At 44.5% G+C, this 137,430-nt stretch overlaps 29 protein-coding genes across 32 annotated transcripts in view; 17 read left to right on the top strand and 12 right to left on the bottom strand.

Moving 5' to 3' along the window:
* Positions 1 to 4,745: 4,745 nt before the first annotated feature.
* ONS95_008629 (uncharacterized protein) lies at positions 4,746 to 5,507 on the bottom strand (the record flags this gene model as incomplete). Its single annotated transcript, XM_058502167.1, has 1 exon — positions 4,746 to 5,507. Exon 1 carries the CDS (start codon positions 5,340 to 5,342, stop codon positions 4,746 to 4,748), a length of 597 nt encoding a protein of 198 aa, XP_058361094.1. The 5' UTR covers positions 5,343 to 5,507.
* Positions 5,508 to 11,432: 5,925 nt separating this feature from the next.
* Positions 11,433 to 12,080, bottom strand: ONS95_008630 (uncharacterized protein; the record flags this gene model as incomplete). Its single annotated transcript, XM_058502168.1, has 1 exon — positions 11,433 to 12,080. One exon carries the CDS (start codon positions 12,078 to 12,080, stop codon positions 11,433 to 11,435), a length of 648 nt encoding a protein of 215 aa, XP_058361095.1.
* Positions 12,081 to 14,398: 2,318 nt separating this feature from the next.
* Positions 14,399 to 16,318, bottom strand: ONS95_008631 (uncharacterized protein; the record flags this gene model as incomplete). Its single annotated transcript, XM_058502169.1, has 2 exons — positions 14,399 to 15,861; positions 15,937 to 16,318. The coding sequence occupies 2 exons, from the start codon at positions 16,316 to 16,318 to the stop codon at positions 14,399 to 14,401; spliced, it is 1,845 nt and encodes a 614-aa protein (XP_058361096.1).
* Positions 16,319 to 16,411: 93 nt separating this feature from the next.
* Positions 16,412 to 21,869, top strand: ONS95_008632 (uncharacterized protein). Of its 2 annotated transcripts, XM_058502170.1 has the most exons (4): positions 16,412 to 17,333; positions 17,505 to 17,663; positions 17,721 to 18,013; positions 18,062 to 21,869. In XM_058502170.1, exons 1-4 carry the CDS (start codon positions 17,093 to 17,095, stop codon positions 19,220 to 19,222), a joined length of 1,854 nt encoding a protein of 617 aa, XP_058361097.1. In that variant the 5' UTR covers positions 16,412 to 17,092; the 3' UTR covers positions 19,223 to 21,869. The 2 variants fall into 2 exon arrangements, with proteins under 2 accessions (XP_058361097.1, XP_058361098.1); XM_058502171.1 differs by lacking the exon at positions 16,412 to 17,333 and having other exon boundaries at positions 17,336 to 18,013; positions 18,062 to 19,162; positions 19,218 to 20,756.
* A 2,695-nt stretch (positions 21,870 to 24,564) lies between these two features.
* Positions 24,565 to 25,081, bottom strand: ONS95_008633 (uncharacterized protein; the record flags this gene model as incomplete). Its single annotated transcript, XM_058502172.1, has 2 exons — positions 24,565 to 24,916; positions 25,020 to 25,081. The coding sequence occupies 2 exons, from the start codon at positions 25,079 to 25,081 to the stop codon at positions 24,565 to 24,567; spliced, it is 414 nt and encodes a 137-aa protein (XP_058361099.1).
* A 330-nt stretch (positions 25,082 to 25,411) lies between these two features.
* On the top strand, positions 25,412 to 27,337 carry ONS95_008634 (uncharacterized protein; the record flags this gene model as incomplete). The annotated part of the gene is made up of 1 exon (XM_058502173.1): positions 25,412 to 27,337. One exon carries the CDS (start codon positions 25,412 to 25,414, stop codon positions 27,335 to 27,337), a length of 1,926 nt encoding a protein of 641 aa, XP_058361100.1.
* Positions 27,338 to 30,508: 3,171 nt separating this feature from the next.
* ONS95_008635 (uncharacterized protein) lies at positions 30,509 to 32,388 on the top strand. The gene has a single exon (XM_058502174.1). The coding sequence runs from the start codon at positions 30,693 to 30,695 to the stop codon at positions 31,953 to 31,955; it is 1,263 nt and encodes a 420-aa protein (XP_058361101.1). The 5' UTR covers positions 30,509 to 30,692; the 3' UTR covers positions 31,956 to 32,388.
* A 1,360-nt stretch (positions 32,389 to 33,748) lies between these two features.
* On the top strand, positions 33,749 to 34,599 carry ONS95_008636 (uncharacterized protein). The gene has a single exon (XM_058502175.1). The coding sequence runs from the start codon at positions 33,877 to 33,879 to the stop codon at positions 34,438 to 34,440; it is 564 nt and encodes a 187-aa protein (XP_058361102.1). The 5' UTR covers positions 33,749 to 33,876; the 3' UTR covers positions 34,441 to 34,599.
* A 1,374-nt stretch (positions 34,600 to 35,973) lies between these two features.
* Positions 35,974 to 37,209, bottom strand: ONS95_008637 (uncharacterized protein). The gene is made up of 2 exons (XM_058502176.1): positions 36,658 to 37,209; positions 35,974 to 36,597 (listed from the first exon to the last, which is right to left on the bottom strand). Exons 1-2 carry the CDS (start codon positions 37,147 to 37,149, stop codon positions 36,244 to 36,246), a joined length of 846 nt encoding a protein of 281 aa, XP_058361103.1. The 5' UTR covers positions 37,150 to 37,209; the 3' UTR covers positions 35,974 to 36,243.
* Positions 37,210 to 37,456: 247 nt separating this feature from the next.
* On the top strand, positions 37,457 to 38,071 carry ONS95_008638 (uncharacterized protein; the record flags this gene model as incomplete). Its single annotated transcript, XM_058502177.1, has 1 exon — positions 37,457 to 38,071. One exon carries the CDS (start codon positions 37,457 to 37,459, stop codon positions 38,069 to 38,071), a length of 615 nt encoding a protein of 204 aa, XP_058361104.1.
* A 1,504-nt stretch (positions 38,072 to 39,575) lies between these two features.
* On the top strand, positions 39,576 to 40,073 carry ONS95_008639 (uncharacterized protein; the record flags this gene model as incomplete). Its single annotated transcript, XM_058502178.1, has 1 exon — positions 39,576 to 40,073. The coding sequence occupies one exon, from the start codon at positions 39,576 to 39,578 to the stop codon at positions 40,071 to 40,073; it is 498 nt and encodes a 165-aa protein (XP_058361105.1).
* Positions 40,074 to 40,205: 132 nt separating this feature from the next.
* On the top strand, positions 40,206 to 40,718 carry ONS95_008640 (uncharacterized protein; the record flags this gene model as incomplete). The annotated part of the gene is made up of 1 exon (XM_058502179.1): positions 40,206 to 40,718. One exon carries the CDS (start codon positions 40,206 to 40,208, stop codon positions 40,716 to 40,718), a length of 513 nt encoding a protein of 170 aa, XP_058361106.1.
* Positions 40,719 to 46,266: 5,548 nt separating this feature from the next.
* ONS95_008641 (uncharacterized protein) lies at positions 46,267 to 47,091 on the top strand (the record flags this gene model as incomplete). Its single annotated transcript, XM_058502180.1, has 3 exons — positions 46,267 to 46,389; positions 46,439 to 46,557; positions 46,611 to 47,091. The coding sequence occupies 3 exons, from the start codon at positions 46,267 to 46,269 to the stop codon at positions 47,089 to 47,091; spliced, it is 723 nt and encodes a 240-aa protein (XP_058361107.1).
* A 162-nt stretch (positions 47,092 to 47,253) lies between these two features.
* ONS95_008642 (uncharacterized protein) lies at positions 47,254 to 47,970 on the top strand (the record flags this gene model as incomplete). Its single annotated transcript, XM_058502181.1, has 2 exons — positions 47,254 to 47,448; positions 47,494 to 47,970. 2 exons carry the CDS (start codon positions 47,254 to 47,256, stop codon positions 47,968 to 47,970), a joined length of 672 nt encoding a protein of 223 aa, XP_058361108.1.
* A 29-nt stretch (positions 47,971 to 47,999) lies between these two features.
* ONS95_008643 (uncharacterized protein) lies at positions 48,000 to 48,755 on the top strand (the record flags this gene model as incomplete). The annotated part of the gene is made up of 1 exon (XM_058502182.1): positions 48,000 to 48,755. One exon carries the CDS (start codon positions 48,000 to 48,002, stop codon positions 48,753 to 48,755), a length of 756 nt encoding a protein of 251 aa, XP_058361109.1.
* An 845-nt stretch (positions 48,756 to 49,600) lies between these two features.
* ONS95_008644 (uncharacterized protein) lies at positions 49,601 to 51,473 on the top strand. Of its 2 annotated transcripts, XM_058502183.1 has the most exons (4): positions 49,601 to 50,199; positions 50,255 to 50,799; positions 50,850 to 50,967; positions 51,018 to 51,473. In XM_058502183.1, the coding sequence occupies exons 1-4, from the start codon at positions 50,021 to 50,023 to the stop codon at positions 51,172 to 51,174; spliced, it is 999 nt and encodes a 332-aa protein (XP_058361110.1). In that variant the 5' UTR covers positions 49,601 to 50,020; the 3' UTR covers positions 51,175 to 51,473. The 2 variants fall into 2 exon arrangements, with proteins under 2 accessions (XP_058361110.1, XP_058361111.1); XM_058502184.1 differs by having other exon boundaries at positions 49,601 to 50,799.
* Positions 51,474 to 53,416: 1,943 nt separating this feature from the next.
* ONS95_008645 (uncharacterized protein) lies at positions 53,417 to 56,543 on the top strand. Its single transcript, XM_058502185.1, has 2 exons — positions 53,417 to 54,150; positions 54,197 to 56,543. Exon 2 carries the CDS (start codon positions 55,694 to 55,696, stop codon positions 56,396 to 56,398), a length of 705 nt encoding a protein of 234 aa, XP_058361112.1. The 5' UTR covers positions 53,417 to 54,150; positions 54,197 to 55,693; the 3' UTR covers positions 56,399 to 56,543.
* Positions 56,544 to 57,490: 947 nt separating this feature from the next.
* On the bottom strand, positions 57,491 to 60,951 carry MIP1 (DNA-directed DNA polymerase gamma mip1; the record flags this gene model as incomplete). Its single annotated transcript, XM_058502186.1, has 2 exons — positions 57,491 to 60,738; positions 60,792 to 60,951. 2 exons carry the CDS (start codon positions 60,949 to 60,951, stop codon positions 57,491 to 57,493), a joined length of 3,408 nt encoding a protein of 1,135 aa, XP_058361113.1.
* Positions 60,952 to 61,603: 652 nt separating this feature from the next.
* On the top strand, positions 61,604 to 63,356 carry SLX8 (SUMO-targeted ubiquitin ligase complex subunit slx8). Its single transcript, XM_058502187.1, has one exon. The coding sequence runs from the start codon at positions 61,800 to 61,802 to the stop codon at positions 62,766 to 62,768; it is 969 nt and encodes a 322-aa protein (XP_058361114.1). The 5' UTR covers positions 61,604 to 61,799; the 3' UTR covers positions 62,769 to 63,356.
* Positions 63,357 to 63,434: 78 nt separating this feature from the next.
* On the bottom strand, positions 63,435 to 65,480 carry ONS95_008648 (uncharacterized protein; the record flags this gene model as incomplete). Its single annotated transcript, XM_058502188.1, has 4 exons — positions 63,435 to 64,749; positions 64,886 to 65,057; positions 65,217 to 65,299; positions 65,377 to 65,480. 4 exons carry the CDS (start codon positions 65,478 to 65,480, stop codon positions 63,435 to 63,437), a joined length of 1,674 nt encoding a protein of 557 aa, XP_058361115.1.
* Positions 65,481 to 68,574: 3,094 nt separating this feature from the next.
* ONS95_008649 (uncharacterized protein) lies at positions 68,575 to 70,263 on the bottom strand (the record flags this gene model as incomplete). Its single annotated transcript, XM_058502189.1, has 1 exon — positions 68,575 to 70,263. The coding sequence occupies one exon, from the start codon at positions 70,261 to 70,263 to the stop codon at positions 68,575 to 68,577; it is 1,689 nt and encodes a 562-aa protein (XP_058361116.1).
* Positions 70,264 to 71,608: 1,345 nt separating this feature from the next.
* TEL1 (Serine/threonine-protein kinase tel1) lies at positions 71,609 to 80,477 on the bottom strand (the record flags this gene model as incomplete). The annotated part of the gene is made up of 6 exons (XM_058502190.1): positions 71,609 to 71,628; positions 71,685 to 72,639; positions 72,689 to 74,141; positions 74,192 to 78,701; positions 78,751 to 79,088; positions 79,147 to 80,477. The coding sequence occupies 6 exons, from the start codon at positions 80,475 to 80,477 to the stop codon at positions 71,609 to 71,611; spliced, it is 8,607 nt and encodes a 2,868-aa protein (XP_058361117.1).
* Positions 80,478 to 81,276: 799 nt separating this feature from the next.
* Positions 81,277 to 87,191, top strand: ONS95_008651 (uncharacterized protein). The gene is made up of 7 exons (XM_058502191.1): positions 81,277 to 81,750; positions 81,804 to 82,394; positions 82,473 to 82,709; positions 82,769 to 86,236; positions 86,287 to 86,442; positions 86,494 to 86,762; positions 86,815 to 87,191. The coding sequence occupies exons 1-7, from the start codon at positions 81,567 to 81,569 to the stop codon at positions 86,872 to 86,874; spliced, it is 4,965 nt and encodes a 1,654-aa protein (XP_058361118.1). The 5' UTR covers positions 81,277 to 81,566; the 3' UTR covers positions 86,875 to 87,191.
* Positions 87,192 to 87,210: 19 nt separating this feature from the next.
* ONS95_008652 (uncharacterized protein) lies at positions 87,211 to 90,842 on the top strand. The gene is made up of 3 exons (XM_058502192.1): positions 87,211 to 88,268; positions 88,340 to 90,248; positions 90,293 to 90,842. Exons 1-3 carry the CDS (start codon positions 87,633 to 87,635, stop codon positions 90,355 to 90,357), a joined length of 2,610 nt encoding a protein of 869 aa, XP_058361119.1. The 5' UTR covers positions 87,211 to 87,632; the 3' UTR covers positions 90,358 to 90,842.
* Positions 90,843 to 92,508: 1,666 nt separating this feature from the next.
* ONS95_008653 (uncharacterized protein) lies at positions 92,509 to 95,065 on the bottom strand. Its single transcript, XM_058502193.1, has 5 exons — positions 94,435 to 95,065; positions 94,200 to 94,368; positions 93,801 to 94,041; positions 93,050 to 93,715; positions 92,509 to 92,885 (listed from the first exon to the last, which is right to left on the bottom strand). The coding sequence occupies exons 1-5, from the start codon at positions 94,598 to 94,600 to the stop codon at positions 92,751 to 92,753; spliced, it is 1,377 nt and encodes a 458-aa protein (XP_058361120.1). The 5' UTR covers positions 94,601 to 95,065; the 3' UTR covers positions 92,509 to 92,750.
* A 1,040-nt stretch (positions 95,066 to 96,105) lies between these two features.
* On the top strand, positions 96,106 to 96,992 carry ONS95_008654 (uncharacterized protein). The gene is made up of 3 exons (XM_058502194.1): positions 96,106 to 96,401; positions 96,453 to 96,877; positions 96,936 to 96,992. Exons 1-2 carry the CDS (start codon positions 96,111 to 96,113, stop codon positions 96,711 to 96,713), a joined length of 552 nt encoding a protein of 183 aa, XP_058361121.1. The 5' UTR covers positions 96,106 to 96,110; the 3' UTR covers positions 96,714 to 96,877; positions 96,936 to 96,992.
* A 3,813-nt stretch (positions 96,993 to 100,805) lies between these two features.
* On the bottom strand, positions 100,806 to 105,861 carry ONS95_008655 (uncharacterized protein). The gene is made up of 3 exons (XM_058502195.1): positions 105,015 to 105,861; positions 102,603 to 104,745; positions 100,806 to 102,549 (listed from the first exon to the last, which is right to left on the bottom strand). The coding sequence occupies exons 1-3, from the start codon at positions 105,172 to 105,174 to the stop codon at positions 102,408 to 102,410; spliced, it is 2,445 nt and encodes an 814-aa protein (XP_058361122.1). The 5' UTR covers positions 105,175 to 105,861; the 3' UTR covers positions 100,806 to 102,407.
* Positions 105,862 to 110,428: 4,567 nt separating this feature from the next.
* On the bottom strand, positions 110,429 to 110,949 carry ONS95_008656 (uncharacterized protein; the record flags this gene model as incomplete). Its single annotated transcript, XM_058502196.1, has 2 exons — positions 110,429 to 110,664; positions 110,724 to 110,949. The coding sequence occupies 2 exons, from the start codon at positions 110,947 to 110,949 to the stop codon at positions 110,429 to 110,431; spliced, it is 462 nt and encodes a 153-aa protein (XP_058361123.1).
* Positions 110,950 to 131,285: 20,336 nt separating this feature from the next.
* ONS95_008657 (uncharacterized protein) overlaps positions 131,286 to 137,430 on the top strand; it is an 8,904-nt gene continuing 2,759 nt past the window's right edge. For both annotated transcript variants that reach the window (XM_058502197.1, XM_058502198.1), the window contains exons 1-3: positions 131,286 to 135,009; positions 135,058 to 137,376; positions 137,423 to 137,430. The exon at positions 137,423 to 137,430 is cut by the window's right edge and continues 209 nt beyond it. In XM_058502197.1, the coding sequence (XP_058361124.1) occupies positions 134,086 to 135,009; positions 135,058 to 137,376; positions 137,423 to 137,430 (3,251 nt within the window). In that variant the 5' untranslated portion in view covers positions 131,286 to 134,085. The remainder of the gene's footprint in view (positions 135,010 to 135,057; positions 137,377 to 137,422) is intronic.

Consider the following 137,430-nt stretch of genomic DNA (forward strand, 5'->3'; position numbering starts at 1 on the left):
CTCCACGGCAATGACCAAGGAATCCCAGAAGATCTTTATGACCTTCGAAGGTTTCGAGCATAGGATCAACCGCGTCTTCGGCGACATTGATCAGAACCGTACCGCCGAACGGAACATCCAGAACCTAAAGCAGGTCGGGTCAGCGACCACGTATACTGCCGCCTTCCAGCAATTCGCGAATCAGACCAGCTGGAATGACGACGCCCTTCGGGCACAGTACTACAAAGGGTTGAAAGACGGAGTGAAAGATGAGATAGCAAGATCGGACGCGCCTACCGACTTGCAAGAACTCATCGAAATGGCTGTCAAGATTGACAACCGAAACTACGAGAGGGCACTCGAGAAGAAAGGCCAATACCGCTCCGGAACGCACATGCACCAAGGAAGAGGGGGCAATAACAAGAAACCATTCTACCCTCGGGAAATGGAACTCGATGCGACGTTCCGGAAGCCAAGTCATCAAGGAAAGCCGCGCAACGGCGGGCTATCTAAGAAAGTCATGAGCGAGCGACGAGAAAAGAAGCTGTGCTTCGAGTGTGGCCTCCCTGGTCACATGGCCAGCTCTCATCGACAAAAGAAGTCGTGGACAGACAAGAAACATGCCAACGCAATGGGACGTGGCTCTTACAATGAACCAACACGACAACTCGCCGCGACGTATCGACACATGACTACAGACGAGCTCGAGGAGAATCACATCCACACCCAGTTGGGCGATTCTGACGACAGCGAGCGAGATTCCGCGAGCGTCGTGGATCAGCTCGAGCAAACCGTCGTCAGCACGCCCCCTGAGGACTATGTGTATCGAGACAACGACAGCTCTGGGCCAGACGATGACACAGAGTTAATGCCAAGTGACAGCGAGGAAGAAGCCCAGGAGCCAGAGTGGACTCCAGAACCAGGGCCACCTCAACCTGAACTCTCAGGACCAGGAGTGGGTGAAACTTGGGAAGTTACCCAAAGAGAAGAGAGCCTGTATCAGGTTAGCTGTAACACTCGCCACTGGACCAATGTAGCCACCGGGGTTACTTATCAAGAACCAGGCCTTGTCGGCTTGGGGGGTCCACCGTGGGGGGCAAGGTACGAAGTAGTCTACCGGGACTATAAGCGTATCGGATGGAGAATGGCCGGCAGCTGGGAAGGACCGACGACCTTTATGCAGCACTTGCCACTCCAGAATACCGTCATTCTTAACACCAGCGCGCCACCAGGGGTGGGCGAGGAATGGGAAATCATGGCTGAGAACCGACATAATAGGACATGGGTCCACGTCAATGATGACGGCCGGTACTATTACGAGATGTACAACCCAGTAACATACACCGAACTCGGAATAGGGCTCGTATACAAGGTCAGCCTAAGCTATGGCAATCGAAGGGTATGGGAAAGTGTCCTCGACCATAGCGTACATTGGGAATATTTCTGTGTGCGGCAACTTGCCGCCATTGGGGATAAACATCTCACGTTGGAGGTTAAAATCAAGGGAGTCAAGCTTCAGGCGATGGTAGACTCTGGGGCACAAGGGAACTTCATGTCTCCTACTGTTGTGCTCGAGCACTACCTGTCAACCGAAGTAAAGGATAAGGGATACCACCTGGTACTGGCGGATGGCAAGGTCGCCTCCGATGGACTGATCGAGGTCCAGACCGCTCCAGTCCATATGGGCATCGCCGGACACTCCGAAATAATCCAATTCGACGTCGTCAGGATTGGAAGGCACGACATCATCCTGGGGTTGCCATGGATGGAAAAGCATAATCCTGTTGTCGATTGGCAGACAGGAAAACTTGAGTTTAGTCGTTGCCAAGACTGCTGTTATCCACCGGGAACAGAAGCAGTGAGCATTCGAGAGGTTAGCGCCACCTCCAAGGAAGAGCTCGGACACCAAGACAAGGGTCCACTGATGAAGGATATACCATCAGCATACAAGAAGTTTGCGGCACTGTTCAAAGAAGAACGAGGCATCGAGGCCTTGCCGAAACACCAGGACTACGATCATCGGATCGAGTTAGAACCAGGTACCAAACCGATATTCCAACCACTTAGGGAATATTCGGCGACAGACTTGATGACGATCAAGCAATACATCGATGAAAACCTAGCGAAGGGATTCATCCGAGAGTCCAAATCCCCATGGGGAAGTAACGTCTTATTCGCAGAGAAGAAAGACGGTGGACGACGAATGTGCATCGACTACCGTCGATTGAACGATGCCACAAAGAAGGATCGTTATGCACTACCATTGGCCAAGGAGCTGCGGGACAGACTCGTTGGAGCCAAGATCTTCACTCAGCTTGACCTAAGAGGAGCATACAACCTCGTTAGGATGGCTGAGGGTGAAGAAGAGAAAACAGCATTTCGCACCCGTTTCGGTCACTACGAGTACACGGTCATGCCCTTCGGCTTGACTAACGCACCAGCCACATTTCAGCGTCTGATCAACAATGTTTTGCGGCCTTACTTAGACGTAACGTGCATATGCTATTTGGACGACATACTGGTCTACTCCAAATCAGAGGAGCAACATGTGAAGGACGTCACAGCCATTCTCCAGAGGCTGGAGGACGCCTGCCTGTTACTCAAACCAGAGAAGTGCAACTTCCACGTGGACGAGGTTGTCTTTCTAGGCTATGTGGTCACCACCGCAGGATTGGCTATGGATCCCAAAAAGATCAAAGCAATCATCGAGTGGACGGGGCCCACGAATGTCAAGGAAGTACAATCATTCCTCGGGTTTGCCAACTTCTACAGGCGATTCATCAAGGACTACTCGAAAATCGCCGGGCCACTCACGGAGTTGACCCACAAGGACAAGGAATTCCACTGGTCCGACAGCGCACGAAAAGCGTTTGAGGCACTCAAAGCGGCTTTCATCGCGGAACCAGTACTCACTTCCTTCACCCCCGACAAAGAAATACGCATAGAGACAGATTCTTCGGACTACGCTATTGGAGCCGTGCTCAGCCAGCCGGGCGAGGACGGAAGATAGCAACCAGTCGCTTACCATTCGCGGAAACTATCACCAGCAGAACTCAACTACGACATATACGACAAAGAGTTGCTGGCAATTGTGGACGCAGTACGCGAATGGAAGGTCTACCTCGAGGGCGCCGCCCACGAAGTACAGATCCTAACGGACCACAAGAATCTCATTTACTTTACAACGACCAAAGAATTGAACCGACGCCAGGTTCGATGGTATGAAACACTCTCTACCGTTAAACTTCGAATTTCTTATGTCAAGGGAACGGAAAACGCCAGAGCCGACGCTCTGAGCAGGAAACCAGAATATCTCGCAAACAAAACTCACGAATCCCACACCGTACTGCGGAAGGATGGTGATTCGCTAATAGTCAATCACCGACAGCTGGCCTCAACGGGCCAGGTCGCCGAGAAAATCTGGAGGGGCTATGCCAACGACCCGGTCATAGCCGAACAGAAGAAGCAGCTGGGCGAAGGATTCTCCTTCACCTCAGACGGCACGCTTCTGTACCAAGGACGAATCTATATACCCACTGGGGACAGGATTAAATTCGTCACGCACTGGCATGGGCTGCCCGCTCATGGACACCAGGGGGTAGCTAAGACACTGTCTAGGCTATCCAGGGAATACTACTTCCCAGGTATGAGGAAGGTAGTCAAAGACGTGGTAGCGTCGTGCGACACATGCATCCGGAACAAGGCATCACACCATGCTCCGTATGGGCTCATGAAGTCACCAACAACACCACCTCGCCCATGGAAATCAATCGCTTTGGATTTCGTGGTCGAGCTACCACCCTCGAAAGACCCAGTCACAGGAATCGTATACAACTCGATCTGTGTAATAACGGATAGGTTCACAAAGTACGCGTACATGGTACCAGTACTTGGAACACAGGACGCGCCCATGATGGCGCAGGTATTCCTCAGAACAATCTTCGCAAGCCACGGAATACCAGATGAGATCATCTCAGACAGAGACAAGCTCTTCACCTCGAAGTTCTGGAAAACTCTCATCGCGCTCTTAGGAATGAAGCAGAAAATGTCAACCGCATTCCATCCTCAGACCGATGCACAGACAGAACGAATCAACCAGATAATGGAGACTTATCTTCGGTGTTATGTGAACTACAAGCAGGACGACTGGGTGCAACTACTCCCACTTGCCCAGTTTGCATATAACAGCGCGGATCAAGAGACCATTGGAGTATCGCCGTTCTACGCGAATTATGGGCACAATCCCACGGCATACAACCCACCAATAGCCGGTCAGGGTACCGCGCAAGAAGCCATACTACAGGCAGGTGAGCTTAAACAGCTCCATGAAGAATTGTCAGCCGATATTCTCTTCATCGCGCAGAGATCTGCGATCTACTACAACAGAAAGCGTAGCATGGGACCAACGCTCAAGGAGGGGGATAAAGTCTACTTACTCAGAAAGAATATCGCAACCAAAAGACCAAGTCACAAATTGGATCACAAAAAGCTAGGACCGTTCAGGATTGCCAAAGTCAAGGGACCAGTCAATTATCAACTAGCTCTGCCAAAGACAATGAACATCCACCCAGTATTCCACATATCTCTCCTCGAACCAGCACCGCCAGGAGCACCGCCTGCTCCTGTCACCGAAATACAACCGGTCAATCCGAACGCCGAATACGAAGTAGAGGCTATCCTCGACTGTCAGAACTACCACGGCAAAACACGATATTTGATCAAGTGGAAGGGGTACCCACAGTCAGAAAACACCTGGGAACCCAAGTCTAACCTCCACTGCCCTGGGTTGCTGCGAAGTTTCCATCAACGAAACCCAGGTCTTCCCAGAAGGAGTTCCCAAAGTCAGGCAGCGGTTCATCAACCAGGTGGAACTCGGAGGAGTCGCCGGCGGGCGGCGGTGTAGGTGGCCGAGCGGCAGAAGCTTGCTTCTCCCTCTCCGCTGCTTCCCGCGCCTCCGCCTTCTCCACTCTTTCTTTTGCCTCAGCCTCGTCCAACTCATCCAGAGTTCTCAGACCACGACGAAGCATTTCCCTCCCTCGCTCGCGAAGCTCGGCTTGGCGCTGCTCGAGCTCGCGGACGCGAGCCAGGCCGGCCATGGCCGCCTCGAAGGCCATATCTCTCTCAAACTTCAGGCGATCTTCCTCCATACGAAGACTTTGGAGGTCGTCGATAGAAACCTGAAGAGCATCGCATTTCACGCCGCGACGGACACACTCCCCACACCTCTGGGACTTCTCATTCAGGACCACGCAATTGCGATGGTAGCGAATACAATTGGAACACGGCATGCTGGGCGAGCCGTAGGAGTTGATCGTTTCAGCAAGTGCTATCCTTTGTTTGTATTTGGTGGTTTTGGAGGACATGATGAAAGAAGAAGACGGTCATGGGTCGTCGTCGGTATTTCCTTTGGCATACTTAAGCGTGGGGACCACGCTAGGCAAGAAGGGGGATAGTGTTACGAACGCACTCAGAAGGAGTATCACGTGTGTCTTGGCCCTGAGGCTCGGCAGCATTGCTGCACAGAGAAGCCAAGAACTAGGAACGAAATCACGGGACCATGTGTCACGTGATGGCATGGAGCTTTTGGAACCATAGGGTCCAAGGTTCCTGGAGCCTGGGATCATAGGACCCATAGGGATCCAAGGCTAACGAAGGTTCTATATAAGACTGGCACGTCTGCCATTAGATAGGAGCTTCGTGCTCAACTTCAAATAGTATTCTGATACTTAGTAACTGTCTTCCCGTCTACGTGATACACCTACCTCTCGATCATCAGAGATCAACTGCAGCCTTCTGTATTTACAGCGAGTAAATACCGGACCGTTACAGGGTCGCCCGGCGCACCTTATAAACTACCGCGAATATAGTAGCTATAAGGCACAGCACGGACAGCCCCTACTATAGCAGGGCGGCGGGCAGGAGTTAATACTAGTGCTAGTAGTAGTAGTAGTAATAGTGATAGTAGTAGTAGTAGAGTAGCGGCGGCGGGGGAGCTGCAGCAGCTACAGGCCTATTTTATAAGTATTAGCGTAGTTCTGACGATTCCTTATAACACTAACTACATCGGAATCTTTAAATTAACAACTTACGGTCTTCTTCTTTACTACACGAGCAGCGGCAAGGTTAGAGGCGCGCGAGGCGCAGGCGGCGCGGGAGCTTTTAGCTATATTTACTAATATTACGTCGAAGTTATTATTTAAGGAAAGAGCGTTCCGGGGGACCTACCTAGTTTATATATTTAGAGCTACTAGGCGCTTGAGACCTGACGCTATTAGTTAGTATCAACTTCTATTGTGGTTCAGGTAGTATTATCTGCACTATTTATATCGCTTCGCTTACTATTATAAAGCTAAGCGAGGGGGTGTATTATGCACCTGACGCACCTGAGGCACTCCCTAAGGCGCTCCAGCTAACCAGAGGCTGCTTATATAACTAGAACTCCTAGAGCTTCCTCTTATAGGGGAGCTCTAGAATACCTTAATAAATCAAGACTTTCATACTACATGAAGCTCCTCCCTACAGTACACGATATATCTCTATCTTAATAAAGGTTAGTAACTCGACTTTCAACGACCTAGTTCGCGGCCTAAATAATTTCATTAAATTAGATTGTTCCCTAAGAGCTACTATAACTAGCTTATTAGCTTATATAGCAGAATTCTCTACTAGAGGCGACTAGAGCCTGCCTTACTAAGAAGTTATTCTTTGTAACTTCTGCTCTCTTAACTAGGAGAAGTTTAGTTCTAGCCTTAGACCTTATTAAAAGGACTATTACTGTAAGATTATAATAGACCCTAAGTCTTTTACTTATAGTGTCTATCTTATCTCTAGTGTACTTGCCGTAGGAAAAACCACGATCGTTGAATATCTTATAGTAGCTTTCACTTAGGCCCCTAGAGAGAAGCTAGCTTAGATCCTCTTTATTATAAATAGTAATTCCTTTGTTAATAAAGCCGCAGACTGTTTCTATTCTTACTGTAGATCTGCCTTCGATCTGATTACTAAGCTAATTAAGATTATTTACGTTAGTACTTAGACTATAGAGTCTGACCTCTTCTTAACTAAGTATAATCCTAAGTCATGTCGTGATTTTATAAGTACAGAAGTTACCTCTGAGTTTGTAGTCTAAGAGCTTATTAATAATCTCGGATACGCTAATAATAATTAAAAGAAGCGTAGTAACTTAAGACTTAATCCTAAGCTCCGTTTCTTATTCTTATTCTAGGCTATAATCGACTTTATTAAGACTAATCTATAAGATACTTAGAATACTCTGATTAATCTCTTAAAGAAGCGTGCTAAGAATCCTCTTAATAATAGTATTAAGAACGCTGAGATTACTGAACTCTTAAATCTCTTTCGTGATAAAACTTTAGTAAGCGCTAATATTCTGTTTACTACTTACGGTATATCTCTCCGTCTATTTATAATATAAGCCTATAGTCCGGTCTTTCTTATTAAAGATAAGGATTACTAATCTCTACGTTAGTTTTTCTCTGCTTTAATAAGTACTTACACTAAGTCCCTTTCACTAAGTATCTTATCTGGAGACTAAGAGCAGAAGTTGCCTTACTTTTAGTCTCTTATCGTGAAAGATATCTTTACTCCTTAGGTAAACTTTCCGAGATACTCTTTCTTTACTTAACTTCGCGATCTTAGTATTAGCAGAATATTCCTTAATATCTAGTTCTGTATATTTAACGTAGACTTAGTAAAGATACTCTTTAACTACTACTATAACTCTACTATAGTAGATAGTAATAAGGGAAAGATTATACCTAAGACTAAGCTTATACGTGCTTTCTTTTAGCACGAGTTTAATATTAATTCTAATATGATTATAGCTCTATATGAAAAGAGTAAGCTTTTAAAGCTAGATAGATCTCTATCTATAGTTAATATTAGCTAATAATAATAGCTCTTAGGTTTCCTTAACTATTTCTACGCCTTCTTTACTAACTATTAAGATCGATATCTAGATAAGAAGAACTTTATAGTTCAGATTCTATCTCCTTACCTTAGTATTATAAACTAGCTTAAGAATAGAGTCCTTCTTCCGGATCTAACTCGTAAGATCTCTATCTTAACTTATAATATTTATTAAGGAACTAGTACTTCCTTCTCTATTATAGTCCAGCTTTCGGATATAATTACTAACTTTACTAGTACCCCTTGGGACGATCTTATTATGTCTATATATTAGAAATACAGCTATCTCCGTCTTATTATAGAAGAATCCGTCAGTTCTCAAGCTAACAGAGTAAAGGACATAGCTTCTATATTAAGAGTTAATCGCACTAAGATAAATACCTAGTATTTCCTTTTCTCCTAAGGACATAAGTAGATTACTTCTGTTCTTGCAGAAGAGGGTAGAGTCTGCTCTAAGTGCTATCGTTCAAGTTATATAAAGAACAACTATACCTGAATAGGATCTATCTGCTCTAATTATTACGCTCTTAGATACCTTAACGCCGAATGCCCTTAGCTAAAGACCTTCTATAAGAAGGGTTAAGCTATCCTCGTGTGCTAAAAGTGCGGACTAGAGGGTTATATCGTAAAGAGATATAAGGTTTATAAGTATTACAAGGATACTAGTCATATAACTAACACCTGCCCCCTCCCTTAGTGCGGTTACTGCACAAGTACTAAATATAAGTATAAGGACTGCCCTAAGTCGAAGTGCTCTCTTTATCGCAATTCCGGTGTCTATTAGACTAAGTAATATCCTAAGTACTTAGTATACTACAAATACAGTACTAAGTATAATCCTAAGACCTATTCCGCTACGCCGACTATTACTAATATATTTAGTACTAATATTATCTCTGATACTGATTTAGCCGCTGAACGCGAGCTGTATATAAAGCGTTACCCTAAGCTCTATAAGGCACTTAAGATCGAGACTGAAAAAGATATAATAGCTCGTATAATCTCTGATATTTATAGTATAAGTGTGTTAGTTTTCTGCAAGTATACTAATTTCTCTTTCGATAGCGCTTCTCCTAAGGATTAGTTCTTTCCTAGACTCTAGGAAATTACTAAGTAATACTCTTCCTTTAACGCCTAGTTTTTAGTTACTTCGCTCCGCTAGAACTAGCTCGCTACTTACGCTACTTTACTTTCTAAGGATAAAGATAATCTTATTGTTTTCTTTAATACCTACTTAGTTCTAGAAGCCTCCCTTCTCCTTCCTTTTAATAATATAGCCTATACTATTATCTACTTAGAACTTAATTATATCTACTACCTCTGCCCCGTAGTTATAGTCCTCCTAGAAAGCCTAGTTACTACTAGAATCTTTAATATCTCAAGTAGTATCTTAGCCCTTAGTTTTAATATTATCACTAAGGATAATAAGTAAATCTTTAGCCTTGAGTTCACGCTACCCTCCCCTGTTAAGTTAGACCGCTAATTTATTTACCTTTCCAAGAATATTATTATATAGAGCTAGACACTTAAGAAGTTCTAGGATTTAGTTGCTTTCTAGCGAGAGGCTATAAACCCTGAAGCCTAGGCACCTGAAGCAGACTAGAATAAAGGATAGAATAGAGAATAGAACAGAGGATAGGGAGGATAAGAACAGGTTAATACGAACGCTAGATAGTAAGGCGGAAATAGTACTAGATAATAAGCTAAGGTTAGTGCTAAATAGTAAGGTAGTTAAGATTAAGGAGCATTAGGACAGTTAACTTAGTAAATAGAGTATTATTATATTATTTCTTTCTTTCCTTTCTTTTTAAAAAAAGTACTTTCGTTCTCAGAGAGAACGCTTATAGGGAGGAGGGATGTTGTGGGTCACGTGCACTAGCTTAGTTACCTATATTAGGAGAGCCCTACGCTCTTTTTCTCCTTTCTCTCCTTAGACGTACTAATACCATATAATTCAGCCCCTGAGACCCCTCTGGCAGCTGAGTGTGAGGTTTACATTTTGCCTAATTGGTCGCTATGTCCTTGTTAATCCCCTCCTATTTCTCACCATGTCTCCCAGCTTCACTGTCTACCGCAAACCCGTGTCCTGGAGAGAGAAGAAGCTACAGATGAATCAACTTTCCCGCTCGTTGGTGCTGACACCAACAGGCAATTGCGTCTACCCCCGTCTCCCCTTCAGTCCAAGAAATCCGAGGCAGAGAGCGGAATGCGGATTCCCAGCCTGCGACAATCTTCAGAACGGGTAAGTACGTCGTCGGAGCAGCCGACGCTGCATGTTCAGGACCGGGTAAGAGTCATACAGATATTTCTAGTGCGTCAAGGTGCTATTTCGGCTCTCAACGGAAACATGTTGGCTGAGCTTTGGAGTTCACCAACGAGCAAGAAGGTGGAAGATCCGAGGTATAGGAATGTGTTGGATAGAAAGTGGAGGCAGGTCATGCTTGTTCCTCCTCTAATATTTCACTTGTCTAAATGGTGAGGAGAGGAAGTGAACAAAGTGGGGGGAATAAAGAGTTTGGATTCTCGCAAAGGCAAAAGAAACTTAGGAAGTGAATAATATGGAAGATGCTGATTTCAGGTGCTGCCAGGTCGGTAGTTGAGATTGGATAGGAAATATTATCTATTTTGGACAGAGCAAACTTTTAAATGCAGTAACTACGCCCGGATAAGATACGCCAGGGTAGGAGGAACTACCCAGTTCTTTATTTTGCTTGGGAAAAGGCTCAGCCATTCTTGGGCAGCTAAGCGAGCAGTGGCTGCTGATTTGACCCGTTACATCTAGCAGAAGCATTCGTCAGAGATGCATATCTTAGATGTATATGCCAGAGGTTTTCGGAGCTGGAAAAAACCCGTCCTGGTGGCAGCCAGTAACACGGAAAGCTAGCCACAGGTGAACAACATGATATTAGACTGCAGGACTGATGACTTCCTTTTGCTAGCATTTGAGTGCTGCTGCTCACCAAATGTGTATGAAAAAGTGCATCTGCATACTTTCCAAGATGTTTATTGTTTTATATGTCGATAAATAGATGTTTTGTCGCCCATTTGGAGAGATTGAGGAATCCTGTAGATTGATTGGTAAATGGGAATGAGATGTAACTCCACAGAATATAAGGTTGAACAAACGAGGCTAACTATATAAAGACATGTATGACGACTAAGTATATCCAGGTGAGATAAGCTTGGAAAAATAATATACATCCAAGTACATCCTCTCAAGCACACAGAAAATCCTTAGGTGATGTCACGTGCAAACTCAGTCGTGCGCATGACAACTCCCTTCGCAGTATTCTTTGTGCAGTGGCATTTGATCATAAGAAGAAAATAAATGAAACCATTGCATGGTTCTGATGGTATAAAATTCTAATCTGCATCCTTTATTCCTCATTCTTTCAAGACAGGGAGACAAAGGACTAGACAACGTGTCATATTGGCTCAAAAGAGCTCAAGTGCGAAACAAACGATGTATTGGTCTGTCAAAGACCTTTGCTCTGTGCGATCTCAGCAATTCGCGGAATGTGCAATTAGGAACTCCCCCCTGTAAGAACCGCAATCAGGATACAAACCACCGACACAAGAATGAGAATGAACGCGCCCATTACTAATGCTTGTACTGCATTCAACATCCACATCTGGCCTAATCCATCATACCCGTCGGATCTGTCATTATAGGCATAGGCACACCCGTGCTCTTCATCGACCTGATCAATTATACCTTCGTCTCGGAATAGAGGCTCTTCTTCGTGTTCGAAGGTGAACGACTCACCGTCTGTGTCCCGGTACCCATTATCGTTGACCATAGAGCGCCAGGCTTGGATATCGGCTTCGATGTCGCTGTCGCTGCTGGTGATTTCGTCGTCGGCGTAGTAGCAGTCCGTATAGCTAGAGTAGTTGGAAGTGGGGGAGTAGGGCGATGGGTCGAATGCGTGCCCAGACGGAGATGGAGACTGCCCGTGTTGGTTTTGGGTTTGAACGCTTGGGAATTTGCATGCTAGGCATTCGAAAGTGGCGTAACCGGATGGTGGCGAGCTTTCCGGGCTTGAATTTTCATTGTAGACTTCTCGAATTGTGGAAGTGGGGTCGCTGGGGGAACGATGTCCATGAGCACAGGCTCTGAGGCGGGAGTGGAGGTTGCACTTCTTTGTATCGTGTGTGAATGTGTGTGTTGACATTGTGTCTGGGTGGGTCTGGAAATCTGCTTGAACAACTTGGTATCTTACAAAGAACCGGGAGACTTCATAATAGTTCTGTGCGATTTCGGAAACTATTGGTCGATTTCTTGATTGAGCAAAGCTCTGAAGATAGAGCTATGAAGCTGGGAAAAACTTGGATGTTTAATAGATCTGGGATTGAGGGCTGTTGCGGATAATGACCATTGTTCTGGGGGAAAGGGGTGCGGCGTCAACAATGCGGGAAGTAAACAATGCTTGTTTGTCGGCAAGTGAAAGAAAGCATTAGCCAAAAGTCTGTTAGAATCATTGAAATGGAAAGGAGACTGGGAGCACATGAAAGAAATTGATGGAAGTTGTTTCCCTGACATAAAGAGTGACAAAGTGATTGAAAATCCGGGCAGAAGGATGTTGAAATTTGGTGTGGGGGGATCAACGATAATTGAAGTGGTGCGACAAGACTTCACAGCTCCAAAAGTCCAGGACTTGTTCCAGTGAAGTTCCGTTAAGGCGGATATTTTTTGTTCGCAGATTTTAGGTCTCTGAACACCAAGCGAAATCTTCACATACATGAATAAGCTTTCTTATCATGGTACGGAAATACCGAAACCTACCTTCGGAACACCATTGTTGTCCCTCATGGTCATGAAGTGCGTATGTCCATGATGGAAGATGTGCCCATACGGTAATGTTGTCTCAAATGAATTGTTTTCGATAGTATATTAAAAGCTGCCAGCCATGGCCATCTATGTGCAGTCATACTATTTGGTAGTCAAGTTGTGCAAGCGGGCGGGTTTCGCTTGTCATAAAGCGAAGAGTGAAATAGCCGATGATCACCGCAACAAGACTAAGAATTGCACTGAGAACACCAAATGCTATTGCAATAGCCGTTTCTGTTGATAATATCCACCATATTATCATTAGCTAATGCGGTGCGGATAAATGCTGGATGCAAGCCAAGCCACAAATTTCGAGCACAAGGCTGGTAGTCGAGAGCTGCTTTGCTTGAATGCGGAGGGACTCACTCATTGGGAGACTGTACTTCAAATAGGGCTATTGTGGTATGATGAATGATGTCTGGAGAATGGAGATAGAACATTGTAGAGGAAGGGAACCGAGAAGTTCTTTTATCTCATGCTGCGAGGCTGCAGAACTAGACCAGAACGGATGCCATTCCAGAGTCAAAGTCTATGGTAATTTACAATACCAACACCTTGCAGGCCAATGATAGCATGCTCAGCCCGACATTTCAAAGAGGCGCTGCAGGAGCCTGGGAACAGGTAGGTCCGAATGCTGACGCTAGAATTGAGTGTAGTAACTTCCCTGGCAAAAGAGATCTGCCCTTGCTCATTTGAAGGCTAAAATTCTGGCCTCCAAACACCCTGGATCTGAGACGCAAAGTGATACGTCCAGACATAATGCAGTCGTGACAGAAATGGTCGTTCGGAGGGCGCGGGATAGCGATTTCTGATCACCATTGATAGACTATCGCAGGATCCGGATTCAATAACAAGGATCTTGCGAGACATGCGACATGTACACCACACTGAGCGAAAGCTTGCGTTGCGGTGAAGCGCTATCCCAGGCTCTCTTGCCTTCTTCTCTTGAACGACTCCTCTGCCTCCACTGACTCGGGTCTGTGAGTTGCAGGACTACATATTGGCAATAACTGTAAAGATCCTTGCATGGGCACAAGATATGGGGAATGTTAAGAAGCTGCACGGCTCGATGCAGAGAGCGCTCTCAAACACAACCTTGGTTGAGCAAAATGACATTAGAACATGGTATCTCTACAATGATAGAGCTTCTCTCAACTCAAGGGAAGTAAGAGAGATACTGATTTGGGGTGATGGCATGGCCATAAAGCAATCGTGACACATTGATCAAAATGAAGGATTGAATGGCTAAAATGAGGTCAAGAACAAGAAGAAAGTTTGACCAAGAGATGTGAAGCAATGCCAAACAAACCCCCCTGACTGTAACACGCGATTTTGGTTATGCTCAGAGCCCGATTGCACCTCAACAAAGCGAATGCCTGCACTTGATGGCTTCAGCGAAATAAAATAGATTATGCTTTTGTATCCCGCTTCCTAATATACACGTACTGCTGGCAGGAACTCAAATCTGCTCGAGCAAGTACTGACCAACCGAGAAGCTTCATCCCGATGGAAGCTCCACCTCGGCGGAGTTGCGATGGCTAGCCTTCTGACTGATCCGATGCCAGAATCGCTAGCACCTATCCAGATCTGTGACTTTTCCCCCTATCTTGCCATCAAGCAGTAGTAGGACCTCTCTATGATTCTCAGCCCATACGATACCCCCTAGGCCTCCTCCCTCTTTGCACTCCTTTCCATCGAAGCCTTCGACTCCGTCCTCTCGTGCCACTCATCCAAGAACTTCTCCACCTTAGGACCCCAAACCTTCTCCCCTTGCCCTAACTCCTCCCACTCTAGCACATTCTTACCCAGCTCAAACTCTCCTTGTCTAGTCCTCTCTAGCTCAGCCATAAGCGCTGCTGATCCAACAGCGGCGCCCAAGTCGTGGCATAAAGAGCGTACGTAGAAGCCGGACGTGACAGTCATGCGGAGGCGGACTGCTGGTGGGCCTTTGACTTTACTGTCTTCTGAAGATTCTCCCACAGGAGAAGTCTCGATGCTAGGTTGTGGAGCCGAGTCTTCAGAAGGAGACGGTAAGCCGCCGGACATCATGGCTGTTTCGGCGGAGGAGGGAGGTGGTGCTTTGCGGGATTTGGTCGGTGGACGTTCCAGAATGAGATCGTCTTGATCTTCGCTGAGCTTGCGCTTCTTTTGCTCGAAGTTTTCGCGGGCCGTGGCTTCCTCGTCGGTTGCTACGTTGGATGTAGATGCGCTCTCTTTTGCAAGGGTGCTAGCTTCCTCTGTAGTGGCACTTGATGCCTTTTCACCTGTTGAAATGCTCTCCTTCTCCTCCTCCTTCACGCCATCAATAGTTATCTTATCCGGTACCTCGTCCGCTTCAGTGCTACCACTGGCGAACTCAATGCTCGTTGTTCCAGTCTCTTTGGATTCAGGCCCCCTAAGATCCTTTGCTTCTCCATCCACACTTTCATTCTTGATGCTAGTCTGTTCCAGACTCGACTTCCCCTTGAGAGTACCTGGTTGGACGTTCTCTTGCTTCCAAAGCTTGTTGGCAACGTTGATCTCAGCATGGCCAGCTTCATCTGTTGGTGCAACATGAGAATGTGTTCCACCTTCCATCCACTCAACCAGCTCCAAGTTCAAGACCTCGACTTCTCTCCTCTCAATCTCCCTGGGTATCTCCTTGCCCTCTCTTGCATATTCGTACAATGGCTTACCATTCATCTTCAATGCAGAGAAGAGTGGGGGCAATTGCATGAACTTCCCACGGAATTGCTCCAAAGCCTCCTCGACCAAATCCTTGGTGATGTGTTCATACGGCGCTCGCTTGAGGACCTTTCCCACTCGGTCATAGGTATCAGTGTTTGTGCCGAATAGTACAACGGTCTCGTAGACTTTTGTACACAGCAGGAAGTCCTGGAGAGACTTGGTCCCTTTCCCAACTCCTGCGATCAAGACTCCTGTCGCGAGGGGGTCGAGGGTTCCGCCATGGCCGATCTTGACTTGGATACGTTTGTCCTTCCGTCTCTTGCGCTGATTATGCGCCTCGCGGTCTCGAGCGGCTCTCTCGGCTTCCAACCATGGCGCAAATAATTCGGAGGGGTTGAAGTGATGTTGCAGATCGCGCAGAGCTTGCGCTGAAGAAATGCCGGTAGGTTTATGAACCGCTGCGACTCTGTTAGCAATTGTGTGTAATTGTCTGTTCCTGCCGACTTGACAATCGGATAGGGGGAATTATGTACCAAAAACGCCCTCCATGATCTTCTTTGGCGTCATCCTCCTCCAGATTGTGGTGGCGGACATTCGTCCAGCCTTTGCAGTGGGGGAGAGGAGAAGAGAGGGGGAAGGGGGGAAAGGGCAGGGCAGGGCAGGGCAAAAAAGAGTGCAGTGCAGTGCAGTGCAGTGCAGTGAAAGGCCTGCAGGAGTTAGTTTGTCTGCTTCTCGTGCAGCCAGTGAATTTTTTCGCTGGGCGCTGCACAGGCGACGCGGTGTGGTGTGGTGCGATACTGCTGCAGGGGTGTTTATGTGCCTGTGCAGGTGCCTGTGCCAGTGCCTGTGCCTTATCGTGTTCCGTTCAATTGCTCGGCAGCGCTGGAGGGAGGCCAGCGAGGCTGGCCATGCCATGGAGGCTGGCTGGTTCTCTCAGTCTGTTGTCCACTCCACTCCACTCCAGCTGTCGCTCTAACTCGAGCCTACAGTACAGTACAGTACAGTACAGTACAGTACAGTACAGTACAGTACCTACGCTCTCCCAAGCGGCGGGAAACGAGCCTTGAGCCTCACTGCCGACCGCCTCTATCCCTCCCTACGTATACCTTAGCACGCAGGCACGCGCAGTGAAGATCCATCCATATGGCTTCTATGCACCGCGCTACGAGTACTCGAAACGAGCACTCATTACTGGCCCGTTACTCGAGTACGAATACGCAGCGACAATGAGCTTGGGAATAGCCTATCCGCAATCAAAGATCAAGCGGCAGCTTGCATCTGCATCAACATCAACGTCAACGTCAACGTCAACGTCAACAAGATCGTCAAGACCTGCGGCGGCTACTCTCCGCTGTCTCCCCATCTTCTGACGCACCAACCTCGGCCTCTTTCGCCTTCAACGGCTTTTAGGTCTTCATAAGCCTTCCCGACGTTCCAAATGCGACTCCAGCGGATATTCAGGAACTCAAGGAGCTGATTCCAGACCTTGAGACATTTTCCAAGCGCGCTACTAGCTACCCTGTGCCAAGTTTGGAGCTTGAGAGTGAGAGTGATAGTAAGGGTGCTCCGGAGAGGACCTATCCCTTTCTGTTAACTTTCAACTACGTTTCTCTCCACCTCGGCATCCCTAACGGCCAAAACGCGTCCGAAGAAGACCTCCCAGAATTTAGCCAGGTCGTCGTTCAAACGATGTCGTTCTTCCAAAAAGAGGCCGCCAAGCAACAAAAGCGTGGTCGTGGTCGTCCCCGTGCTTCGTCAGTGGTTGCTCGTCCCCGGGCCTCATCGGTCGACAGCGTTGCCAGTGATGAGTCCACCGAGTCTCAGGCTCGTATGGCAATTCACGGCACTGGTCCGCGTGCCATCTACAGGGAGAACGCTGCCATCAAGCCTATCGCCCCGAACCTTGTTGACAAGTTTGAGACTTACCCGAGTGAGTCTATACCTCCTCTCTTCTCCACTGCTGCTCTTCCATCCCCTCTCCTCTGCTTGTCTTCTCGGGCACCGCCCTGGTCTGCTCCAGGAAATCTGATGTTTGGATCGGCCTTTGGTCTCAAAACTTGCAGTTGAGTTCACCTCCACCGTATGCTGATTCATCTCCCAGGTTACCTGCTTGAGGATGTCACCGTTGAAGTGCCACCTGGACTTTCCGCAACGGAAGCCGATTATGCCCGAAACGTCATTCATCAACTAGAGGACAATCGTGCGTCTGAACTCAAAGTAACTGGTCTCTTAGTCGTTGAAGAGGCCCAAAGATCTGAATGTACGTTCGTTACACCACCTTCAGTGTTTTGTAATCGTAGCTGATGCCAATCCTCAGTGATCAAATACACTCATGGAAAGCTTACCGATCTCAACAGACAGTACATTACCCTTGACAATGTTCTTGCTTTCTCCATTGGTCTTGCCGAAGACACTCGAGCTCCAGCTCTTTGGCTACTCTCTGAAACTGGATACTTTGAGATTCGTCCCAACCCAGGGTACCGCATAGTCTTTTCAAATATGTGTAAGGCCATCGGTTTGAAGTTCTTCACTGAGGATTGGTACGAGGACCCCAAATCTGCCCGAACCTGGAACAGTAATGATGACGAGATCCTTGAGATATTAAGAGAGGTAAGTATACTATTGTTGGTGTTGCAACTATATACTGATGGATTGTAGTTCACTGCCTTTCACATTGGTGCCACGGACACGCAACATCAGTGGATTCTCCGCTGCAGAGAATACAAGCAATTCTTTCTCAACCAATTCGATATTGCCGACAATGCCACGGTTTTGCAAGGGAGTTCTATCTATCAGTGGTTCAAACAAGGATGTCCTGATCTTCAACCAAGCCTCGCAATTCAGCCATTTGGACCAGAGCCCGACGCTCCATATTTCTATCCTGTTGCAGACAACTCCGACGAGGAAAGTGATTTTGTAAAGGATGAGATTGAAGAGTATAATAATAAAGAGGGAGGCCCTGAAGAACATAACCTTGTAGGCAATGACGGCAACATTTTAAATCCATTTGAAGAAGATTTCGCCACCCAAATCAGCACCACGCTTAGCATCGACTCGCCCTACCACGGCCCTTACATCTCCAGAAAGTACCCCCGAGGAGCTCCAGCTAATGCTTCAATTCCTGTTCATCTCGCCGCTTTGATCTGCCATATGGTTGACAACGGAAGATGCCAGGAGAATGAAGACTGTTCTGTCAAAGCAATTGGAACGGCCGTTTACAAGGACTTCAGTATTCACGAGTACCGAACTTGCCAGAAGCTTCTTGGCTACTTTGGTCATGAGATTGTAGCTTTGTTGCCTGATGCATATCGCAAATATTCATTCTACGAGGAGCTGGCAAACGATTCCACAAAGTCAACTGTTCATAACGCGGATCTTAAGCAGAAGACGAGTTCCACGAGCGTCGTCAACTTGTTTTTGGCTATCATCGAGGGTCGCAAGTCTTTCATTCGCCGTAGTGAGAAGAACAGTACGTGGAAGGCTCAAAATGTTTATGCCAGGACACATAGCATGGCCCCTCCTCCACGCCCAAAGATGAATAATCGCCGTAAAGCACCCACGGGTCTTGGATCAGCTGCATTCAGCGAGCAACAAGTAGCAAGTTCCGTCAACCCAGACATCGAGATGGAGAACGGCCAGTACACGTTCGGAGACTACATGAGAGCCTATCACGCGCGTTATAGTACTCCAAAGTGGACCCCTGAACTTGAGCACTGCGTCACTCCAAGTATGAGACAAAGATTCCTTGCAACACTTACTGTGAGTTATCTACATCCTCCAAACAGCAAAGTCTTTCTCATTGAAATATCACTAGGCTGAAGAACGCAGTAAATATTTGCAGGAGAGAATTTTAACTTCTTACAATGACAAGCTGGTTCGCGACGCTCAAAAGACACCCGAGCAGCTTGCACAGGAAGAGAAAGTAAAGCGCATCAAGAAGAAGCGTCTAAGCACCCGGATCATTTGAACACTTGTATCGATTGGCTAAGCATGGGAAGGGGCGCATATGGGATGGTTGGTTGATTGTACGATTGATCGAAGATATATTTTTGGCGTTTGGGCAGCGTCATCGCTCTTTCATACATTTTGGATACAGATCCAGCACAGGAAACGATACCCAGGCTTTGAGGATGATATGATGACACGACAACATGAATGAAATGGGATGGAGGATTCTTCTTCTGTTTCCATCTTGGCCTTATTTTTGCTTGATCTGATTGTGGCTATAACACCTCCATCGCTACCCCAAAGAGCTTCCCATTGACAGCAGCCTTTCTCCTACTAATAATCTACAGGGAAGTCTCGAGGCCTTTAAAATTTGAAGCATTGATTTGTCTTTTGGAGTATCATGCCCATAACTGAATGAAGAGTTGGAAGAGTCCGAATGTCAGGGGAGCTGAGCCTAGCAGGTATGGTTCCCGCCAGATGGCGTCTGAGGTAGAAGTGGGGCGAGGTGGCAGATGGGGGGTTGGGATTGAGATTGGAAAAGCAATTTAGTTGGTCCGTTGACATTAATGGTTTTGGTCCAAGGACTGGGGAAGAGGGTAGATGGGATGGGATGTACTAGGTGGGGTTAGGGTTAGGGAGGGACCAGGAGCATGGAGTAAGTAAGTTTGATAAGGGATTTTTGGAGAACGTTTTCCTCCGGGGTTGTGGAAAACAAGACATGCTTTGTGGTTCGCTGAGGACGTTCAAGGTGGTAAACTCTGAGGGAGAAGAAGGAAGTCGATTTTTTTTTATAGGCTAGCTGTGAGAGGAAGAGGAAAGGGAATGGACAAAAGGGAGGGGGTTTCTCCCTTGAGAACAGCGTAGGACAAGCGAAAAACATGTGTGGGACACGTATGTGAGTATCTTGTATCCATTTATGTTAATTGATGACGCTGTATCTGCGATTCCTCACTCAGCTTCCTCAATTTTGCTCGCTGAAGCAGTTGGGTTATACCTAGGATGGAAGTCAAGTACATGAGACTTCTATGGCAGTTGGGAGGTATCGAGATATGTATTATATACGTATTATTCCTCTTCGGTATCTATAGTGCAAAGATCTTAAGTAGCACTCTCAATCTTGCTAGAGGAAGTCCCGACGGGACAAACAGAGCAGACCAAAACACAACACAGCACAACAGAGCAACACATGACCAAAAACTCCTCAGATAATTTGTTTTATCTCGTATCGGGACTCGGTACAACTGCGCTCGCTTTAGTACAACTGAATATCAGAGACAAGCCCCGCGCCACGGACCAAAACAAATCCAAACAGTGACCGTTTCAAAACCCCGATCCAGAATCCTGTCATCAAATGCATAGTGTTGCAATTGGCTGGAAGCGAGGCATACTACGGCGTCATCGCAATATTGAGGATCTGGATTCGGAGGACTGAGATTTTGGTTATCTAGGCTGTACAGCATGGGAAGCTTGATGGAAGATGAAAAGGAGGATGAAGGGGGTTTGGATAAGCGAATAACACGTGATGTGGCGATTTTTCGCCAGGACGTGATGTTGAAGGAACAGAAAAGCGGGAGGAATGAACGCCACTACAGTTTGAAAGCGGGATGGCCTGATGACGAGGGGAGAAATGATCAGGCTGCATGGCAGCGCAGCGCATTGCATAGCATGGCACTACCGTCGTTGCAGATAAGGGAGTTAAACAAACGCAGGCAGGCGGGGTTCCTCATGTACACAGACATAGGTAATGCTCGAGCCAAACGCAAACCCACCCAGTGAGCCTCTTCTCCCAAGAACGCCTTGGAGAGTGCCAGATAAAAGAAACCAACAAACAAATGACTGGACTGATAAGCAAGCAACGGAGGCAAGTGCCGAACCAACGAACAATGAACCAACAAACAAGGCTGAATTGCAATCAACAATCTAACATGCACTGGCAGAAAAAAGGCGCTAAACTCAACTCAGGAGATACCTGACCAACAAGTGCAAGGATAACAGAATGGCGACAGCAGACAGCGAACAGCGCGTCAGCGTCAAGCAAACCCTGCACTCGCGTCTGGATAATATAATTCGACAAGCTGCCAGCAATCAGATCTTGAGTACGAAGATCGAAGGGGAAACGAGAAGAGGAAATGGGAGGTAAGCGCTGTGATGGGCGCCTGTATGCTGTTTGGGATGCGAGATGGTTGGCTGGGATTGGGAAGGTGTGGGTGGCAGTCTGGCAGAGCGTGGTATTGGGCGGGCCTTGAGGGCGTGGCGTTTGGGAGGGCGGTTGGCGGCTAGGTGAGGGGAAGGATGAGTGCGTGATGAGCTGCGGAGGATGAGAGGCTGTTGGAAGGAATGGATAGTGGCATGTACTCTAGATGTACGGCATGGAAAGGACAGAAGCTGGATGCAAAGCGAAAAGGGAAGGAAAATAGTGGACGAGCACGTAATTCTTTGGTAAATAATCAGAACCGCAATGCCCGCAATAGACGAATCAAAATACATCAGACGAAAGATGCAGCCAATCGTGTGACTGTCTCCACCTACAATTCAGACGAAAGTGACAAGAAAATAGAGTTAAACAGCGCTTTGAGCCAGTTTGACATCGCATCATGTGAAAAGATCCGAAGGTTTGATCGCTTCTACAGTAGTGGAACTCTCCTACCAAAACCAAAACCAAGAACCAAGAACCAAGAACCAAGAACCAAGAACCAAGAACCAAGAACCAAGAACCAAGATCTTTCTCTGTTGCTTAATCTGAATTGTGGATTGTACCTACAGAGCTACAGTAGGTGTGGACTGGACGTGCCATCTGTAATGCACGCACGCTCACGCCACGTCCAAGCTCGGCTTCACCGCCGCCACATCCACATGAACTGGCAGAGGCATACCTCCGTAGGTACTGCACAACTTTTTTCGCATGATGAACTCAGATAATCCGATCGGATCGGGTAGCAGCCAGGCAGGTGTCTGTGCTGCAGTGCTGTGGGGATATTGATTGCATTTTTATCCCAGGCGCTTTTCAGAATGGAATCGAGCGAATTCCGGAAAAGTGTTTCGTTGTTCATTGGAATCGATATGATACAAGGTTTGAGTAGCATTTGTTTGACGTGAAAAAGAGAACTATTGACGGGGAAGCGGAGACTACCTTACCTTAATATCCCAGAGCCTCGGAGGCTACCTCCCTGGTAGACATAGACTGGACTGGCCTGGACTGGACCCCTTTTCTCGGTTCTTGAGGTCGGGTCGGTTTAGCACTGAATTACGAACATTTTATCAGGCTGAGAATCTCAGCTGAGGAGGTCGTGATAATGTATGATATTCAAGGACTGCAGGCTAGTATGCCAAAACACGACGATATGCTTAGGATGAGCACATTGGCCTGGAATGGAGTGTGCTTTTGGATTAGTCGAAAGGAATTCGCCGAAGGTGCAGCAGTGATGTCGTGAGATGGTGAGATGGTGAGATGGTGAGAAAAGGTAGTGGGTGAGATCATGAGGTGGAGCTTTGGCCATTTATTGGCAGTGCTGATTCAGTTCAGGTATGATGCGCTTGCATCGTATTTGCTGATGGATCATCATCATAGCGAGCTTCCATCAGCACTCTCTCTGCCCTTCTACGTAGAATCCTCAGCTTCTAGAAAGATCAAAAGAATCACGAGGCGAAGGCGAGTTGAGGCGGGACGGGCGGGACTGGACTGAACTGAACTGACTCGATCGCACAGCGGGCGGCGACACGGGCACTGGACCCCTCAGATCGTCGTCGGTCCGGGAGTCTTTGTTGAAGTCTGACCGTTCCGTTCTGCCAGGCTGATGGTCAGCACTTTGTTGTGCTGTGGGAAAGCGAGACAGCTGCGTAGATCTGTCTTAGGTTTTGGAAGAGATGAGGAAGAAAGAGGATCCTTATGGTACAGCATGAATAGCTGGCATGGGCCTCATCTGATGTCTTGGCCTCCGATTCGCAACTCTAACCTTATTGATGGGCGAAATGGATACCAATATAGAGATTTGAAATTGGCTTTTGAGTCGTGAAGTGTAAACATAGCAAAAAAACATTAATAGATCAGATTAGCAAAGAAACTCAAAACAAGAACAGAGCAGAGAGAGCCAGAGAGAGAGCCAGAGAGAGAGCCATGGAAAGCCAAAGGCTGATAGTGAAATTATCTTTGCAAGATTTCTCATCTTCGACTGCTGAGTAACTCGGCTTGGGGAAGGAGCAGCAGAAGCAGCAGCATGAGAGACCCCCAGGTTGCATTTCCAATTGCATTTCATGGCCGCGATCCCACCAATGTCATTACGATGTTTCTCGTCGCCACAGCCCAGACGGCATTCCACCCAGCGAACCACGTCTCGCCGCCGCCATCCCCATTGTGTGCCAAAGCGAAAGCCAAACCTCAAGACTTGCCCAATCATTTGGACGATTTTTGCCATAAAAAGAGATAGAACTGCTGCTGCCAACTTCGCCTAGAGTTCAAATCAAATCAAATCAAACCAAACCAGGTCGAATTTCAACGCCAGAATCAGCGCAGCATCCTGCATTGCAGTGCAGTGCAGTGCAGTGCAGAAGCAGTGCAGACCCCGTACAGTACAGTAGTTTGCAGCATTCCCAAAGAAGCCCGTCAATCTCGGCAGCTGGATCATTGTTTGGGGTCGAGTACCCTCTGTTATTTACTTTCTCTCCATAATTCTCCTGCAAGCCTTCACGTCTAGAGTCTACAGTAGGTACACACATTCCGTGCTTCTGCTTCCCTCCCCAGGGCAGTCCCACCACGACCCGACAGAGCAGGCAGGCAGGGTGCATTGCCAGTGCCTCCCCTCCCTCATCACGGCTAGCAGAGGTAGCATTGCATTGCATAAGACCTGTCTCCTTGCCGACATCACCATATCACAGTGCTGTTTGACCATAGAATCAATGAAAACATATCTATAATACTGCTTGGTATTAAGCAATTTGCGAAACCCACCTGCATCGCACATACGGCCATTATTATTCTCATTATATTTCTTGCCTTGCCTTGCCTTGCCTGGCAATTTTGATCGGAGCCGGAGCGCATCCTCCCTCGCCCAGCCCAGGCCAGCCCAGCAAATCTTGAGGGGGCCAGGGAGGCAGGGGGCCAAGGCCAAGGATCCTCGAGCACGGCCTTTTCCACGTCCAGTTCATGTTCATGTTCATGTTCATGTTCTGGTGGTGTCAGGCAGTCAGGCTCCTCAGGCTCAGGCTCAGGCTCAGGCTCAGGCCCACCTGATTTGACTCCCTCCACCGCCTTTGCCTCCCTTGCCTTCGCCCTCGCCCTCGCCCTCACTCGAGACTGGTCCACCCACCGCCTGTGCTTCTGCTGGCGACCTACTCCACTCCGTCTCCGTCTCCGTCTCCGTCTCCGTCCTGCTGCTCTGCTGCTCTGCTGCACTGCACCCTTCGAACTTTCTTTCCTTTCCTTTTCTTTCCAACATCCCAGGACCGACCTTCCGACCGACGAGAACGACTGCGACATTGTGACAGCACAACAGTCGAGCGTTATTGGCCTTATTCCGAGTTCTGCTGGTTCTGCCAATCGTCTTCAGCCCCCTCCGGAAGCTGGTTCGACTGAGGAATTGTCAGCCAGGAGGCAAAGCCGCCATCTGCGACACGCTTGACTCCAACATCCTCGACACCTGCCAACCTCTTCTCTTCACTCCACTCTACTCACACCCCTTTCAACTCACCCTCTCCAGCCGCATCGATTCCATCGAGTCCTGGAGCCACATGCATCGTGCTTGATACCTCACGGCCGCTGTTTGTACGATCATTGCACTGCTCTGCGACTGTTGATAGCCGTCCCGTCATCCCAGGCCTGCTGCATCCGATAACGATTCAATTCCGTCCCCTTTCTGCGAAACCATCACAACCAACCTCCTTGTCTGCATTGAAAACACGTCGCTATCCAGATCTACACATCTTTGAGGCCGTTCGAGCAAGCTGCATACGCTTGCCGTTGTGTAATTATATATTCTGCGTTGGTGGACATCTCGGTTTGTTACGAGACAAGATCAGCCCAAGCCCAACCTTCGCTCACCGCGATTGTGCGGACCCAACGCCATCATGAGAGAAGTTAATTTCAGTATCCCAAATGTCAACAAGGCATCCGTGGGTATCACGACTGCCCTCTACGATCGACGAGCACTCGATTGCACATCCACACTACCATTAATCAATTCACTAAACCACCTCGCATACCTCACAACCTCGTCGGCTCGGATAAGGGACATCCTGACGGTCGATGGCGGCGTCGAGAGACTGGTATGCCTCCTCAAGGCCGGGCGGAGCAAGGATATGATGGACATGTGGAAGTGGAATTTGGCTTTCCAGTGTGTTGTTAATATTGGAGTCCGAGGGTCGGAAAATGTCCGGACGAGAGTGGTGGAGGCGGATATGGTCCCAGTCATCGCTACAATACTCGACAATTATATCAAGGTAGTTGATAGATGTCGAGAAAAGGCAGAGGAGGCCAAGAAAGCACAAGAACAGCGTCTACACCATACCTCACGATCCAGCGAACACAGGGGCTCACACAAAGGAGCATCATTTGGGAACCGACCATCCCGTTTCGATACCGAGTTCCGAGCATCACGAAGACAGCCTCCTCCACCCTCCATCGACATTCCTTCGACATTCACAAATGCTCCATTGACAGCTGGGTCAGATGCCATGGATATAACTCCCACCGGTCCCCAATTCGCCCTAACATCTCCACCCGAGAGAACCACATTCTCTGTTCACAGACACCACCACCACCATCATCACCATCACAGAGGGCAAGATGCCAGACAACACTTCTTACCTCCTTCTCGACACAATATCCAACCGCTAGCAACTGCTGTCCCTTCAATGGATGCTGCCGATGGTTTCAACCTCAGACCAGTCCGAGATGTTGATCGTCTACCGTCCATGGTCCCAGGTTTCCACGGTGGGCTGACATCCCAGCCCGAATCTCCAACAACCCCACTGCCTCCTAATCAATTGCGATCGCCAACCGTTCGTCCTACATCGATGGCTCCACCATCCGTGCGATCACGGAGGCGGCCATCAATCCGTCACCAAGCTTCAATGGCTGGTGAGCCCGAAGATCCAAATGCTGATAGCATGGCTTCCGACGAGTCTGGAGAGCCAGAAATGTCGGGAGTCGGTGCTGGGGATATCCAATCGACAGTCAATATTCAGGACATCACCATGGACGAGAACGATAGCATGCTCACAGCGGTTGAGACCCCTCTGGGACTGACCACGCCTACCGTATCCGAGGCACAAGATGCAGGTACATTCAACATCACACATCGATCCGTAATCGATGGCAGCATGATCAACGACGCTACAACTCCCACTGGACCAACTATGGGCCTCTCCCCAGCCCAACCCGCCGCCGCAAACACACCACCCGCAATGCCCAATACCACCATCCCTCGATACCTACTTGACCGACCAACTCCCACTAGCGGTCAAGTCCTCGCGGCAATGCCTAGAGACGAGGATGTTCTCATGTCTCTACAACTCCTCGCATATGTTTCAAAATACTGCAACCTCCGAAGCTATTTCCAGCGATCTCATCTTGTTCCAAAACTCAAGATCGGCTCCGAACTCCACCTACTGGATGTCGAAGACGGCTCTGCATTCTCACCATGCTCCTCATCATCCCCAACCTCATCTATCTCCGCCTGCGATTCTGAAGAAGAAGAATACCTTCTCCCAGACGACTTCAACATCTTCCCTCTCGTCGAAAAGTTTACCGTTAGACATCACAGTCAAGACATGCAATACTGGGCAGGAGTTGTGATGCGAAACTTGTGTCGCAAGGATGATAGCCGTGGTGGAATCCGACAATGTGCATATTACCAATGCGGTAAATGGGAGGAATTCACAAGGCAATTCGCCAAATGTCGCCGGTGCAGGAGGACAAAATATTGCAGCAAGGAATGTCAAAAGAGTGCTTGGGTGTTCCACAGACATTGGTGTGTTGCGGCGTCACAATAGCCTCCGTTCCAGTGCCTCGACTTTGACAACAATGGAGAGTAATGAGAGGATCTGGCTTGAGGCCAGACCAAGGAGTACGAAGGAGCGAACGACTTTCCTAATTTAATGTCCACATCATACTACGAACGAACGTCATACCAGCGAGGCCGGCTTGCATCCATTGCACGAAACAAATGATAGCGAATCCCTTCATTCACGAAAACGAAATCAAATCTGCATATTGGAAGGCGTTCTTCATTCATTCGATCGATCGATCAATCAACCAGTCAAACCAACTTGCGATACCTGTGCCGTAACATATTCCCTTTGTTTATTGGGCTTTTCCGACTGGATTGCGGATGACTCGAGACAGGATGCGTCTCATGGGCCGACTGCCAAGCGAGGCTCCGTGTTACAGCATTTGTCAGACATCAATCATGGCTTGCGATGAGCGAGCGAAGCAACTTTTAGTTCCTTGCATATCGGGGTTGAGCTTGGGAGGCTGTTGTTTTTTCCGTTTGACCTTTATTTTCTTGTGGTGCTTTTTTGCCTATGGTCGTAAGTCGTTGGCTTGCTTTGGATGGATGGATAACTCACCTTTCGCTTTGGAAAACGCTCTTGACTTGCGAAAAAGATCAATTGGTTGTGGGGAGGGTTGAGCCATGGGTTGAGATATGGAATGAAGCATAGCTATGCTTACGTGGATATTTCGGAGGAGAGAAGCGCGGAGAGGAAAAGTCTTCCAGCAAAGACTTCGGAGGCGGTGTTTTAAGAGGAGATTAGATACCAAGATGACGACACTTCGCATCACTTTGCGGGAGAGTTGCAGGGGAAGAAGGAACATAGGGGCGACGCATGAAGTTGGGAGGATAGGAAGGAAAGAAAGAATGGTTGTATGTATGGTTATTGAACGAATAGGAATCAGCTCGTATAGGAGAACTCACTTGGTCCTCACTGTTCTGTGACTCTCATCAGTCTTTACAATGACACGACATGCAGGATGTGATGTGGCTTTGAGATCAAAAGTCAGAGAGATCTTGCTCATCTGCTGCAAGGCCAGCATTACGTCGGTTACCAGGTCCCATTTTCTTTTCTGTGCAAAGTACCGTAAAGTACGAGCAGCCTAGTTCGTGTTGACATTATAGCTGGGCATCAGTGCTGCTTAATTGCTGGTTGGGAGCTTGGTTGTCATCGACGTAGTTCTCTCTTGCTTGTCTTCGATATTTCGGCCGTAAATCAAAGTCATAAACACGTATCCCCGGAGCGCCTGCGCCTCAGCATCTCTTACTGCCTATAATAAGTAAAATACGACTGCAGCTGGTTTTCAGTCATTTTCTTTATCTTTATCTTTACTTCTCTGTGGCGGTACTCCAACCTACGCCTCTTTTACTTTTAGGGAAGGTAGGCTTTCCACTAAGCTGAGGAAATATGTCCATTCGTTTGCTCGCTATTGGAAAGAGGCATCATCAGTAGTCTCTACACACTCTTCGACTCCTCACCTACTACCTGAGTACCTGCTGCGATATGCACTTCCCACATATTGGACGCCTATGCATCGTATAAGAGAAACAAACAAACATCAACCACTGGTGCTAGCCTCAATGAAACAGATTCCGAGCAACAATTCCGCTGCACAACATATTGAAACTTCGCATATTGATTAGAAGATTGATATAAAGTATTTCACTAGCGCTCTCTCACCCCCGTCCTCAATTGTTGAGGGGTGATGGTCAAGTGACTGGACTCAGCAACAAAGGCTGGCGCTAGTCTTCGCTTAATCTCACCCGTCGTGTCAATGTACCGAGTGCCCAGTTACCTTGCATTTGTCTTCTTCCGCATGGTCACAACGACGTTCTCGAGCTGACGGTACGAGTTTTGTACAATTTCAACCTTTGTGAAGTTGAACTGACTTGCTCACAAGCAGCAGCATATATACTTTTACAGCCCCTAGGATGCACACAACTCAAAGCCACTTTCATGATCTTCTTGTGGTAATGTCACCCCAAGAGAGACTTCTGCATTTGAGTTGCGATTATATGGAGTAACTCCACGCCGATGATTATTGCAATGTTGCCTGCCACAAACTTGGTAACTGCTGCTTGATGACCAAGATCCTGACGGAGCAAATCAAAAGGCAGTTACTCGGATCACGCCAACAACATTCAGACAAAGGTTTTAAGATGGCTGAAGTTGAAGCTACCGCCGAGAAGATCTCTATAGAGCCCCTGCATAAGTCAGCAAGCTCGCCAGCTCATTCAAATTTCCGAGGCCAACGCTGCTGAGATCAACAATGTTGTCACGCAAGCCCAAGCCAACCTTGTGAAGATCGATGTCAACCTCGCCAAGTTCCAAACAGGTACCGACAACACCAAAAAGGCTGTCCGATCTCTCAAAGTTTCTAGCCACTCCACCAACCCCACTCCTGCTACCATCCACCCCTCACTCAAAATGCCTTGGCAGCAGCTAAGCTCTACACTGTTCCTCTCGCCACAGGTCTCAACAAAGTTTCGTCGGAGGTCGAAAAGCAAAAGGACATTCAAAGTTCTGTCCAGAGTGCGGATATGTCTCCTCTTTCCCTCAAGCAACTGTATTCAATTCAAGAAACTATTTGCGATGTTTCTAGGAAGCTTTCGGGAGAGCTGAGGAGACTAGAGTCTAAGATGCTGCCCTCGGATCTGATATTCTTAGGATAGGAGGATATTCATCGATATGGGGGAGCTATTGCTTAATCTCAGAGAGTATTAAAGGGGGGCAATGTTACATGCAAGGAACTTCTCTTGCCATAAATGATTCTGTTCATGTAGTACCGAGAGTTACAACTACTGTTCCAATCTGCTTAGACTGCTCTTCAGTCAAGGCTGGTGACGAAAACCCGCTCATTTTCCCCTAGCAGCCAAGGCGACAGTCTCCCAGCCACCATAAGTATAGAGTAGTAGACTCAAATCAATTTGAGAGTGGTCAATATTGGAACTGAGGGCAAAAATCGTGGCAGATGAAACATACTTCCAATAATGGGACGTTTGTTTCCCAGCTTCGATGTTCCAGATTTTGTGGTTAGGAAAAGTACTTGCCAGACATTCATGAGGTCGGGTTCATTTAATCTAAAGTAAGTCAACCATAAACTACTCTTCCAAGGCGTGCTTCGTTCCATGGGTGCCTGAAAGTGAATTATTCGAGAGAATTTAGATTTATCCGTGACTCCTGCAGCTCGCTTAATTAGATTCGAGGACATTACAATGAAAATAAAAGAACAGCAGCGAACTCTTTCCCAGCTTCTTGTGTTTTTATCAACAACTCTTGATTGATCTCCATCTACAGAGTAGTGCGCAACAAATGCCTCGGGCATAATTCGAAATTCCCATCAGTCAACGCAAAGATGTCTCCCGGAGCGCAGGACTTCTATACCTGCGGCTGTTCCATCTTCTCCTACCAGGCCACCTCTACTTTCTACGCCTGCCAGAAACACAAAGGACTCAAGCCTCGTCTCATTGAGCGTGACTGCGGCCCTTGCCAGCGCGTCAAAGCTGTCGGTTTGGAGCTCAACGTGGTTCCCTCTTCCGACACTCACAATCATCCTCAAGCTAGACACTGCTTCAACAATCCCCAGACTTATGACAACTCCCAATATGTTGGCACGCAAGGTCCCTCCAACGGTATTACCAGTTTTGAGACTCTCGCAAATGATCTCGGTAGAGATTTCCGACAATGTGACAATAGTGACCGAGTATTCGGTCTAGACGAGTTCGTCATGAGTGGAGGTAATAGTGAAAGCATGCAGGTCAACCAGTCCGAGGGCTATGACATGAATGGTCAGACCACGCAAGCCAACAACGCTGGATATGTATCTGGATATGTTTTGAACATGAATGATAAGAGAATGCGAGTCGATGGCTCTGATCATGATTTCAACAACAGTCAAGCCATGCCTGCCAATAAGTCTCAGAACGATTTTGACAACAGCCTACCCGTGCAAGTCAACAACTTTGACAATGACATCAGCAACCGCCGACTGCGAACCATGTCGGCAAACTGCTCGGAGATTGGTTATGCTAACAGCCTACCATTTCAGGCCAACAACACTGAGGATAGTTTCAACGATGGCCAGTGCATGGAAGCCAACGACTCTCAGAACGGCACCAACTACGGCCAGCCCGTGCAAGTCAACAACTTCGAGGATCATTTCAATGGTTGCCAATTCAATCAAGCAGTTGAAGATGGCGGCGAAGAGTTCCAACATAACAGCCCCGCCACTCCAAAGCCAATCCGTATCATCGACCTCCAGAACACCATTATCGACGCCCCCGCCACCTTGCTCCGCGACGTTAAAACCGCTTCTCACCACGCAGTCACCAGCGAGTTCAGCGGCGACAAGCAAACCATCCTCGACGCCATATACACCTGCATCAAGAACGGTCTCGCCGAAGCTACCAGTCTCCGTGATGTCGACGTCAATTGTGAGCGTGCCAATGTCAAGCACTGGATTCAGGATATCAAGGGTGGTAGATCGACGCTGGAGGATATGGAGATGGGTTTGTTTCTTTCAGGGGAGGGGAAGGATTTGGGGAGAGCCATGAATGCACAGGCTACTAGGGAGAGAATTTTGAATGAGTGTATGGAGATATTGAAGAGAGCTTTGTAGGTAAGTTCTTGGCGGTTGGAGGTCTTGTGGTGGATTTTGAGGGCTGTGGATGTTTTACTGTTTGCTACCTCAAGTCCTTGATGGGCGGGGAAGGATGGGTTGCAGATGTCACTTCCTCTGGATCTTGGTTTGGAGTACTACTTTGAAACGTTGAATAATCTTCTATGGGTACTCTACTCAGGTCCAAGTGGTCCCGAGCCTCAGCTATTGCATTCATAAACACACTTCCGTTGCTTTTAGCTCGAAAGTGAATAGGCTGAACACGACAAGTAAAACCAAAATCTGTGTATCGAATGTGACTTTTTGGTGGCGTCACTTTGAGCATCCATCAAAACTTAGAGTATCAAGAACTTTGCTTTGCCTCTGATCAATTCCCTCCTCCACAGTTTTCAAGTGACGAGCATGGGACAACACGCGCGTGCTTCGCTTATAAGGCGGCGAGTCTTGGGATTTGCACATAACACAACGTCCCGTCACCGATTCCGGAACACAAACACAATGGCAGAAATCGTAGTAAGGCATCACTCACCACCTGCTTGATATAATGAGCTTTCAGCTGACTGACCTTTGCAGTGACTGTTGAGATGTGCCACGGCAAGATAATCATCACAGATGTGGCGCTGGACTTTCAAGGCTTGGAAAAGCTTTGATTGCGCAGATTTGAACCGCATCTATGTGCGAGAAATCGAGTCAGGAATCGACTGCGAAGTTTGTAGCGATCAAAACTCTGCCAACACCGATAAAGAACAACAAACTACAGATCGTAATCGTATCTTGACAAAGGTCAGCACAATTCGAGGCGAGCCAGACTAGAAGAAGGATGTTGCAACTTATGCCAAATTTGAAGGTGATTTCTGTACAGTAGGATGATGACAGTATGCTGGGGCAGACAGAATCTCTACGACAGGATCAGGAGAAGAAGATGACGAAGAGGCACTATCACTCATCTACTTAGTCAACAGCTCCCGTCTTCCAAACGCTGCTGGTAACCACAAAGGCCAGGCAAAATTAGCGGAACGCCGAAACGAACCGACTCATTCCACTGAGCCAAGCAATCAAAAGTCTGCCATACCTGTCTTCGCTACCACCACGAACTTTGAGGCGTCAAAGAACAAGGAAGCAACTTCTAGACTCCTTAAGGCCTCTATTCAGCTGAGTCTACAGAAGATGCAGCAAACATGAGATGCTGAACTCAAACCCACACCAACCAATTCACAAGCTCGTGGCAATGCGGAGGCATAATTTAATACAGCTGTGGATGAGACTCTCCAGGCTGTAGATGATTACGTCTTACTCGACCTACGGTTGTGTGCGGTGTGGTGGCACTGTTTATTCATTGTTATCAGTACCTGCTGTTCGGACGACAAAGGGTGGCAAATAAAGGACGTGTAGACAAAGATATATTATAAATTAAGGAATATACATTAAGGAGCCCCCGAAAGCTTTATCATGGTATCTTATATATCAGTGAGATCATTAATTAAACTTGCATGTGATATTTTTCTTTTTGCCTCAACCCACCTAATCAATCACAACATTTCCGTCGTGAAAGTATATCTTCATTTCCAGTGCTAGAAATACCTTTTAGGCAATGATAAATTGGTTAGAATAGCCCAGTGATCCTTTTATAGGCACGCATTGCCTTGATAATAGCCTTTCACGATTGTTATGAGCAAGAGACGTGTATTGAAAGGTGAACTGTTAGCTAGCTTAAGTAGATACTCCTACGTGACGTATAGTTGATCTCGCTAGTTTACTTTAAGGTGCCCACAATAAAATGCATTGAAGCCTCTCTGTCCCCTGAACTGAGTCTTTCCCCTTCAAACAAGACTGGCCACTCAAGAAGGTAAGTCTCACCACGCAACCTTGATCTCTCCTATAATGTTTCGAAAAGCTAACGCCCCTTCGAAGCACATTCAAGATGTGTATAGGACGCGTCGATCAATACCACTGCGGTTGCTACACCGATCCCAAGGTCTTCCGCTGCGAGCCCGCGCAGAAGAAGAAACCATGCGACGGTATTGGTCCTCTTATTACAGCCAACATTCTCAGCTTCTGTGATGTCTGCATGGAGCGCCGCAAGAACAACACCCTAGAGCTTAAGCGCATCATCGATGAATCTCGAAAGATTGCAGATGCAAAGGCTGAAGCTAAGGTCGATGCTATCAGAGCTGCTGAGCACCAGGCTGCCATCGATGCTATTGACATCAACACCCTTTTCACTGGACGACTCTCTGGACGCAACGCTACCGATGGTGATGAGACGACTGGCATCGGGCTTGCTGGGGTGTCCAGCTCCCCAGGCGACGAGAAGGATCGCAATTTCTCCCTGACTGATGGATCGCAGAAGGATGTTGCTGAGAAGGGCGAGGTTGAGCACACTGTCAATCAAGCCAACGATAACGAGCAACTCCAGCCAGCATGCTCTTCGAAGTTCGCCAAAGTTGCCAACAAGGTTTTCTGCGGATGCTTTAAGAAGGGTTGACGGACACTCAGAAACACTGGTTCTTGGCATGGTGGTAATCGCCTGGGGAATAGAGTCTACTTCATGGGTAGAGTCATGATTGTAAAGGCTTGGACGGAAGCAATTGACTGATCTGCAACACAAACAGAAGCATGCATACTCTCGAATTTGATACTTGTGATTTATGTCAAATTCTATTCAACTCAGTTTTAGATCTCACAGTACTGCCTTGGAGCACTGGACAAGTGATTGGAGGCGAAAATGAGTCGCTCCTTAGCATACTCACCCACAACTGCGTATTGAAATGAAATCTTGGGCCATTACTCACCTTTCCCTATTTGAATTACAACAAACTTCCCAGGTCGTCCGTCCTACCTTCAATTCTCATTAAAAAATTTGCTGATTACCACTTGCCCCCCGAGAATTTATAGGTAGCCAAGATATGTGAGACTCAACTTAATATCAGCAAATTCGCATATGTGCGAATCTTTTTGGCTCTGCTTCAGTGAACTAGTCATGGATCATGGATATCACAGCTCCTCCGAGTCACTGAGCGAGAAGCACTCCAAGAACGTTTGCGGTCAATGCAAGGAACGTGAATGACTTGATGCTGTCAAGCGTACGCAAGTCACCTTCATTTTTAAGATCAAGAATTCGGGGGTCAAATTGAGAATATCCTCCACTCCGGCGATGCGAATATCAACATGAAGGTCTATGTGTGTAAACAGTCATTGTCACGGGATAATGAGGGCAAGTTCAAGCTGGGAAGAAGAGAGCCATTGTCTCGCAACTCCTGGCCACCGTCATTCCATCCGCGTTCAAAGGCTATGTGAAACATCTCTCGCAACACAATACATAAATCACAGATGTCAGGATTTTCGTTGGGGAAACCTTGACTGATCATCTTGAGCGAATGAGTGAAGAGGAAGTCCAGGATATGAAGCAGGTGAAGGCTGATTGCGAGACTAAAGTCAAAAAAGCTTTGAGGATATGGGCAAAGCATTAAGAAAGTATGCGCCGAGGTGAGGGAGCTGATGGAATAGTAATGTCAGAGCAGTTGCTTCCGGAGAGCGGCATGCATTTGGTAGATGGCACAGTGATGTAAATCTGCTGAAGGTTAATTACTTCTGTGGATAAGTTGCTTATTTAAATACGGAGACACACATTTAGTCGAGTCCGGGACACAGAGTTCAATTCATACAACTCAGATCACGATAATTGTTGTTGAATGAAACTTTCAGAAACTCCAGAATCACTAGCTTCAACAGACAGTACCGAGAAGGCCCAGATGATGAGGGTGAACTGAGCTGAAAGTATCTCTGTATTAGTCGCTGAGCCGGCTTCTTCCTCCTGCTACTTTGGGACTATCTGGGGTCTGGCAGGCTTTTAGGATGTATCACCTAATTTGACGCCATGCAGTCCATGTGTGAATTTGGGATAAAATTAAGGACACGCCTCTCGTTTTGGCCCAAGAATTATTGAAGTTGTCTTTAGTGCGGCTACTGCCAGCTGATGACTTTCAAGACATCACGATCATAAGATCAAATCCTGTGACAGATTATGATGCCATGCGATTCTCGTAGGCTTCTCAACGACCAGTGTAAGCACTCCAGGGCAGTAAACGGAACTTCGAGTTGGTTGAAACTTAGGTAACTCCGTACATGTCGGGTTTATCTATATCTGTGCCATCTATGCTAGAACATCCGAAGAGCAGAAGAAGATACCCTACATTTACAGACAACCGTCCTCGGATCTAATCTTACTGTCCATCTACATACATCTTACATACGCTTCATATCCAATGTACGCCACCCATGCAGTTGTCTATTCAACCCTCTCGTCTCTGTCACTCAATAAAGGGTCCACCTCTCCATGTTCCTCTAAAGTTTTGCCATGTTTCGTGTATAGGAAGTAATGTTGAATGATGAATATGATGTCAAAGAATACACTGATATTGCCCAGGGCCAGTTTGACTGGGTTCCCAGTTATTCCCGCCCAGTCCCCTTGTAGATAGCTGTCTATACCGAGCTGTAGAACAGAAAGAATTCCGCCAACGAAATCGAAGAGGATGCCTTCGATCGACCAGCCGACTGTTGATTTATTGTTATAGTTCGTGATGACTTGAGGAGTATATTTGACAAGTGTGATAAATAGCTTGACGTAGGATACTGCATAGATCTGCATTCATATTAGATTAAGAACTGTTGTGATATATGCGCAAGATGCGGTGTAACTAACCACATCAATCCAAGCCCAGCCTGTCTTCACATCCTCGTCGTGTCTAGCTGCGACAATCACGGCGACGACCGCAACTCCAACGATACTACCAAAGAACACGCCCAAAATGGGTTTGCTGGGTCTTGCTCCAGGATCTCTTCTGGACCGTTTCTTGAATCCCCATAGCGAAGGAATAAACTGTGTCAAAAGCAAAGCGCTTAAAACCACGGCATGCGCAGCAAAGGCCAGATCGTTGAACTTGACCGTCGGTTCGAGCCCATGATGTCTTGCAGCATATTCGCCCCTAATCTGCGGCGAGTATAGGAAAGCAGCATTCGATATGAAGTATGCGACGAAACCTAGAATGTTGACGGTAGGGAAATCGATGGTACAGCCACTAGTTGAGCTTCTACGAAAGTTGAGGATCGGCTGCGGGTAGAAAGAAAGTGACCAACAGGTGGTGTAAATCCACCCAAAGGACCAGGACAGAAGTGCAAGAAAAGAGACTGCCATGGTTGGCAGCTTTGTTACCGGTTCATCTGAGGAATGGAGGTTGGGAAATCAAAGATGGGCTCTAGACATGAAGTCAAATTCAAGATCACGAGTCTCGAGCACGCGAGATGTTGATGACAAAGCACAATATTTAAGGTTATCGGACTGCTATCAGGCTGCTGGTGCTAGTATCATCTGTCTTGGCGATCTAATCGACCTCACTTCATTTCCCAACGATCACTCCATTTGTCCGGCTTGCAAAGTTCTACATTTTGCAGATTATTTGTATATCTTCAACAGACTTGGTAAGAGCACTCTATCAGCCACCATGGCAGTATCTTCTTTTACAGACTTTCCTGGAGAAATCCGCAACTCCATATACAACCACCTACTTGTCCTCCCTGCTCTCGCGACCCCTCGTCGCCTTGGTGATCCTCCACTGTACCCACAAATCCTCTCTGTATGTCGGCAGGTCCACGAAGAAGCTAAGCAGATCCTCTATGGTTGCAATACCTTTCTGGCACATCCCAACTTGCTTGGAGCATTGCCCCGTCTCCGATTGTACTACGATTCAATCCACTCTCGAAGTCTTATATCTCTTATTCAACGTTTCCATATTCGAGTTCGTTTAGATTGCGATCCGAACTTCTCTACCGAGAAAGCTGCGAAATGCTTCACGGGTGTGGAAGAGCTGTCTATTGAAGTGTTCCAGGCGCAGTACGGAAGTTCGGATTATAAAGTGCTGAGGTTGTTCGAAGGCATAAGAGGTGTGAGACGAGCTATCGTGTATGGAAGTGTAGCAGGATTTCCGGATTATGTGGAGTGGCTGCAGGATGCTATGAAGACTCCGGAGGGCGTGGAGGTCGGTGTGTTTGATAAGGGAAAGGCAGGAGCTCAGGTGAGACCTTACGACATCTGGATCGTCAGTGACATGCGAATGTGATTTTTCATGTGACTAATCGTTGTTTATAGCATGGCGGGCGTTGAATATACCCCCAAATTTTATAGAAACACTTGGTGAATTGTGTTGAGTACCTTCAACGATGTGAATGAGAATGTTTGTCGCTGCACCCTCATCCAGCTGATCATTGCGTCAGTAAGACAAGTGAAAGAGTTGCTGGGTTATAAAGCACGATGTTTTTGCTGCCCGGGAAATGACGCTGCATCTATCAATATATATGTCGCATCGGTTACTGTCGCTGGTGGGCACCGCCTTCATCGGCATCCTAATCGGGTTATCAAGACGACAAATGTGAGTCAAAACTGAGTCCGAGACTATTTCATATCCAAGCAGGTAATGATTTTAGTATCAGTCGAAGCTTGAGCTACTTAAGCACGCCAACCTCACTTCTCTGACCAGATTTCATCCATATCCTCCCGATGTTCGAGACTAACTTCGATGCTTTTCGATGCATACCTATTCTGCTAAGTGTCAGATCCAACCAAATAGTAGGGCTCATACTTTAAGAACAATTTGGTATCTCAAAATTGCTCTTAAGATCGTCTCTTGGCCATAGCTGACTCATAATAGAACTATCCCAATCCACATCATTATGGAGTTCCACGAAGCTGGTTCGATGAGCCCTGTCTTGGATAATATCGACTCAACAGCAGACGAACTTCTTGGCAATGACCAACAACATACACAGGATGATGCTCCTCAAAGTTCACTCACTTCAATATCATCTAGCATGGGTTCGCATAGCATAGTGAGGATTCAGCTGTGATGAGCCACTCAACTGTCGACGTACCTGCAATTCTGACGGTGCAGAACCAGATCCAGATCTCACCAACCATACAGAAGATACTTCAATGAGCATCACCCAATAAGCATCAATCATGTCTAGAGAGGCTGATCTGGGTGAGCCTACAGACTCGCAACTCTGCTGAATGTGAAGGTCGAGTTTCCCCTGACACTCCCACAAAACCCAAATGCTACTTTCATGGGATTGCCAGCAGAAGTTCGAATCGTGATCTACGAATTACTTTTGATCAGTTCAATTCTCGGTGACCTCTCTTCTACTTGCAAGCGTGACAATTTCGGCGCTGATCAAGCATACGAATTTAATCCATCTATTGTTCGTATATGCAAGCAGACTCAGGTTGAGAGTACGCCCATCCTGTACGGACGCAACACCTTCTGTGTAGTCTGTCTCCCGTATCCAGGTCCTACCTGGAATATGCGAGAAGAGTCAATCTTGTCGCCTCTCACAAGACACTCCAGCTATACTTCTACTTCGTTCCCTTTGTTGAGCCAGCTCGCACAGGTCTGCAATATCATGAAGTGGAAGGTGATTCTGAGTGTTGGAGCCTGGGACAACTATGATAATCAGCCATCCTGTCCTTTTTATGAGGTCTGCCGAGCTTTCAGTCGTAGCAAAGCGACCGATGTTGACATTGCAATCATTCCCAAAGGCGTCGCAGACGATATATTTGAATAAAAAGACATGGAAGCAGCGCTGAAGCCTTTAAGGCTGTTGCGGGGCACCAAGAACTTCCAGATCAGAGACACAAGCCCGTTCGAGGATCCGGATATCATCGACCAAGATGAGGATGCCGTCCACTTCACTTCTGATATGGAAGACCACGCTGTCCTCGAGGTTACACTCACTCTCTCCGCTCAGAGCAACGATCCTATAGAGAAGGTGTTCGAGATGTATTGTAGCCTACTACGGTACGCTCAGTCATTCGAGCAGCTTCTTCAATTCAAACAAGAGATGCCTCTCGAAGAATATCCCAATCAACCTGTCGCAATCGACTTCCCCGATGGCTCCATTGAGTCCGACTTCTTAAGCGAATATTTGAATCCTTTCAAGGAACTCAACTGTATCCACCCGGTCGAAGCTGCGTTGATGCTCTTTCGAACCTACGCCGATAATGAAGCCAGCCAGCAATTCAAGATGGTACGTGCAGTGGTTATTGAATACCTGGAGCCACAGTTTTAGCGTATTTCTGCTGCCGCTTCTGCAGTTGTTGCTTTTGTGAAGGAGGAGAAGTGTAGTGGAGGCATCTTCGATCGCTGTCAATATAGCTCGAGGTCGGATGACGACTACGCTACGACTTGTGCATCGGCAATTATGGTGTTAGAGGAGTATGATGCTACTTTGAAGCGCGACATGCCGTTCCACATCAAAGTTAAATTTCGCCAATTTCGATCCCAATTCAAGAGAGTATATGCTGCAACAGGTGTTGGCGATGCTCTCTTGGAGCACTTGAAATTTGTACTCGAGACAGGAAACTATACAAGCTTTATTAAATTTTTCAAGGTCGCTGTCGACAAGATGGACAATCAATATCTCGAGATACTCCGTGCGAGACAGGAGCTGTTCATGTGGGATGTACCTACATTCAATGACCGACAATACAATATCGACCCTCAGCCCGCGCTATCTACCGATAACGTTGATTGGGAGCATAACGAGCCTGAATTGACCCCCTTATCTTCGGACGCTTATGAGCCGAGCGATGTAGGTAACTGGAACGAAAACCTCTACGATGGTCAAGACGCCGAGTCTGATGATGATGCAGCTCCTGGATCTGAGGATGGCTCTCGTGAAGATGAGAACGAGAGTCTTAATGCAAGCGTTTGATGAAGATGCAACTACGGCAAGCGAAATTGGGGATTCTGTGGCCCCATGGAAGACATCGTTGTTCAGGATTGTGAGGTTGAAGACCTCAATCATGAAGATGATGAGCATTTAGAGCACGGTGCTTAACAGGACCATTCCGATGATTTGAGCATTGAGAACGTCAATAAATGCGCCGATGGTCGAGTCCTGAATAGAATTTCTGGATATGGTCAAGTTGGCATTAATGGTTTTGACACAGCCCATATGCAGTCAGAGGTCCCTGTTGATGTTCCAACGCATAATCCGAGCTGTAATATTCAGCAAATTCAGATCACTTGGTTATTTAATCTGCTCTCGGGGGCACAAGATCCGGCTCATAACGTGAGTGACGTGCCGGATGTGTCGCGGGAAATCGTTTAGACTAGGATCCCTGCCGATATTTGAACGCGAGCTAAATATCTCCTCTTCTTCATATCTTTTTGTGTTTGGGAAGCAGCTGCTTGGATACCTCTTAAGTGGTCGAATGGCCTCGATTTTAGATTAGCAGTGCGCTCGGCGTGGGTTCTTGGCCGGCAGACAACAATTGGTGTTTCGAAACATTATTGCTCTCTTATTTTCTTCGATAAAATTCCATTGGTTTTGGGTTTTGGACGGGATGGTACGTTTTGATTTCCGCGGCTTGGGATTTCCTTTTGGTGACGGGTCGGCGAGAGACATATTTGCTCACAATGGCGTGAAACCTCTGTATTCTAGTCTCGCCTTTCGGGAGGAAATTAACATCACCTTTAAGACATAGCCCATGGAAACTTGTCGTATTATCTTTGTACATCGGCAAAAATATGAAGCTCAGGATCTTTGTCACAAGTCTTTAGATTTGAGGATGGAGGTTCTGTCATTGAATACGCTGCTACTCCTCCTTGCATCCATTTCGCAAAGAGAACTTAAACTTTACTTGAAAATGGGAGGACTTGGGCGGGCTTTCTTCTGACCAAATCGATGCTAGTTTCCTCGAATTTTCGGAAGTCCGAGAAATTTTCTGGCAAGAAAGTAGATCTGCGCCAATATGGTTGTATCCTTGACAATGTGAATGCTCGCTTAGTTTGTTTACTTTGGTTTCTTGCCACAAATAAACCGGAGCTTCACTTACAATAGACAGACCACCTTGATCAGTTAGCGAGATTATGTGGGTCGTCTGAATTCTGTATCTAGAACTTCCGCAACATGCTGAAATCATAATAATAATCAAGAAATTGTAGTTAATAATTTTCTTAGCGAATGTAACACATAGTACTAGATAATATTATATTGTTTGGAAGCTTTTCTCATCTAAATTTTGAGTCCATTGGGTCCTGTAGATGACTCCAGTGCGCGGTTTAGGCATTATTCACGTGTAAGCCGCCATGGGTCATGGTCGTCAGGGTAACATGTGACATAATCGACTGACTCATAGCCTGAATCGTGGTGTGGTTCCTCGCATGCAGGTCATTACTTGGTCGTTATCTCAGCAACTAAACAATGTAAAAGGGCCTGACTAAACAAATTGGCGGTGGGTTGAGATTTGCTTGTATATATAGAGAGAGAAGCCCCGAAATGAATATAGTCTCAAGTCATCATTTCGATACTGACAGTTCGTAAAACTTATTCCAGCCACTCGCCGTCATTTCAGGTCATCACCAACTGCATCGAAGAGCACTCATTCCGAAACCGAGTTAGTTCACACACCCATCAAAGATTCATTCTTCTACCACTAATCCTCATAGATAGTCATTCTCTTTATTCCTGGCGATTTATACTGCACCAGAAGACTTGGAGGCCCCCTCTAGACCGCTCAATCAGCACAACAACAAACTTCTCATTGTTCTTTGAGGCTATTTCGAACAAAAATACGCCATTATGGATTTCAGATGACGATGCTGAGACTCGAATATCTATTACTGCCTCGACTGATCAAGTCTACGCCACAGCATGACGGTCTCAAATAGAACCAACATGCTAGTGGCTCAGCTACTGCAATATAGTTTATTGTCAATCTGTGAGCCTAATCAAGTGACGATTGGCAGGATTTTGCCGTTCGCGGGTGAAGGAAACTGCCCCCCTGCCCCCCCCCCCACAGATCTATAAGCCTACTCTCCTAAACCTACTCTCCTCAATCCAGTCCTCGGCACACGCGATTCTGTGGAAACAGATAGTGATTATGGTCAAAAAGCCAAATATCAACTATCATCAACCTTCTTCATGCCAATAACAAAATTGAAGCGGAAGCACTCAATTCCTATACGACTAGAACAAGTTCTACATTGCATGTGTTTCGATGCCGATTAGCTTTATATTCACCCACGAAGTTTTACCTTCGTGTCGCAGGTCACGCATCACGAGACTCAAATGCATAAACCAAAACCCCCTTCTGTGCGCAAGAGTTTTGGGAAAGTACTTATTTGGAAGTGCTAGTCGGCCTTCGCAATACCTATTCTCAGAGCCTGACCAAGTCTCCCAAGAGCCTCAAAGAACTCTGCCGGGCAATCTGCAACATTCCTCCCAAGCCCCTTGAGGTCAAAGCCGTCCCACGGGGCATGGAAAGTGGGCTCTTTAGCAGTGGTTACCTGAGCTTTGGAACTTTTGTCGAACCACACCGTCTTCTTCGGAACCATTCCAATTTTGACATAACTCTTGCTCTAGAGTTCGATATTCCCCATGGAACCCTGTTGGCTGCCCCTATACCTGATCTAATATCTCATTTGAAGGATTAAGCTAGAGCTTGAAGCTGATCTCGTCACTCTCGTGAAGAGTAACAGCTGACTGGAGTACTGCGTCGACATTTATTGCAGACTTCTCGAATACTTTCAGATATCCGAGCGATTTCAACCGTATCAAAGTGGAATGGGAATAGGACGAAAGCCAGAGGACAATTATGGCTCACTACCTGAATATATATCCATATGACCTTTTGTGGATTCTATCAAGGTGAACTCTGGTTCTGAAGATGCGGAGGGAGCCAGTGATGAGGGATGATTCCGTCGAGAAGTCTTGCAGCATCGTTGCATCTCAGACGAACTTAATTAGGCAAAGGTTTTCTAGGGACTATGATATGTCCATGAATCATTATCCTCCTCATCCGAGTTGTCGTTCTTCGTAGACGCTCTCACCTTCTCTGCGGTGTTCACCTCTTGCCTCAGAACAATATCTCCATATGAATAGCTCGTCTACAGTGACCTCACAATCAGCATTGATTGCAATGCTAATCGAATCTTTGCAGTCCGAGCATTCTCTAAAGCCCTCGGCGCGCATGTAAAAAATATCTGCTCGTTATTAAATAAGAGTCGTATTCTTTGCTGTACTCTAACAATCTGATTTTTCGAGGTAAAAAGTGACCTCAGTTTATGCCTCAGACCTCTGTAAACCCAGTGGACGAGACGTGTTGTTGAGAGTTATGTGAGTGACATTGACATATTCCTCTTGACTATTTACACTTGCCCGCCCCTGACAGCGAGCATCTTCTTCTCGGTACTGTACGCACAGGTCCCATGGAGACAGACTGCTGCCATCCTTGATGATAGGATTGACTTTGCCGAACTCCAACAAGATTGCCACACACTCCACCCTACCTGATCGGACAGCATAATGGAGGGCAGCTGGACCGTCCCAATCTGGGAGATTAATAATCGCCGAACTGCCCAGTAAGACCTTGATCTTGGATGGGTGTGTCTGACTCAGTGAAGCAAATTGCTGCATGAATACCTCGTCCTCAAGATCCATCACTTCAGAGGCGTTAGCCACGCAATAAGGACCAGGAAGTTCTACTAGAGCAGAAATGGCCAGTTCCCAGATATCAATGAATAGCACGGTGTCTAAGTTTCACCCGATTTTGACAAGAGCCTTGAGGTTCAACTTCAACATCGGTGTTAATCCAAGGAATTGAGAAAGTGAATCTCGTACGAGTGACTGCATGCCTTGGAGTCTGCCAGATGAGCCAGATCCTTATTTCCGTGAAGAATGAAGTTCTGGTCCTCGAAGTCATCTTTTCGCGTTAGATACGTAATTGAAGATGGTTTTGATTCTTTGATACGTTGTTGCTTGAAGATTTCGTGAACAGATAGGATTTCAGTATGAGACAATATATCCAATATCAATGACGAAATGTAGCTCAAAATGTCACGATAGACAGCTTAAGTCTTTTAAGCAGCAAAAAAGTGACACAAAGACGGAATGTCCCTTCTGCAGTACAAGATACACCTGCTTAGGATTAGAGGAAATCGGTCCGCATCTGCACATAGGCAGTAGCCTGAAGAAATCCTGCAGCACCTACACCTGTTCTTGTTGGTTGTGCTGTTGCCGTGCCACGCCAATTGTGAACTATTTGAAATCCGTAACTAGGAGAAACGAATGACAGAAACTAAAAAGTATTTCACTGTGTTATAGAGACTCAAGCTATCGGGTAGTTCCCTCTGGAGGGGCTTGTTCTTTGGCATTTCGTCCAAAAAAGAGTCAGGAAGAAGTTCGGGTCACGCCTCACGTGACACACAGTCCTTGGGGTGATGGTCTGTTGGAGACTCAATTGATCCATAACTGGCCATCTCGCGAATCAGATATCGCCGCTCACCGATGAACAAACTGAAAAGGTATATGGACTTGGAGTAGCTCTGGCTCCATCTAGGGATCTTGCGTAATGACAAATGTCAGTCGTTTGGAGGCAATGGCGAGTCAGGAAAGTTGTTTCACAGCACACTCGACCGAAGACGCGCCCATATTATAAGCTTTTTCACCAAAGTCGAAACAAAATTCCAGCCATCATCCCAGACTCATTGTCCTGTCATCCACGCGGCGATTTGCCACCATCATCGAATCAAGGCCAATCATGACGCTGCCTAGACTTGTCCATCTCGGATACATCAAGAGTGAGCCACAATGGGATGAACATTGAGGAGCATCTAGTCTTGGTAGATCTGCCCCACAAAGCTCGAAACAACGATCGCAATGAATGTTTACCCGAAAATATCTTACGTCCAGGCTCAGGCTCAGGCTCAGCGGCACGCAGCGTGCATTCAAACATATATTACCCACCCCACCAACGCCCCACTCGAGTCCACGCACTTGGGAGAAGCCGAAATCAAAGAAATTGGATGGATGGGTTCTCCCCCTCCTGCCTTAGCGGAAACAAATCAAAGTGATAGGTTTGGCCATCCGGACCTTGACGAACGGGGGTAACTTACTCGATAGATGAAAAATGTCGCCAGAGAGATGCCAAACATTGGCCACAAGCATTCCAAGGCTGTCTAGGCTGTATTCCTCTGCCTGCTACATAAACCTTTGGGTCTCCCCCTCTCTTTCATTTTGCATTTGCTATCGTGAGATTTCTTTTCGTCGCTCCATTCAGTCATTCTTTACAGCCTCGACGGCATAGCTTGGCTAGCCCTTGCCTTCATTCATTTGACATCTCCTCTGCTTGATTTATGTTTTTACTCCCCGGAGAGCCGTAACCTCATCCTCAAGCTCAGGACTCTTACTCAACCCCTCACAAGAGTTCCATCAGCATGCGTTTTTCCGTCTCCGTGCTGGCATTTGCCGTAGGAGCATGTCTTCGTCGTCAGTCGATCCAAATCCTGGCATCACATTCCAAGGGAAGACCGACACCACCGGATTCTACTTTGGTATGGCACTTCCGACGACAGTTGGGTCTGATTTCATTGGCCAGATGGTGAGAAAATCTGCTCGATATATCGGAACCGGAATCTGACTAGGAGTAGGTGGTTCCAGTCACCACAGGCTATGGAGGTCTTACACTTACCGGATCGATGACAGGCAGCTTGCTTGTTGTTGCTTGGCCCAATGAAGGAAAAGTTATTTCATCTTTCCGTGAGACTAGGTAGGCTTCAAACAATAATGATGATACGTTGAGGTGTGCTGACACTCTTGAAGCGGGCACACTTCTCCCGCACTATACACGAATGCATCCTTGTCTCTTTTACCTATTGCAAATGGAACATTCATCAACTCCACCCATATGTCTTTCACTTTTCTTTGTGGGGGATGTATCATGGGCAATGCATTGACTTTCGAGGCTTCTACCGATACCATTGTCGTTGGTTGGGGTTTCTCGAAAACTGCACCAACGAACCCTTCCTCTGCCGACTCAGCTACATTCGTTTACCACGAGGCTGGTTTCGGAGCCTTCGGTCTTGCTCTTAGCGAAGCAGGCTCTGCTGAATACGCAACCTGGGCAGCTATGGCATCTTCTTCTTCTGGTAACGGCAACACAACTATTACCCCTGCAAATGACGGATCCAACTCGACCTGCACTGTCACCTCAAATGTTGCAAACTCTAGTTATGACTATATCGTTGCCGGTGCAGGACCGGCTGGTATCATCGCTGCTCAGCGTCTTGCTGAAACCGGATAGTCCGTCCTTCTCATCGAGCGTGGACAGGCTTCGACCTATGCCACTGGCGGCCGATCTACTGTGGCCTGGAATGACACCGTCACGCAATACGACGTTCCCTCTATGGCCTATTACCTCACAACCGCCTCTGACACCACTTAATACTGCCCTGACACTGCCAACATGGCAGGTTGCTTGCTCGGTGGAGGAACGATGGTCAACGCTTTGATGTTTGTCCCACCTCAAGATGCGGACTTCAACGACAAATGGCCAATGGGATGGAAGTGGAGTGAGGTTGGTGCTTCCGCTGCCAGACTTTACGAGCGTAATCCTGGAACTACCTTGGCTTCTGAAGACCGACAACGCTATGACCAAAGTGTAAGTAAACGAAAGGTCTTCATTGCTCGATGCTAATAGTTTTAGGCTTTCACCGTCTTTTCATCATTATTCAAGACCATGGGTTGGTCTCAAGTTGATGCTATCAAGGAGCCCAACCGTAAGACTGCAGTCTACAGCTATCCTCCATGGGATATCCAAGATGGTTTGCGTGCTGGGCCAGTCAAATCATACCTCCCTCTCGCTAATGCACTATCCAATTTCGAGTTGATCCTGAAAACCAAGGTCGTACGTGTTGTTCGTTCCGGTTCTACTGCCACTGGTGTTGAAGTCGAGACTTCTACAGGAGCTCGTCAGATCATCAACTTGAAAGCTGGTGGCCACGTCGTCCTCGCATCCGGGTCCATGTCCAGTCCACGTATCCTGTATAACAGCGGCATCGGCCCAACCGACCAACTCAGCACAGTTCAATCCGGGTCTGCATGCGTCACTCTTCCAGACGAAGCTGACTGGATCAATCTTCCAGTCGGACAGAATCTCAAGGTCACCCAATATTCACGTTGACATTCAATACTTCTTCAGCCAACGCATCAATGGTTGCTAAAGACTTTACCTTCCCGTCGCAGACCAACATTGACTTATTTGCTAAGCAATCCGGCCCTCTCGTTCAATCCGGTCAGCGTATCGACTTCTGGACCTCTCTCAACACCACCTCTGGGACCAAGTTTTTCCAAGGACCATGCAACTCTCCAAGTACAGGAGCAGTCCGTATCAAGATGTACCTCACACACGGCGCGACTTCGGTTGGCGCTCTCGGTATTAACGCTCAAGGAGCGACTGTATTTACCACTGATCCATGGATGAACACCGAGGATGATCAGACTGCCACCGCAACCATGATTGATCAGATCCTCAAGGCCGCAAAGAACAGCACGATCCTTACCCCAAGCGATAAAAGCCTCACCGGTGCATCCATGGTTGCGGCCAAAAGTTTCGCCCAAGGCTCTCATTTTGTTGGAACCGCCATCATGGGCGAGATAAACGATGGTTCGGCCGTTGTCGACACAAATACCAAAGTCTTCGGAACAGACAACATCTTTGTGGTTGATGCTTCCATCCACCCTGATCTACCGACTGGAAACACTCAGGCTATGGTCATGGTTGTTGCAGAACATGCTGTGGCCAAGATTATTGCTCTTGGTGCGTCAACCGCTTCCAACTCGACCACTTCTCCTACTTCATCTGCTGCTCCATTTGCGAACACCACTGTCCCTCAAACTGGTGCCGTGATCCCATTGGTCTCGGCCGTTGCTACGCCAGTTCCAGTCGCCGATGATGACGACTGCTGATGAATTCTTCGTGTACATTGTTGTTTTCGCTCAATTTCTTGTATATATATGAACTTCCCAAAACATTGACGGATCAAGGTTTCAAGCCCATTACCAATCAATTTGTCTTCCAGCATCCGTTTCCCTTCACTATGGCCATTGGCATCTTGTCGCTTTTTTATACCTTCAAGACCTTCTCTAGAACTCGTTCTTGATTCATTTTCGCACGAGGCTGCTGCTTCTGCTGCCTTTGTTCCGTGGAGTGCGAAATCACCCCGCCGTCCCTTCCATTGGGCTATGCGGGGCAATTCAGTGGCAGTTTGTCAGGGCGCGTGGTACAAAGGCGCACCTACGCTGGTACCTAGAGAGGCGCATTCGCTGCCATGCAAATGGAACGGCTGCACAGATTCAGAACGTAACGAGGGACGTCCTACCTACCTATAAGTACATAGACGGGACAATTTCATTAGGCAGAATCCAAATACGCCTCCTAGCTTCCTTCAGAGGAAAATGCAAGGTTTTTCTCGCACAGTGAGGAGGGTACATATGTACAGAGAGGCACTTCAAGTAGGTAATGCACGGTTACTTACGAGGCTGTTCTCTGAGAGGAAAGTCTACCTAGACTCCCGTCTTACAGTTTCATTTCTCATGGTTGCCCTCACCTTCGAGAGTTGCCTCTCACGGCAGAAGGCACTTACTTGCCTTTTGCTCAAAGGTGCCTTAGGTAACTTAAGTGCTTACAGTACTTAGGTTAAAAACATAGTTCGCGCTTGGGTCGTTTGTTATAGGTAAATCAGCCTCTTGTCTTAGGTCACGTGAATAACTGTCAGGCACCATCAAGGCCAATTGCAATCCTCACGTATCCTCGTGACTATCGCTCATAGCCACAATGAAGCTACGCACGTCTAAGATGCCAGATGCCGGACAAATATTGACATGTCATCTAAGTTCAACGGGGAGCGGGAGCGGGAGCGGGAGCGGGAGCTGGTGCTTACTTCGTTAACGCCACCGAGGCCACGCATAAGTTACGCTCCAGTACAGAAGTGCCTTGGGCTTACTGTAGCCTTTTCAGGCACGACCACGCTAGCCCCTCACCCTCGCCAAGAAGTAGGTACCCCTCAGCCCCTCTGCCCCTCCATGCATCTCACCAGCTTCGATTCTTGTTTCTTGAGGCAGACGTAATCATTTAGGCTCAACATTTCGTGTGTTAAGAAGAAGCTCAATCGTCAGAAATCATAACTCTTCAAATCTCGCAAGTCGACGAAACCTGTTCCTTCTCAGACTCAATGGCAGCTTCAACATTAGCACCACCAGCAGACAGTGAACTGTCGAGTACAGACCAAAAGCCAGACATCAGCGCCAAATACGACATCCCAAAGCCAGAGCCTTTCATTTCCTTCAACGCCCTCAAAGATCGTATCCGACACCATTATGAGCTTGCCTCGGACTACTACTTTTCTCTCTGGTAAACCTGTATCCACAGTCTCTTCACATAATTCACGCGCTAAAGTCACCGGCAGGGGGGAACATATCCATCACGGCTATTTTCTTACTCCCTCCGACACCAAGGAAAGAGCGCAAGTCCAGTTGATCGAACTTCTGCTCGAGAAGTCAGGATTACCAACCGGAAGTTCCGTTCTTGATGTCGGATGCGGAATTGGTGGAACCTCACGCCATCTTGCCAAGGTACACGGTTGCAATATTCTCGGTGTGACGATCAGTGGACGACAAGTTGAAATTGCGCGAAAATTGACTCTAGAAGCTGCTGGGGAAAAATCAGATACTCCTGATACAGGGGCCCCTGTGAAGATAGCCGATGGATCAGTTCGCATCATCGAATTGGATGCAGAGAAGATGGGAGACTACTTTAGTACGGAGCCGAATGTTACCAAGTTTGACTGTGTTTGGATTTCGGAGGCTATGAGCCATCTACCGAATAAAGAGTTGTTCTTCCGGAACGCAGCATTGTTACTGAATCCTGGAGGAAGGCTGGTTGTTGCGGATTGGTTCAAGGATGAAAACTTGACGGAAGCTCAGTTCAAGGCCGACATCTCTCCCATTGAAGGTGATATAGCCCAGCAAATTATTGCATATAGCCGTACTGACATCATCTAGATGGCATGCTTCTCCCACCTCTTTGCAGTCAGATGGATTACGTCCGCTTAGCAAACGGTGCAGGACTCAAGATGTTCGCGGAGCCATTCGACATCAGTAAACAAGTCTCAAAGACATGGTAAGTTCTTAACTATTTTTCAAAGTCTGCAATCTTAACAAGTCCGACAGGGACATCTCATGGGCCCTCATCCAGAATCCCGCACTTTGGGCCTTTGCAGTGGCACAGGGTAGAGATGGGCTTGCCTTCATGCAAGCGTTCAGGGCTATGAGACGGGGATTCGCAAATGGAACATTCCGATACGCTGTGATGGCATTTCAGAAATGAGATGGTGGCATGATACCAGATCTTGCGTCGCTGAGATCCGATGACATGCCGGCTGGCACGTGATGCACCTTGAGATTTCATCTTAGACTACCTAATGTCTCTACACTCAGCTTGTAGCACTTGATACATATCTCAATAGATCATAGAAATCTTATGGGAGTTTACGTGGTGCATTATATGGGACCTCTACCCCGTGGCACAAAGTATATTCCCGTTGATCCAGGGGAACAGAGCAGGGTCAACACAAGCAGACCAACCAAACCAAAACCCCTCCTCATATCAGTAAATGTTCAGAGCAGTATTTTGTGATGCAAGTCGAACTTCCTCTACTTGACATTAAAAATTGTACTAGCTACAGTCTGTCTTCCTCACCGTTCCACCCCTAGTGGGACGCCACCCTCTCCGCCACCTAAACAGACTGATTCCCTGAATACCCATACACAATCCCTATATTCTCATTCCTCACATCAAAAGCCCTTGTCTCCAAACTGCTATACGCATAAGTAACACACTTCCAATTCTCCGCCAGTAAACTATAATGAAGATTAAAATGTCCCCTGAAGTACCGCTACACGAGGAAGTCCGCATACGCCGCGATAGCAGCACTGTTATTCCCGGTGTCTGGAATGATGCTGGAAAGGCCTTGTGAACAAGCGGAGCCGGGGTTGATGGACAATCATGGACTGCTCCTTCACGCCCAGGCCGAGGAAGTATTGTGTTAGGTTTTTGAGCTCTTCAATCGAGCTCCCTTGAAGTTTCTTGATGTCGCAGGCTGGGATGGCGATACGGGATGTGCAGGTTGAAGTTGTGAGGGCTGTGGTAGTTTGGGTTCTGGTTTCTGTGACACTGAGGATGGAGATGTTAGCGTGACGGTCACGGACTGGTGATCGACTTAATTAATTGTCGATATGACATATTTGAGGATGCTTGGGTTGACTTGCCGGTGTTGCCATGATTGTGGATATGGTTACTGTTGTTGCGGTGAATTCGATGCAGCAGCATGCAGAAATGAATGACACGGTACCCAAGCATGGAGTTGTATAACCAGAAGCAGTGGCAACGGCTCCGCGCTTGTTCACGACAGGGTGCTCGAGTACTGTTATTGTGGCTGGATTGATGACAGCTGAAGTGTCTATTTAAGTTGAGAGTTCAGTGGCAGTAGTTGATTTTGCTGTCGTGACTGTCGCGAATACGACTCTATCATCTAGTCGTTAGCAGGGGTGTCAAATGCAAACGAAGTGTTAGGCAGCACCCAAGTAGCAATTGGGTCACTGTGACAGTCGAAGTATACGCTATGAAAGTGACACGATCAACTTTAGTCATAGCTGGATAAGATTTTTTGAGTAAAGAGTTCGTCAGAGTCAGGGCACGCAGACAGTTCCCAGCAACACATGCTCGCTTGTTGAGATCCGCTGGGGTGGCTGAGGTGACGCCGACGAGAGCCACAATGGCGAAGAAGCTCTTCATGATGGAAATGACAGTGTTAGGAAAGAAGGTTGAAGACGGTGATGGAAAGCTGGAATCACATTGATACAGAAGAAAGCGTAATATCTGAGGGTGGATTGACATTTTATTATATCTCCAACGCAGTGGATAGGAGTGAAGATCCTCAAAAGATATGTCTCAGAATAATTTGCAGCATGATGGAGAATTTATCAAACGGGAATCCTCGAGACTTCTTCCTGCAGCCTCGTTGTGAAGTTCATGCTATTAATACGATGTTCCTTGAATAATTTCTTGTCGCTTGGGAATCTCCTGTATGCCACCTTTGAAAAGCGCTCCGGCAGGCGTTAATGAAGAGCTGAGCCAGTTACTTAGGACTGTCCCGGTTGCACGTGGCCGAAAGTTCCTTCGTATCGAATCGTGCATTGACAAAAATTTGCCCTGTTCAATACTCAGTCCAAACCTCAGTACCTTCGTATGCTCTAAGCGGAACTGCACGGCTCGTGTGCTGATTTAGTAACATGTCAAGAGTCAGTATCTGAGTACAATATGCGCTTTAGAAATTTCAAGCAGATAAGGTCGGAAAATAATCAGCAAACTTGCTGTCCGACTCCAGGAGTCTCTTTAAACCAAGGCTGTTGGAACAGTAAACAAAGTTCCATCTTTGGAATTGGCGAGACGAAGCGAGTCAAAAGCACCTGCCCAATCAAACTTCGCTGCAGGGAACAAGCTTCGCCAGACGTATCCCAGGAGCAAGAGAAAATGAAAACAACATTCTGGTACAAACCAAGTTTAGACCCTGAGCTCGAGCCTCGGCGTTTCGGCTCACAATCAACCTCAGCTCTCACGTTCTCTGAGCGGCGTGCATACCCATGATTTATCCCCTTGATAGAGTAACCCCTCGATTGCCGTACCAAACCCACGGTTTACAGGGAGTGCATGACCTGTAGCGACACCCTGTAATTAAGCGAAGAACGCTGAAATCTGTCTGCTGCGTTGTCGTCTAGGTACCTTAGGCAGCCTCGGGCAGCCCTAGCGCCTCGCTTCAGCGCCGCCCTTCCCGTCTGACTGGTGTACAAGCGAGCCGTGTTTGAATTTCCAGCCTCCCTGTCCACCGTTTCAATATTTCTCGAGTCGATGAAGAAAGTCTCCTAACCTCATGGCGACCAATCTATTGGTTTGTCTGGAGTGCTTACCTTCACTTGGTAAAACCATGAGAAGACTCTTCCGACTTCACATTGGTAACTGTTCGCCCTCAACGTTTTTGATGCTCTCCATCGACGCTTGCTGGAGGACGTGGCCAGTGCTGTGTACGATCGTCGCTCCAAACACTCATGTTATTGTTCTATGGCTGTCAAGTCTGTGTAGCTTATTCTTCAGCATCTGCAAGCATAATTGGCACTCCATAAAGCTTGTAAACTCACCGAAATACGCGATATCCACTCATCATACACCAGGCTCTCCTCGCTGCCATGTCCTCCTTCTGTTTCTACACTATCCTTGCTCCAGCAGAATTTTTAAGCGGCCGTAGTTGTAAGTCACGTCCCAATTTTTTCGGCCTCAACCTTACGTTGATGAGTAACACATATATACCCTCACTATTCTGGACCGCACGATTTTGGAAACTGGCAATGGGCATCTTAACAATCGGGTTGATCAGGACGGATGCCGCATCGCTTGTGTAATCTACCCTGGCATGCAACACTCCCCCTTACAATAGCTGCCCGGTACCATTAAATGTCGGAAACCAAGGGAAAGATTGGAAACCTAGCAAGGTTGAACTCAGCTACCAATCACATCAATCGGGCAATGGGTTTGAAATATCGACAATCCGAGGACCGCCTACGATCCTTGACAGACTTAAACACCCTGCCTGGGTGGACGTCCCCCACGGACGGCCCGCACTTCCAATAGCCCAACACAAGCTTTAAGCTTCTTCCACAACGATGATAGCAAGCTTCAGGTACTCATTCCTAGGTCTCATCAAGGGAGATTACCTTTCTGTAATTATCACAATAGTAATAGCAAGCTGTCCTATGCTATTGAGATACCGCAAGAGCTTCATAGCAGTCGATATCCGTGGCACTAATTTCTACACCTCATCTTCCAATTATATGGCCGAGGTGAAAGTTTTCCCCACGATCTGGCAAAATCGCCATGATTTCAAGACCACGTGGCACCTAGTTGAAGCCAGACCCAAAGTCTATTCCACCACATCCTCCAGACACAAACTGTGACACTCAATATTCCCCACCCTCGAAATCATTTCGTTGGCATTGCCAAGCAGCAACGATGTTTACTTTTCCGTGTAACTCACTTACTCGCGTGCAGTGTCGCACAAACAAACTACCTACCGATACAACCACTACCACAGGCGAACCAGAATTGCTTGTTTCGACCAAGAATACGCATGCCAAGACCTCATTGTCAACATCACCGTCTATGATTAGGTCATAGATCAGTCGGATTATTTCCAGTATTAATAGACTTTATTAGTGCTGGAAAACTCTTGGTGTCCGGCAGATAGGTATTGAGAAAAAGTAAGGCCGCGGTGTTTGGGCAACCAGGAATGACAAGCCTGAGTGATCTGCGGGGAGACTGTATTGACTTTTGTAGATCGACGCGGGATGAGAAGTTTATTTTTCGGGTATAAATCCCCACAGACCGCTCTCCCCCCTCTCTTTGGATGACAGTGTCTTTGCTGCATTATTATTCCTCTTCATCGATCAAACATTGTGGCGCTGTCTGTCTTGAATGTACTCGTATCGTAGTACCTTGTGTTTATATATGCCACAATGGCAAAGCACCAAGATCCAGAGAAGTTCGCGACAGATGGTCAGCCCGGCTCGCCAGTCAAGGGAGACACGATCGTACATGAAACGAAGTCGGCGCCGGGGAGAAGCCTGTTCAACGGCACAATCAAGTTGACGACAAGCAAAGGGCGCAAGCAGGAAGTTGTGCTTATTCCTCAGCCAACAGTTGATCCAAGAGGTACGCAAGACGTCCTCATCCATCTTTCGACGGGATATTTAAAACCCCATCTCGTACCTTATCATCTGATTTGCGCGTGTTTGTCATGAAACCAGACTGGTCGTGCCTCCTGCCTACCCTCAAGCATGCAGCTCAACTCCTTGCGTTCCCCCATGTAGCCTGGATCGCACTCATGAATGGCGTGATTATTGGCTTCGACATCTCCATCATCATAACCTACGGGCCCATCCTCGTCGCACCGCCCTACAGCTGGCCGGAGGCGTCCGTCTCGCTCACGCAAGTCGGGCAATTCCCCGTAGCATTTATAGCAATTCCACTTTTAGGGTGGTTCGCGGATCGGTCAGTGGTGTGGATGGCGAAGAGGAATAAAGGCGTTCATGAGCCGGAGTTTCGGTTGTTGACCTTGGTTTTCCCCCTGGTACTGTGCATGATCCTGCTGATTGTGTATGGACTTGGAGCGCAGTATCCATTCAAGTATCATTGGATGGCGATTGTGTTCCCGCAAGATGTTATTCTGCTTGTGCTGTTTGCATTGAATACTGTTGGATTGACTTACCTACTTGACGCGCATCCGCAGCGGGCGGGGCCGATTTGTGTCGTTATTTGCGTTTGTAGAGGGTTGATAAGTTTTGGCGTGTCGAGGAATACGGTTACCTACGTGGATAACGTTGGCTATTTAAACTTATTTGGGATTTACACGGGCATGGTGGGTGTTTTTGCCTTGACGGGCGTGGCCATTTTTGTCTGGGGGAAGAAGTTGAGAATGTTCTGTGCGAGATGGGCGAATTGAACGGTGGGGAATGGGTTTGTGAGAGAATTGTGAAGATCGTCTTGCATTTCTAGTATTTTTTTGGTTTCAGGTGGAGATGAGGAACTTTGATCTAGTCATTTGCAAAGTAACTTTAAATGCAGTATGTTTCGTTTCATGTCTTTATAAAGGTAATGCACCTAGCGCTGCATGTCGTTCTCGCCTGAAGCCAGACTGGCTATGGCTCGTGGAGTGACCTCTTCAACTCTTCGAATAGATAAGTGCTGAGAATAGCTCAGAATCCTAGTTCTGAGGTATATAACCTTTGCCTGGCTACGTACGGAAGTAATCAAGGGCATATCAGCCCGTTCAATGGCATGTGATTAGGTATACGAATTAGCATGTCTCTTCAGCTTGAGCATTGGTAGAACTTCTGATCAATCACGGTTTCTCCCCGGTGCCAAGACTGTCAAGCGGCCGCTGCATAAAGTTTGTTGCACATCGCAGTTCCTCGAGCGACAAATTGTTGATATTCTTGCACTAGCGCGAACTACAAGCGAAAAGCTTCAATTTTTTCAATTCTTGTCGCGCTGCGAAGTCCAGGTCCAGCGAATAAATCCCCACAAAGCCAATAATTATAGCATGCATCAAAGCCGGACGTCAATAATGGGGCACAAGCGATGGCAAGACTGAGAAACAGAATGAACGGAGTAGACAGCAGGCAGGAAAGAGAATCAAGCAATTTCCGTCCCCACGAAGGTACATGGGCGCCCTTTTCACGTTGATGCAGGCTTGTCTTTCATTTATTATATTCTTATCACTTCGCAACACTATATTATCATATACTAAATATCCATACAGCTGTTGCACATGAATATACAAGCACCCGCCAGCGCCGTCCTATGCTTCGCTTCGTAACCTGACAACCCAAAATGGACACGATCTCCACTCTGCCCATTCGTCACAAAAGAGAATATAGCAGCCAAGTGCACTTCAAGGCCCCCCAAATCTTACAAGCAGCAGTGGCAAGGACATACAAAGATCCGGCCGTGTATCGTTCCTCGTACGTACATAACAACGTCATAATCAAATAATCAAACAAAAGAAAGGTAATTTGTAATGGTGAGAAGGAAATTACCACCGTGTAGTTGGTCGAGCTCTGACGGGCGATGGTCTGTCAAAACCCCAGTTCGACTTTCCACCACTCTGTTGGTATTTGCTGTTCTGGAAAGAGTTGCGGAAATCGTTTCCGAGAAGGTCAGAGACAGATTTGGTATCTTCGATCAAGTGGGCACGTGCCTGATAGGGGAGAATGTTGCGTGTCTTTACAGCTCTTTTCTTGGGAGGTGCGTTGACTTCGGAAGCTTTACGTTGGTCTTTGAGGATATCGCGTAGTTCTTTGTCGTCTGCTGTGATTTGAGCCTTTAAAAAGTTGATGTCGGTGTTCGAGGATAAGGTTTCCATCACCGGGATTCGAGGGGTGTATGGGATCGACGCCACATTCGGAGGATCGATGGGAATAATAGCTGGATCGAGGAAGGATGATGGCTTGGTGAGGAGAGTGGTGATATCGATAGATTCACCGTGTGGAATCTTCTCGTGGTTAGAGGGAGTGATGCAGTCCATGTCGACCTCTTTGCGAAGCACGTGGTCAATGTCAACAGCTGAGAAGTAGGCGCACGCTTGTGGCAGATCATTGATGCCGACCTGCTGAGAGAACATCGAGCGGGTCCAGATATTCGAGACTTGAAGTGCCATCGCAGCTCTATATTTGTCATTCTCACTTACGATGTACCGAATCTCGTCGTGAACAGTGATTGCAAGTCGTGCATTGATATTGAAACGGCGAATGAGGTAGTCCATCGAAATGATTATGAGGTGAAGGTAATCAACACCAGATGACTGAATGGCCCAGTTGATCCTCGATGTCATAAAACCCCCTTGGCTGACAAATCGACTCATCAAGGCTTCTGTGATACCGGCACCAAGTACTGGGGTACGAGGTCGCTCTTGCTCGGCGAATTCTTCAAGCTTGTTGAAAACAAAACTCTCGGTCCCTCCACGCCAAAATGGCTTCTTGTGGAGTACCTTTCGATTCGTCTTAGTCCCTTTCGTGGCTTTGTACAGATTGGAGGCAACTTTGGTCGTCTCAGATTCTGACAGTCCTGGATTAAACTGGCGAAGTAGTGTCGAAGCAAATTTGAGCCCTGCACCATAGATTCGCCCATAGTTGAAGACCTTCGCATCGTTTCGGGTAATGCCTAGAATGCCGGCTGTTCTTGAATGTAAATCGGTTCCAGCTGCTTTTGTGCCCTCAAGCGTCATAAAACCGACAGCATTTCCACCGTGCAGCTTGAACTGGGCATCACCGACCAGACTGGCTATCCATAATTCCTCGGAGTCAACGTCCGCGCCGACAAAGCAGTATCCTGGAGGTGCTCTGACCATGGATTTTAATTCAGAGCCTACTCTGTTCTTCTTGGCGTTGCTAGCAGTAAGCCACGTATTTTCAACAGCTCGCCTGGTGACTGTTCCCATCGGAATGACCTGGGGTAGAATGTACCCCGTCTCCAATTTTGATGCTCCCATATCAGTACCTTTCTGGACATCGCTCTCGTACACTACCATCTGAGACATTATTCTATCCCTTGCACTAATCCAGTACGAACAGGAAGCATTCATTTCTAGTGCCTCTTTCGCATACGCAAATTCAGATGAGAGAATGCCCTGCTCGAAATATGACATGTAGCTCTTCGCCATTGGGTTCGCACAACGTGCAGTAGGGCCATCTTTGTGAGGCAGTTTGAAGTATGTGGCGGATCTGTCGTCTCGTAATGCTACATCTTTCTCCTCGAACGCAGTACATTCTTGCATTTGTGTCTGGGTATATTTGTGGGCATCCGCCAGAGGCACTCTGAAAGTCCAGCCGTACTTATCTGACCAGACCAGAGGATTCCCATCCCATGCTAAGCGCAACAGCAGAGGGGCTATACGAGTTCGAACTGAGAGACCAATGGGTCCATCCGTTTTGGCGAACAGATCTTTGTACCATTTCGGCATTCCTGGCATCTTCTGACGAGCAGCCGGCCGAGGAGGGTCGTTCTTCTTTTTTCCCTTGACCATCTTGATCTCCTGTCCCGACCAGTCCAATTGTCGAAGCCATGGATCGTTCCTCCACTTTTCGATATCAGCCTTAATCTCGAGTGCTTTGTCCGTTAGTCCGACCAGCCTCTCCTGAACTGCGTCAGACAGCTTGTGATATGTCGCTTCCGCATTTTCGATGTAAGACTCCCACGACTTGTCAACGGGAAGAATGACGGAAGATAAGTGCCGTAGAGCAGCAAAGCTCACAGGATGTGGGCAAGTCTCCAGAAAGTTTTGGAACACGATCCTGTAAACCTTGTGCGTGACATCGACATCGGCAGCACAGTAATCTAGCAACTCGTCAAGTTTGCCCCTTACTCCTTCCCGGTCTAATTCTCCGAATGCGTCTCTTTGCGCCTTGTCGATAGAAATATCCAGATGGAATTTTGCCACATCCCGTAATGAATTGACTGAACTTCTCCCAACCCATAATTCTTCTTCCTCTTCTGTCAACGCTTTATTCCCCAGCAACGATGCCAATTCTGCGTTATCAGTTTCACCAGCAATCTTGTCTCTCAACTCCCGGTTCTTCCTATGCTTCATCCATGTCGGCCTTTGGCGAGAACACATCCCATTCACAGCCACATGTAATGACATAGTATCCAAGAAATTGTTCTTTGATTGCTTGATGTCGTATTCCTCCGCTATCCGGGCACGATCATAGCCAATATTATGTCCCACAATGATCCGAGGTTGTGTGGGATCTCCCAGAGGGATAAGGTGGCGATCGTTTTCTGATTCTCCCAGCAGCCATGGCGACAGCCACGCATACCAGTTTGTAGGACTAAGAGCACAAGCCATCACAGCGAATGAGCTTTCTTTCCACATCACTTCCGTATCAAAACACAACATGTCCTCTTGCGGCGCATCCACTGCCTCCGTTCTTCCATCCGGATAATATTTTGTCCAACCACTTCTCCGGACCCATTTCCTCGGCTTCGGTGGACCATTTGATCTCGAGAAATGTTTTGCCTTTGATAAAAATGGTTCTGCAGCATCCATACCAAGCTTGTAGAAGTGCTCATCGAGTGTGCTGCCTTGGAGCTCGGGAAGATCAAACGCAATCGGTGGCGGGTTTTCTGTGTTCTTTCCCAACAGCTCATGCCGTCGAAGGTGGTCCCTTGATAGCTCTACCAGTTCCTTTGGAGGAGGCGCAACGTTTTCCGGAAAGATTTGTGAGTAGACGTGGCTGCTGACTTGCTGGACCCCTATTTCATTGTACCGTGCGTTTGAGGATTCTGGAATATGTTAATAACAACAGTAAGAAGTCCTGGGATGCCGCGAAACGAACTCGAGAGAGACCCTGACTTCGTAGCAGCCTTCTCCTCCTGCTTGGCTGCCTCTGTCGCGTATGGACTGCATTGCGCCCCAATGCTCACTCTACCTCGGGAATGACGCGCCCGATGCTTTGCAAGCTTCACAAAGCTTGCAGCACGTAATGAAAGTAGCATGCTAGAGATGACGCAGTATTCTTAGAGCATGGCGATGGTGTTGGGGGTGCTTTTCCAACGGCCACGGTTGAATGCGGTAGCGTGAGGATATCGTGAGAGGGAGGGAGGGAGGCGGAGGCGGAGGCAGGAGGAAGGAGGCAGGAGGCTGCATAGAAATTTGGGAGTAAGGGCTAGCAGTGCAGTGCAGTACAGTGCAGCACAGGGCAGAGGGCAGAGGGCAGCCTGACATCCCTGGCCACCACGTCCGTCGTCCATCGTCCGTCCATAGGGTAAGTACTAGGTACTCGAGCAAGCGTAATCGATAAGGTCAGCACATCACCATGAGTGCCAGTAGTACCTAGGTATTGTAGTCCAGTGACTCGAGTGACCACTCCACTGCGCTGACCAGTCCAGTCAGCCAGTCCAGTCTCTCACCACCCACCTGGTATAAGTAGTCCTTCCTGGGCTGCTGCAAATTGCAATGCACAGTGGCTCGAGAGGGCCAGAGCCACACCAGTGACACCACACTGGGCAAGGCAAGGCAAGGCGCCGTGGTGCAGGCTGCAGCACGCTGTGCTGCCACTGCCACTGCCACTGCTGCCACTCGAGAGAGACCCCCCGGGGCGTCGGGGCGCCGGCGCGGGCACGGGCGGCAACACATCACATCACATCACATCACATCACATCACATCACATCCCATCACTTGTAGTTGATTGTCTTCTTCTCGTCGTCTTCCCGTCCTCTCTTCTTTCTGTCTTCGCCCAGTATATTGTATTGAGCTGAGCCCATGAGGGGAGTCCTGTGTGGCAACCACCAATAACCAGCAATCCCCACCAGTCGACACGACACGACACGACACGACACGGCCATGTCCTTCAACCCGTTTAGACGACATGCCGCCCTCGAGTCCGCGAATGAATCCCCCGCAGAAGGCAGTCCTGTACAGCACAGTTCACAACTAAACGAGCACCTGCACACTTCGGACTCCAATTCACCTTTTGTTCTCTTCGACTCGGACCAGGCAGAAGATGAGCCGTCTCCATGGAGCGCATCGTCATCAGGCAGCGGCTACGACTCCTTGACTCTCCCACCAATAAATCCCGACAACAACTTCCACGAACTTCCTTCGTTCAACAACTCCCAATATTTCGATGCCCTACCTCGCATACAGTCTCCCAGCTCGTTTCTTGCCAGTCGATCAAGAAACGCAGCAGGAGACGCAAACACAAACCTACGACCTCAGTCTCGAAATTCCCAAGAGAACCACCAAGAACCGCCACCCTCGAACCAACAGCAGCGACGTCCGCAGTGCCCCTTATCATCACAATACAGACTTGCAGGCTCCGAATCACCAGATCCCTTTGGGGAGCTAGATTTTATTGATTTGTCACCACCGCCTGGGGACATACCTTCACACTCTACAAGACAATCCTCCTTTGTCGACCTCACAGAATCTTCACCCGCAGCCATGTCCCCTGCCTCGAGGAAACGTAAGGCTCCATCGCCTGGAGTAGGAAGATCAAGCAAAGTTGCCAAAGGTGGCTCGTCAAGAACTGCTCACCCTACCTCAGCAGTAGGTACGAAGAAGGACGAGATGTCCGAAGTACCAACGATAGATTTGGTGGATGTTGAGGATAAGAAGGATTATGATGAACGGATGGCGAAGGAACAGGCAGAGATGATAAAGAGGCAGAACCAGGAAGCCGCGACTAAGTCGGTCAAATTGGCCGAGTTCCAGTGCATCATTTGCATGGATCAACCCACTGACCTTACTGTCACATATTGTGGTATGTACTTATCTCAATGGTGGGTGCGAACGGAGGCACTAACTTTCTAGGCCATCTATTCTGCTCCGAATGTCTTCACCAGGCTTTGCACGCTGGTGACAAGAAATGCTGCCCAGTGTGTAGATCCAATATAGCTGCCAGGAAAATTGGAGCAAAGCAGCCTAGGAACGGCACCTTTCCTCTCGAGATGAAGTTCATGACGGCGAAGAGAAAGGGAAAGCAGGCAGTCCGGAATTAGTCTGCGGACACGAGACAACATTTACACTGCAGGGATCATGGGGCACATTGGGAAAGGATTTTGAATGGATGTACAGGTATACCATCAGCTGGCGTCAGGGGCAAGGGCATAATCCCAATGTTAAGATTACATTGGTGGCGTTCATGGTGGACTTGAAGGATTTCATGGTCGAGGTAACGGTGGCACTCACAACTTGCATTTGCGTGATAGTCAACTTCATTTGAGCTAAGGGCAGCGGATGGGGCGATGGCGGCTTATATCACGGCTGTGGCCGTTGTCCCAACCCATTTCTTAAAAAGAACAGTGTATAACAGTGTATATTCATACATTCTACACAGTCATCGATGCATTCTCTTCAAAACACAAAATCCCAATATTTGAAAAACACAATATCATTTGCTAATCTTCCCTGATTACTTTGAGCAAATCTCTGATCACAGTCAGGCAATATATCTGAGTTTCATTGTATACACGACCACTACCCACTCAACGGGTTAGGAACCCCCAATGTATTCCTCCTACCAACTCCCTGCGCCCTCTTCGCACCCCCAATAATGGCATCCAACGCTTGTCCAAGAGCGGTCCCATCATAGATCATTCCACCACCTTCGCCTTCATTTTTCCTTCCATAAATCCTCACACATTCTATTCCCAGCCGTCCCAACTCCTCTTTCTCGACTCTCGGCGTCCCCTCTCCTTGCAAATGAATGACATGGCTCACATAATCCCTCCAGTTCTCCTTGCTGACTCTTCCCTTCCCATCTATCACTGCTGGCCATCTTCCTCCTGCATCAACCCAGCTTTTGCTTTGAACTCCAAGTAAAGAAGGAGACTGTCCCACCCCAGTCCCAGATCTAGTCTTAGAACTCGAACTCGCACTCGCACTCGAGCTAGAAGCACAAGCATCCGCAATCGCACCCACAAAATCTCTGGCTGTAAATTCCATTCCCACCGCCCTCGTCTCCCTATCCAAACTCCCATTCAAAATCAAGATCTTGTACTTCACGCCCGCTTTAATAATTCGTCCACCTACATCCCGCAACACCAGACACGGCACAATACTCGTCCACAGGCTCCCAATCGAGTACACCACTGTACTCGCCTCCTCGATACTGCTCAGCACTTTCGGGTTCGCGGCAGGTCGAATCTCTTGTCCGTAGGGATTGATGTACCAGATGCGGGAAATTCGGGAGGGCAGGTCTTCCGTGTGGGATTTGGCGAAGTTGATGTTTTGCGTGCGGAGGGTGGGGAGAGAACCAGGGAGGTTGGCATCTTCGGCTTCGCCGAGGTCGTGGTCTGTGAGGGAGAGAGCGCGGTTGGCAAGCGTTCTTGGACTCATTGATATGATGTCCTCCTCTTGTTGATTGGGCTGTGAAGGGATCTCGCTTGTATGAAGAGGATCGATCTCATTCTCATGCTCACTGCCAGCTTCGGAAGGCATAGGCGTCCCAATTCTCGTACCTCCCGGAACCGGTGTCGGGATAGGTGGAGGCGCCGACCGTGCAGACGGATGTGAAATTGCATTCTGGCCTGTGATCTGTGTGCCATCTTCTAGACCAGCTGAGATGTGATGGGAGAAATTGCTATTTATGGCGGGGATTACGTTAATATGTGAAGGAACGCCAGTGATGGCTCCCAGGAGGTAGATAGCGGATTCAAAACTGCCTGTGAACAGGCGGGCGCCTGTGATGAAGAGGTTTCCTACGGAGGCGGATTGGAAGTTGAAGGATGAGGTGGGTCGAAGACGTTTTACTATCTCGAGGTTGATGGTGTTGAAGAGAGAGCGGATGAGTCTGTGGTTGATTTAGCATCTATCTTGTGATAGGGTCTCAAACTTATCAAGCAATCAGGCTCGGAGCTTGTTCCTTCTGTGTACTTAAACGGAAGAATTGAAACGTGAAGTTGGTGTATTCTGACTCAGGAACTCACTCTCGCTTCTCAGAAGAGATGGAGGTCCAGAGTACATGTCTGGATTCAACTATATCGAGCCATTCTATTCGGGCGAGAGACGAATTTGGTGAGAGACGATGGTTGAATAGTGTCTTGATAGCTGTTATCTCTGGAGACGAAGGGTTCTCCGGGATAAGTCTGACCAGTCGACCTTGAGGTGGAGGTCAGTTGAGGCACGTGATGTTTAATCAAACTGGACGTCCGATTGAAAAGGATGTTATACAAGCTCCAAAACCAACACCGCAGGAGGCAAATGAAACGCCTTTGGAATTTCTTTCTCTCTCCACAGAATTGAAAATTCGAAACTCACTCCTCACATCGCCAATCCCCGGTCCACCGAATACTCGAATCAACTCGCTCGACGAACCCCCATTATCAGAAATAGGTATGATACTTCAAGTTCACCGCATCAGCACCATTCTCTACCACACTCGGTCTCATCTTGCCAAAGAAGGTGATAGCAAACTTACTAACTCAACGAGCATCCTTTATCTTCAGCTACTTTGCCGAATACATCGACTAGGTTATTCGCCGCCGATCCTCCGGAAAATATAACGATGTGACGTTTGCTCATGGTGCACAGGCGATTCCACTGCTCAGCTGGGCAGTTGGGCTGGGGGTATGGGTATTGTCTTGGTCGCTTTAAGTGCAAAGATGCAGAATCAGACGCCTTGAGGCATGCTGGAGATGCTGAGCTGCTTTTTGGCTATATATGGGTTGATGGTGACAAGAAATGCTTAGCTCGTCGGGGTTAAGCCGAGGAAATCTACGGGAAGTGTGTTATCTCCCCACTACTATATCAGTATAAAGGTTCCAGAGACATAAGAAGTCTCGACGATCAGCTGTGCTGTCTCAATAGGTAGAGTGGCAAGTAGTGCCTGGAGTCAGTTGGGGTTCTGCTTGTTTCAGACACGTGACGTATGACATTCCAACTGGGGTTAAGGTAAGGTACCTAATTAGGTACCTACCTATCTATACAAAGAACCTTGCTATCAATGTATTTCTGGCCGATGATTCTTCGAACCAGCAATCAAGATCAAAGTGAGCAAATTTGCTTCCTGTCGTTGCGCTGAAGTCTGAACACGGTGGTGAAAGCCTGCATCCTTGTGGCTGTCGTATTGCCTCGAATCTCGCCAAACACTCGCAGAAAGCCGTTGCCAAATTTCATGCTATGTCTCTCGCACCCACCTCATCGTTTCCGACAAGGACATTATAAGTGGGGAGGCCGGTTCCATGAAGGCAATATCGATGATGCAGTCTTAATGGAAGGCAGCGTCTGGGAGCAAAGTGGGCATGGTCTCAGTTCTGGTGATCCTGGGGTGATCTCGACTAATGAAATGTGTGCGAGTACGATGACTTTGTGCTGGCTGTGCTGAAATAAATCATCGCCAGAAAGTCGCCCTCATCACCACATATATAGTATACGTCAGCATTAACTTCACAGCTGAAGGTCTTGCTCTCGTTGGTGACGTGGGTCCGTCCAGAGCAGTCCGCACACTGGTCGCTCGAGACCGGAGAGCGTGGCGATGCTATCTTCTTCGACATCACGAGCCAAAACCTGCGGACGGGGAATACTCTGCGGACGAGAAAGTGGACGATGGCAAAACAAGAATCCTTACTACGAGAAGGGAGATGGGGGTCACAGATCATACTGATGCAGCGACCACGGCTATTTGCTAGTGGTGCGGATTGGCAGTCGGGCTATATTTTTTGCAGCGAATGAGGCAACTCGAAAGAAGCCGACCCAACAATCTCTTCAAAACAAACTGCCAAGACTTTGCAATCGCTGTATTGGATCAGATCTGTAACGCGAAACAGACAGCTTCGAAAACGGACAGAGAGGCATCTGCAAGGATTCTGTCGGCTTCTTGGCAGGAACTAACTTGGTTTCATCGAGAAATAGGACTCACAGCAGACTCACACATTCTTGTACGAGATTTCTTCGGGCGTCAAATCGGATTGAGAGCATAGCCATGTCAATGAACAAAGCAAAGCATCATGGTCAGCCTGTTCCGAAGCCTGTTTCTTACATGATCCACCTTTTCCTGCTACTATTGAACTCTTTCCTATCCTTGTTCCACAGTTATAACAAAACTCATACACCTATATCATACCCTGGATGTTTTGTACTACTATTCTCAAAGCTTACATTCACAGCGCTCCTCAACAAGGCAATCTGCTCCTCCGGAAGTCGGACTGTCCCTCAGAAGGTGCCAAAAACTCCTCAACCTCTTCATTGAACCCATCCCTACAAATCCAAAGCGCAGCAGGCAACGCAAAAACCAAACACTGTCCGCCAGAGATACCTGCTCGAAAACGTCAGCCAGCAGGAATACCGAGTTCTCCAATGTGTTCCGAAATTTTGACGCTCGCGTCACTGTCACTTAGCTGGCTATTTTGGGTGGTGAGCAACCACTAGGGATGTGTAATATGTGTACAGCCAGGTTGCTGCCCATATACCCTGAGATCCATATAGTACTATTGTAGATGGAATTTGTGCTTCTAAACATATTCTTCTGGCTCATGCTTGCTATCTGGAAATGCGAATGTAAACTTCCAGTGCCACACTTGACCACAGAATGCTCCTCCGGCCCCGGCATCGATACAATTCGAGCTCTCGAAATCACTGGTGCAATACATTTCTTCGCAGCCCATAACCTACACGAAAGTGACAAAAGATTGTCCAAACTCATGGAAGCAGGGCTCGTAGGAACTGTTCATCTAGATCTAGAATCTTTGGACAGTGCAAGAGTAGTTGTCGGCAAATCGAAGCAAGCAAAAACAAATTGAGTGTTGTGATAATGCGGGAGTGAGAGGGACACCGGAGGGAAAGATGAAAGATGGGTCTGAAGCGCTATTTGGAACTATTCAATTTGCTTACTTCTTAATTATTTAAGTGCTCAAAACGATGCTTCTCACGGTTTTTCATACCGGAATTCAACTCCCTCGATGTAATCCTCTCTTCGTAAGCTCAACGTGAAGCTGGTGTCGACTTCAACGACTTCAACATGTCAAGCGAGGATACAACACATATATTGCATATTCTCAACCCAAACCATTGTGAGTGAGATTGAAAGGTTAAACAGCGTTATATAGCGGCAAAGGTCTTCACGCCTGGAGTGTTGATCCAGGTGGAATTTCGACAGGATGGGAGAAGCCGAATATCAAAGATGTTTTTGTGACGCTTAAGACGGTATTGATTGAGAGAAAAAGTACTGATCCTGATGCAGAATGTTCAGCGAGGCGCTTCGACAAAGGAATTTGGAAAGGGAGGGTGGAAAGGGAAGAGTGGGAAGTAGGGCGTAGTGCGCGTGAGCCGGTAGAGCCAGGTTTTGAATTCTCGAATCAGGGCATGCTTTGGACGTTTTGTATGAGGTGGCTGCCAAGAAGTGCTGGGAGTATACGTGGATGATTGGGTTTAAGGAGGAAACCAAGGCTAAGGGGCTTTGAGATGGTTGCCCATGCTTGAAATGAAGTACATTCCTAGTTCTTACTTTCAGCTGGTCATCACATATTGTTTGCCCTCAAGCAGGTACTTTGCACTCAAAATCTCGTTATGACAATTTCTCTTAAGCCCCATACATCCTAGAACACTGTCGTACTCAATCATGCCCAACGCCCGATGTCCCCTTCCCCATTTTCCAATCCTAAGCCCAGCCAACACCAGATCAAATCTTCAAACTCCCCACATTCGCCACAATCCAATCGTAACTCGAGGATCTGAAATTGTCCGCAATAAGAAGTGCCCCTGTAGCATAAATTTGAATCAGCTGCTTGCCTGCGCTCCACTGGGGCCAATTTCGGTATGACGACCCCACATTCGGGTCCAGATTGTATACGAAGCTGAAGTAATATGAACGGATGGAGCTTGATGCATAGTTCGGGTAGATGCCGTAGAAGACTTGCAGGATGTCACTGCCATGGAATGTTCCTAGAACTGGAGTTCCATAGTTGTACGATGCGAGGTAAGACCACGAGGGCACGTTTGGATAAACGGATGCATGGGTGGCGAGAAATGTGCGGCGTGTGAGCGTGAACGTTAAATCACCAAGAATAGCCGCTAATCGTTTGTACTGCGGATATATGGCATTCAGGAACAGTGTTCCAAATGGCGACCCAGCAGACCAATCGTCCGGGTATGTTGATAGGAGCCCGTTGAGTTGAGTTGTGGTAGCATCTGGGAAGAAGTACTTGGACAAATAGGTGACGATTTGCGCGGTGGTGCTGATGTTGCCTTGGAAGAGGGCAAAAATAGTCCCCTCGTCCTCTTGGTCTCCAATGATAAAAGGCACGGGTGCATATCTACCAGAGGCGATCAAAACGTCCGGAGATGCGGTCAGGACCTTGCCATCAGGACGAGGAAGATACGATAAAGCCACTGAAGAATAACTCAAGAGTCCCGGAACAGAATTTGCTGCGTTCAAGAACTTTGTATAATCTAGTCCTCGTAGACAATCCAAAGACGAAGTTGCCGAAGAACAACCGGCTGTTTGAACGACTTTATCGTATACAGCTTGTCCCTTCGGGCAATCAACTGGAGCTGCTGGAACAAGACTGCCAGAGTTCATAATAGCTCCACGGAAAAGGGCTTTGCCTTTGTATTTATTGTTTCCGTCGTACAACGCCATTTGATCCAAAACTGAAATGGCACCAGCTGATTCGCCCCAAATCGTGACTTTGGAAGGGTCACCACCAAAAGCCGCAATATTATCGGCGACCCACTGGAGACCAAGTCTCTGATCGAGCAAGCCCAGATTGGATGATCCGTCCGCAAGGATCTCTTTCCCGGGCATGAAGCCGAATCCTCCAACTCGATAGTTTACAGCAACAAAGACGATAGGCTGCCCGTTCGCTACTGATTCTTTGATCAGCGACGTCCCATCGTACATGAGAGTGGACCCCAACTCGAATCCTCCACCGAAGATCCAGAAGAGTACTGGAAGCTTGGAGGAGGCCGTTGTTCCAACCGGCCGCTGGACATTGATTGTTAGACAATCTTCTCCAGCATTGGTAACGGTTTGGAAGAGAGGGGTTTCCAGCAGCAGGCCAAGAACGGCGGTAGGCAATGTTGAAGTGACATCATTACTGAAGAACATTTGAGGGCATGACTTAGGGATTCCTGTCGCGACGACAGTGCCGAGTGGAGCGGCGAGTGCTTGAGGAGGCTTCAGACGGAGAGGCCCGACCGGTGGTTGCGCAAACGGGATACCGTTGAAGGTCTCAACCGTGGTGCTAGAGGAACCGATAATTGTTGCTGAAGGGGAGGCGATGGCAACAGTTGGAGCTGCAGCTCGCTTTCCAGGAGGAGCAGCGAGAGTCGGAGGCAAAATGCCTAGAAGAATGAGAGTAAGCTTCATGATGGATGAAGGACGGTATGACCTCTGGTCAGATGGACACAGCTGCGACCTACTGATCAACCATTCAAGTGGCAGTATGGCATTATATAACTTATGTCCCGAAGGCCCAAGTCCCAGTCCTCATCCCATTAACATCGTGGAGCATTTTCCATTTCCATGTGGCTCCTCGGCCAAAGCTCGACCTTAAGCCAGCTGATCAGAGTCATATTTTTATCAGGTTCGAAGTCCGGCGCTCCGCTCTGCAATTGAGAGATGGGCACATGATTTGGGCCGATAATTTTGTGACCATCGAAGCTGCACACTTCATGGCCATTCAGGCCGAGTGTGATTGGTGGGGATTTAGCCAATATGCGCCTTTCCAGGACTGTGTTCGTGGAGTGCTTGGATTTAGCAATTCAGCACACCTCCACGGCCCTAAGCGGGACAAATGCCGAAGGAATGCTGGGATGAAGTGTTAGTCCTAACGGGGGAGCTTCCCATTGTAAACAAGGGCGAGAGGGACGATAGCTTCGGGGTTCATAATGTTTTGTCCAGCGGTGCGGGGTAACGGGAAGATAAGCTGTGTCAGTGCACAACATGAAGCTGTTCTGTGCTATCGTAGGGAATGTGCATCTCACTTTGAATGGCAATGCTTTCATGTGAAAGACATATATTCTCACCTTTAGGTACAATAGTGAGCGGCAATCAGAATAGACGGCGAACGAAGCGGCACACTTGAAGCGCTGCAGCGACTGGCTGTGGTGTAGAGTGGCGGGCTCGATCGAGTCAGGCCAGTATTTTGTTTGGCTTGTTCGAAGTAGAATGAATACTATGTGTGCGAAGATCCGCCATCTCCACTTGGTGCAGAAATAGAGGAGGAACAATCAAAGTCAATCTGAAAAAGAAAAGTGAAAGTGAGAGTGTGTACTGATGGTGTACTAGGATTCCCCATAGCGGGCCGGCGGGGTAGATGCAGAGCGCGGCGCCGCCCCCACCTCGGTACACCGACGCTGACCACAACCACAACCACAGTCATGGTCATGGTCATGGTCATGACCACGGACCATCAACCACATTGAGGTTTCCATTCCATAGTTGCTGGGCCGGAGCACGCACTCGGAACGGTTAGCATCAAGGGCAGCAAAGACATATCTTTCCTTTCCCCGTTAAAGAAGAAACCTGCCTTTTGCTCGCTGTCTTTTGCAAACCCTGGTTTAGTACTGACTCGCAACTCGCAATTTGGTGGAATACAAATGGAAGTCATGGCAACCAATTGCGGCTCCATGAACAGCAATTCCCGCAGGATATCACGACGCCTAATTCCAGCCCCATGAACTCCAAAATCCAAAATCTGTGCGTTACTCAACTATGCGTATGCAGCCCAGCCTGTAGTTTATTAATAATCACATGCAATCGAAACCCCAGATCGGGCGAGCACTTACCTGAGAAAAGCATGGCGAGATTCTTTTCATCTGTTGCTTGATTGATCAGATCGTTCACCGTTGCCGTCACACTCAGAGTCTTTGACAGCTTCTTGTTCACGACTGTTAGTGCTCGATCAGCCTCACCGGGCTCGTTGACAGTCTTCTTCTCATTCGGATTCCCAACGTCAGCTGCTAGTGCCGCGCTTTGGCCCTCTTGGATTTTCCCCATGCGAATCGGGTTGATTGACCAGCTGTAGAGGGGATCGTACCGTAGCACCTCGAGGATTGCCATGATAGTAGAGCTTTCTTTGCGAAGTGTCTCGAGTGTGAATTCGCAGCATCGGCGAAATACGCCTTCGGTTTTTGTGATGCCCATCCCGTCGACAATGTCTCGAGTGCACCGGAAAGGTATTATCTCCGGCACGGCGAGAACACGTCCCATCTCGAACGCGACACCTAGATCGATGTGCACAACCTCTCCAGTTCTTTGGTCTAGTAAGATATTGTGACCATGTCTATCGCCTAGACCAAGGACGTGTCCCAACATCGAGATGGCGGCAGTACTTCTTGTATATGCAAGCCTGCTCAGGAACCAGTCGTCAGGATTTGGAAATCTCTCCGTGAAAAAGTATCGCATGGCAGGATGGAACCTCTCTGCAACTTGACGATAGGTCTTGAGTCGGGTGTCGAAGGATTGTGTTTGTACATCGGAAATTGCCTTCCTACAGGCATTTGCCTTTAGATCTTTCGGGTGGTACTTTTCATGCGCTGGGATCAAGTATTCATGAAGAGGAATTGTGTTGGCGACAAATTCTAGCACTCCTGTCTCGTTGGTGAGAGGCAGGACACGATATGTCTTTATACTCAGATTTCGCTGGCGAGTAGATTTGTTTCTTTGCAAAAGGCCGCTCACTTGCTCAAACACTTGCTCCATGATAGCGTCCTGTCGAAGATCATCGTTGCCCCCTTTCACCTACAGACTGTAAGTTCGGTTTGAACATTAAAAGTAGAGAAGGACTTACGAGTTGCGTGAACTTGGCACCGTTACTTGAAACTGCAACGATAATCTTGGGGGCGCTAACGCCCGATGCGATCTTGATGACTGGATCCAAGCGAACTACTTTAGGCAATTTTGAGTAATCGCATAATGGGGACAGTGGTATTTGCATCGTAGAGGGGGGGAGTCCCAACTTTGCAAATTTATTGTTGAGGTTCGTTGCAGCTATCGAGTCCTTTACAGCAATACGTCGTCCAGATCTGTATTTCTGCTCGTTCATCTCACGAGCCAGCGCGCTGTAGAGCCTGTTGCAAGTTTGCAGCGAAGTCCATATCTGACTGACCGATTTCGATTTGTCAAGTTGTCTGGATATTTTGTTTGCTGCAGATCGTCTCGACACTGATGATTCATCTCTATGATTGATCTCACCAACCGCACCGGTATAAACTTGGTACATTCCATGGTATGGATGTTCGCTGCATATCCGCAAGACAAGGCCAAAGAGAAGGATCTGGAATTGTTCTTTCGTATCCTGGAGCCGAGAGGTGAGTTGGTTCATGAGGGGTGCAAACTTTCGGCTGGGCACCTGGCCTAAGTGCTTCGACACAGCTTCATTTGCGAGAGACTTCTCAGAATGCTCCATCCATAGCGCAGAGAAGCGCAGTGCATTGCTATCATATTCATCAAAGGCAGCCAAAGCAAGTAGATAGTTTTCGAGACACTGTCGAACGAACTCGTTTCTGGTTGACTGATGGCGAGTCAGCTCTTCCCGGTCAAGTTTGAGCCATGCCTCGTTCCTATTCAAGTTGCGTTTGAGATTGGTTTTGTCTCCAGTTGCACGTTTGTAGAGCTTCCGCAACTCTTCTACATCATTTTCCTTGTTCTTAGTGAGCTGCTCAAGTCTCTCCAGATCCTCAATGCTGTCTGGATCTTGGAGTTGCTGATCACAGAAAGTCGCGAACTGGTGAAAAACCTGCCCAGCAACGTGACCATCTGTTCGTCCATTGAGTTCCTCGAGAGCTGGACGGAGATATTCGTTGATCACTTTGTCGGCTCCTTGGAGTCGAGCAACGGATACACGATAGCCTGTCTTGGTCAACAAATCCGATCTCTCCACGACAATCGTCTGGTTTTTCAGCAATGGTCCATCGTCTAAAGCCTGGAGCATGCGGACAGATGAACCCATTTCACCTTGGTCCCACATGGCATTGGCAGCTTCCAACTGAATGGCCACTTCCGGATTCACGCCAACGTCATGGCAAGGCTTGATCAGGTCCATCATGGACGTAGCCAAAGACAAGGACTCTTGCAAAGCACCGTGAGCGCGGTTTATAGTCGAAGATAGAAGTGCAGTCTCAACCTCGACGATTCGAGTGTCGATTGGTTGAACATGCATGATTCTCTGTAAACGTGGCTCCTGACTCAAGGTACTCAGTGTCGTACCCCTACAGGACAAGATCTGACTGATATCGTCGAACCTAGTGCATGTCAGATTGGCAGCTTTTTAACAAGAGTTGGCCTGGCATACCTTCCTGTCTTCATCCAGATGGAACGACTCCTAAACCTCGATAATGTCTCCTCAAATTGTGGTGAGCCTCGCGAAGTAAGAACTTCATCCAGCTCCACTAAGGACGCTAGAGTCTGCAGGGAGCTGTGAAGAGTACTTGCACTGAGCTCTCCTTGCACCAGAGTCTTCATGGTACATTCTAAACCCTCATTCACAGCAGTCAGAACTGTTGCTTCACTGACCGCTGTGTGAACGGCCTGAAAAGCTTTGTATATCGTCACAGAGTCGTTGAGCCCGGTGCTTGGGACAGGAATATCCCATTGCTCAAGCTTTCGAGCTGTGCGAAACATTGAATCCAGTGCCGCAGAAGTCATTCCGACACTCTGCTGTGCCTGGAGCAGTGAAGACGAAAGACCGCTCAAATTGAGTACATCTAGAGCCTTTACTAATGATTGTACATCCTGGTTCGAGTCTGCCTTTCGCCGTCGGATATGACTGTCGTACTGGGCGCCTCGAAATGCCAGGCTTTTTGGTCCGTCCTTCTCATAGTCAAAACGTGCTAAGATAGCATTCAAGCTGGCATTCTGTTGGACACCATAGTACATGTCAGGATCGTCGATATTCTCAAAGATGCTGAGGAGAATCTCTTGGGGGATGTTGCCGAACTCATTGTCCCTTACTACTGATGATCTTCGGGACGCCCTCACAGGTAATGAACAATGTTCTTCCGCAAATAATATTGCTGTTTTGAACATACCACACTGGGTAGCAGCGATGGCAGCTTTAAGATAGTCAATCATAAGCCAATGTGACCGATCGGCTATGGATTTTTCCTGTGGTAGCGGCTGTGTACGAAGATATAGAATCGTGTTGAGCAGCATTCTCAGATTATTTTTCTTGATGGCCGCAGCACCATCAAACCACTGGACGAAAGCTTGAGATAAATCGTCCTTGAGAGCACGCTGATCTTGGAAATTCGTGGAAATGGCCAAATGAACAATGAACGGAAACGCCTGATCGGCAAATCCTGGTACATTTTGCAGAATTGGAACCAGAGAATGAAGCAGGGGCTCGTTGGGCAAAAATTGAGTAACCGCAATCGACAGATCTCGAAGCCAGTTAGCCTCAAAGATAGCCTCTGCTCTTAAAACCTGCGTCAAAGACATGATAACACCGGTGCCTTGCTCGATCTCGGACGGGGGTATATGATACGGAGCCCAGTTTGATGCTATAAGAAGCGACTCCGGCAAATGACTCTGGTAGCCAGCACCGTCAGATGTTGACATGATGACACGCAAAGCAGACTCTGCGAGTCCAGCATTCTGAGGTGATCTTGCCAGTGTCAATTCTCGCAGGAGACTGACAATGCAGGACCTTGATTCGCCGTCCTCATCTGCTGTTATCGATAATTCCTTTATTTGTGACAAGGTAGATTCCTGTAATAACTCTTCGTGTATGTGACCTGATGAAGCGAAAGCTCTTCCCAGCACTCGCGCGGCCCAAGAGAGATATGCTCTGTTTGCAGAGCCCCGGCAAGATTTCCAGACTACTGCAGCATACTGCTTTGACAGAGTATCGTCTCCAAGGATATCTGTACGGAACGACTGTGGGCTTTGAAAATCGGAGCTCAACAGCGATAAGGCAAGCTCTCGTGCAGGTCTTTCCAACAATACACCACCTCGTTGTTCATCCTTGAAAAGCTGGATCAAAAATCTGCCCTCAGCCGAATTCTTATCCGCATTCCCAAGTCCTTCTGATATAAACGCAGATTGAACCAGGTTCTGAAAACTAGGTCGCAATTGACTTTTAAGGACTGGAGAATCGTAGTCTTTGAGATACTGGCTGATCCACTTGTAGAAGTTCTGTGCTTTCGACTTCGTACTTTGGTGTTGGCTCTCCTGTGTAGTGCTAGCTTTTTGCGACTCAAATGCCGATCGCAAGGACCTGGACATGGACATCGCAAGTCCAGCAACAAATGTAGGTTTTTGGCGTAGGTCCACAGCGCCAGCGGTCATAAGATACATTGCGATGCCAATAGCATCGGCCGCACACTCCGGGTCATTGACAAATTGACGCATGCTGTGAAGAAACATTTCCAAAGGGTAACCCTGAGTTGCAGTATTTCCAGCCAAAGATATTAAGACTCGAATTTTTCTCAACACTGAACATGCGTGGAGAGAACCAAAGGCAGGGTGCATGCCATTGAGAAGCTTTCTTGCAATTGACACAACCAACGCGGGAGTGTACAAACCCTGGACTTCATGACCTGTCCGTCTGCATAAGTGCACTATCTCGGCGTGGAGATACCGAGCTTTGAAGTGTGGTTGCTGAGGAGCAGGCAACTCTGCTGAAGACATTCCTAAATTCTTGATCTGCCGCATGATGTTGCCAGCGTATGCGAGTGCTTCATCTTTCATGAAATATTTATTAACACTCTGTTCACTACTGATGATGTTGAACATGACAGCGATAATGTCCGCAAAATGGAGGTGTAGACACTCCCGAAACACATTGTCACCAATGTGCATTTTCACTCTCTTCTCACCACTGGTCCAAGGTTCACCATCGGCACGAGGAGTAGCCATGTCGTAGGGGACAGAATAGGCTACGATTTTGGTGAAGCAGTTTCGAATGAGGTCACCGTAACCAGTACCAAGTATCTCCGCTACTTCTTGTGCCTGTTCATCTTGTCCCCGCATAATCATCAACGCCGTAGCTTCTTCTTGGGCGTCTTTGACTAGATCTCGGAGGCTCGAAAATCCGAAAATTGCGAACGGGATGTCCTCGATCTTCTGTTTGTCTAACCAGGTATATAAAAGCTGTGGCGCAAACAAAGCGAATATATCTCGCGGTCCGTCAACATGAAGTGAAGAAGCAACTGTCCGTAGGCAAGTTGTTGCATGCTCAATGCAATTTGGCATTTTTCCAGGAGCCTCAAATATATAGTAAATGCATCGACGGAGTAAAGTTGACCATTGCGATGCCAATGTAGCAAGAACGAAAAGACGGAACGAAATACCTTCCGACCAATCTGGGTCCATTGGCAACTTTGTGAAGATATCCTCGAAGACGCTATCATGGTCCTTCAAAATGAATAAGTCAAAAATTTGCGAAACTTGGTTTCCAATATAAAACTTGACTACAACGTTACCTCCCTCTAGAATGCTGAAGAGATTTGAGCGTGGAGACGTAGATCTCTTCCATGAGACTCCGTAATCTGGGTTAGCTCGCATAAGGTAGAGGAGCAGCCGTACCATGCCTTTCTGCACTTCTGGTGAGACGACGTGTTTTGAAAGCACCTTGAGGAACCATCGGTACAACTGAGAAGCTGCTTCTGCGACACTACTGTCATCTTCCACGGACCACAGAGGACCTAGAGCCGTGAGAGCATCCAGGCAAGTGCCAAGAGCCACCTCGCATCGGTCATAATCATCGCTCTGCAGGATCTCCCCAACTCGCTCCAATAACCGGTAGGCATCTCCGTCGATAATAACTAGATCAGAAGCAAGGACTTTTTGAAGCAGCGGGCGAGTCAACAAGAAATGCTCATCGTTGAGCAAAACAAGATAGTCGATGAAAGAAGTCGGTACAAAACCTACAGAGTCCAAGGTCGTACCCATCGCAGCAATCAGCATCATATGTCCAGTCACTGTGAGGTGGAACGAGCCAGCCCATAGTTCCAGGGCAAGATCCCATCTCGGCAAGTCTTCTCGTTGGCTTCCAGCCTTCGGGTGCGGCTCTAGGATTCCAAAATCGACGTCGTCATCATCAATATCCATCGTATCCGCATCATGCTGGGAAGATGAGCTTCCAGTTGTAGCCTGGCGCCGCATCAGGATATCTGCTAGGACGCTGAAGAACCTCAAGAGATGTGGCGAATTTCTTGAAAAATCAGAAAGCTCACTGGATCCACAGCGGGGTAGATGGGGTTGGATTGATTGAAGTATGATCTCCATATGAAGTTGCGAGCCTTTCAAGTCTTTGGAGTCAGCCTCAGCAAGAAAGCTCGTAATTTCTTCAGTTATCCCCTCCAAATCTGTCTCAAGTTCTTGCATCTGAGGTATTTTGATCTCAGTAAAATATGTCATCAATAGAAGAACAGTGATACAGCTGGAGAGCAGACTCCGAAACATATCCGTAGATACCAACGCAGCCCGATCGGCGACATGTGACTTCCAGCTTTGTAAAACGTCTCGTGATTTAGGTTGTAGCAGCTCAAGTACAAGCTTTCTCACCGTTTGAAAGTGAGCGGTGCTGAGGAGATAGACTACGTCCTTGGAGTCCACATACTTTGGGCATGAGGGACAAAGTAAAGCTGTCGCATCGGTCACTTCTTCAGTCAGTAGTAAGAGATATCTGACTACTTCCTGGGTATTCAGATGGTGCTGCCATGCCTGTCCTAGGGGCCCGCAAGGTATCGCAGTATTCGCAGGAATACTCACGCGAGGCAAGCCAAGACAAGCCCGGATCAAGGCCATGACGTGATGAGGCTGTACCTGGGTGGACAAACGTGTGGCAAAATTGCCATCATCTAGTGTGCAGTCAGTATATTATGTAGTACAACTTGTTATCGATCGCACCTGGATTCCATCTTGCAAATAGCCATCGAGTGGCATGCTGGGCAGTAGAAAGACTCGCAGCTGGAACTTCTGTTACTCTAGCGTGCAAGATGTCGAGCATCAAGAAAATGCTCGAATCACAAAGTATGACTGGACCACTGATATCAGCAGATGTGACAATAGCATTGAGGTCCTCGCCGATTTCGTGGTATTGTACCAAGCCCCTGGCAATTATTGAGTGAAGTTCGAGTGCAGCAGCACGGCATGTAGCGGAGAATGTCAAATAGCGTATTCCAAGCTGCCAAACTTGAGCCCATTCGGAAGGATTGATCTTAGTTGCTGAAGGTTGTGCTGTACAACTTTGAAACTGTTAGGCCCTAATGCAAAACAGGAAGGACAAAAGAACAATATGTTTACCTCGAAATTGCTAATAGAGCCCAGGAGGTGATATTTCCACGCTTGTCGCCGGCACAATTGTGTAATTGCATCAGCAACTCGGACAAAACCGGATGGGACAGTTCAAAATCATGAAGTACGAATGGTAGCAATTGAAGCCCTGCTAATCTCGTGTTCTCGTCCCTGTCTGTCACGAGGTCGAGCAGACGATCTGTAGCGCGTATAACACACCGCCGTTTTGAAGGTCGTTTACTGCTATGCTCATCTCCGTTATCTTCAAATGTCGATGATTGCTGGCCTAGATTCAGAAGTCGCTCGATGATGCCAATGCCCCGGAGAATGGACCAGTTTCTTTCAGCCTTGACATTGTGCGGACGCAATTGGAAAGCGTAAAGACTAAAAGACATCCTACTGATACACTGTCCAAAGTCTGCCATTGCCACATCGCCAAGTTGTAACTGGTCGCGATCCGAACGTCGAGCATAATCCGATTTGAGTGCTTCGGAAAGCTCCTCCAATTTGGACAAAAGCTCGGAAGCATTGCCATCCAAGATCACACGCTCGATATGAAGATGGACGAGAAAGAAGAAGATTAACATCTCATCACGCACGGAATTCAGCATTTCATCCTTCGCTAAAGCTTTGCCTTGCCAGAAGCGGCAGATTACTGGGATGACATCTTGAGCTGTGGATTTGCAAAAGGCGGTTCGATCAGTCCGGGCAAATCTCAATACAAAATTCAACGTGGAAAAGGCTACTTGGTGCAGTTGACTTGCACTGCCGCCTGACGTCCTGAGGAATCTGGTGATACTTGCGCCAATCGCGGAATATCTTGTGGCCAGAGGAGCATTAGGAGCCGACACAAGTAAGTGCAGTGCCTGGAGAAGATCTTCGGCATTCTGTCTGGTCAAGAAACCTTCTCGATTATGACTGTTCTTGGTGGCGGAGCTAGACGGATGGCTCGACCCATGTCCAGAGTTGCTCCGGGACGACGTAGGCCCAGGGCGGCGTTCATGATCCTCAAGGTACGTGTTAATCCCGAAAAGGCAAAAGTCCACGGATGCTATCCACACTTCGCTCTTCAGGTGCTCCACATTAGCCTGGTGGTCGAAAAGTTTCGTCAAGGCTTTGAGATAGTGATGGGCAAGAGGTTCGTAATAACCACCGCCTGGTCTGGGAAGTGTCTGGATGATGTGCTCCAACACAGCTGCAACTGTCGCAGGACGTAGCTTTGGTGCCCCAGCGATTATCACAGTTCGCAGGACATCGCCGCATATCTCCAACCGAGAATCAGCTGTTCCTCGAGTGTTTTTCTTTGCAGCAAGAAAGACTTGTAACTCGGCCACAGCCATTTCGAAAGCAACTTCATATATCTTGTGAAAAGATTGGTCTGTGAGGACATCACTAAAGAAAGATTCAGTGGGTGGGAATATACGGTAATAGCATGAAGCTTACATATTTGCCTTGTGTTTCCTATCGAAGAAAGCCTTTAGATCTGCGACTCTTTAGAATAGTTGCACATGGCCATCCAAAATGTGGCGTACCTCTCATGCCTTCGCTTCGTGACTTCTGGGTGCTGGCACGACAGGCCTCTGGACAGGTTTAGCGATCCGCAAGATACTCGAGATGGCCCAGCAGAGCAAACGCACCTAGGGTACGGTCAAGGCGGATGTCGCCATCGCCGAAGGATTCGCCCATCTCGTATGAGCGCCCCAGCAACTGCACATCACCACTTTACGGCCAGAATACTGCAGCGGTACGTAGGGTGTATATGTGTGCAGGTATGCGGAGACTGTGGAGCTCGATTCCGTCGCTGGAAAGGCAGAATGGTGGCGAGAGGTCGTTGAAGATTTAGAGACTTCGCTGGTGCTGTGCTGAGAGATCAAATCCAGAAGCGCTTATTCTGTGAGAGAACAAAAACCCATCGTAGCTCGAGGCTTGGTTTGGGCGAAGGCGAGACAAGGCTGGAGAACGCGGCTGGCGGAAATAGGAAGACAGCAGAAGCCTCGAAGCTTTGAATTCGTTGGCGATTGACTGGGTCAAATGGGGTATGTTGCAGTATGCTATCAAGAGTCTGGTAACTCTGAGGTCCGGCGCATGTCCTGAGTCCGAGCTGGAACTGAAAGTTTTGGTGTTGATGTCAGCTCGGCTCGAGGGTGGAGCTACTCCTGTACCACCCCAAACGACGCGGTCGGGTCGGCGAGACGCGAGCTGGAGCTTCAAAATTCAAATCCCAGACTACAAATCCTTGGCATCCAAAACATCTCTGTGCATCGCGAGAACCTCATTTTCCCGCCACGCCACGCCAGCGACTGCAACTGTGCTGCCACGAAATCCAGTCGGGAGCATACAAGCTTAACCCCTAGGCTCGCTGCTGTCCTATGCTGCAGCCGCTGTCAACACACCTTCCCCTGCGCCCCCTGGCGCATCGACTTTGACCCATGGCAGATTCGAATAGCTTGGAAAGCCTCCAGGCGCTATATGCAGATCTGCTTGCTCTTTCACAGTCCCGGCTGTCCAGTATAGAACGCTTGGGGGCACAGCTTGATGCGCATATAAGGGATTTCAAGAATCTCCTTGACAAGAAGCCGCGAAGTGACCAGAGCCGCCAGAGCCTGGCTACAGGTATGATGTGCAAATCGTACATATCTGGACAGCAGATCGCTGACCCAATACAGGGAAGCTTGACGTAGCTGGTGACCAGTACACCATCAACGAAGATTTCCAGCAGGGCGCCTTGCAACTAGCCAACGAATTGAGCCTGGACGAGCTTGACGCTGCCCGCATATTCCTCGAAGTCCAAGACGAAACAGACTCATCGGGGCGGTCGGCCCTTACAAACTCCATAATTCGTTTTCACCAACGTCGAAAGACCGTTTTGGACTGCCTGCTGTTGATTTTACAGCAGTGTGCAGATGATGATCAAGATGAGGCTGTTCGGGAGGACATGCAGGCAGTTGTGGCACAAATTGTTCAGCCGAACAATGGTTCAGCCAGATACTCTCAGCGATGCCTTACCACTATGGAAGATATCACACTGGGACTCCAAGGGCTGGCGGAAAGCTTAAATCGTGCTTCTCTCTTGGGTCCGGCCCAACAGGAAGAGGCAAGAGACACCATCGAGTATCAGCGCGTTAGCCTCATCAAGCAGCATGAATCGATTGGTACTATTATGGTGTACCTGATTAAAGAAAACCATTCTGTCAGATCAGACTTCGATCGAGTATTGACTACCCTTCAGAAAGCTGACAAGTACGATAACATGCTGTGTAAGTGCAATATTTGTTCACTTTGTCTTCATCAGCTGTAATATTATCGCTGTCCATGAAATTCTAACAGTTCAACAGTACACTATATCCCTGCACTTGCAGCATTCATCTCTCGTTTTGGAGGTTCCGAGCCAGGCAGAGATCTTATGGATGCAAGAGCACTAAATGATAAAATCTTCTCCCGCGTTGATGATAATACTTCATGGTCATTGACACATGTCCATGCAACGGTTAAAGCACTTTGGCTTGCCGAGTATAGTGGCTGGTATGTCGAGCATTCTGATGGAAGCATTCCTGATGAACAGCTCGCAACCGGTAAGTGCATGCACTATCTTGCACAAGGTACAGTCTGTGTGCTAATGATGACTATCAAGAGGCGAGCCATCGATCTACGCAATTTTCCGAAGCCTTGAGGGATGGCGCTTTCGATTTCATCCTTTCCGTATCTGCGGATGTGAAGGCAGCAGAGTGGCAAGATCCAGCTCGTCATGGTCTCCGCCAATGGCTACAACGGAAGGTCCCTGTGATATTGAATGACAACATCTCGTTCTCGCAAGATTTCCAAAATGTGCAGATGGAGCAGCTTGAGGGATTTATTGAGGCTTTCATCACGAATCTCCCAGACGTGCTGAGAAAGCTGCGAACTGAGGAAGATGAGCAGCGACAGTCAAGCAAGGAGCACGAACATGATCTCGATCTTGAGAAATTCATAGTTATTATATCGTATGTCTTTGAAGGGCGCTCTAAAGCAGCATATGATGGATTCTGGGATGTTCCTGATGGAGCACTCCTGGGTTTTGTTCACTGGGCTTCGAAGCGAGCATCAACACCTCTGGTCAGTGCGTTTTGCGAAATGCTCCAGGCTATTTCTGAAGACGAAGATTGTGCGACGGCTGCTCATCAATTTTTGTTAGATGAGGGACCACAGTCCTCCGGGAAAATGAGGCGGACGCAATCTTTGACCTGGAACCAGATATTCAAAGAACTAACATTTTTCTCGTCCAAAATTCGCGACCGCCCGGCATTACCTCAACCCCAGAATTTCCGACCTGGCAAGCCTCATAGCGACCTCGCGGAAGCAGAGCCGGAGTCAGCTATGATGCTGGAATCTTATCTACGACTGATCACGCGACTTTGTTCAGAGAGCGAAGCTGCCAGGAACTTCTTGGCTCAGCATCCTTCCTTTCACATCACCGACCTCCTATTTCAGCTTGCTAGCAGCGCTATTCAACCTCGGTTGAGAGCATGTGCTTTCACGACACTGCAGTCACTCCTCAGTCATAAGACCAGAGAGGCTGGCGAATATATTTGGGCTTCTCTTGATGTCTGGATCACGGGTGGGTACTCCTCCGGAGCTACTGCTCCAAAAGCTTCTGCATCAGTAGCAACATCTACTGCATCAATGGGAGCTATACTCAGAGGGCTAGCGTCAGGTTTCGAAGAACCGAATGCATTTGTAGGGCTTCTTCATTCCCTTGTGCTTCCATACAAAGACGAGGCCGGGCTTCACGATGGATTACCTTTCCCAGAAAATCTAGGTATCTCGACTCGCCAGCCTGGCATCGACCCCTATATCGATTTCGCTCTCGGTGTAATCTTCGCTACGCAGCCTCAAGAACTCAACGAAATAGTTCAAGTGAGGCTGTTGCAACTTACCTGCCTGGACTTCATAGCAACTTGCCTGGACACGTTTAATGAGGACCTTGTCATATTCGCAAGCCAGACCAACGTGTCAGTTGATGCAGCTATTCAAGCCTCCAATCTCCTGAACTATGTCCTTCTTCATCCTTTCTCAAGAGTAATGGAGTGGATGTTCAACGAGAAGGTCATGGCTGCGATTTTTGCTGCAGTTCATCATGAAGCAGCAGATATCGCACGTGCTGCACCAGACTCACCACTGGTTCTGTGTTTGCTCCGAGGAATTCACGTCATCACGTCAATAATGAATCTACAGCCGACATACCTGGACATCATACGACCGTTGATGAAATCGCAGCCAAACTATCGACGTATCCCGGTTGCCAGTGCTGCTTTCAGCTGTTTTGAAGACGGCGTCCTCAACAATCTCACCATTTTTCCACACTTGGGACGCTACTGTGGGACAGGGCACGCAGAGCTTGTGATAGCATCATTGAAGCTTCTTGAAAAGCTGTCGGCCTCTCCAAAGCTTTCATTATCTCCGATCGTGGGATTTGGCAGAGGGTCTGATCGAAATAGGGCCCTCGCCGCACTCGATGACGATGCCGAAACAATATCGAAAATTCTTCTACGAGAGATGGAGGCAGATATTGACGTCAACCAGGGCTCGGAGTCACCTGCTTATATTGTTCAGATCCATATTCTGGATTTCTTGAGTTCGTGCCTTCGAGCAGCATCTGGCCAGCCAACTATTGCTCATCTATTACTCGGATTTCAGTGCGATTCCAGTGGACTTACCGTGGGAGCAGATTGTTCTTTCAGCCGGGGTATCTCCTTATTCCATACCATCTTGAACCTTGTTCTACAATCCCCTGTTGGTGACGAATCTGGTCCTGTATCCTGGCTCGTTGCCTTGGCTATGAAAGGTATGCAGGTACTCAAAGAGCTGTGGAGCTCACCCATCTCGACGAAATTGGTGATGTCGGAGATGAGGGCAAACGACACTTTATTTCTCATGTTTGTCAGAGAAGGAGTCATAGAGCCAGGCATGACCTGGAATGGATTAACACAATCCAATCCAGCTTTCACGTCCACAGCATCGGCGACCTGTTTCTCAAGTTATCTCTTCCGACGCGCCATCATACTGCAATACCTTTCGGCAGAACTCCGTCAAGTTGTGCAGAGTCATTCTCCTTCTTTAAGAGAGCGGATTTTTGAAACCCTCATGGGCTCTACGACAATTGATGATGGCCAAGTGATCGATCACGCCACAATCTTTGATCTGTTTGACTTCATGGATCCCGACTTCAACCGCAACCAGAATCCGCCACAATTCTCATGGTTCAGTGAAGCTGACCTATTTGCTTGTTTGGATGATACTGAGGATGTTTCATCTCCTTTCGATATCAGCAAAATGAATGAGCTTCTCGTGTTGAGGCGAGCCGAGCTTACCCGCACTGGGAGACTTGCCACCCCTCAAGATGCGACTATGGTAAATATTCAAGCTCAAGGTCTGCTCGATTTCTACGTGCAAGATAATGAGATCAAGAATATCGGTACAGCCAGATTGACTGTATTGAGGGCTTGGGTTCAGCTGACGCTTGTTATGATAGAGAGCGGTGAGTTAGAGGGCACAGCCAGGACATCTTTTGTCTTGCGAGCGCTGCAAACGATAATGCCGAGATTAGAAGGCGATCTCGAGGACATAGATGAGGCTATGGAGCTTGCCCGCCTTGCCAGATCGCTGGTTTTTGGACTGACTTTTACGTCTGACTCACTCAAGGCAGGAGATATGGGTAACCTGGTCAGCGATCGGCTTTTCCACCTATTCCAGGTGTCGCTCAGAGCCATCAGCACCCTTGGATCGAACATTACATTGAAGGAGTACTACTACAACATCTGCTTCCGGTATTTAGAAGGTATGTCAGGCGTGAATGGCATTTCCGGGATCCATAAAAGGCACAGCATTCAGACCATCAAATCAGCAGGAGAGCGGTTTATCGATTTTGTATGTGACGATGCGCATGGTGGGGACCAGACTTGTCGAATCTCAGCCTTACTCGTACTCGTAGCATTGGTCAAACTCGGTATAAATGAGAATTCCAAGTACATCATAGAATCTCTGCAGCGGCTGAACTTTATCGGCATTCTCGTCGAGTCCATACAAAACGTCACCACGGATTTACGAGACGTCAAGAGTCAAGGTAATGCTTCACAGAATGGTCTTGAGTGAGATTCATGCTAATTTTGTCAGATGTCGACATGAACCTTTCATATTGTCATGCTAAACTAGCGCTTCTATTGAGCATATCGCAGACCCGATTTGGAGCAGCAGCTGTGCTCAATGCCGGGTTGTTCTACTCGGTCCAAGCTTCTCATCTCTTCTCCATTGATCCTGATCTTGGCGTTGGTATGCCTCCACTTCAGCCCTCTCTCATGCTGTTTCCACTAACGAGCCTAGACATTGAAGGCCCAGGTGCTATAGACAAGCACTACAAGCTATTGGCAGCGGTGATGCGCATTCTATGTGCCGCTGTCCTGAGCCGGGGATCACAGAATCTACAGACTATTGATCAGGGGCGCAGATTCCTGTCTGACCATAGATTGACCATACTCTCTGTTCTGAAGAAGTCAGCTGGGCTGGGTGGTCCTGCAGGCTCCTCAGACCATAGCATCGATGAACTGGCAGAGTCATATATGCTGCTCATATCAGTTACTGACTTCCTTGATGTGAGTCCTCTGGCCTCCTCAAATATTATCTGCGGGTACTAATTTCGTACAGTTCGAGGATCAGACAACGCAGAAGAAGCAGACAATGAATGGATTCACTGTGTTTACTTGAAATCTCGTACGCCTCCTTAGGATCTACTATACCATAGATAGATAGGAATGCTGTTTGGTGTACTAAGACCCTTTGGGCATACCACAATTGGGGGAGGGAAGGGCAAGATCTGCAGATGAATGAAAAATGAATGGAGATGCATACAATAAGTTCACCCGAAGCAACATGTCTGTACATACCCAGCTGCAAGTTTGTTCAACACCGACCAGTGCCACGATGAACATTCGTGTCTCTGTTCCATTTATGCTTCGCTGAAACCAAGCCTCTCATGTTTCCAATTCTTTAGAACATGTCAGCCTGGCCGTGTTGAGATTGACACTTAGGTACCTCGGTAGGAGGTAGCTAAGGTAGTAGGTACCTAGTAGGTATTTGTGCCCATACTGGCATCACGTGTCTTGCATCTAGCCAACCCTTGTACGGCGATAAGATCTCCATATCGCCCATATCGCCATTCGACCCGTCAAGTTCGCGTCATCCTTGTTCACTTGCATCCTCCAACTTCACTTCACGCACAAATCCGTAGGTCCGTAGGACACAGCTTGCACTTTCACCAGTCTGCCCTCATTTCGAAAACGCGACTCCACGCAGCTCCGAGCCCAATTTTGACAGTCCTTGGTGCAGCTTTGTGCAGCTTCTTGAACTATCCGCAGCACCATCTGCAGCTTCCCGGTCCAGCACCTCCTCACCCGAGTCAAACCCCACGGCAAGCTCTCACAGAATCCAACGCCTTCATGTCTGGTGAAGGTTCATAACGTCCCATGCCGTCCCCGGAGCGATCTGTTGAAATCAGATCCAGTGCTACCGAACAGCCAAAGAGAAAGTACCCAGATCAACCACATTCTTGTCTGCCCCCATCTGAATACCAAACCAGCCGCTCCAGTGTCCAGCCCACTCTGCATTCTCCCAAGCGACTGAAGACCTCGCATACGGCTGGCAACCAAAGCCTGTCTTCGACGATGAGCAAGAGCGTAGGTCATGGATCAGGGCCCTTGAAAGTCATAGATTTGACGGGATTCAAGCCCCAGCAACAGATGCATTCGAACTTTCAACCAAATCTTGGGGCAAGAAAGCTTGTAGTCAAGAACTTGAAGACTGCTTCGCGGACGAAAGATACAGAGGCATACTATGCGCGGACCTGGAATGAGCTTGATGGAGCATTGACGTCGGTTTTCAATGGACGGACCACTGATGTGGCTCTGGAGATTTTGTACCGAGGCGTGGAATACATATGTCGGCGTAATAAGGCAGATGTCTTGTTTGAACAATTCAAAACTCGCTGCAAGACCTATCTGGAGAAAGATATGCTTCCCCAGCTCGAAAGCGAGATAGGGACAGGCAATGTAGATGCATTGAGGGCGATACACAAATACTGGAGAAGGTGGAATGAACAATCAGTAAGCTCAGTACCAAATGCTTTCCTTTTCGGATGCTTTCCTTTCCGGCTCATATGGCTAACATCTACCAGACACTACTTAGGGCTATATTCAGCTATCTCGATCGATCATATCTACTGAATTATAAGGACCTACCACAACTTCAAGATCTCAGTATTCAACAATTCCGCCATGCAGCATTTACAAAAGCCAAAGCCAAAGATGGGAGGCGATTGGGTGAGAAAGCAATAGCAGGAATGTGCGATCTGGTCAAGAATGACCGAGAGAGGCAGGCCGAGCTATTTGATGGAGAGCTCCTCAAGGACTCTATCCTAATGCTGCATATTTTTGGGATATATGCCAAGTCCTTTGAGCCGGAAATACTCGCACGAAGCAATGTATATTTCGAGGACTTTGCAGAGGAGCGAGCCACCTCCTCCATGCAGGATTACATCTCTTCCTGCGACAACCTGTTGAATCGGGAAGCTAATCGTTGTGACATGTTCAACTTCGACAGCACGACGAAACGAAGTCTCCACGATTCTGCACATCACATACTTATTGAAAGCCGCTCCAATATTTTGGTCGACAAAAAGGGTCTCTCTGAGCTGATTGAGAACAACTCAACGTCATCCTTGAAGATGCTGTACAATCGATTGAGCCTCTCGAAGATTCAGTCAAGCTTGATACAACCATTCGAGGCCTATATCAAGGAGGTTGGATCTGTGATCGTTACAGACTTGGAGAAGGTTGACCAGATGGTTGTCCGTCTTCTCGAGCTGAAACGCACTCTGGACGTAGTTATTCGTGATGCTTTCGACAAAGATGAAACATTTACTTTCGCTCTACGAGATGCCTTTGGCAATTTCATAAATGATAGAAAAAACACCGCAGTATCCGGGACCTCGAAGACTGGTGAGATGATCGCCAAATATATGGACCAGCTGCTTCGGGGGGGGTTGAAGGCTGTACCACGATCTCTAACGTCGGATGCCAAGGATAGAGACGACGCAGAAAAGCAAGGTCTTGCAAGCACAGGCGATGAAGATGCTGAGCTTGATCGGCAGCTTGAGCAGGCCTTGGAGCTCTTCCGATTCATTGAAGGAAAAGATGTCTTCGAGGCATTCTACAAGAAGGATCTTGCCCGTCGCTTGTTGATGTCCCGTAGTGCCAGTCAAGACGCTGAGCGGAATATGCTAGCGAAGCTGAAAATTGAGTGTGGATCCAGCTTCACTCATAACTTGGAGCAGATGTTCAAAGACCAAGAGATTGCCCGAGATGAGATGGCCGCGTACAAGGAAGCAGAAATCAGAAGTAGCGGGTCTGTCGACCTCCAGGTCACAGTGCTGTCCGCTGCATCCTGGCCAAGTTATCCGGATATCGAAGTCAATCTCCCTAAAGAGGTTGTAAAACATATCGAAAAGTACGACCGTCATTACGTGAACAAGCACAGTGGACGTCGCTTGATCTGGAAGCCAGCTTTAGCTCACAGCGTATTGAAAGCCAACTTTAAGAAGGGATCCAAGGAGCTTCTTGTTTCCGCCTTCCAAGCTATTGTGCTTCTTCTGTTTAATGGTTTAGAGACAGGTGAAGGGGATGAGAATCTCTCGTACACGGATATTCAATCAGCTACCAATCTCATCGACGCTGAGCTCAAACGAACACTTCAGTCTCTCGCATGTGGCAAATTCCGCATTCTCACGAAACATCCCAAGGGCCGTGATGTCAACCCCACAGATACTTTCACAGTAAATGCGAGCTTTGGAGACCCGAAGTACAGGATCAAGATCAACCAGATCCAATTGAAGGAGACTCCTGAGGAGAACAAGGACACTCATGAGAGAGTCCAGAAGGACCGGCAGTATGAAACCCAAGCGGCGATTGTCCGTATCATGAAGAGTCGCAAGTCGCTTGCACATCCTCAGCTTGTTGCCGAAGTTATTGAGCAGACGAAGAAGAGGGGTGCGGTGGAGGTGACAGAGATTAAGGAACAGATTGATAGTAAGTTTCCTGCCTTCCAGCGACATTGTGCTAATGACATGCAGAATTACTGGACAAGGATTACCTCGAGCGTGATGACGAGACCAACCTGTATGTATACGTCGCATAGACAGGAATAGATGGGCTGGAGACGAAAGAGCTAGGTAAATGAATACATCTCCGCTACTACTTGCGGTTGAAATGCTAATGATGATTACGTCTGCATTGTTTGGCAGTTAACGATGTTCATCAGATGTATGAAATAATCCAATATTGATTCGAGAGATCGAATTGTTTCATTTCCTTGTTGCCATTTTGCATCTTTTCGAAACTTTGAGCTCACTCAAAATCCTCTCCGGTATAACTGTGTGGCATAAAGTTGGTAGCACATATTTCATTCTCCAGGTTCTTCAAAGTCATTGAAATGGCCCTCGGATTGCAAAAACGTAGAATAGGCCTTCAGGTGAAAATCTACCTCACATCTAGGAAGCCACGCCGTCCAGCCAATCCATGAATCCTTCTCCTCATTCAGCCTCACTGCAATCAGAATTCCTCTTCAATAGCATCTTTTTCTTGTCTGGTAGCTTTTCGGCCATGCTTTTCTTATGATATGTCGTCATGAAATAGCGAGGCAGATGATTAAATAAATGCATTGCCGCAGAACCACGCCAGAGGGCTTGTATGATGCAGACACTCTGCTTATTCCCCTGTACTATTGGATCCACGAATTGTCCTGGCGGATACGAAAGCTGCAAACCCTTGCCTCACGTCGAAGAAACCTGCCCATTGGAAGCTGACTGGAGCCGCTGACTCTCCGTGAGTGGCCTCGTCGGGACTGGACTTTCCAGTCTTCCTCCCAGACAGGATTTTCAACAGGTACGAAAAGCTATTGCCATCTCTGTGAATCGATTGAGCTTACTGTCACTTCTCGCGGATCTAGTGCCAGCTACGAGAAAGGTGAAAGCGCAGCTGCGTAGCCAAGAATATACTCATTACGAACAATCAAGGCCCAATAATGATACGGAAACCATCCTGCCCCATAAGAATCCTCACCTAGGACTGTTCTTTGTAACCAGTGTTCTAGTGAGTTGGCAACAGCTTGTTCTTGAGGTCTGCGGTAGTAATGCAGGAGACTCTGAGACTTCGCTGGCCTCACCACCCTCATTTAGATTGACAGCTTGCTCGGTTTAGGCTTCTATAACTGTATTGTGCTATTCTTTTAGTATTATTGTGATTCTGGAGATCCTTTTCAATGGGTATGCCGCCTCCTGGAAAACAATATGCCATCCATGCTTTCAAATCGCAATGGCCCTCCTCCACATCGAATTTCGATGTCGGTATCTCATTGCAACTCCTCACTTTCTGCCATCATGTACGATCCATCTTATCTCTTCTGTACTTACTAAATAGCATGGCATGCCTGTAGTGTGCTCTAAAAAGCACTGGCTGGACGTCACTTGATTCGTTCTACATTCCCAACGCTGAAAGGGTCTCATCCAGCTTCCTCTTGACACAATCTACCTTAGTGCCTTACGAATACATATATACATCTCAAATAGATACAAAAGTCTTATTAAGATATAAGAGAGGTTGTGTGGACCGGAATAGGGCTGCTAGCAGAACGCCGTGGGCGGAAGGAATGACGAGAAATTGTCAACGGATTCGGGGAAACTGGAACGAAAACCATTCTTCTCTGGTCTGGAGCAGGGGGTTTATCAAGAACTGAATCTTAATTTTATTGGAAGCACAGGCCAGTGCGATGTCTTTGATGCTGCGCTGTGTCTCTTTTCATGAATCAGAGCCTGAGCTGCATCGCTACTCTCCAACGCAGTCTAGAAGGTCTGAAGTCTAAGAACATACCGTGTTGCAGTCAGAGGAAGTGTTAGTTCATGCCAAATTGCAAATCTTGAAGCGTTTTTGAGTCCATGGTTTGCGTTCTGGATTTCACTTGGTGCGGTGATGATGCGGTGTGGGAATATGTTTGAGAGTTTCGTGAAAAGGAAGGGGAGCATCATTTGGCTGAGAATTTCGAGTCGTACCAAGCTTACCCCTGGAACCGCCCTGATAATAGAACTTCGAACTACAACGCAGGCTTGAACCAAAGTTCACTACGTAGTTAATGTCTTCACTATTATCACGCCTGCCTGCTTTTTGAGCTGCGTGTTGATAATTCCCCAGCGGCCGTCAGCTGATAGGCTGCACGAAGCGAGATCGTGTTTTCGGCTCAAAGGCCAATCACAGCTGCGTTGGAAATCTGGTAAGACGAAGACAACAGTCATTTGGGCAGTCTTCCTATCACAGCATATTCATTCCTCAGCATATTCATGCCTCAGCATATTCATTCCTCAGTATATTCATTCCTCAGCATACTCATTCCTCAGCATACTCATTCCTATCTGCCAGTCCAATACGCATCGAATAGCCCCTATGGTTTTACAACATCTAAATACCTCAAGCGCAGCATCAGATCTAGCATCGTACCAGCTTCCACAGTTCCCCAGGTACAAGAAGAGCAAAAATATATCATCGTTTACCATTATGTTTGCACGGTTTCTTCTTCGTGTTCGCAGTGGCAACTAGACGCTGATTTCGGAGTTTTGCTGCCAAATCCTTGGTTTTCCTCCGCATGGCGTTCGTCCGATCGACGAACGCGCCGCTCTATGACAGATTAGTATGTAACGACAATATCAAGTAGGCGTGATGCATATATTACCACTGGGGGAAATATCCATGCAGTTGATGGGTTCTATTGTATGGTGGCCCGAGCTTATCAAAAGAAACTCCTGGAAGAAAGCTTCGAGAAGAGTTGGGACGTCACCTACGCATATGACACACAGCAGAGCTGGGATTAATGTACCCAGCACTGTGAGGATGAAAGGGAGCGGACGTTGAGAGCCTCTATTTCTGTATACGGTCTGATTTACGGTCATATTCGGACTTTTGAAGAAGAACTCGGACACCATCTCTGGAAGAGGTAGATCATTTGTCGCAGGACTCGACATATTGATGGGGCTCCTATAATCCTCGATGTCGCAGATTGCGGCTGCTTGATTGGGATCAGAGCACCGTCTCAAGGCATCTGCTTGTCGTGCAGGACTTGAGGAATTGAAGTATGCCTTAACATAACCGACCAACAGAACCGCGGGCTCAAGCGGTGGACCTCCTGACCAGCCTGCATCTCCATTGGACCACTGTGTGAGAATCAAGTGTCCAGGTTGAGGTGATACAGTACTATTCATAACTCCAATGACTTGCCCATCACCGAAGAATAGGATCTGGTCTGGAAGGTAATCGATTCGATATTCGTGAAATCCAGTGGTAGGATTGAAAGGCAGAGATGAAACCTTGTAGTCTTTTCCGATGACGCTGAAACCTTGTGATGCAGACTGAGGAGACTGATGGACGAGATTGATTAGGAAACTATTGTTGTTTCGGTTGAATTGGCTTGAAAGTAGCTCCATGTCAATCTCCTGGGAATCATTGAAATACTAAAAAATATTAGTACATGTGTGAGTTTTAGATGGGCCGACGAGCCATGATGGACGAACGGAAGGACTTCAAGGAATATCTTACCCAGAAGAAGGCACTGCAGGTCCCAGACACAGATGGGAGCTTGAGCAGGGCTCTGTAACTGCCCCATAACATATCCTCGCGGGCCGTGTTGAGCTGAGCGCAACGTACAAACCCATCTACTGTTGCGCTTGCGCTAACTGTGAGTCGTAGGCCTGGGTCTCCTCCCAGCTCTCCGGGGCCAGTCCAGTTCATTGGATCGTTGATATGATTCAGCTTGACATTGTCGGAAACGAATTGCATACTAGGTAGAAGTTGAGAGAGATCAGTTTCTAGTACACGCGCGCGAAATATTTCAAGATGCACAGATCGCACCAAAGCAAAGTGTCTGAACTGGTGCACTAGAATCGACAGATGACTTGACTGAGATTTCGATCAGGAGAAGGAACTTTTGCCACTCACCCAAATGGACCACGGGCAGATTGAGCAGTGACGGTGTAGTTTTGACGTTGCCAATCCGTGTCCTTTGCAATGTCATCCAGGTGCAAAAAGTCGGTCTCCAGAAGATCAGTCCAGACGTATGGGGTGGTAGTGGCCAGATTGACGGCGCCAAGATGGCTGTCGATATCACCTGCGGATACAATCAGAGTGTTAGCGATCGAAGTGGAGTGTAAGATAACGGGAATCTGGACTTAACTACCACGAGAAAATCCAGCAGACAGAGTGACCGCCTTAGAGTTCTCGATGGTTAAGGTTGAGTTGATGAGAGACCGATAGCCGCATTGGCAGAAAGCGCCAACGTCACTGACCGAGGACGCCAGGAATACACCTAGACCCATGAATAGAGTGTTTAAAAACAGCATCTTGGGGTATGGAGGCAGCTGTTACTGCGCGAGGCGGCGGGAAAGGGACGTGGATGGGGACGGGGATGGGACGGCGACGACTAGGGAGAGACAGAGACAGACGGGACTTTGTTGTGCTGCATGAGAGATTCGAGGCTGGACGTCGGACGAGGCGAGAAGTCGTTCCAGTTACCAAGAGTAGCAGTGGAGACCATGCACTAGGTAGGGTTGGAGTTTGGGATTGGGATTGGGATTGGGATTGGGTCTGGGTTGTAACTTGTAAGGTACCTTTCCTTGTGCCTAAGGTTGGCTGGGGTAGGAGCGATCTTTCCATTGTTTACCTTACGTTCCAATACCTAACTTACCTACGAGAACCTTGACGCTGTGGGACGGACGGGACGGGATGGTAGGGAAGGCATGAGGTACCTTAGGACGACAACCAGCTTCTAAGGTAAGGAACTAGAAAAGAAACATGAAACATCCAGCCTTGAATTTGCTAGCTGCCAGGAAGGTGCCTCGGACTCCGTCTATCCATGCCATGGCGCATGTGGACGGACGCTCCTAACTCCGATGTTTATCTTGCCAGATATATTATCGACCCAACAGTCTTAGGTTTGATCCTTGTATCAAACGTTGTCAAAGTCAAGTTCTGCGCACATCGCACACAAGATGTTATCGTCTAACTGCCTTTGCTCTGAGTCTCTGATGCGACGCATGAGGTGAAGCAGGGAGGTGGAGACTGGCTGGGTAGTTTTGTTGGTCATTGCGATTTGCATGCTCTCTTTCTGGTCATTTTAGAGGCCATAGCTGGATACACGTAGTATTAACGGGAATTGTAGGTACTGGTCAAGAGGTAAGTGACTCGGTCGGTCGGGTTCACCAGATCAAATATCATCTACCTCTTCTTTTTTTACCTCGCACGTATGGCCTTGGCCTCAATAGTTTTGAACCATCGAAGCTGATTCGGTTGATGGAATGAAATAAATCCGGCTGGACGGGTACCTCTTTGAGGCTGTCTTCTCGATATCGAGAACAGCGTTGGGCGGACTACTGATGGAGCCTCATACGAGGGCTACAGTCCAGTTTGGTGAGAGGAAGAGAGCATCAGCTAGCCAAGCATCAGAAATCCCTACCTTTTAAGGAGTTTCAAAGTACCAATCTAATCGAATTGAGACTCTAGCTATGGCGATTTGATGACAAAACGCTGAAATGTACACAAGATATTTACGTCCATGGCCACCACTTGGTGGCGAGCCTGAAGCGGGTTCGCTTGCAGTACATACCTTGCAATTGCCTCCATCTTGTGTAAAGCATTATACATATTTCAGAGATGCTCCAGGACGCTCCATATCACTAATTGAGGGCTCATTAGTTCAAATCTTCATCCTACTGCCACTTGCTTATTTAAAGATCACACACAAGCTCTGTTGACTCATCCACTTTGGTTACATAATCACTGTTGACCTTGCCGAAAACATTTTCCCAAGTTCAACCTGCATCGTTCACAAGTCACAAATACAGTAATCTTCAGATGTCATTCTTCAACGTCTTCACAAAATCCACGCGCAGCGGCGATGCATGGTTCTCCGCTGGCCCAAGTACCTCGTACCCCAATATCACAGAATCTGGCAGCACAACGCTGTCAGATCGACTCCTCTGCCAAGACACCGTCGCTCCTGGGTGCAGAGTTTTCTACGTGCCAAGCGATGATAGCTCACAAGCTTCTGAAATAGATCGAGCAGGTTCCACAGGTGTCCCCGCGGATTTGACAGATCAGGTTGTGGTGTTCCAATATCAGGGCGACTTCCATGCAGTGGATCACGTGAGTCTGTGTCTTTCAGCGATGTCGAGACCACGATTGATATAGTTCTAGAGCTGCCCTCATTCATCTTATCCACTTTCAAAGGGTACCCTGTTTGATATCGAAGATTTTGGTGTTCGGCTGAGTGCGGGGATCCGATGTCCGAAGCACGACTGGTCTTTCGATCTGGTACGGGGAAATGGAGATCGAGGAAACTACCGACTAAAGATTTGGGAGGTGCAGTTGCGGCCTATTGTTGGAGGTTGCGATGAAGCAGGTAGGAATGGCGAGGTCAAAGAAGTCTGGGTCAGGAGGAAACAACGGATGGGATGAGTCTTAAAAAAAATTGAGACGATCACAAGGGGCATGTATTGTTGACGAGCGACATGAAAAGGTGGGGTTAGGGGTTCTGTGGGGATAATACCGCGGCGAATTTCAGAGGTAGTCGCAGGGTTTGATAATCATTCAAAAGATTAAGCTGCAGTCTTGTAAGATAGGTATGTCATTTTCCCCTGAACACCACATCTGTCTGAGATAGGGTCCGATTCGCAACAGTTTGCCAAGAAGGACCCAACGTCGAATCATCATATAGAGTCATCTCGCACAATGCCGTACTCACATAATACCTTATGTGATAGAGATGCTGTAGGTTGGGGAAAGAGGAGTGACCTCGAGAATAGCAGGACCTGTTCAGAAGTTAGCAATGTACATGGGCAATCTGGAAGCGCCGACGGACCAGCAACAATATTGGAATCGGTCAGATTGCCAGAGTTATCCTTCATCAAGGAAAACGTAACGTTGCCCCTCAACCATCATTGGAACTGCGACCATGAACATGCCCTGGGACATTGACTGGGATGTCACAGCGGCGACATTCAACCCGCTGGCAAAGGTAGCAAAGACTTCTCCTGTGATAGGGTCCTTAGGCTGAATATCGATATGAACACCTTGAGCCGTTGGGAGACCTGAAATAAGAGTGAGGCGTGGGTATGCCATGACTGGAAGGGGCATGTTGGTCTCTGGGCATGAATTTATGAATCCAGATGCGACACTAAGTAAAATTTAGGATGTGGTTATGACCGAAACTTATCGAAACAAACTAATAAACGGCATTGAAGCCAAGTGGAGTGCCAAAGACGTCTGCGGATAGTGTCTCCCCAACCTAATTGAGAGCTAGCGGCCATCACATGTTTTCGAGAGTGCTAAGAAGAAATATCTCACGGCAGATCGTTGTTGAGATTCTGTTTGCAAAGAGTCAATGAGAGAAGACGTTCAAGACTACAACAGTTGACGGAACGACTCACGATGCAAAGCTTCAGTAACTATGATGGAACCAGCAGCTCTCAAATATGCCTTTGAGGTGACCAGAGGGAACACCACAGAAGGTGTCAGTAAGCAGGATGGCGGCAAGCGATTCAACTTACAGATAAGCCAAGACACCGACACCCTCAATGACAGAAGATAAGGCAACGAAAGACTTTGGATCGGTTATTCGAAAGCTGTACTCGCACGCAGCGATAGGCATTGCTCCCGCGGCAGTGAGACCTGCCTCGAGATATACGACATGTCCCTTCTCATCATGGGCGACACATTTCAAGTAATAGCAGTACTTGGACGAGAAGCTGGCATCAGTAAAAGCCTTCTGGTCCCATTCACCGAGAGCCTTCTTGTAAGAAGAATTATCAAGGTGCTCGAGTTATGTGCAGTCAGCTACAGAATCACACGTGCATGAAGTTACTTTATATAGTGAGTGCGTATTGCAAGACGATAGCGTCGATGTCACCGCTGTCTTGTCTTTTCGTGGGTGTAGCAGAGATGCCAGAGACGAAGGTGGCTAGAGGGAGAGCGGGGACAGAGAAAGCATCTTTATAGTTGGGATTAGTCGGTAAAAGCAAGAGAGCAAGAGTTGGTTTTGGGTAAAGTGTATGATTTCCAATGATGGATTTGTTGTTCGGCTTCAGAAGCACCTCACTTGAGCGTACAATATATACTTATTATGTAAACTGGGAAGTTCTATGATCGTCATGATCAGAAGTCTTAAGATCTCAGCCTGAACGCAAATACTTTTCGGATCCAGAACCTCCCGCGGGACTACTGGGCATGGGAAAAGAAGACGATCTAGAAACTGGTCTGGCGAATCACATACTTATCCTTAAGGTCCAGAACTCCGAATTGAATTTTCGCCAACATCTAGAAAGCTAAGCGAAGTGTATTCTTTGTGGTAACAATTTATTCTAGCCAGTCCATGCCTGGGAAACAGACAGTACTGAGTTAACCTGGATGGAGAAGCTGTAGAAAACCCGACATATCATTGCCGGCTCGTCAAGGACCCGAACTATTGGAAAGATCCCGCCGCGATAAAGTCTATTTCAACTGCCATCTTCTCCTTCGAGTCTAGTTGACGGAGTTAATGGCGGGGTGGAGTGTTGGTTCTTTCAATGCTATATTCCGAGCTTAAGTCATGGCTGCATCGGACGGTGACAGCTATGCAGCTATAGGATTGGTCTCGATATGGATGATTGGAATATCCGTATGTCTATGGCATATTTCGATAAGAGATCGTGATGTTGGTGATGCTAAGACTATCAGCAAGACACTGTTAAATGCTGCTCGAGAATTGGTATGGGTAGAAATAAGGTATTTGCATAACTGCAAAGAGAGCGCTACTACCCTATGACTTGAAATTTCACACGCACGGAAACATCCCTGGATAGCAGCAAAATAGAATGCGAAAAAGAGCCCCAGCTCATGTGGTCTTGATAAATCTAGGTATATCTGAGGTCATTGATCCTAGACACTCTGACCTCGGGGTAGCTGGACTGAGCCGCTTGCGAGAATGTCCCCTTTGTACAATGTACCCTGCTGTGATTTTGCTAGTTTGCCACAAGTGTGGCATCCAATCAGGTCATATGTACGTATCTTTTGGGATTTTGATTTGTGGCAAAATCCCTCGCGATGACACGAATCAACAAAGTCACAAGGGGTACACTGTACTGGGCGAAAATAAAAGAGTCAAGGGGAAGGTGAGAGGGAACAAGAACTTGAGAAGCCTGTTATCCGAATTAAGTATACTCGCTAGCTGCTCAGGGTCTAGCGTTTGAGCTCTGTCTTGTTTGGTTTGGTTTGCTAAGCGACAAGCCTATTCATCATTACCCTGGACCCTTGGGTTTTCAGCTATTTGATTTCTCAGCCTCAATCCTCAAATACCACGAGCTGAATACCACTTGTTTTGAAATTAGTGTGCTCGCTGTTTCTAACTTCATATATACGTAGGAAATTAAGGATAGCAATATTCCCCTTTTCAATTTTCGTAGTGTTTTGACTACCGCGGTCCACCGGGCTGGATGTTCGGATTTTCTCGTCCAAGACCTAGACAAGACTCAGGCAAGATCTTATGAACTCTATCGTAGGTTCCCACCTTTGTCTTCGTTGGTAAGCCAGCTACCGTTATTCGCGTGTGCCTCTTCAGCCATCTACCTGTGGACGACTTGACGTGCTACTCAGGTAATGCGGTGGGAAATCGTGTGAAACATTGTGCCTTGTAATTCGGTTTCTATAACGATGTCAGAGAATAAGCTCTCTCGTCGCTAAGATAGTGGGCAGATACTAATATCGATACGATCACTTGTTGGCGTTGGCTCCGAGACAACCACCTTCACAATTTCCGATGATAGTAGGGATGCGATGACCGCTATGTCCACGTCGAAATGTGATGATGTATAGGTGCATAGATATATTGTAATATAAAGTGTTGGATGGATGAAGGCTAACAACCTCATGGTTGTACAACATTTTCATTTGAGTTCAGTCTTAGCTGCTCCTGCACGGTTGCTGTGACGTTAAGTACGAACCTGTACCCTAAACTGCTAAAAATTTAAACACACTTGCTTTTGTACGAATAGTAACATCTCTCATGGACGAGCTATTTAGTAAAGTAACAGATCATCTTTTTTGTTATTCGGGATTTTAATGAGCCGAGCAAGAGCCTTTTCCGTTACCCTCCTGCGAATACAGCATGCATATTCTGGACACTAAACGGTATATCCTAGAGCTAAAAAAGCTTCATCATGATATCCTCCTCCATCTACGCTGAAATGAGTTCTAAGTAAGTCAAGATGGAGATACCCGCGACCGCTGCTAATTTTGCTGTTCAATAGCCGTAATTTCATATCCTCAGATCTCGGATTTAATAGCGATATCAGCACCCATACCGTCTCCTGTTCCGTTCTTCTAACCTTTTTCAACGACATATAGTCTCTCTCCACAACTAGCACGATATACTGCTTACTCTCACGGAGCACCACGTGAGCCGACCCTTATCCTAACGAGGCTATTCTAATACCGCGGGTATTTTCAAGCTACCCGTCTTATTTTGACAATTTATTCTTATCGAGCCACATCGTTAGCCCCACGCTTAAACTAAGAAAAAAAGGCATCTTGGAGGTATCGTCGGGGAGGCCCTTTGCTTTTTCATCTATCTGATAGCGTATAACACTAGAGGATCCAGTGACTGGCCGCAACCTTACTAACGGCGACTATCTTTTGGTTATCTAGGAAGGCATTGAAGGCTTAAGTGATCGCCGCTGTCTGTATAGAAACTAATATCACTTCTACATGCTTACCCGTTGTCTTTAACGAAAGACCAGAGGCCAAGACTGAAAAGCAGACAACTACTCCTAAAACGTATTTATAGCACAAGGTACCAGATCAATTAACTATCCAAGAATGTTTCCTTATCTCGGACCACCCGTCTGCAACCTTAATCGCCCATCCCCAATTTCCCGGCCTTACGACGTTACCCGAGGATCCAATTGCACTCCCTGCAACCCAAAAACACGCACGTCAGAACGCAGTATATGTTGTTGATGAGTAGGACCGTTCGCTCTAATCCTTTACTACCACGGAATTGACCACAGTGCTTAGCCGGATCCTTTACTTTCTGATGCTTTTCAACCCCATTCTGAATAAAGTGAACAGCTACAGACTACCAGGCCATTCGTCATTTCATCTCCCTCAGGTAGGAACGAAAGCGGAAGGCGCGCCCGGGTTCGCGAATGGGAGACTGGTGGAGCTGAGACGTTGTCACCGGGACATATATGAGAACCACCATACCTAGGTAGGGTGATGAGGGAACTCACATTGGTATTGAGGAGGTAAAATGTCTTGGAGGGGGCATTGCACACAGGTTACATCGGACACATGCAGTTTAGGGTAAAACAATCAATAGAATGCCGACTTCGCTACTGATTATTTATACAACGACAATGACCCTTAGACCCTCCACTCAATATCAAATTGTGTATTCCTCAACCACCATTGCTTAATATCCAGTTCTCCTCGCCTGCTCCAAGGAGCCAAGAAAACTAAATACAAATGGGAATGAAAGATAAAATCAAGAGAATCGAATCCAGCCAAATCTGCAGATGTAAAGGAAAAGACTCGATGCAGGCAAGAACAGAGCGCCTAAAGCCGAATAAATAGCAAGATTGTATATCGAACAAGGTATCTGATGAGTAAAGATGAGATGAATGATGATGACGAGGAGAAGGGGAGAGGTATAAACGACCACTATTAAATAAGTAATATGCTGCCAATAACCGATCCCTGAAGAAACAGACACAAAATTTTGCATGAAGGAATAAAAAGTAGCTAATAGGACAAGGGCAGAAACAACACACTGGGTGGGCCAGCCAGTTGTGCGTGCGTGCGAGATTAAGCAGGATACGCCGAATGACAATGACGCGCCGTGAGATGTGGTATATGAGGAAAGAGAGAGAGAGAATAAGATCTCGCATGCTTGGCCAAGCCAAGCCGAACCAGACCAGCCCCGTATTGTTGCCCGTGACCTTGTTCTTTAGGAAATGCCTTTCTGTCCGCAAGCCAAATCCAAGCCTGCAAAACGACGACGCTTATGCAATTGACAAAGGAGAGTTTTAAACGAGAATGCGTGAGATGGGATTGGGCCGGATATCAGTGTCTAAAAAACATAGGAAATCATGGAGATCGTTAAATGCAACTTCGACAAATTTAATACACACTGTCGTCATTGTCGTCTGGTCCCTGAGAAATCATCGACGGTGTTGAGACATCAGAGCCTTCGATATCATCCTCATAGCCGATGAGAGCTTGGGAGTGGAAGCGGAAGGATTCACCCATGATCTTGGTGATACTATTGAGATGTTAGCATTGACTTTGGATTGAATGGGGCGCGAAGGAACTTACCCCCAGACGACAACTTCATCCAGCATACTTCCCCAAAGGCGTGCCACGGTTGAGCTAAGCTTGTTGCCAACGATCTCGACAGAGTCATCGTCAAAGAGAACCCGAATCTTCTGGTACATGACCGTTTCTTCCTCAGTTGCGGGCTCGTCGTCATTTTCCAGGCGATAGAGCCACAAGCTGAGGATAACCATGAGGTCAAGACCACAAAGTGGATGTTCGATGCTCCAATTAGTGGGCGAGGTGCGAGCCACCCATCGGATTCCTTGCAGAGCTGCAGTTTCAATGCAGTTGAAACATTCTTGAATAACCTTGATCATCTCGCTGGATCTCTTGACCTTGTCCCGTGCGTTGCTCATGGCAGCAGCAACCTCGTAGCAGTCATGATACCTCAAGACCTCTTGAATCGACTTGAGGTCGACTTCAAGACGGGCACGTGCATTTCGGAACATGGCCGTGGCATTGAAGATCAGCGGGTGGCCCTTGTGAGGAGCACTGAGTGGGACCGAAGCAAATTCAGGCTCACAAAGATCAAGCGATTTCTCCCATGTCTCCAGAGCCAGACGAAGTTTGTACTCGGTAACCACATCTTGGAGAGCTTCTGGGCTGCGCTTATGGTACCAAACTTCAAGGAAGAGCGCGTTGATCATGACACGAGTGGCAAAAGCGCTGTAGCGTAAGGATTCTCCTTGGAACAGGTTGTCGTGGGCTTCCATGAACGATGGAGCTTGTGACGCTGCGAGTTGTTCTGACCAGGTGGCTTCGTCTACAGTATTGAGATTCCACATCTCCTCGGTCGATGGCAAGGAGAGGTCTTCAAACTCGTTGAAGCTGATCGCTGGAGTATGGTTGTATGACAGAGTCAATAGCCCGAAAAAAATGTAGACGGCATAGTAAGTACGTCTGCAGCCTTCGTCTTCTACCCACTCTGCTCGAGTAGGTTGAGCCCCTTCGCGTTTGTCCGTCCGTATCTTCAACTCGTAGCGATTGCCAGCGACCATGTTGGCGAGTAGACTCTTGATAGAACAAGCCCACTCGAGACCCTTCGGATCACCACTCCAGCTAGCAAAGATCATGTTGAGTAGAGAACTTTGCATAGTCCAGAGAGGGCACTTTCGCGAGCTGAAGTTCTCCTTGTTCTGCAAGAACTGGTTGACGAGGACCTTGGAGCCGATGTGAAGGATGTATGCTTGATCTTGATCAAACGCATACAACGCACCGATGGAGAGGACGGCCAACAGTAGTGGCGGCGAAGCATCACTTGCTTTGAATGACGCCGGATGCAAGAAGGGCAGATGATGATGAAACAATCCGAAATAAGTCTGGAGGTACCTGTTCAAGGAGCCCAAGCTTGGAAGACGGAAGCTCTCTGGGATGGCGCGTTCACTGTCACCATCGCGAATGTTGTCAAGAATGATGTTACGCTCATCGTCGTTGAGAACCTCGGGAGCCTTTGGGGACTGTTGTCCATTACGGGATTGAGATGGGGACATCTGACTTGGTGTGGCGGTTCCCGAAGGCGGCAAAGAGTTGATCATCTGCTGAAGAGCTGGAACGAGACCATTGTAGCCCGAAGCTGCCGCCTTGTTGATGGGAGGTAACTGATTTGGATGCGGATGCATGGTGCTCGTACTGGTGAAGGAGGTCTGCGACTCTTGCGACCCGGAGGCGGTGGAAGTGATTGAATGCGACTTTGGCTCAGTAACTGACTGCGGCATGAATGAATCCCACTGCACCTGAGGAAGTGAGATGGCTCCCGATGGAAATGTGACGGATGGCTCCAGAAGTGCAGATCCATGCGAGAAAGCCATTCCAGGTCTATTCTCATATGGGCCCACGCCCGCGTTGCGCATCGCCGCAGTTGCTTTGTGGTGCAGATCAGTCATCAGCATCGCCGCCGTCTCGAGATCCACCATCCCATCACTGCTCGCCTCGATCTGCTCGAGGGCCGAGGTGTCAATGGCAATGGCTGACTTGGATGGACCGGCTATTGGACTGGGCTTGGGTCCCGCTCGTCGCTTTACGTCGCTGTGAAGAGGGACGCCTCCATCTTTGGCGTGCACCGTCCGGTCATGTCGAAGCAATAAATCGCGTCGCACGAAGGTACTTCTACACTTCATGCACTTGAAAGGGCGCTCCTTGGTGTCTGCAAGGTCATGTTAGTACTATCCTGAGGACTATCGTCAAAAAATGAAGCGACGTTGTGTCGATGTTATTGTGGACGTGCTGGGTTGAGGTGTCGATCCAGCCCCTCACACGCAACCCGAGAGGGGAAGCTGTGTTAGTTGTGTGGCGGGCGGAACTCGACCGTCGCGAAGAGAAAGTATGGAATGCAATGAGGGGAACTTGAGGATAATTATAACAAGATCGGGGGGAGACACGCGAAGAAACAGAAGGGACGAATAAATGACTTACGTGATCTCTCATGTCTGCTGCGATGCTCACTCCTGCTGAAGGCTCGATTACAGAACTGGCACTTGTACTTCTTCTCTGGGGCTAATGACGACGACGACGACTTGCGCATAGCCGACGACGATGCCGCAGTGGGCAGGACGGTCATACTGGCGACAGGCATGTTGAGTGTGTTGCTGCTGCTGATGTTCTCGCGTTGAGTGGTGATGCTGTGCAATGGTTTGACTGTGTATCCTTGCTGTGCTTGCTGCTCTTGTCCTGTCTACCCTATCCTCCTTCTTCAGACCCTCGATGGTTGAATATCGACCGTCTGGCTCGCGAGCGTGGGCGTAGGGCTTAAAGTGTAACTTGAGTTCTTTGCAATGTAGGGTTCATTTGTTGGTATTTCGTGGGCATAGAGTTGTGTGTTGTGGGTATAATGGTGGCAGCGGCCAGTGTCGCGACGGGGACAGATTCTCGCCTGTGGTGGGCAAGAATGGGTCGCAAGTCGCGTTCGTCGGGTGTTGTTAAGTGGTATTAGGTGGCGGAATGTGCGTCGCCAGGTGTGCTTGATGATGGGGATGGCAATGGGGATGGGGTTGGTGAGGGATTAGAACGGTTGACGGTGGATGCGTGGTTGATGCGATGGCAGTGTGTTGTTGCTGTTGTTGTTGTTGTTGTTGTTGTTGCGAAAGAGGGGTTGATGAGAAAGGAAGAGCAAAACCAGAGAAAGAGGAGGGGAAACGAGAGTGTAAGGAGGCAGGAGGCAGGAGGCAGGAGGTTCGGGGATGGAAGTGGGAGTGGGAGAAGAGTGTGGTGTGAATGAGAGAGTCCAGTGCCAGTGCCAGCGTCCTGACAAGTCCAAGTCCAGTAGTGCGGGTGCAGCAGGCAGTGGGTCAGTACTCAGTAAATTTACCTAGTCCTCCAGGGCAGGGCAGGGCAGGGCAGGGCAGAGGACGGCAGGGGGCCGGGGGCTCGGAAGGGAGGGGGGGCGAGGGGGGGGCGAGGGGGGGTGCAGGTGAGGTGTGTGACTTAGTGGACTTCGCGGTGGATCCAGCTGCAGCGTGTGGCTGCGACCATCTCCCCTTCTGGCTTAGCGGAGCACCAAGAGAACAGGCCGAAGAGAGGGGGAGCTGTGCTTGTGCTTGTGCTCTCGTTCATGACCTCCGTATTATTATTATTGCGCTTGCCGTTGCTGGAAGGGCTAGCTAGCTGGACATTGGTCTTTCCAAGCTCCCAAGCACATGGAAGAATGGAAAAGGAGATGGCGGGGGCGACCGCCCTCGCCCCCCTCGCCCTCGCCCTCGCCCTCTCCCTCTCCCACTCCCACTCCCACGCCTTTGTCTGCTAAAGCGGCGAGAGTGTGCCGGATATGGCTACCTCAGTATTGCTAAACGACTGGCTGGCAGCCATTCAAGGACTCCAGGGGCGCGCGCAAGAAATCACCGCTCAGCGCGCACCAGCCAGCAGGACATGGACAAGCACAGAGACGAAGGAAGTAACAGACCTCGAGTCTCAACTCTCAAGAATACAGGACGTCACGTCGCACGATCTGGTTCAGCCGAGAATGCCCTACCTGGCGATACAGTGTTTGGTTTGCCTGACGCGATTCAGCACCCTTCCTCCCCGAGCGAGAGCCATAACAATACTACGCCGGCCCTTCCGTCAAACTAGGTACGTACCTTACCTACCTAAGGTAAATTAGGTACTGTGCGCTCGAATATACTGTAGGGCGTTGCGGCCCATTCCTTGCTTGGTTCAGGGGAAAAGGCACCCGTGGACCGTCAGTGCCCATCTCCCCACTGCCCCTCTTCGCTTCGTCCTTTCCATTAATTCCAAGGTTCACCACGTACCAGTTTATCATGCGACGCAACACTGGATTATCGTCAGAGTATTGGTTGAGGTATCACCAGAAATTCAACTGGACCTAAGCAGCAATTCTTGAGCGAATCGATAGTACTCTATGAGTACCTTACCTGTCTGTGCTCAGCGCCAGCAGCATGGACAGCTATTCGTCATGTTCCCGAATTATTGAATAGGAGACACAGCCCCGTCATCACCATCACACTTCAGATGACTGAGGAGATTATATCAGAAACAGAACCCCCCGATGGATACAGACAGGTATGGATATGGAGGGGTCATCATTCAACTGTTTCTTTTGCGAGACATGGACCCTTAAAATGCTACCAAGGGAGGTCTCGCTTCGACTCAACTCGAGCTAATAATTGTACTGTAATGAAAGTATATTTTATTTCAGGCCAGTGCTGACTACAGACTTTCGAGTCAGGCGGGTCGAGGCGTATTCCCTTCCTACGTGAAAGCATTGCTGCCGTCTGAAAATAGGGTCATCGTTTGAACGAACGCTAGTCCGACTTGCAGCACAGCGAGAGTCTAGAGTGAGGCTGTGAGTTGACAACACAACAAGAGCAGCAACAATACCTCAGCAGCTCAATTCAGTCGGTCGAGGGGTAACAGTTCCAACGTCCCAATGACTGTGACCCAGGAAACATCCCACCAACCACCACCACCACCAAGCCGTTCAAACAGCAAGCGATGGGGGCAAACCAAATAGCAAACGGCCAAGGCGAGGGCCAGGTAAGGCAAACGAGGGGTGAGATGTCGTGTATAAGTACCTGGCCAAGCCTGGATGCCTCGCCGGGTTTAGCAAGAATTGTAAGGATGTGCTATGATATGTCCAGCATAGTGACTGCAAGGGGTAATTATGAGCCCATCTGTGCGATGATATGATAGACAATGTATGATATAAAATTTCTGGGAGCTTCTGGCGCTCGAAAGAACTCCGAGAAAGCAATGAGGGCGACTGAAAGACGCAAACCTCATTTCCCTTGGCCAGCTCCTTGGATCTTGTGGCACCGCTATCAAAAGCACTTAAAACCAGAAATAAAATGATTGTTTGTTTTAGTTCGAAGCGGGACGGACGGGGACGGTACGGTACGGAACTTACTGGTCTGATCACTAAGGCAAGAGTCTCTTTACCATCTATAATTTTTCTTTTCACTTTGACCAACAGCCGGCTCTATCAACTGGATATAAGATGCAGAAATAAAACACCACGATACGATGCACTTGAATAGGTCTCGTGCAAGCTCGTTATTCTTCCAGCACTATCAAATCTACATCACATAACGAGCAGTATTGAAAGTGTGTGAAGCTACTCCTCGCTGGTCTCTGCCCTAGTGCTTTTAGGTCCTACCCTTCCCAGAAAGAATCATTTCCACTCATCGACAGCTTCAAGTCCTCACAACCCGGACGCATAGTTTCCATGTGAAGAAGCGGGGAGTGAAGAAGTACGTTGGGACAACGCAGAACAGCGGTCAAGTCACGACCCCTCCTCGTAACCTCCCCCCCGTGCGAAGAATATTTCAAGATGTCTTCATCCTTACCTTCCCGACCCGACCCAACAAAGGCAGCCCATATCCGATTGTGCTTCTGCACCGCTTCTTGCTGACGCCTTCTCATCGAGCCTCTCATCTCACCGCTCAGATCACTACCACCAGCTGCATGCGCATCAAATGATTTTCATGCAAAGCGGACGCGCGTATGTACATGTAAAAGCAAGGACAGAAAAAGTGCGGTTCATCCACGGTCGTCTCACTTGGACGACTATTTCTAGTTATGTGCTGTTTTCTGCCTTCCTCGCTCGCTTTCTCCAGATACTCGTCGCTCTGTCATTGGATGATAAGCTCTGACGCGCTCGTAAGTTATCTTCCTGTTACGAAGTCCAGGTTGTGCTGCAGGGCAAAACATGCATCACTTGCACCCAGCATCGTCATTCTGCCCACCCCCCTGTGCGCTTTACCCCTCTACAGTAGAATAGTTCGATGCCCTCACTACGAGTAACACCCACCAGCTGGACTCGTAAATAGAGAATGACCCTAAGTCGAGCACCCCGTGGCCCGTTTAAGAGGAAAGCTCGGTCCCAGGACGCCGCTACAGCACGCATGCCAGGTACAAAGACCCACATCGACGGAGCTGTACTTACAGTACAGTAGTGTGCATCGCATCACTGAGGCAGTGAGGGCTAGGGATTGGAACTGCTTCCCCGGAAGCCCAGCCCAGCCGTTTGAACTGGACCCTTGTCATGGGCGGACCTTGTTGGCTAAGTCACTCTTGGGAATATTTCCCAGACAGGGGTATGTGGATTCGAGGTATTTGGTGTGGATTTGAGCAGAAACGGGAGCGGGAGATGGGAATAATTGGGAGAGAGAGAGGGGTTTGAACGGAGGGGTAGATTTTTCAAGATGATAACAAGTCAGTGCAAACGCGCTGTGATTGCAAGTCACACAGTCGTCAGATCTCAATTGAGATGGCCCACCGGAACCTTCCTATTTGACTTGACGAATAATGAAGATCGATAACAAATAGTACCTACTGTAGTGTCATACAAGTGCATGCAATCTTCAGGGGAAGTTTCCCAAGTCGTCAAACTCTCATGTTCCTGATGCCCGACAGCTTGGTTGGCTGGCCAGACTGGGATTTTGACGTCTGCCCCTCTCGAACACAGGCTCAGCTCAATTGCTTCGATGAGGGGCAGAGAAGCCTGCAACGTGCTTCTATCGAGATTGCAATACGTTATCAAGAAAGACCATGCATGGAATTCATAATATGCCACAACCGTCCGTACTTGTCTCAAATCATATCTTAACTTCGACTCTTCCGCTATGACTTGTAAAGTGTGAAGGTCCTCTCGCTCTCGAATACTTTCCTGGAATGCATCTCGAAAACTTGCATTTGCAAACCACAAGAAATTATCCAAAATTGTCCCATCTCACCTTTCTGTGCACGCCCGAGACACCGGAACCTCTCGGTACGCCTGAGACATCCATCTATCGAAGCCCAGAGTAAACTTGATAACAACAAGGGTCGCGGGCAATAACAGTCTCTCCCAACCACTTGCAGGAAAGGAATCCACCTTCCGCGCCCCCGCATCCAATTATCTCTCCCAAAAGCAGTAGAATAGCATCCATGATATAGTTAGCGATCCCAATATCCTGGAAACGATGCTCCATTCCTTTCGTTGGAGTACTGTAGTAAATTTACTTAGTGGAACGGAACAAGGACAAGGACAAGGACAAGGAATAGGGAACAGAGCTCGCGGAATTTGAGTGAGCCAAACCCGCTCGGGAGACATCCGGAACATGGCTGGCTGTTAACTAAAACTAAATATGAAGCAAGCTAGACGAGGGGACTAGGCTTTCTTTGAAAATAGAAAGACATGCGATCTTTCTGGAAGGTCCCGAGGGAAATTCGCAATCTTTTCAGGGAGTGGCGGAGGGGTTGGAGGGGTTGATTCGTGACGCGCGAGGGGAGATGACAGGCTCGGTAGTTAAGGAGGGGGCGGGTTTTCCTCATTTCTGGAATTCGAAGGGGTTGCAAGATTTTGGGATGAACATCACCCATGAAGCCTCGTGCGTTTACCGGAAGTGGCAGTCCTCAGGGAGGTCAGAGGAGGTCGAGGGTGCCTTAGGGGCGGCCCATTCCCTAGCTTGCCGCGAGCTGCCGCTGTCGGGAGGTTCCACTTGCCTGGGATTTGACCCAGTTCGTGATGTGCAATGCGATGCGACAGATGCATTGGAGCCTGTTCGCTGGCAGCAACGGTGAGGTTCGTGATTTAACGGTGAGCAGTTCGTAGCGAGACGGTGAAGAAAAGCTGCTCCACTGTTTGTCAGTATTGCATTAGGTTTGCATACTCTGAGGAATTTTGACTACCAGGTGTTCGAATTGCTCCTCTATCATGCCGACACCCAAACCGTCCCCGTTCGCAAACAAACAAATCATCCTGAAATGGCTCCAGCAAAAACCCGATATCGTCAGAGTCAGGATTTTCGAAGGGAATCAGTCTGAATTCTCGCCCCTCCAAGCCCCCTCGATCACTCTCACCGCCACAGAACGACATGTCCACTCCCGACAGATCGCCTCGTCCCCAAGTTCCCATTAACAGTAAAGCAAATCCACACTTTTCCTCCTAGGTACACCCATAGCACCGGTATCCACTTACCTGTCAATCCACCTGCCTCATCAATAATAGGGGCTGCCACACTGATTGAATACTGAACGGAAGGCAGCACAAATCTTTTGCGTTATCTGATGTAGTGGTGGCTATCTGGACAGATGCGGAAGGTTATTCGTCATAGGCTTACTAAAATTTGATGACTCAACGGAGTGATTTACGAGAGAAAATATCGTCTTGGTTTTCGTTCCTTTTGATATATCAGTATGGCTCAGAAGTGCAAACAAGATAGACTAATAGCCAGTCTCAAATGAAATTTACATTACCCACACGTCCTATCTCAGTGATAGGAGTTGAAACCCCACTTAGAGGAAAGGAAAGACAGATAAGCAAACACACTCTCCACAGTCGAGTGCATATCTAGAGCTCTAATCAACCCAGAAATCTGGCTTTTCACAACCAGCAAGTCGCAACCCTGATCTGTGTATCCCCTCGCTTACGGGACTTGCCTGTAAACAAAGGTGGCCGATTGAGACAAGGTCTCCAATAGCACGAATTCGTGGATTGCGCAACGACAACTTGACAAGAAAATAATCGCTCTAGCTGAAGTACGTATATGCTATTTCTGAAGATACTCTTAAGATTTTAGAGGTTTTGATTGTTTGGGCGTCCATTATTTAGTGCGCTAGTTTTGGTGTTCTTGAAGTGCTTCGATCGGCCACTTTTATTAAACGTTAGTTCTATTAAATTCTCGCGCTCGCACGTGAGGTAGATTAAATACTAAATTTTAGGTAGTAGAAGAGGCAAATTTTCAACTTTTACTAAGCTTTTTTTCTTACTTCTTAATTAGTTTTAAACTTTTGAGGTATAACTAATCTTTTCTTACTTATATTTTTACTATTTATAGCTCTTAAGGAACCTATACCTTAAGTTTTATTATATTATAAATTATAGCTCTTCTAATATCTAAGCTTTATTTTTATACTTCCTTTCTATATATTTTATTAAAAATTTCTTTTATTATAAATAGACGCTACTATTAATTACTATTAGTATAATAAAGTATAATAATATAATAAATATTTATTAGTAACTATAATATAAAGTAGAAAAGATAGTAAGAGAAAGAAGTTCTTAAGAAGCCTTAAGAATAAGTAAAAGAAATATAACTATTAGTAAACTAAGCTAGTTCTAAGTTTATTATATAACTTTAGCCTTATAACTTTATAATATTAGCCTTACTTATATAACTTACTTATATAACTTACTTATTATAATTAGTTTATTATATTACTTTCCTTTTTAAGGAAAGCTTATTTTTAAGTTATAAAAAATTTATTATAATTTATATTAAATATTATAATATTATTTATTAATCTATTATATATATTATTATCTTTTACTTCTTATATAGTTAGTTATTTAAGAAGTAGTTTAAGTAGTCTAAGTTCTATAAAGTAAGCTTAATAGAAGTCTTAAAGCTTATATAAATAAGTTATAAAGTCTTTAATAAAGTAGAATTCTAAGTTAGAATTAAGTTCTTTTTATTTAGCTTAGTATTATAAGGTCTTATCTTATTTAAAGTATACTTTTAAGATATCTTAGACTTCTTATTTTTATTTTATATTTACTTAAATAAGTTTTTATTCTTAGAGTACTAGAGAGGTTATCACCTGATCCGTGGTTATTTCGCTCACGTGCTAGCTAACGCTAAACCGTGCTATTACAACTATATACTTAGATTTATAGTTTAAAGTAGTAACTAATTATTACTTCTTACTTAATTATAAAATAAGCTTACTATAAAATATAATTATATTTCTTAAAGTACTTTTCTTATGGACTTTATTACTTACTTAGTTTATATTAAAGTAAAATATAATAATATTATACTTTCTTTTTAATTTATATTAGATTTATATCTTAATAATTAACTTTAAGTATTTAAGTAGTAATTTTAAACTATATTTATAATACTTAATTAAGTTACTTATAAATTAACTAAGTTTTCTAAGAATAAAAGTAATATTAAGCTATATAAAGATTATTATATATAGTTATTCTTAGTTAAGATATTATTTAAGATTTTTAAGAAGATTTTCTTCTTTAGTTTTAATTTAATAAAGATATTCTTAATATTATATTAATAGTATTTAAAGTCTTTTTTTATTATAAGTATTAAGAATAACTAAAGTATGTCTATTTAAATAATTAAAGTAAAAGTTTAATTATAATCTTATTTATATACTTAACTAAATTTCTTAACTATTAACTAAGCTTTAAACTACTTAATCTTATTATCTATTATAATCTTAATTATATATACTTATTTATAAGAGATAAAGTTTATACTTTTTAGTAGAATTATTTTATAGAAAGTATTATTTATATATAAAGATAATATTTCCTTTTTTATTATAATATATTATTATTTTATATATTTACTATTAATAGCTTACTTATATATTTAAAGAATTATAATATTAGCAATCTCTTTTATAAGTAAAGTAGTTTTATTATAAAGTTTATATAACTTATTATTTAATATATTTCCTTTTATTAGAATCTATATAATTATTACTTTAATTCTTTTTATATTTTCTTTATCTTCTAAGTCTAATTTAGTTCTCTTTTATAATAATTATATAAAGTAATATAACGCTTTTTTTAAAAAAAGTTAATTATAATTAACTTAGATTTACTATTAACTTTTAGTTCTATTAGTATTTTATTTAAAGAGTTTAGTATAATCGCTTTAACTTATAATTTAAGATTAAGAGTTAAGTTTATATTCTTATTAGCTTTTAAGCTAACTTTTAGAGTTACTTTAATTACTAATAGTTTATCTAAAGTTATTTCTAAATCTGATTTTAAGTTATAATCTAATATATTAGCTTTTATAAAAGCTAGTATATTTATTAGTAATATAAATAATAAAATAACTATTATAAGATTTATTTACTAATCTTTAATTATTAGATTAGCTGTTTTTAGTACTTTTAATTTATTATAAGCTTTCTTATTTAAAGTAATATTTAAAGTTCTTTATAATATTTAGATTAATTATTTCTTTAGAGCTACTTTTTTTAATAATTATTTAACTTAATAAAATTATTAATTTATATTTTAAGAAATATACTTAGAAGTATTTTATTATATTCTTTAAGTATCTTATTAAGACTTTAATTTTACTAAAATTAATAAGCTTATTATATTACTTATTTATAAGTATTATCTTTTTATTTATATAATAAAAGTATTTACTTCTTTACTTATAGATATGGTTTATTAATAGTATTTCTCTTATAAAAGCTTTTATTAAATAAGTCTTTATATTATTAGTTATAAGTTTCGTTATATTTTAGTTTCTTATATATAAGTTAGTTTTAATAGTTTTATTTTAGAATTCTAATAGTAATTAAGTATCTTTAAGTATTATATATATAAAAAAAATTATAGTTTAAATTAATTATTTAGTAAGTTTATTCTAATATAAGAATATAATAGTTATTAATTATACTAATACTTTATCTTTAGTTCTTTAATTATTAGTAGTTTTAAATAGTTTAAATATATTATCTAATCTTATTTATTTAACTTTCTTATTAGATTATAATTTAATACTAACTTTCTAATTATAAAGTACTTAATAAGTATTTTCTTTAGTTTTTAGTAGAATTACTTAGTTTTAATAAAAATAAATATTAATAATTAATAAGAAGTAATAGTTACTTTTAATTAATATTAAGAATAATTTAATAATATTAAATTATACTAAATTAAGAATTTCTATAAGCTATATACTTAGTATTTTTAGAATCTAATTCTTTATTTTTATAATAGTATATATATTATAAATATCTAAACTCTTAAGAATCTTAATTACTTTTTTTAATATAATTATATTATATAAGTTTTAGATCTTTTTAAGTCTAAGATATATAAATAATTAATAGTACTTAAATTATTACTTAAGGTCTTTTCTAATAGCTATATTATTATCTATTAATTTATCTCTTATTAGTTTAATAACTAATAAAGCTCTTGGAGTTTTATATTAACTATAATTAACTTTTCTAATAGTTTTAATTATTTTACTATTAAATACTTTAAAAATATACTTTATAATATAAAAACTATAAGTTTACTTTACTTTTAAAACTTTTTTATTCTTTTTAATAATTTAAATATTCTTATTATTAAAAGTTTTATAATAGCTACTTTTATATAATTTCTTTATTAAGATTAAATTTATATTTAGCTTAAGAATATAAAGTATATTATTTAGAAAATAAGAAGTTCTATCTATTACTTTAACTAATATAACTTTATATATATATATAAATATAATATCTTTTCTTTAACTTAGATATAGATTTTAAATATTAATCTTAGTTCTTTAAATAAGTAAAATTAGTTAGTTATAAATAAACTTATACTTATATTAATTACTTAGTTTTTAGAAATACTTTTATAAATTAACTTTTTAAATAATATAGCTTTCTTAATAATATTATTTTCTTTATTAGAAAAAGTATCTTTAATAGTATAATCAAACTTATTAAATATATTATTATCTAAATTATATATTATTATATAACTTTTCCTTCTATATTTAAGATAATAAGATAAAAAGCTTTTCTTAATAAGTTTAAAATAATCTTTTTAATTAAATTAAAAGTATAAAATCTTATTTTTAACTTATAATTTAAGCTTATATATTAACTTAGCTTATTTTCTTTTCTTTTCTTTAACTAAAAGTTTCTAATATATTTCTTATTAGTAGCTTAGAACTTATAATTAATAATAAAGTAATCTTTAGATCTATAATAATAATATTTTAAAATAACTTTAATTATATTATAATCTAATAAATTACTATCTTAGTAAAAGTAATAATTAAAGTAATAATATACTTATTTATATTATTACTAAATAATATATACTTATTTCTTACTTATAATTTATAACTTTAAATCTTATATATAAGATTTCTTTTCTTATAAGATCTTATTTTTTTTATTAATTATTAGAGATTATTAGATTAAGAAACTATCTCTTATAATAATATATTAACTTTACTTTTAAAAAGCTAAAGTTAATATTAAGAAAAGTACCTTATTAAAGTATATATTTTTATTATATTATTTATTATAATAATCTTCTATTAGTACTTCTTTAGCTTATTTTATAATCTATTAATACTAGTATTCTTATTAAAAGTAAAGTTTTAAATACTTATTATATATTAGTTTATAATTAATAAGCTAATCTTATTATACTTTAACTTTAATTATATCTAAATAATAAAAATAGTTTTATACTTATTAATAAGTATAGTATTATTTTTATTAAGTTCTTTTAATATAATTTCTAAAGCTTTTATATTATTTTAATTTTATTTCTTAGTTTTATTAAAGTTTTATACTTTTTTAAGTTATTTAAATCTAATAATAATCTTATTTACTATTAAGCTAAATAATATCTTAGAAATAGTAACTTTAGTTTTACTTTTTTCTTCTCTTAAAATTTATATATATTTAATCTTAATTACTTTAATAATATAAAAAATACTTTTACTCTTAATCTTAACTTTTATATAATAAAACTAATTTTTATAGTATTTTTTACTTAAAGTTAGTAAGTACTTATTTTCTCTTTTTATTTTATATATCTATTAATATATAGAAATTAATACTTTTTAATTAAATAGTTTTATTTATATATAATTGATAAAAGATTTAATATATTATTAACTTAAAGTTATATAAAAACTATACTTAATTTTATAATTATAAGTAGCTTTCTTTATATACTACTTAATTTCTTATATTAATATAGTATTTCCTTTAAAATCTATAAGTTATATAATTATTATAAAACTCTTTATAAAGTTTATAAATTATTTAATTAGTTATAAGAATACTCTTATTTAATTTTTTAATTTATTAGTATTAATACTTTTACTTAGTCTTTTAATTCTTTTTTTTTAAATTAATTACTTTACTTTTATTAATTTACTTATTTTGATTGATTTATTTAAACATTATAACTCATTAAAAAGTATAGGTTATTATATAATATATTTATAAAGTTAAATAAGGAAGATTAAATAATAATAAATAAGATTATTTATGTTAAATAATAAAGTTAATTATAATTAACTTTTTTACTTTATTATAAGTTTAGTTATTATAAGTTATAAGTTATACTCTTAAGAAGTATATTCTTTAAGTTATATAAATCTATTTATAAAAGAAGCTATAATATATAAAGAGTTAAGTACTTTTAATTAAGTTATCTTTAGCTTAATAGTATATATAATATCTAGCTTAACTTTTTTTATATTTTAATAAAATATATAATTATAATCAGAATTCTAATAAGATAGCTTTAATATAAAATACTTACTTATTACTTTCATACTTATAAATAAACTTATTAAAAACTTATCTTAGTAGAAATTTAAAGCTTTTATTATTTTCATTAATCTAGTAAATATATATTCTTAATTAAAGTAACTTAATTAGATAGCTTATTTTAAAATAGCTTCTATACTTATACTTTTCTATATTTCTTTTATATTTCTTTAATTAAGTATTTTAAATTAAGTTTCTTATATAATTATTTAATTTCTTTTAATTTAAAAGTACTTAAGCTAAGAAGTAATTAAAAGATAAGTTACAAAAGTATCTAGATTTTTATTTATATTAGAAACTTATTTATTAATTTAACTAAAGCTTTTTAAGATCTTAAGCTCTTAAAAACTATAAATATAACTAAAATTTAAAAAAGTAGCTTTAAGTTTCTAAGCTTATAAGCTTAAGAGAAAGTAACTTATTAATATAAGATACTAGTAGCTTTCTTAATTAAAGTAGTTAAAGTACTACTAATAATATTATATAACTTATTAATATAAGTACTTATAATTGCTAATTTCTTCTTACTTCTAACTTTATAACTAGTTATTTCTCTAGTAATAGTAGCTTCTTTAAAGCTCTTTTTAATCTTTTTACTTATAAATAAAGCTTTTAAATTATATAAGAGCTATATACTAACTTTTTTTATTACTTTTATAAGTAATAGTACTATAGTTCTTCTTTACTTTAATAAAAGCTTAGTAAAATAAAGTTAAGTCTTAAAAAAGCTATTAATATAAAGCTTATAACTTATTATAAAGAAAGCTACTTATTACTTTAGTAGTACTACTAAGATGAGTATCTTAATAAGCTTTAAAAGCTAGAATAATCTTAGTAAAAGTAGTAATATACTTATAACTATTATTAGTATACTTAAAGTAATAAGAGCTATTAATTATATTCAAATAGCTTCTTAAACTCTTATTTTATATAATACTTTCTATATAGCTATAATAAGTAGCTACTCTTATAATACTTTAAAAGAAAGCTTTAATAAGATTAGAAGTACTTATAGCTAAAATTATAATAGTAATTCTAGCTATATAAGTAGCCAGTACTAAAGCTATAATTTTATAAATAGCTTTAGAAGTAATTAATAAAGCTTATATTATAGTTAAAGATTATTTTATCAAGCTTTAAATATAAATTAAAAGTTTACTTATAAACTTATAAATAGTTTAACTAATAAGAAGTTACTTAATATAAGTTATTATTATTACTTTTAGTAATAGTAGTATTATTATTATTATTTGGAGGATTTTAATTAGTAGAAGTAGATTAAGAATTAGAAATTTATTATAAGCTTAAGGTTTATAAAAGTAGAAAAATATAACTTTATATTACTTAATTTATTTACTTAATTTATACTTTATATAAGTTAGCTTAATTATTTATTCTTACTTAGTATAACTAATTATAATAAATAGTATTCTTATTATTATTTACTTAAGAGATATATAATACAAGAATAGCTATTTACTTTTAATTTATACTTAATTTAGTTTTATAGCATTATATTATTTAAAAGAGTACTTCTTTTATTTTCTTTATATATAATTTTAATAGAATAATTAATTTAAGTTACTTAAAGAGCTTTTAATACTATTATATATAATATTATAATATATAACTATATTAAAAATAATACTTAAAGTTATTTATTTTCTTACTTTAAAGTTAGTATTATAAACCCTTTTATAAATATTAAAAAAATACTTAATTACTTTAGTAATATCTATAGTAATACTTTTAAATAATAAGATATTAAAATAGCTTTAAATAAGCTTTAAATAATAATAAGTAAGTTATTTACTAAGTATTACTTAAAGTTCTTAAAGCTTATTTAAAATACACATATCTTATTTACTAAAAGTCTTATTACTTATATTTATAACTCTTTATATCTAGCTCTTAAGAATTAAGTAATTTATAAACTTACTTTTAATAAAAGTTTTTAAGATTTTATCTTTATAATAGATTTCTTAAATAAAGAAATATATTAAACTTAGAAATAATATTAGTAAATTATAATAACTACTTAAGCTCTTATACTTATAATTTACTTTTTAACTTTTATTTTTCTTTAAAAAAACTTAGTTATTTTTTTTCTTTTTAATAATATTTTTATATTATAATTATAAGAAAATAGGTTATATTACTAAGAATCACTTAGAGCTTTATATAATAATAATTATAAAAGTTAAAGTATTAAGGAAGTATTTTAATATTAATCTCTTTTTTAATAAGAAAATAAATAACTTAAAAGAAATACTTTTAGAATTAGAAAACTTAAAACTTAAAAAAAAACTATTTCTTAAAATAAATACTTAATCTTTAAAAGATTAATATATATTAATTAATAAGTAATAAAAGTTTTATTATCTCTTATATATTATTTTATAATAATATTAGAATTATATTATTTATATTATTTAATTCTAAAGTAAGTAGTTTTACTTTTATTAATACTTATTTTATTAAAGACTTTATAAAGACATTTAATATAAAACTTACTTTCTTACTTAACTTTATATAAGTAAAAAGCTATAATAAATAAGTTAATAATATTACTTTTTATATAATTTTTTTTACATATCTTAATTAACTAATATATATAAAAGAAGATCTTATTTATTCTCTAAGATTTTAAAAACTATAAGATTATTTTAAAATAGATTTAAATAGCTTATTTTAATATTTAATATTTAATTAAATATTAAGAATTATTATCTTATTTAATTATATAATAAGAATATCCTTATAATCTTCTCTTAATTAATTTAGCTCTTATAAAATATCTTATAACTATTAAACTTATTATAAATATAAGTAATTAACTAATAAGATATATTTTAATAATAAATAACTATAGATATAAAGAATACTAATAGACTCTTCTTTTACTAAGTAATAATTTAAGTTATAAAAGATATAAAAGAATCTACTTTTATAAATATACTTCTTATTAAGTCTTAATATTTCTTTTTTTTAAAGTATTATATAATAAAATAAAAAGCTTAAAAGAAATATTATTAAGTAGAAAAAACATAAAACTAATAATACTAAAAAAATTTTAAGATTTATCTAAGAGCTTTTTATCTTAATTTATAATAACTAAATATAAAACTTAATTAAATAAATAAAAAAAGGGTTATATAACTTTATTTTATATAAACTTTTTATAATAATCTTAAAAGATATAATATTATTTTATTAGTACTTTACTAAAAAAAGAAAAACTTTCTTAAAGATAAAGATTATTAAAATTAATATTATAATATTTTATTATACCTTATAGTTTTTTAGATTAGAATTCTTTATAATAATATTAAGTAAAATTAATAAGATAATTAACTAAGTAATTTAAAAGGCTAAGTTATAAAGTTCTTCTAAACTTAAGAAATTATATAAAAATATTTTAAAGAAGAAGCTCTCTTATTAATATAAAGAATTTATTAATATTTTCTTAAAGATAACTAGTAGCTTTTTATTACACTTTATTTTAAGTTTAAATTATAAGATTAAATTAAAAAAGAATATTAATTATAAATATAACTTTTTATACTAATAAAGTAAAATAAAACTTTAAGTAATAAAGAAATACTTAAAAAAGAATCTAAATAAAGGTTTTATTATCTTAAGTTATACTTTATTTATTCACTTAACTCTTTTTATAAAAAAGCTTAATAATAACTTATAATTTTATATTAATTATTAAAAGCTAAATAAGATTACTTAAAAAGATAAGTATCTTTTACTTCTTATTAATAAAGTATTTACTTAACTAAGCTAAGTTAAGATCTTTATTAAGATTAATATCTAAAGTATATTTTATTAAATATATATAAATCTTATATTTAAAGAATATACTATTTTTTATACTTAGTCTAAGAGTTATAAGTATAAAGTAATATTATTTAGTTTAATAAATAACTTAGCTATATTTTAGTAGTATATAAATAATATACTCTTTAATTACTTAAATAATTTTTATATTATATATTTAAATAATATTATTATTTACTTAAATAATTTCTTAGAATATAAGAAATATATTAAAAAGGTTCTATAATACTTATAATAATATAAACTCTTTACTAATATTTAGAAGAGTAAGTTTTATATTAAAAAAATAAAATTCTTAAGCATTTATATTATTACTAAAAGAATTAAGATTAACTTAAAAGTAATAATATATATAAATAACTAAGAATTCTTTATAATCATCTAAAGTATTTAGTTATTCTTAAGCTTTTATAACTTCTATTAGAAATTTAACTTAAATTATAATAAAGTTATTAAATTACTAATAGAACTTATTAAAGCTTTAATTTTATTTAAGATAATATTTACTTAGCTAGTTATATTTTAAGCTCTAAAGAAAGTTATTTTATCTCTTACTTACTTTAAGTATTATAATATATTATATAAAATATAGATTAAGATTAATACTTTTAATAAAATAATCTTAGAAGTATTATTATAAAAATATAATAATAATTAGTACTTAGTTATATTCTTATTTAAGATTATAAACTTTACTAAACTTAATTATAATATTTATAATAAGGAAATATTAGTAATTATATATTCTCTTATTTACTAGAAAGTAAAGCTAGTATTATAAATAGAATATTAATATTTTTAAGTATTCTTAGATTATAAGGTATTAGAATATTTTATGACTACTAAAAAGCTTATAGGATAATAAGCTTATTAGTTAAAGATCTTAGTGAACTTCTACTTTACTATTATATATTATTTTAAATACTAGAATATAATAATAGATATATTATTATAAAAGAAATAAGATATATACTTAGACTCTGATTTATTTAAGCTAGATATATACTACTTAGCTTTAATTAAGTTTAAACTAAATAATAAAACTAATCTAGTTATAGAGCTTATCTATATGAAACGAACTTATAAAGCTTTAATAGTTTAATAAGAAGAATTAAAGAACTTAACTTATAATATATTATCGTGTACTATAGGGAGGAGCTTCATGTAGTGTGAAAGTCTTGATTTATTAAGGTATTCTAGAGCTCCCCTATAAGAGGAAGCTCTAGGAGTTCTAGTTATATAAGCAGCCTCTGGTTAGCTAGAGCGCCTTAGGGAGTGCCTCAGGTGCGTTAGGTATATAACACACCCCCTCGCTTAGCTTTATAATAGTAAGCGAAGCGACGTAAATAGTGCAGATAATACTACCTAAACTATAATAGGAGTTAATACTAACTAATAGCATCAGGTCTTAAGCGCCTAGTAGCTCTAAATATATAAACTAAGTAAGTCCCCTAGAATACTCTTTTCTTAAATAATAACTTCAACGTAATATTAATAAATATAGCTAAAAGCTCCCGCGCCGCCCGCGCCTCGCGCGCCTCTAACCTCGCTGCTACTCACGTAGTAAAGAAGAAGACTATAAGTTATTAATTTAAAGATTCCGATATAGTTAGTATTATAAGGAATCGTTAGAACTACGCTAATACTTATAAAATAAGCCTATAGCTACCGCAGCTCCCCTGCCGCTACTACTCTACTACTACTACTATTACTATCACTATCACTAGCACTAGCACTAACTCCTGCCCGCTACCCCGCTATAGCAAGGGCTGTTCGTGCTATGCTTTACAGCTATTGTATTCGCGGTAGTTTGCAGGGTACACTAAGCGACTCCTATCGTAACAAAGAGATAGCTTCGCGCTATTTTTATTATTATAAAAATAATAAATCAGGTTATATCGCTACCCCCGCCCGCGCTACTGAACTCTTCGCCGGCTACTTAGTAGCCCGGGCCCTCCTAGAGGGTACACGCGTAAGTATTTCCTTATATTATAGTATTAAAACAACGAAGTATTAAGGTATTAATATTAAAGTACTAAGCGAGGCTAACTCTATGATATATATAAGCTCTCACAGTTCGCTAGGCCGCTATTCGGAAGGCCTTAGAAGCTGAGGAGAACAAGGATAAGAATAAGGATAAGATCCGTGCCGCTATCTGTAAGTCGTAATAGTAATCTTACAGATTTTAGATATTATCTAACTATTAATATTAGCTGCTACTCCTACCCTCGCCTCTACTCTTCGCAGAGAGACTACTATTCCCCTCCCTCGCTCTGTTTTTAGTACTATAGGAATAAGCTTCAGCTCTACAGGAGCTGCTATTATCGCTCCTACGGCATGTTTAGCCTTACATACCTCTGCCTTAGCGGAGGTTAATATTATAGCCGGCGTTACCTGGCAGTTAATTAACCTTCTCCTCTCTCCTTAGTAAGCGGTATAAGCTTTGTAACCTTTAAGTAGCAGCTTAGGAATATTACCCCTTTATTATTGTAGTTCAGGCTAGCGTATTAGTGCGGCTTTATAACCTAGAAGTTATAGCTTAGGATCAGGTCTTATAATTCTACTTCTTCTCTCCTCTCTAATAGCGTTTAAGAACTATAAATATAAAGTAAAGGAAACGTAATAAAAGAAAGTGTCTATATAGATTATATAACTTAAGTGAGCTTCTTGATATCAGCTCGAGAGTCTTAAAGGTTTAAAAGAGTAATAAATACTTTAAACTTCTGCTTTAGTAGGTTTTTAGTTAAGCTATCAGCTAGTATATCATTTGTCGGGAGATATATCACCTGAAAACTCCCCTTTTTATACTCCTATTATAGCTATATATTCTGTATATCGATATACTAAAGCTTCATCGAGATTCGCTGGTTCTCTTTAACTATTAGCTAAATCATCTGTTTATTATCGCAGAATATATTCTATAGAGCTCCTATATCAAGCCTTAGCTCTTTAAAGAACCTTTAAAGCGTTATTACCTTCTTAGTAGTCTGTTCTATACTAAGAAGCTCTACCTCGGTTATTAAAGTAGTAATAGTATCTTATCAGGAGGCTTTCTAAATAATAGCTCTTCTAAATAGTATAATTAGGAATCCTTAGGAGGAATAACGCGATTCAGCGTTATCTACAAAAGACACGTCTAAGGTAATAAGAAAGTATATCTCTCTATCCTTCTAACTATAGATAATAGCTAAGAATCTTAAGCTAAACAGATATTATATAGTCTAATTAACCGCCTCTAAGTATAGCGCGCTTAGGTTAGTAAGGAAGTATAATAGTTAAGAGGCTATAAAAGCGATATCTAGCTAGAGTATAATAGCTATATATAGCACTAACCTAACTTTCTCTTGATATTCCTTAATTTACTTAAAAGTTACTATACTAAGGTTCTTAACTAGCTCGTAATACAGGAGAGGTATACTAAGGCACTTCCTATCTACTATATTAAACTTCTAAGCTATCTTCTTAATATAAATATCATATAAGAGAGATACTATCTTCTTTTCCCTATTCTATACTACTCGCACTCCTAAGAACTATTTCATATCTCTTAGGACTATTAGCTTATACGCCTCGTATAGTCCGTCTATAATTATCTGGCCCTTTTCAGTATATCTAATATAATATAAGACCTGAATATTATCGACGTAGAACACTATAAAGATAGTCCTATGCTAGTTTATAAAGATATATAGCTCTTCCGCGAGTAGAGATAGGTCTAGCTTACTAAGTGTCTTTATAAAGTCGCTATACTAGAGTGCAGGTAAGTCTCTTAAGCTATAAAGCGCTCAGTTAATTTCCACTACTATTCCTAGTCTTTTCTAGCCTTCTAGAGGGAAACATAAGACTAAGGCGCTCCTCTTATCTCTCTTTACGTTAATAAAGGTATTAATTATATTAAACTACTTCACTTCTAAATCGAATTAAGCCGCTAGTACTATTATAACTCAGAATAACCTCGCTATAAGTGTAGCCGCGTAGGTTAAGAATATCATAGAGTTATCTTACATATCACCTCGCACTACAATTTAAGACTTATAACACTTAAGCTATCCTATAAAATCTACCTTATAAGTAAATACCTACTTCAAGGGAATCGGTAAAGTAGCTACATCTTCCCTAGGAATTAGTCTCTAATAGTCTCGAGCTTCCAAGTTTAATATCTCCCTTTCCGCGTTAGCCTTAAACTACTCGCTATATAAGTGACTCTCCAGCTCCCTCCAGTTCTTAGGTAGCTTCAGGAGCTTCCCTTGATATTAGTTTTATAAGTTAGAAGCTCTTACTTCTACTCGGATATCTGACATAGCGCTTAAAACTACTACATGAAGTATAATAGTATTATAGCTATTAGCTCACGTCAGAGTCTTACTACAGAAAGTCGTAGTAAACTCTTAAAAGCGCGAGTAGCTATCTTATCTTAGAGCTACTACTATAGAATAATAGCCGCGTGCGATAAGCTTTTCACGTTCTCTTTAAGCTTCCTAAGTTACCTAGATTCGATCACGCTCTACTACTCGCCGCTATTAGCAGCTATTTCTAGCTACCTGTAGAAACTCAGTCCCTGTCGCTTTAGGAGGAGCTTCTAGAAGCTTAGTGACCTATTACTTAAGGTCTTATAGCTATTAACTAGGTAATACAACTTAAGGGTATATTCGTTAGCACGCCTCCTTAATACCTAAACCGGTATTATTACTACTTATAGCGTCCCTCCGGTGCTAGGGCAAGAGATAATTAGTCTCCGCAGCTTCAGTATCTCTCAGGGCGCCTCGACTTAACCTCTCGTAGGGAGTTAGATCTCTACTACTATTAGCGAAGTTATCGTTATAAAGGACTATATTATTACTCTCTACTCCCGAGGTCTGACTCTCGTAGGGAAGTAATTTAAAGGTCTAAGAGAGCTCTAGCGAGTCGACTTCTATCAGCTCTTATACTTCTAGTACTACCCCTGAGCTTCGTAGAAGCTCTATCGGAGTAATATCTATTAGTTCTAGTACCTCCTTAGCGACTAGTATAGTAGTCTTAATACTAATATTAGCCTTAAATACAGCTTCATTTAGTTCAGCTATATATTCCGCTATAACTACATCAGTAATATTACTAATACTATACTCTATATCTAGAGTAATAACATTCTTTTCTAGGTCCTTAATAAGCTCCCTTAGAGTAGAAGTAGGTTAGCTAACCTTCCTCTCTTTCTCAGGGGAATAGAACGTTATCTTATTAAACCGGACGTTACGCGTGATCACTATATAGTATAGCTAGGGCACTTAGATCCTATATAAGTTAGAAGTAATATAACTAACTAAGTATCTAACATGCGCCCTAAGGCTGACTTTAAAGCCTCTATAATTCCTTTTAGCCTCTCTGTTAGTTATAACTAGATATACATACGCCTTATACGTGTATACTCTACTCTAGTCAAGTCTTAAGTCAGTTAAGAGCTTCTTTACTATCAGTAGATCGTACCACTGAAAATAGTTCTGAAACTATTCCTAGAGTACTTAATTTAGACTCCTTATCCCTCAGCGTACAAGAGGACTTATATTATAAAAGTAGATTACTATATAATATACCTCTAAGTAAAGCTTCTTTAGCAGGTTCGCCTAAACACGTATCTTAATAGATTTAGTGATAATCTCCTATCCTACGCGCTCCGCGCTGCTTACAAGTTCTTTAGTATATAGTAGGGGATTCTCTACCTCTATCCCTTCTCTCGTAGTCTATTCCTTATACCTTGACGTGCCTTAAATAGCTATAACTAAGGTATCGTTATTATACTAAATAATATAGACTAATAGTCTATATTAACGCTTAGTCTAACGCTTGAAGTTCTCTAAGACTAGTATAATATAGCTAGCTAACTTACTTAGTAATATATAGCTAAAGAGCTTCCTACTATACTCGTCCTTAATAATAAGTAGCTAGCGAGTACTATTATAACCTACGTTAAAGTCGAATAAGTCCTAGAGGATTTAGTAGAATAGCCTAGCTGCCTTATTCTCTAACTCCTATCTTAATATAACGTTTCTAGCGTGTATAATAGTATAGTCTTTACACTAGATTCTTGATACTCCGTCGAATTATACGCCTCTCCTTATTTTAAGCAACGCCCGTAGAGCACTCTCTCCTAAATAGCCGGTATATAGGTACTATAATTATAGAGTTATAGAACACTTCTTAAGTAGTTAACTTAACAATTGGAAACCTTACTTATTTAAGCTACGACTTAGAGTCAGGTATATTATAATAGGCGTGCGTATTAAGGTCACTAAGTTATAAGAGCGATAAGAGTATCTGAAAAGCTTATATTTAAAGAAAGTTAAGTTAAACTTTTAAACTAACTATCTAATAACTACGCTTATCTAAACCTCCTTATACTATAAAGTAGTATCTTTCCCTGAGTACTATAGCCCGGCGTCTTTTAGTAACGCCTCTAAGATAATATTAACATAGAAATCACAGACTATAGCGACGTTATTAAGTAACAAGTCTTAAGTATTTAAACTATTTAGCTTAGCTAAGGAGTTCTTAAACACTTATTTCCCTCTACCGACTACTGGAATTTATTATATTCTAGCTTCTATATAGTTATTATTAGTTAATCTCTTAAAGGAACCTAGAACTAGCTTATTCTCATAATTAACTAAGTGCTAAGCGCCGCAGTTATTAACTAAGGTACTCTCTAAGAGTACATAAGGAACATTAATAAAGTCCGTAGCGTAGATTCCAAGTGTCTCTTCAAGGTCTAAGAGCTTTAAATTAATAGTAGCTACGTTAATATTTCCGGGGTACTTCCCTTTAGCTTACTAAGATAATAGTTCTCAGTCCTTACTAGGCTTCTTCCTAGTAATCTAAGCTATAGAGATAGTAGTCTAGCTTTCCTTAGAGATCTCTTAGCGTAGTTCTACGTACTTAGGTGCCTGGATAGTCTCACGAATCCTCTTAATTTACTTATCATTTAAACAGAATCTTATACCGTCAGCTTAAAAGCTGTTATAAGCGAAACAGAGCTTTCAGCACTTAATTAGAGGGTGCTAGTATCTGATTCCACAGGGGTAGTTAGTCTTCCTATCTCCTTGATTTAAACAGGAGCGATTCCAAGAGCTTCCGGAATAATCTTACGAGCCTCTTATATCAGAACAACTACCTAGTATCAGCGTAGTATAGAAACTATTAGCTCCCTTACCTCCGTTCCGGTAGTGCTCCTCTATATTCGCTGTAAACGCTAGACTGTACTCCTCCAGTGTTATACTATACTAATATCTTAGAGTATTATCTCTTATAATATCAGCGAGTACTTAAGCGGCCTAAGTCTCTAACTAAACTAATACTACGTTTAGGAAAGCTCGTATACCACGTACTCCTTATATATCAGGAATATTATATACTCTCGCAAGATAGAAGTTCTTTTACTATAGCTTATACCACGTGCGAGGTTTAATTCGCGACTTCTTATCTTAACGTGTCAGTAGGCTAAGTGTATCAGTGTAATCCGAAATAATAGAAGTTAGCACTACCGCGTCTAAAAGTACTATATCACACTTAATAGACCTAACTAGTACTTATAGTCCTGCGGCGCCCTTAGCTATATTATTATTAATTACGTTAGTTAGAATAGACTAGCTAATAGTACTATTTACCTAGTTAAAGAGGTTCTGAATACAGTTATTAAGCGCTATCTATTTAGCTAGCTTATTCGAGTACTCCCTTATTCGAGCTTCCCAGAGTACTTTAATATCTTTAAACTTAGCTTCTAAGAGCTTACTTATAGATACCGGCGGTTCTATTATACTCTCTCTTTCCTTAGTAGTAGCGGCGTTCTATTTCGCTAGTAAATCTAGGTCAGCTTATATTAATAACGCTATCTACTTACTAAGGCGATTATTCATCTCCTCTCGTATAAAATCGTTAATACTTAGGAGATTCGGTCGTTACTTGATAATATTTCTAATATTATTAGCGTCAGGGTTAATAAATCTCCAGATTCCTTTAAGTTCAGTATAGTACTAGAAGGTTATCTACTACTAGAGCTATTACTTTCTCTAATTAAGAGTATTACTCTTGTGTTCAATTAACTCGTCTTAAAGGTATATTAATATATTAGAGAGGCTTTCTATAGAACTAATAGCGTTAAGAGTATTTCGGGAAGTTCAGGGAGGTATTTAAAGGAGTTCTTTAAGTAGTAGTATAAGTATCTCTCGATACTACTTGTAACTCTACTTATACTATATAGTATACTCGTATAGTAGCTTAAACAAGTGAATATAGCTCTTAACTATCGTGTACTATAAGGAGGAGCTTTATGTAGTGTGAAAGTCTTGATTTATTAAGGTATTCTAGAGCTCCCTTATAAGAGGAAGCTCTAGGAGTTCTAGTTATATAAGCAGCCTCTAGTTAGCTGGAGCGCCTTAGGGAGTGCCTCAGGTGCGTCAGGTGCACGATATATATCCTCTCAGGCTAGGAAAATAGTTTACTTTTATTTAAAAGTCGATTATAAGTCTTAGATATAGATAGTTTATATATATAACTTATTTAGTATATATATAACTAAGTCTTTATAGCTTATCTTAAGAAGCCTAAGATATTTAGCTTACTTTATACTAAGTACTACTAGCTAAGTATACTTAAAGATATAGCTAGGTTTATATTAAACTACTTAGCTTATAATTATATAAACTATTATTAAGATAAAATACTTAACTATCTTTACTTTTTACTAATCTTTAATTACTTATAGTAATACTTAACTATAGACTTTAAAAGTATATTAAAGGATAAGTTCAGATATAATTCTATACTTATTATAATAGACTATTTCTTTGTAGAAGTAATATTAATCTCTTACTTCTTTATATATATAACTTATAACTTGGTATAGTTATTTATCTCTAATTACTAGAAGTTTAATAAACCCTTAGAAACAATAATATTAAATAGAAGCTTATAGTTTATCTTCTTCTTTTAGAATAAGTTTTATTATATCTTTAGTATTAAAGTTAAACTTTTTACAACTTATTATACTTAAATAAATAGTTAGATAAAAATTATAAACTAATACTTAAACTAATACTTTTAGCTTTTTATTAACTATTATTAAGATAAATAATTTAAGCTTCTATTAATAATAGATTATACTTAACTAATTTTATTATATGAGTCTTTAAGAATATCTTTATATTAGTTAGAATATAAATATAAGCTAAGAATAAGTTAGAATTAAGATAAGCTTTAGCTAGAGGCTAAATAAATAATTACTAAGAAGCTAAATATTACTAATATATAAGTGTTTACTTATTATTATAAGTAAATTTAATGGAAAGCTTAAGAATTCCTTTATAATTAATAAGAAAAGAAATAATAAGATATAAATAAGTTATATTAAGAAGTTAAGTAAGAGATAAGTAACTTTATGTAAGTAATAATAAGAAATTAGAAAATATATTAATTAAAGAAGAAACTAGATAATTAGTAAGTAAGCTTATTTAAAGTCCTTAGAAAAGAAAGTTACTTATTATATTTAGATCTTCTAACTTTAGTTAAAGTTTATTCTATCTTCTTTATAAATAAGCTTTAATAGTATAATAATAACTTATTCCTTAAATAAGTACTTTAAGAATAAGAACTTATCTAAGTAGATACTAAATAAAAATAAGAAGTCTAAGATATTTTAAAAGTATACTTTAAGTAAGATAAGATTTTATAGTACTAAGCTAAATAAAAAGAGCTTAATTTTAACTTTAAATTCTACTTTATTAAAGACTTTATAACTTATTTATATAAGCTTCAGGACTTTTATTAGATATACTTTATATAACTAAGATTATTTAAGCTACTCCTTAAATAGCTAATTACATAAGAAGCTAAAGATAATAGTATATATAATAGATTGATAGATAATATTATAATATCTAAGGTAAATTATAAGAAATTTTTTTATAACTTAAGGATAAGCTTTCTTTAAAAAGAGAGGTAATATAATAAACTAATTATAATAAGCGAGTTATATAAGTAAGACTAATATTATAAGGCTATAAAGCTAGAGTTATATAATAAACCTAGAACTAGCTTAGTTTACTAGTAGTTATATCTCTCTTACTTATTCTTAAGGCTCCTTAAGAACCTCTTCCTCTCGCTATCTTTTCTACTTTGTATTATAGCTACTAATAAATATTCATTGTACCGTCACAGATAAGAACAGTCGATAGGCGTGGAATCCAAGTGAAGCCCGAGACTGGAGCTGATAGACGCAGCTTCGGACCAAGTCGTGCCTCTTCTACTTCTGCCTCAGGGCCAGCCGAACAAGGAAGAAGGATGTCAGAGAGGCCGGGTGTGGTATTGTCCTGTGGTGAATCATGGTATCGGCTGGGTATCAGTGGCCTCCTATAATCTCGCTGGTCGATGAAAATAAATGCTGCGAGGTCCTCAATATCCGGACCACGGCGTCAGGCCGTGGAGTTCAAGCTGCACATGATGGGTTTCTGAACCAGGTGTCTCCCCTCAATTTCGCCAGACATCAGGCCTAGTGAAAGTCTAAAAAGTACGCTGGCTGACTGACGATATGTACACAGATTGAAGTTCGCAAGTCCCGCTCATCCCCACTACCAGTGCAGTAATTTATATGAGTATATCGGCTTTTATGAGTTGGCATTGGTAGCTGGGGATCGGCGCTACGGTTCAGCGCCTACCAGCAATATTTGGCAAAATGATGGCTGCATACCTACACGCCAGAACGTTTTAAAAAGTTGTCTCGTAATTAACATGTTCTGGACCGGAGGAGGGGTTTAAGCTCCCACTCCCTATACTCCAGGGCTGTGAATAGGAAGGACCGTCCAGGAACCTTGAGGTTGTATCCATGCGGTCCTTCTTGATGACATGTCAAGAGACGACATAGAAAGCTGCGGTAGCATTGTCATGAGGTGGGCAGTATGGAATGATAAATAACACATGCTACTTCTGTTCGGAATTGCACGCATTGCATGAGGTGCTGCAGCCCTTTGAGCCATTGCGCGGCTCACGGAGAGGAGGGGACGATTCGAGCGAGTGTGTCAAAAGAAGAAAGGAATTGTGCTTAGATGGATGGTATGTACAGTTAGAGTATGTAGACACTCACTCGATGAGGGGTAGAGCGCCCCTCGGATACGCTGTGACGATTTGTTGTGGGGGATTCATTGAGCGTTGTTCAAGGACGCTCTCGGACAAACTCTCCCCACACTTGAGCAAGCAGCTGATGATGAGGACTTGAGCATCCCTCTATGCATCGTACTGTATAGCTCGATGGGCATCTACCTTGATTTTGTGCTGTATGACATTTGGATCACAGAGTCTGAGAGCAGATGGCTGACCTGGTGGGTGAATGAGAGAACTGCAAGAGGATGGTGAGATGGTGAGAAGTGAGCACTCCGGGCATCCTGTCACTGAGCCATATATCGGTAACTTCGTAAATGGGACTCCGCGCTGGACATCTATCGCCGGAGGGCGGAACAGGAGAGAGCGTGAGCGAATCTGGAGATTTGTGGGCCTTCCCGTCATATTGTACTTTGACTCACTTGATTCGCACCTATGTTCATTCATATAATACCTTATTGATTTTCTCTTCATAGATTTGTAGCCACACATTGCCATTTGCCAACAGCTCATTCAACCCTGCTCGGGTCTACTTTGAAGTTCCAAAAATCATCTGCCTTCTGAAAGATATGAGCCGTCATATCTGTCCAGGTCCATGAGTACGTCCTTCCCAGATCCTCATCCACTTGTCAGAGTGGATCAGGGAGTTGACGCCTGCACTGAGGTGAGTGTGACGGTTGGAGTCCCAGCTTCAGCTTCTTTTGCTTCGCTTCCCGTTGTCAACACCCATCTCCTCAACCTCTTTCTTGTATGTCTGTACATCTGCCGAATCCAGGTAGCCGGCGTCCTTCTTCTTTCTGTTACCTAGCTAGTATATCTATTCATTCTGCGTTCACTAGCCAAAAGACTGCGAGCAACGAACGGGATCCTCATCCGATTGTTGCCGTCCGCGTCCTCTATAGGCCCAGCACCAGTACCGGCGTGATCCAAGCATGTTCAGTTCAGTTCATTTGCGAGTCAGACAGTGAAACGTCAAAAACACCAGATCCTGCCTACTACACAACCCCGTCGCGCAGTGCGGTACACCCCGCCCCTCCTCCGTGAAAGTATCAATCGGCTTTCACGAACAACGCGTCCTTGATACCTTCTCCTTGCCCGCCCAGCCTTACGACCTGACAACCTCGGATTCATTCATACACTTATCTATCGCGGGTACTTGTCTCCAAAGATTTGAGGAGGTGACTCCCTTCAGCGACACCCGACTCGAATCGATCAGCCTGGTCCTGGTCCTGGCGGTCCTCTCGAGCCAGCCAGAGCGGCGGATGTGACTCGCAGACCTGTCCAAACGCAGCGAATTGAAGTCTTCCCACTGCACTGCACTTTACCCGCCGCCCATCTCACGCCCCGGCGACCACCCACGGCGCAATCTCCAACATATTCGTTCCCGTTTCCACGATACAGTAGCAGAGCCACCGAGCGTCTGCTCTCTTCTCCTGCCTAACCCCTCGTCTCGTCCCATTCATCATTCGATCTGGCCATCGCACGCAAACGAGCGTGTCGACAATAATAAGATACGGGACACGCAGATCTCGATACTGTTCCGATACCCACCCTGGTGCCACCGACGGCCCTGCACCACCGAGAGATACCTACGCCTCGACCGCTAAAACAAAAGCGATCAGCACAACACCAAAATCCAATCCACGCCCTCATCAACTTCTCGCCCTGTCCTGGACTGTGTCTGGACTTGAAGATTGAGAATGCATTGACCCCATGCAGGTGAAAGAAGTTCACGATGCTTATGACACTGCGCAGCAACGGCATATTTCCTGATCAGCAGAATTCCCAGTCGTTCAATTCCAGTACCAGTGCTTACCCATCCAGCACCTCCCACATCGCCAACCGTGTGGGACAATACACCGAAGAGAGTCCGCTGCGAACCTCGTCCCCTCTCCGCCCCTCTCGCGGTCGATATTCTCCCTCCGACCAGTTCGCAGCAGCACAGGAATCGAGATTTGCGGGGAAGCGCAGATCGCCGCCTCTGATGAATGGTCTTTTGGGGAACGCGCCGCAGCCGGTGATGTATGTGCGAGCGCTGTACGACTACGAGGCAGATGACAGGACGAGCCTGAGCTTCCACGAAGGAGATGTCATTCAGGTCATCACCCAGCTGGAAAGCGGTTGGTGGGATGGAGTCATCAATGGAGTAAGAGGCTGGTTCCCGAGCAATTATTGCCAGATCATTGCGAATCCGGAAGATGCGCTGGAAGGCAAACAGAATGGCACAGCAAGCGATGCAGATGATGGAGATGAAGAGGGGGAGGAAGACGAAGAGACGGAAGAATTTGAGGACCAGTACGAAGAGGAATCCGCTGACTCGGAGAGAGACGAAATGACCCAATTGCCCATTGAGGGAACAAGTAGCAATGAACGAACAAGGGCAGACTTTTGGATACCACAAGCTACGCCGGATGGACGTTTGTTCTATTTCAATACAGAGACGGGCGAGAGCAGCATGGAGCTTCCGCTGGAATCTCCCTCTTCTGTGACGGAGAACGGACCACGCGATCGAATGAATATTAACATTCCTGAGAAGACCCGACCCCCACCAGAGATGATGGCTCGAGGTTACATGCAGGACGAAGATGACGATTCCGAGGGTAACTCGGCATCAGAATTAGAGGGGGAGACATTGATGCTCGCCTCTAGAAGCTCATATGTAAGCTTGGATCTCTCATGTTTCTCTTTGTGCTAATCCATCCCTCAGCCTCGAAAACGCCGGTCTCTAGTCTCTGAAGGTATCTCTCCTGCCACTTCAATGGACTCGATAACCGGTGCTTCCCCTGTCACGCGATCCCGACCTGCAGACCCTTTCATAAACCCCAATTTGTCCATGGTCACGGCCATGCCAATCATGGGTCCCTCAACCACCTCATTCACGAACCCCTCACTCAATCCACCACATGCCGCAACCCTACCTCGGTCTTTCTTCGATGATGGCTCCGCCGCACCATTGACTTGGAACAAGCTCGTAGCGAACATGAAGAAGGCCGTGGACAGGTACCGAGAGTCAATCAATAACAATGATCGATCGGAATATGTGAGCCGTGCGGAAGACATCTCGGACCATTTGCGACTGCTCCTGGCAGCTGGATCTGGCACAACAGATAATCACTCTGGGCAGCCATCGATCATATCCACGAACAAAGCCCTCTATCCCCACTTTCGTGATATGATGTCGAAGTTCTCCAAACTGGTTATATCTTCACATATTGCTGCGGCGGATTGGCCAAATGCGGAATCATATCAGAAATGCTTGCAGGAGGCCGATGGTGTACTGCAGGGTGTCTTCAGCTATGTTGAAGTTGCAAGACAACAGCGCGGTGAAGATATCCCACGACTGCTCCCTGGTTTTGTAATTGGAAGCACGACTGGTGGCAATTGGCAGAATAATGGACTGGGGACTCGAGATCCATTGACTTCGAACTTTCTGGACGAAGACGAGGGTGTCGTCGAGCCTTCTGCGACATTGGATGCTAAATTGATGGAACGACTCGAAGACCTCAAGCGTCAACTGACTTCGAGCCTTCGAAAATTGGAAGAACAGCTTGTCGTGTCAGAAAAAATCATAACCCCCTACAGGCACGAAGTCATTGGAAACAATGTCTGCTCTGCGGCTAAGAAAGTACTGGTTATGTTCAAACCCTGGGTCTCAACTGTTGAATCCATCAACCTTTCGTCCCTTGTGAACAGCTTCCAAAATCCCTCGTTGGTTGACTTTGCTCAACACAAACAAAGCTTGTATGACAATATATCTGATCTGATATTAGCCTGTCAGGCCGTTGCCGGCCCTCTGGGTGACGAATGGGCTGAGATCCGTGGCGAATCGCTCGAAGGGCGCCTCAACTATGTCCGGCAATGCGCAAAACAGTTAGAAACTAATTCTTCGCACATCGGCTTTTCTCTGCAATTACTTGGCGAGCAAGTACAGATGTCTTCGCAACCAGAAGACCAAGAACCACCACCACCTCCCCCAAGGGAAGATTCTCGCCTTCGGGATGCACGAAGGGTAGAAAGCATGCCATACGAACGCACGCATCAACGCACAGATTCGCGTGTCACTGCTTTAAGGCCAGGCTTAGCTGGTATTGCGCAGTCTCAATCATACTCGGAGGGCGACCCAGCCGCAAACTATCGGAAAGGCGAGAACTCGAAAGTCCGGAAATTCTTCGGTGAGGAGCCTATACGAAGGGACGAGCAACCAGACGAAACTCCCGATTGCCTGAAGCTCGATCATGAGGAGGACATTTCCTATGACATGAAAGTTGCACCTCCACAGCTGAAAGGTGGAACTCTTCTTGCTTTGGTAGAACAATTGACTCGTCATGACAAGCTCGACTCAAGTTTCAACAATACCTTCTTGTTGACATATCGATCATTTACCACGGCCAGGGAGCTATTTGAGATGTTGGTCAAGCGCTTCCAAATTCAACCACCAGAGGGTATGGTTCAATCGGACTACGATATTTGGAGGGATCGCAAACAGAAACCGATTCGATTCCGAGTCGTTAATATCTTGAAGAGTTGGTTCGACAATTTCTGGATGGAAGATCAGAGTGACGACACCAAAGCTCTCATTCGTGATGTTTACACATTTGCCAGAGATACCGTCAAAACTACGGAGACCCCTGGCTCGGGTCCGTTGATGGCGGTATTAGAGCAACGATTACGAGGACAAGATACTACTGCGAAACGGCTGGTTCTCACACTGAGTCAATCGACTCCTCAACCCATCATGCCAAAGAATATGAAGAAACTTAAGTTCTTGGACATCGACGTGACGGAATTCGCCCGCCAGCTCACCATCGTCGAATCGAAACTCTACGGCAAGATCAAGCCCACAGAGTGTCTGAACAAAACTTGGCAGAAGAAGGTTGGAGAGAACGACCCCGAGCCAGCACCGAACGTCAAGGCACTCATCCTACACTCGAATCAATTGACGAACTGGGTGGCAGAAATGATTCTTACACAACTCGATGTTAAGAAGCGTGTTGTGGTCATCAAGCACTTTGTTCTCGTGGCCGATGTAAGTCGATTACTGTCCTGTGTAAACTCATCTTAATAATATATAGAAATGTCG

This window comes from Cadophora gregata, assembly GCF_030347475.1.
Source record: "Cadophora gregata isolate MNR1 chromosome Unknown scaffold_3, whole genome shotgun sequence".
NCBI classification, from domain to species: Eukaryota; Fungi; Ascomycota; class Leotiomycetes; order Helotiales; family Ploettnerulaceae; genus Cadophora; species Cadophora gregata.

Excerpts from the sequence above, each read along its gene's own strand:
- ONS95_008632 (XM_058502170.1), top strand. The coding sequence starts at position 17,093 with ATGTCGTTCTTCCAAAAAGAGGCCGCCAAGCAACAAAAGCGTGGTCGT. Across the intron at positions 17,334-17,504 it reads CAAGTTTGAGACTTACCCGA|GTTACCTGCTTGAGGATGTC; the intron begins GTGAGTCTATAC and ends TTCATCTCCCAG. Across the intron at positions 18,014-18,061 it reads TCCTTGAGATATTAAGAGAG|TTCACTGCCTTTCACATTGG; the intron begins GTAAGTATACTA and ends GATGGATTGTAG.
- ONS95_008635 (XM_058502174.1), top strand. The coding sequence starts at position 30,693 with ATGTCTCCCGGAGCGCAGGACTTCTATACCTGCGGCTGTTCCATCTTC.
- ONS95_008636 (XM_058502175.1), top strand. The coding sequence starts at position 33,877 with ATGTGTATAGGACGCGTCGATCAATACCACTGCGGTTGCTACACCGAT.
- ONS95_008637 (XM_058502176.1), bottom strand. The coding sequence starts at position 37,149 with ATGGCAGTCTCTTTTCTTGCACTTCTGTCCTGGTCCTTTGGGTGGATT. Across the intron at positions 36,598-36,657 it reads GCTGGGCTTGGATTGATGTG|ATCTATGCAGTATCCTACGT; the intron begins GTTAGTTACACC and ends ATATGAATGCAG.
- ONS95_008644 (XM_058502183.1), top strand. The coding sequence starts at position 50,021 with ATGGCAGCTTCAACATTAGCACCACCAGCAGACAGTGAACTGTCGAGT. Across the intron at positions 50,800-50,849 it reads CGACATCTCTCCCATTGAAG|ATGGCATGCTTCTCCCACCT; the intron begins GTGATATAGCCC and ends GACATCATCTAG. Across the intron at positions 50,968-51,017 it reads AAACAAGTCTCAAAGACATG|GGACATCTCATGGGCCCTCA; the intron begins GTAAGTTCTTAA and ends CAAGTCCGACAG.
- ONS95_008645 (XM_058502185.1), top strand. The coding sequence starts at position 55,694 with ATGAAACCAGACTGGTCGTGCCTCCTGCCTACCCTCAAGCATGCAGCT.
- SLX8 (XM_058502187.1), top strand. The coding sequence starts at position 61,800 with ATGTCCTTCAACCCGTTTAGACGACATGCCGCCCTCGAGTCCGCGAAT.
- ONS95_008651 (XM_058502191.1), top strand. The coding sequence starts at position 81,567 with ATGGCAGATTCGAATAGCTTGGAAAGCCTCCAGGCGCTATATGCAGAT. Across the intron at positions 82,710-82,768 it reads TGATGAACAGCTCGCAACCG|AGGCGAGCCATCGATCTACG; the intron begins GTAAGTGCATGC and ends ATGACTATCAAG. Across the intron at positions 86,237-86,286 it reads ACGAGACGTCAAGAGTCAAG|ATGTCGACATGAACCTTTCA; the intron begins GTAATGCTTCAC and ends TAATTTTGTCAG.
- ONS95_008652 (XM_058502192.1), top strand. The coding sequence starts at position 87,633 with ATGCCGTCCCCGGAGCGATCTGTTGAAATCAGATCCAGTGCTACCGAA. Across the intron at positions 88,269-88,339 it reads GAAGGTGGAATGAACAATCA|ACACTACTTAGGGCTATATT; the intron begins GTAAGCTCAGTA and ends AACATCTACCAG. Across the intron at positions 90,249-90,292 it reads GATTAAGGAACAGATTGATA|AATTACTGGACAAGGATTAC; the intron begins GTAAGTTTCCTG and ends AATGACATGCAG.
- ONS95_008653 (XM_058502193.1), bottom strand. The coding sequence starts at position 94,600 with ATGCTGTTTTTAAACACTCTATTCATGGGTCTAGGTGTATTCCTGGCG. Across the intron at positions 94,042-94,199 it reads TCTGCCCGTGGTCCATTTGG|TATGCAATTCGTTTCCGACA; the intron begins GTGAGTGGCAAA and ends ACTTCTACCTAG. Across the intron at positions 92,886-93,049 it reads CTCTGCTGTGTGTCATATGC|AGCGGCGCGTTCGTCGATCG; the intron begins GTAGGTGACGTC and ends AATCTGTCATAG.
- ONS95_008654 (XM_058502194.1), top strand. The coding sequence starts at position 96,111 with ATGTCATTCTTCAACGTCTTCACAAAATCCACGCGCAGCGGCGATGCA. Across the intron at positions 96,402-96,452 it reads ACTTCCATGCAGTGGATCAC|AGCTGCCCTCATTCATCTTA; the intron begins GTGAGTCTGTGT and ends ATATAGTTCTAG.
- ONS95_008655 (XM_058502195.1), bottom strand. The coding sequence starts at position 105,174 with ATGCCTGTCGCCAGTATGACCGTCCTGCCCACTGCGGCATCGTCGTCG. Across the intron at positions 104,746-105,014 it reads CAGCAGACATGAGAGATCAC|ACACCAAGGAGCGCCCTTTC; the intron begins GTAAGTCATTTA and ends ATGACCTTGCAG. Across the intron at positions 102,550-102,602 it reads GATGAAGTTGTCGTCTGGGG|TATCACCAAGATCATGGGTG; the intron begins GTAAGTTCCTTC and ends ACATCTCAATAG.